This window comes from Talpa occidentalis, unplaced genomic scaffold (assembly GCF_014898055.3).
Source record: "Talpa occidentalis isolate TD23 unplaced genomic scaffold, MPIMG_talOcc4v2.1 talOcc4.5, whole genome shotgun sequence".
Taxonomy (NCBI): Eukaryota; Metazoa; Chordata; class Mammalia; order Eulipotyphla; family Talpidae; genus Talpa; species Talpa occidentalis.
The window spans coordinates 132653171-132796401 of NW_023604861.1; the positions used below are offsets into that span (position 1 = coordinate 132653171).

The window sequence follows — 143231 nt, forward strand, 5'->3', positions numbered from 1 at the left end:
ATTTGAAATTTAATCTCCTCCTACGTGCCCCCCTCCATGACAGTTTAATTTCACTGTAATCTTTATTATAGCAACCTCTAAACTTGTTATTAGTATTACTAATGGAGTTGAAAGACCATTTCATCTGATTATTGTGTCTTAGGAAAAACACTTAATTATTAAATTCCACACTGATAATTAGAAACCCTATTATTTCATAATGGGTCAGGCAACAGCAGGCAGATATCCCTCAATTATCGAAACAGAAGCCATCTTTAAGTGTGTGCAAGTGAAATCTCCTACATCAAGTAGTCTCTTCGCACTAACTTATGCTGTATTATTAGACAGAGCCAGGTGTAGAGTAAGTAGCCCTCCCATGGTCTGAGGTGATAGTGTTTTATTGGGTGGATGGCGTCTCTGACTGATTTGTCTTTGCCCTTCCCAAAGGCTGGCCAGAACCCAGGTGCACAAAATAAATTAGAAATTTTGGTGAGTATCTCGACAGCTATGGGGGTGGGGGGTAGGGAGCCAGAAAAAATATTCTAATAGAATCACCCAAAGATGAAAAGATTATCTGTGGGAATTGACAACAGGGGCTGGGCCAGGCATGGAAGACCTTGCTAGACACAAATAAACAATGGGAAAAATCAGAAGATCCTCAGCACCCTTACAAATTTGGAGACTGTTTTATTTTCATAGACTCTGCCCTCCTGACCCCTGTCTCAATTCTTGCCAAAACCCAGAACAGAAGTCACGCTAAGCTCAAAGTTTTTCAGAGCTGAAGGTTGTCAGCAATGGAAAGACAGTGATCCGTGGGGACACTGGAGCTCAGCTACAGGAGGGACTTGCTCCAGGTCTCCGGGTCTCCAGGTCTCCAGGTCTCCCACAGTGGGGGACCGAGGTGCCTGGCTCCCAACACACACACACACACACACACACACACACACACACATACTGCTGACACAGCTCTGAGGGCCTCTGCAGGAGTGTATATGTGCACCATCATACTCTGGCTGATGACCTGGAAAGGAAGCAGGAGCCGCCTGACCTGCTGGAGGTCCCCCTCCCCACCCCCCAGCAGGGCCTCTGACTCACAACCTGTTTGCCGCTGCTGTCAGCCCCTGCCGATTTCCTGCATCTCTCTAATGCAAAAAGCCTCCCTGGCAGATGTTTTAAAACAAAGATCTGGACAATGATATCGGAATTGCCGACTTTCCCCTCGCATCGTAGGGTTTTTGCAAGTGTTTTTGCAGACTTACTCTTTGGGGTGATCACATTGCAGACGCAGCATCTGCAAAGACATTTTTGGAGGTTCCACAGGACCGCTCGGGCCCGCCAGGGCAGGGAGTCCCGAGCAGGGTGAGCCTGCGGGGCGGACACCGAGGACGGCCGGGCTGGGCGCGTAGAGGAATTTGGGGGCCGGCCGGGCGCGTGGCGCGCGCTGCGCGCGGGTCTGCAGGGGGGCCGGGCTGCGGGGCGCTCCCCATCCCGAGGAGGGGCGGTGGCGTGGGAGAACTGGGGGTTCCGAAACAGAAAGAGCCGGAGCCGGCTTCCTCTTCTGGACCGGGGCGGGGGCCGGGGTGGCGGGGCCGGCTGCGCGCCCCGGGAGGGGTTCCCGGGGCCGGGCTGCCGGCGGCCAGCTCCGGGGCGCAGGGCTGGCCGCGGGGCGGGGACCCGGGCGGGCGGGGCGGGGCGGGGCGCCGGCGGGCCGGGCGGGGGGCGGGCCGGGGCGGGCCGGGGCGGGGCTGCGGGCCCGGCTCGCAGGCTGCGGCGGCCCCGGCACAGGCGTCTGCAGCGGCGGCGGCGCGGGCAGCGGCGAGCGGGGCGACGGCGACTCGGGGTGAGCGCGCGGCTGCGGCCCGGCGGGGCGCGGGGCGGGCGAGGTCGGCGGAGCGGGGCTCCAGAGGCGCGGGGCGCGCCCAGCCTCCTCCCCAGCTCCCCAGCTCTCGGCAGCCCTGGAGGAGGGCGGGAGGCAGCGAGGCTTCCCCCGCGAGCGCCGTGCACATGTCAGTGCGGGCGCCCCTCGGCCCTTCTCGGGGGGCAGCCTCCCGGCTGCATCCTCTCCAGACTGACGTGCCCCCCCAAACCCCCCCAACCAGGTACTTCAGCTCCAAAGTCATTTTTCCGGAGGACCCCAACCCCTTGCTCCCCATCCCTGCCCCGAGGCCCAGGCTGCCCGCAGAGGTGGGGAGGCCCCTCCCCAGCGCCTGCACACGGGGCCCTTCTGGGACCCCCTGCCCCAGAGGTTCTTAGCCGGACGGTCAGCTTCTGCCCCTGGGACCCGGGCCCCTGGCCATTCCCGCCGTCTCCCCGGAGGCCCATTTGGCAAAAACAGATTCTGAGCTTTGGGAACAATTTGACCCACTTCCCCAACTCCTGGCCCCAGGCCAGCCTGGCTGTTTGGGGAAGACACCTGTCTTGCCTGCCAGCTTCGAGGACCTGGGAGTCTCTGTCAAAATGGGTCAGCCGTTCCCGGGCCTCCTCCAAACTGCCCTGACCTGCTGGCCAGTCCCCAGAGGCCGAAGTTGAGCGCTTTGTCATTTAAGACCTCCCAAGTTATTTATGGACCCGGCTGCGAGGCTCTGTGTCACTGCGCTGGGGGTGCCCTCTGTCTGGGCCTCTCTCTTCTCCCATACCCGACTTTCCCACCTGCTACCCGGTGAGCCACAGGAGAGTATTGCCAGGACCCGCGTTCACTGCCTCAGTCCTGCCAACAGCTCTGTGGGCCTCTTTCCTTGCCTTTTAGAAACTTGCCCCTCTTGCACTAGTCACATCTCCCTGGAAGGCACCAGGCCCCCAGGGCACAGAAAGCTGGACGGGGGATGGTTCTGAGCGGGCAGGACCAGGACGGCTGCCTGCCAGGTCACACAGGGCATCTAGGCTGGGGGGCAAAGGCTGTAGGGTGGGTCTCGGCTTCCCGCTGAGCTCCGAGAGAGCCCAGGGCTTGCTTAGCAGGGAGAAGAGGAGGCAGAACAGGGGCTGTTTTTCCTGCGTGCTTCTGACTGTCTCAAGTTGCCATGGCGACAGTTTAGCCTCTCTTCCTCCTCCTGACTCTGCTGGGAGCTGGCTTTTATTGGTCTGTTGTCCTGTCTTTTATGGCTCTAATTTCTCCTTCTACTTGCTCTGAAATAAACAGTCATAAACATGGGCGCGGGGCCCAGGCTGGGGACTGGCAGGACGTCACCTCCTCCTGGTCCTGGGCCCCTGTGAAGGCAAGGGGCGAAGAGAAGTGGGGACAGACCTGCCCACCCTCCCTCTGGGAAGGCTGCAGCCACTCCCCAGCAGCAGGCACACAGTGGGTAGCATTCTGCCTGGTGCTAATAATAGTCCCCAAGTGCGGTGGGTGGGGTGGGAGGGTGCACACCGGTGTTATTCCATCTCCCCGACAGTCCTGCGGGGCAGGGGCTGCCCTCACTCTGCAGATGATGAGGCTGAGGACCCTGAGCTGTTTCCGTGATCACATTGATGTTAGCACGTAGTCAGCACTCGGTTTTGGTTAAATGAATGGAAAATTGCTGGAGCTGGCATGCCAATGCCCATCTCCCTGGTTTTATCCCACAGTGGGGTGCCCTGGCCCTGCTCCCAGAGGTATAACAGTGCTCTTTAAACCCGTGATATGGGGGCTCCTCAGAAGGTGCTCCCCAGTTTCCCCTCCTCAGGTGTGTGCTGACTCCCCTGGAGGCCAGCTGCCAGGTTGCTGTCCGCCCTGTGCCCACCCATTCCCTAGCTGCTGGACACCCAAGTAGGAGGCCAGTGAGCCGCTGTGACTTCTTGTTTTCACTGGGCACCATGCAAGCTGCCTTTACTCTCAGGGCTTAGGTGCCCTGGGTGAGCCAAGGACACTGCGAGCCAGTCAGACCCCCGCCAGGAGCCCAGGGTGAGGAGCACAGTGCTCGCCAGGGCCGCGGGTCCGGGCCCCACCTCCAGCTGTCGGTGACACTCTCAGAAGAGGCGCCCCTTTCCTTTTATTTTCCCCTTTATTGCAGCTCTCATTTCCAGCCCCTCCCTTTGCTCCCTTGTCGCCCGAGCTCTGGGCTTGTGCTTGGTACACGGCAAATGATGACGGAAGCAAAAATAAGACCAGGTGTCAGAGCCTCCGTGTCAGATGCAGGCTCTGGGCGTCGGTCACTTTGGGCCTCACCTTCGGTCTTGAGAATGGGTTGACGTGTGTGCTGCCGGCTGCATCACAGGAGCACAGGAGTGTGCAGGGTGGGGTGCAGGGGACAGCCGGAGGGGCCCGCTTGTCCTATGTGCAGTGGGGAGGGCTTAGTGCCAGAGAGAGCAGACCGCTGCCCTCAGGTGGCGCACCCTCTTGGGCAGAACGCATTAGCATTCTCCTAAGTCATTTTCCAGCCTTGGTGCTGAGTGTGTCTTCAGGCATCATTTTCCATTTGCTGACCAGCTGCCATGCACCAAATAGAGTTTTGGGAACCGATGATTTAAAAACAAATCTATCGTTCTTGTTTTAGTGGAATGTGGTTTAAAAGAATATGGTTGGGCATAAAGACAGAGCTGGTGGAGATGCTTCTACTAGCGAGGCGGTGGGGCCAGGACCCGGGGCTTGCAGCCCAGAGACAGTGTCTTGACGAGGTGGCCCTTTAGAAAGCCTCTGCTTTGTGGCCGAAATACTGGTACCCCCAGACTCCTGCTTGAGAAAGCCGGCCCTCACAGTGATGGGGTGCAGCAGGGGGTGCCTTCATTCAGCTTGGTGAGCAGGAGGACCAAGGCATGTGGCAGGAAACCGGTGCTGCAACTCATCGGCTCAGGTGACCTGAGCTGCCCGACAAGCCTGCTTGGTGATCAGAGAGAAAGTGGCTGGGAGGAGCTCTAAGTTCCACTCCCGCTGTGTCCAGGCTGTGGACCCTGGAAGGAGCCCTGACCTCCCTAAGCCACCAGCCCCCCACCTGTGAATGGTAACAAGGATGTTTGCCGTCGAAGTAAGTGATCGTATGTATTTGTAAGGCCTGGCCCGGTGCCTGCCTCGCTTGAGACTTGCTGTTACTTAATTATATCGATTAGAGAAACTTCTCAGTTACTGGGCCTCTGGGTCTTCTTAGAACTGTGATGGGGAGCTTGTGGACTGATGCTGGTCTTTGGAGATCTATTCGATATCCAGAAGGTTAAACAAGGCCCGAGCTCAGGCTGCTCGCACTTTCTCACAACAGGGGCCTGCTCGTGGACCCCACACCGCTGTGTAAATCACCTGCACTTCTGTTTTCACAAAGGGAACAAATCTGAATTTCAGGAACGTGTAACTGAGAGAAAACTTTAAAATGATCACTTCTTATTTTTATTCTGGGCCCGTGTCAGCTTCCATTTCCCTTTACCAAATCTATGTATTTTCTCAAAGCCTCGCCACAACTCAGCCACAGGAGTGTTGTTTCTCCTTTTTTCACATTTTAGGAAACCAGGCGAGGTCGGGTCAGTGTCAGAGCCTGGCAGCTAGTAAGTGGCAGGGCTGGAATGTAAAACTGGGCCCTGCTCCTTCTTTGTGCAGTGATGCCGCCTTGTCATTTCCTTGGCGCCTGTCAGTGACCTAAAATAATTGCATTTGGAGAACACGAGCAGACTTTCACAGTGGTGGGACTGGCCAGCGTTGTAACTCAGGCTCATAGTAAATATTTAGAGGCTTTATTAGGGTTTTGTTCTCATCACAGCGTTAACGAGGCTCTCTGGAGCCAGCTGAGGTCTCGTCCCTCCAAGTGATGAATTGGAGTTTGACGTGTCTGAGTTATGAGGAAGTGTGTGATGATGCTAGGAGTGCTTTCCTTTGCAAGGACTGGAGCTCAGGCTTGTCAGTGAAATGACTGAATTGATTTTATGACTGAAGGTATGAATGGAGAGCATGACAGGTGCAGCCCGGGGATCCAGGGACAGAAGCAACAAGGTCAGAAAAGGGGGTGGGTAGCTCTTCAAATGCGAGACCGATGTGGATTCACATCCGGGAAGGTGGAGGTATTGAAAAGCAATTATAGAGTTGCTCACCTAGCCTTTCTTGGGTAATTGAGAAGTCTAATTTCCTGGGCTAAGAACCCCACTGTCCTCCTGAATCCAAGGTGCCATGGTGCAGCCCTGTGCTGATGGGGCCTGTGTGGCTCTGCAGACACACGCCTTTCCATTTACAATAATCTCACGGCCTGAGCCTGGTGTCTGCTTATTTAATGACTTTACTTTCTAATAAAAATTCTGTATGGCATAGATAATTAGATCTTTAAAATGAACCTGGGGAAATGAAGTGCCCCCCAAAGAATTTAATTGCAGTTTTATAGTGGATCCAGCTTAAATATGAGATTTTTCATTCATTCATTTAACAGATGTGATGGGGTGCGTTCTTGCCCTTTGCTGCATGAGGTAGGGTGCAGTAACCAACAGGGCACTGTCCTTGCCTGCAGGTAAGGTAGCTCCCACTCGAGGGGAGGCAGGGAGAGCTCGGGACTGTCCCGGGGTGTGGTGAGGGAGAGTGAGAGGGAGACGGAATTGTTTTGCCTCTTCTGATAGCACGTCCATGTCTGGGGACTACCTGAATTGCACCTGGCATATTGCAGGGAGAGGCGATGGGGAACAGAACCCACCTAGCCAGGTGGGCTCTAGGTCTCTGCCCGATAGAGAAGGAGCAGGTGTCTGTGCTTCGGTGTTGGATCTGATGACTTAAGAGAGCCCTTCCAGGTCTAGCCTGATGATTCTAATAAGCCCTCGGCTCCTTCCCCGTGACAGGTGAAGCAGCAAGCGCTGGCAGCCTTAGGCAGTGGGGTTGCCCAGACAGCTGGGATGGGCAAAGCCATGTGTGTTTTCAGAGTCTTCTCAAGGAGCAGAAAAAACTGGCTCTCTCTTCTGGAAATGGAACCACATTCTGATTGACTATCCAGATAAATGATTGAAAGTCCAGGCCGAGGACAAAAGAAGAGACAAAGGGACGCAGGACTCAGCAGCGGGGGGATGAGAGTGTCCAGGTGCTCCAGGGTTCCAGGGTGCCCTGGTGTGAATGTGGAGAGCCTGCCTTCGGAGAAGCCTTGTTACTGCGCGTGCTCTTGTTTTAAGTTATTGCCCTTTAAGAAAAAAAAAAAATCCTTTGATTTGATGGTTTCCAGGTTTTAGAATACAATTAAAATGCACAGTCATTTTGGTGCATGATAGAGACACAGCTCCCAGCACACACCCCAGGTCTCCCTTCCCCATTGGCCTGGGCGCTTCCCGTGGCCAGGGAGAGGCTGGGCCCCAGGAGCCCAGAGGGACGAGGCAGCAGGCTGGGTCAGGGAAGGGCCGGTGAGAGCAGAGACTCGGGCCCCAGCCACAGTGCCCCTGAGCTTTTGGCTTTTGCCATCATCTGACAAGCCACCCGGCGTGTGGGGGGCGCAGACAGCGGGCATTTAATGTGCCCTCTTGGGAAAAGCTTTGGAAATAGGCACATTCCCATCCTGGAGGCCGCAGTCTGCACAGTGACACCCCTTTAGGAAGGGGGTACAGCCCCATGTGGGAAAGCCTGGTTTTTCTCACCACCTGCCCTAGAAGTCAGCACCAGGTGGGTGTGAGGAGCGTGGGGCGGGTGAGCGTATGTTTGCAAGAGAACACTCGTGTCCAGGAGTCAGTTTACTGAGAAAGGAAGTTCTGGGTGCTGGGTTCTGAGTGCTGCCTGTGACCCGTGTCTCTGCTTCGGACACACGTCTGTGACGGTGACCTTTGCCACTCATTTCATCAAAGAATCGCAACAGGCAGTGATGAGAAGCCCCTGGGGTGTGTGACGTATGGCTTTGTGGGCCCTGGAGCCCTCCCCGGCCCATGGGGTCAGGGTTGTCTGGGGCTGGAGGTCACGGGGATGCAGGAGGACTGTGGCCTGGGCTTGGAGAACATCACAGTCATGCAGCATCCAGACTGGAGAACACCTTACGTCAGAGAGAGAGAGAGAGAGGCAGGGAGGGGGCAGGCCAAGGTCATAGGCCTCCCCAAGGCAGGGACAAGCACTCAGCTTTGGCGAAGCTACAGCTGGCCGGCAGCTGTGGAATCCAGAGGTGGCTGTGCACCTGGAAGGGCTGAGACTACCCCAGCACGGCAGGGCGAACGTGCTTTTGAGGCTAACACATTTGGGCCAGAATTGTGGCTGTTTCCCTGGGCAAACGCCTCAGACTTGCTAAGTTTTCTAACGTGTGAACTGAAGTTAATCATCTTTGTGACTCAGGGATTTATCAGGAATAAAGGGATGCAACCTGTGTCCACCTTCCTTTCCTGCCTGCTCTGTCAAGACAGTGGATTGGAAAATGCGTGGCTGCTTCCTTTGGATTCCTCTTTATTAGCATTTTGGCGGAACAGGACAGAGAACTGCACACTCTGACCAGACAGGTTCCTGAGTGTTCCGGACACCCTCTCCGCCCCCCTGCCACTGTCTGAACTTCTGTTTCTGTGAAGAGACTCTTGTGTCTCTTCGCAGAGCCCCCACAACCCCCACAGGACACTCACACTACAGCCCCCTCCCCACCTGAAGGCTGCTGCTTATTTGGTAGGTGTGTCTCCTCCCAGCCTGGGAAGTTGACATTCCAAATCTGGGCTCACAAGCTATTTTCTGACATTCTCTTATTTGCAAGTCCAAAATCTAAAATCCTCTGAAAAAAAATTTTTTTTTCATAGCTCATTGGGAGGCAAGAAGCTGGCCTGATTGTATGTGGCTTCCCACTCGGGAGATGAAGGTTTTCATCAAGAAAATAGTGAGTGTCCCAGACCCTGCTGGAGTCTCTCTCACCTGGTATATCTGCTCTAGGATGCTCCTGAAATCTGACAAAATCTGACAAATAATTTCAAAAGAAGCTTTCTGGGTCTGTCTTTGCAAAATCCCAAGGAAGCTCACAGTGCCCCAGGAGTGCGGGGGGCATTGGGAAGGTGTGCCAGGTAGTGGGTGAGCTGGCTCACCTGTGCCCATCTGGAGCCCGAGGGCCAGTTTTATATTTTGTCAGTGTAAATAGTAGGAAATGAATTAATGAAATGCCTACATTGATACAAAAACAAAACAACAATGAAAGCTCTATAAAACTTGGGTCCAGAGTGACACTAGGACAAATTTTTTAAAAAATTCCTTCGAACTAAAAATAAGCTGGGAATTTTTTATTTTGTGTGGCTTATCATCAAGAGTAATCATTGGCCTTTGGGGGGAAGGTAGAAGGGGATTTTTAAGTCTACTCATCACTTTAGCCTCCTGAGGAGGAACCAGGGCTGGGAGAGGGAGCATGAGGAAGTAAAGGCCCCAGCAGAGCGTGAGAAGCTTCTGGTTCTTGCCCTGGATCTGTTCTTGTGAGTGAACTTGGGCATGATGCTTCCCTTCTCTAGGCCCAGAGCTCGGCTTCTAAGTCAATTAAATCTTTCTTTCTGCCCCCTGAGAGTCTGGGAGAAGAGGCTGGGCCCGTGAGATTGTCAGCTGGGCTGAGTTGCCTGCTGTCTGCGTCCCGTGGCTTCCATCCAGCCCCCGGCAGCCTGGAGGGATGTGGAAGGCCTCTGGGCTCTACCTTGGTTTCTCTGGGCATTTCCTTTACTCCCCCACTGCCCGGCCCCTGGAGTGCCTGCCAGTTGGTCGGATCCATTTGGCCAGCGCCCTGGTGGCTGACCAGCGAGGGCTCCCGGCTTCACCAAGCCTTGCGGGTTAGGGCCCGGCCAGGATGGCCATCCCAGTGGATGTCCTGTCAGGGCTGCAGTGGGAGGCCACGAACAGGCATTACTGAGATGATGTCAGGAATAAGAGTGGAAATCCCCTGCTGTGAGCATCGAGTCAGTGCAAGAGGGGTGCTGGGAGGGCGTGGGTCCTGGCAGTGGCGGCGACGTGTGGGCTCGATTCTGAATATGCATCACTTAGGTGGCAGAAAATGGCCATGTGGCTAATTCTCTCCCTCTCTCTCATTCTGTCTTTGTTTTTTAAGTTTGTGCTAAATGTGTCCTCATTCTGGCTTTTGCCAGTTAGCAAGATTAGTATTTCCTCCAGATTCTAACCAGTCTTTAAAAATCGGTGATGCGGCCTCTCTCTGGATGCTCTTGGAGAAGATTCTCACTTAACAGTAACGCCTGATGGGAACCAGAGGCCTGGCTGTGCACAGGGGATTTCCATGACGGAGGAGCGCCCTTGCCTGTAAGGGCCCTGAGGCCTTCCGCTCGCAGGGACTGCTCTGGCTACTCAGCAGTTGTCAAGGTGGTGGACACCAGGCCGCAGTGAGAGAGACCCTGGGGATGGCTTGTCCTTTAGAAGTTAGACACGCTCGGGCTCACGTGTGTGTTGGGTGTTTGTGTGTGTGTGATTGTGTAGGTGTGTGTGTGTGGGGGGTGAGTGTGAGAATGTGTGGATGCACAAGTGCATTAGTTGGAAGGTCTTTTCATCCCCTGGGGGTGCTGCCACAGTGTGGGCCTGCCATGTGCACTGTGGACAAGGCTAAGCCTCGGCCTGACCCTGGCCTTTGTGTAGCTCAGGGAAGGCACTGACCACAGGACCGAGAACGTCCCTTTCAGGGACCCGTGGCCACCGAGAAAGGCCATTCTGAAGTTAACTGGTAGGAAGCCACTAAGTTGTATTCCGTAGGGAGAAATAATTAATCCTTCTTCAGAAACACAGAGCCCTGTAAAATCTTGAAAAGATTCAAATCATCTGAAAAGACTGAAATCACCTGAGCATGCACTTACTTTAAAAATAAACTAAAGAGAACAACTAAAGAGAAACCTAAAACTGGTTTTAAAAAATAAAAGACTAGGCATAGATTCCGTTCTATTTAATAGGTAGCCGAGGGCAGGTAGGAAAAGATTATGAAAGAGAAGAAAGAGGGAGAAAGCGAAACAGAAAAGAAACCCCAGCTGCCTTCATATGAAAGAGGGGCCCTAGTCTCCTCCTTCCAGCTCAGCTGGCTGAGGGCACAGGGGGTGCGGAGGGGAAGGAACAGGAGGGTCCTTGCACTGCTTTGCTCAACAAGAGCAGGAAAGCCCTCTGGGGTGTTGGAGAGAGCTCTGGCTGGGGAGGCCCAGGGCCTCTGGTTTGACGCTGCTGTCCCACCACCTAAGCACTTGTAACCCCCTGCACTCTGAGCATCGGAGGCTCCAACAACAGGTTTGGAGAACTGCAGTCAAAAGCCGTCCCTGGGGTGATGACGGAAGCTTGACCCCAGGCTCCAGGCCCAGAGATCCCTTGGGGTAGAGGAAGAGGATGGCAGTGGTTGCTGGGGCCCCAGCCCCTCCCCCACAGGGCCAAGTGGGAGTAGGGTGTCCTGCAGTAGGATTGGGGGTGCTCATGTAAACATTTGCCAGTGGGTATGAAGAGTTGTGTGCGTATCCCCTATTTTTAGCTCCCTCAAACCCCCTGTGTGTGAGGCCCCTTCCTTCCTTCTCTGTTTGAACTGATAACCAGCTAGTGAGGTCATGGCGTGTGTAAATTGATCTGCTAACCTCAAATTTAGAAAATAATTCGGGCAGTTGAAAATAACTCCAGCGTGCTTGCTCTTTCGCGGTCTCTGCTATGAGTTGTTTTTCTCCATCTCCTGAATGTGCAGGTGACCCAAGGCTGACGCAGCCCCTTGTTTTTCACAATGCAGGCACAGAGTGGTTCCAGTCCCCTGCAACAAAGCAAATATCATAATAAAGCAAGTCACACCCACATTTTTTGGCTTCCAGGGAGTGTAAAATTGGTTTGCACTATACTGTAGTTTATGGTGTGTGCGGTAGCATGCTGTCTAGGAAAAACAGTGCATATACCTGGATTTTGCAATATTTTATTACTGTGAAATACTAGCTGTCGTCACAGGCCACTGGGGAGATGCCTAGAGACTCGCCTGCAGGCTCGCCACGAACCTTCCATTTGTTAGCGGTGCCCAGACAGCCGTGCGCAATAAATCGGGGTGCAATAAAATGAGGTATGTCTGCACAGCCAAACTTACAAATACTTTTATAACAATGAATTATGCTTTTCTGCATAGTTAGCAGTCAGCATGCCATTAGCACTTTCTAATTTTGCTTTGCTAGTGAGATCGTATACACTTCTCACCGCGCAGATAACCTTGCCAGGTAGTGTGCTGACTTTTCTTTTGAAGATAAAGACACCAACTCTAAAAAGGCTTTAAAAACTTGTTTATTTAAGACCAGATTGGAACTGGGATGCTAGGATTTTGGCTTTCAGTCCCACACTTTCCCACACCACAGCTCATGCTGCTTCCAGGCCACAGTTTTATTTCTTTAGAAAAATAAGATCTTTTTCCTGCCATGACTCTACTTAAGGCTCAGAAATTATAACCATTGCTGGCTCTCTTTGCCTTTTTCCAAAGGGGAGGTCCATGGCCCTCCTTACCTTAATGTAAACTTCATGCAAATATTATATTTCCATTTAACAAACTTTTGCCATGCTCTCCCAGAGTGCCTGGCTCTGTTCTAGAAACAGACACATATGCCAGCTAATGCAAGATGATATTATGGGCTTCATAATATCTATTTGCTATTTTACAGAAAAACTAATAGAGAGATGCAGTTATTCACCCAAAGGCAGGTAATCTGCAAAGGCTGTCGCTTGCTCTGAATCAGTTCTGACTCCATTGCTATAGGGGACTTTGTTTTTGGCCAGGGTAGGAACCAAACATGCCCTGTTGATCAGTGAGACCAAGTCCCACCCAGCTGCTACCCTATTGTATCCAGCTTCCCCAGTCTGTCTGCCTCAGTCAGAACTTGGTCTACTCGTGGAAAAAAGACCCATTTCCTCTTATCTTGCTCCATCTTGCATCAGCTCTGATGTGTTTAGTTGGCCAGTTCTGTTTTTGTTTCATGACTCATCATACTACAAAAAAAAAAAAAATGATAACGTGACTTACCTAAATCACACATGAACTTTCCAAAATGTTATTTCTGTACCTGGATGGATCCTTTGGGATTCCAGTGTTCTGTTCGCCTAGAAACCTCCTCTGATTCCTCACTAGATTCATCCCACCCAACCACCCTTCCAGCCACCCACCCATCTACCCATACATCCATCTACCCATCTATTCATCTGTCTACCCATCCATCCATTTCTCTACCCATCCATCTCTACCCATCCGTCCATCTCTACCCATCCATCCATCCATCTACCCATCTGTCTATCTATCTACCCATTCATCCATCCATCTATCTACCCATCCATCCATCTATCTATCCATCCATCCATCTATCCATTTACTCACCCACTTACTCAACAAGTATTGAGAACCCACAGTGCTTCTCCTCTGGATCAATTTCGAGAAGTTCAGCAGTGAACTAAACAGACAAAACCTCTCACTCCCATGAAACAACCAAGCGAAAATGAATCATTAACACATCATAAACACGTTTCGCATGTCTATCATGCTAAATGGCAATGGTTCTGTGAAGATGAATGAAGCAGAGATGGGTGTACAGAATGAGGGGAGGTTAGGAGGGGTGGGGCAGGTGACTGTGTTAAGTAGGTGCTTAGGAAAGACCTCGCTGGACAGTGATGAAGCCTGAAGGTAGCTGAAAAAAGGTGGTCCTGGCAGAGCGAGCCCAGGCAGCTGGGGTGAAGTGTGCCTGGCCGCCTGCTGGGACAGCAGCGTGAACCAGCACAGAGACAGGTGGGGAAGGGGGAAAGAGTGACTTCAGCATTCTCCTGGTGCCCCCTCCCTCTAGCTGGGAACCTTTTTTTTTTTTTAAAGATTTATTTATTTATTTATACAAGCCCTGGGTACAGTCGGAAGCGCGGGAGGGTGAGAGAATTCACCAGAGCCAGAGCGGGGAGCAGAGCAGGCAGAAGGACCGAAGTACACTGCTGAGGGGAGCAGCGGGCGGCAGGAGGGGTCTGCGCGCCATGTGGGACCCTCACCCGGCAGCCGGGGATCGAACCGGCGCTGCAGAGGTTGCGGGTAGCTTCACAGCCCAGCGCTCAAGCGCTGCGCCACCCGGGGAGGCCCTAGCTGGGAACTTTTTGTTATATTTTATGGTCTCCCTGTTCACTGATGAGCATCCCAGAGGGACATCTACACTTATCCTTGGTCTTCAAACCACTCATTCCTAGCTCCACGCCTCTGCGCCATTTCTGCTCTTTTACTTAAGACTAGGAGTTCTAATTAAAGATTATTTGTGATTCTTTTGATAAAAATGGGAGTTTTGAAGAAAGGCTCTACACTCCAACTAGCCTCTTCCCTTTTGGATAATCTTCCAATGGTTTCATTGCTGGGGAAACAGCAAGGAAAAGGCTGGAGGTGAAATATGTGAAGAGGAGCCTGTTAACCACTCGACTTGGCCAGAAACCTCCAGGACCAGCAGGACAGCGGATCCCTGTGGGGACTGGTGTTTACAAAAAGCCACCACAGGCTGGAACGAGGAGGCTCTTGAGAACCTCAGAGCGTGTCGGGAGCCCCGCCAGGACTTTCCACTCACCACATTGCTGACTCAGAGTATAACGGGGTGGGGTGGGGATGGGGACCCAGGGGACCTGGAAGGCTTTGTCTCTGGAGACCTTTCTGGAAAGAAAAGAGCATTCTCCCTGGTGGGGAGTTTCCCTCACAAGGCAGAGCACTGGTCTCTGAGAGGCAAAGAGACACAGGGGAGGTGGATCGGCTGACGCAGAGGGACAGAAATGGGCTGAGTAGAAGCACAGGGACCTCCCAGAGCTCAGCCCCAGTTCAGATCTGCTTCCCATCTGAATCCTTCCCTTTCGGGATAGAGGGAGACTTAGGCCAATTTGTCCCAAACCCCTAATGGTTTGTACAAGTGGTTTGGTAGAGTCAAGTATTGGCGGTGGAAGGGGGAGAGAAGAGGTGGCAAGGAATGGAAAGGAAAGCTAACGGCCTCCTGAAGTCTGTGGGAGCCAGCAGGTGCTCAACAGGGAATGATGAAATTGGCTTTTTACCCAGAAGCCGGTGCGTGTCCGCGAGTGTGAGACATCGTTATGAAATTGTGACTTGCTTGTGCTTGAGAGCGGCATGGCTGGAGGGAACCAATTCCTTTTCAGCTGGTGTGTCAGGTGACGGGTTGGCGCAACAATCATGAAGGAAAGAAGAAAAGATCTGTCTTTAATTATTCAACAACTAAGTTTTGGAAACGAACTGTGTACAGGCGCTGAGCCAGGTGCTTCCGCAGCGGCGAGGGGTACTGCGGTCTCTAGAGCCCATGTTCTGCTGGGCCCGGCTTGGGGGATGATCCTTCAAAGCGGTGGGATAAGAGCACTTGAATGCCCTGGCTTCTTCCCCTGCATGCTGCAAATATTTAAGGTGGAGAAATAAAAATCCCCGCTACCTGATATTCAGAAATGGGGACTTTGTTTAAAGCAAGCCCCAGCCTTTGCAGGCCTCCTTGGCCTCACCCACCAGCCTGTAGTTGATCTGCTGTCCCACTGGCCTCCCCTTCAGGCATATTGTGAAGATAATGAGCTTTCCAAATAAGTTCAAAGCTCTGCACAAATTGCAAGTTGCTGCTGGTGTGACTGTGAGGAGCTCAGCTAGCAGCGCGGTACCTGGTGAGAGCTGGCGGGACGCTAATGTTGGTTCACAGCCCAATTTTTATCAACTTTGCTTTTCCTGGGCCGTCTCCGACTGCCTGTCTGGCTTTCTTCCAACTTCCAGTGTTGGTTTTCCTGATGCGATCGCTGTGTTTGGGTTTCTGCGGTTTAGTGCAAGGCTGTAGAAACGTGTGTGTCTGTGCACACACATGCTGTGGGGTTCGTTGTGCTTTGGGCTGATGTCCCAGGGTGGGAGAAGGCGCTCAGGACCCCAGCAACCCTGCAAGCTTATGAAACATAGTCCGTGTGGCCGAGAAGGGGAGGGAGGTGTCAAGAGCCAGTCCAGCTGGGGTCAGGGTGGGAAACCAATGTGTGAACCGACATGAAAAGCAGCGTGCAGGGTGCCAGCTCGCTCAGACCCTCCAAAAATAGCTGCTGAAAATGGAACATTCTGGTGAGAAGATCAGATGCTGTTGCTTGCCTTCCATCTATGTCAGCACAGAGGAACAGAACCTAGGGCAGAAATGTGTCTAAATAATGGGTTAAGGTGACTCACGCTCCTGTTGAAAGGAGCTTTTCTAAAAGTGAAAGGAAGAGAGAAAGAAGAGCATCAAGCCGAGACAAAGAACAAAGGGGCTTGAATTTAAAACAATAGGAACAAGAATATTGAATGAGTCACTCATGTCAGATCCTGTGAGCCTCTGTCCTGAATGACGACCGACCTCCCGGGCTGAATTTTAAGGTCAGGGTCTTTATGTTTGAATTTCCTGGCGAAATCACACACCCATTGGTGGCTGCCATTTCCTGCACTGTTCTAGGCGTGGGCTGGGCATTCTGAGGATATTTGTCATGGAACTGCTAGGGGCTGCCCTGTCCAGCTGAGGGAGCCTTCCGGGGGCCCGAGAACAGCTCCAGTCCCTGAGAAGTTTCAGAATGACACGGGCGGAAGAGCTAGCACAGCAGCCCATTTAGCCGAGCAGAGAGGGAAGCCGAGCCCTTGTTTCTCCCTCTGTGCATTGTCCGTGTCCTTGGGCTGCACCATCCCTGGCATCCGGGACCGGCCCACTGACCAGCAGAACCTCTGTGACTTGTTAGTGCTATAGTCGGTCTGCAGTTTGCAAAAGGAATCTTCACCTTAAGGACTGTGGGTCCAGTGCGTCATCACGTCACCTGGGATAAAGTCTGCGGTTTTGCTGCTGTCGCTTTTCTCTCTTTGCTGTCTGATTCTGGACCTCCACTTGACCTCCCTTAGGTTCGGCACCTCACCCATTCCATGGCTGTCATTCCTTCCTTGCTGACCTTAGCATAACTCCTGTGCGCCGAAACGATTTTAATCTGGGAAAACGTGATGTGTTAGTCAGCTCTGCTGCCGTGAGAAATGACCCGCATTTCAGTGCTTGGAAGCTCCGAGCACCTTGTGACTCACGTCAGCGGCTGCAGGTGGCTTCTCTGGCATCGCTCCCTGTTTCTTATTCTGGGACCTGGGCTGAGGGACAGCTGCTTCTTAGACTGTGTCCTCCTCAGGACAGAGGGATGAGACACAGCAAGGTGGCAGGGACTTGACATGCTTCTGGAAGTTTCTGCTTTCTTCTACTTACATTCCATTTGCCAAACAGGACAAAGGACCAAGCCCTGGATCAGCTGTGCCCTCTCCTCCTTGGGGGGGGTGGGGGGGGGGGGGGAGTCCATGCCAGTCACGTGGCAGCCGGCCAGACTGTCTCCTCATCCATAACTGAGAAAACAATACAGCCCGAGCAGCACTCTGCACACCTGTTAAGCACGACGTGAATGCTCTGTTCTTAGCAAAACAGTGTTTGATGGCTTGGTAGGGACTGGGTTTCTATCTGGTGCTGATATTTTAGTGAACTAAGACTGCCTGCTACCAGCCAGCCTCCACTTACACTAGAATGTTGGCACTGCAGGTGGAAGAAGTGTTGTCATCTCTTTGCATATTGTAGGGGTAGAGCCAAGCCCTGTCCCTGCTCATAATAGGTTGCCCGGCTCATAGTAGGTTTTCACCATATCCTGGTGGTTCTGAATAACTACTTGAGGTCACAGCATCTCCGATACTCTGGAGACCCGAGGAAGTCAAATGGAATTAATGTTTCCACAGTGTGGGTAAGAGAATCCATTTCAGCTGTGTGCTAGGGAAACAGGTTTATCAATTTATTTCATAAAGTTCAATACAGCACTCCTCTGTGTGAGGAAGCCCTTTCCTGTCTGTGTCTTCTCAGCAAGGGACTCCTGCATGCATGCATGCTTCACTGCAGGTTCCCAGCCCCGAGGCTGGCTGGCCTCGGCAGGGACAGTAACCATGTCTTGACCTTTGCTGTGTCTTCCTTGAGGGTTTGCTAAGACACTCATTACTCTTCATAGCTTGTGTTGTCGATATCCCCACCCTTCCTCGCAGCCTCTTGTACTTAGAAGAAAGAAACCAAGGCACCAAACTATGGTGGCCAGCCAAGGGCCCACCACGTCCACTCACCAGCTGTGCCACCTGGGGCAAGTTGCTCAACCTCTCTGTGCTTTACTGTTCACATATAGATGATAATAATAGCCCCTTCCTCCTGGGGGTGCTGCCAGGATTTAATGGGGTGACCTGTGAAGTGTTTGGAGCTGTGTCTGGCACAGAGTGAGAAGTCAGTGCATTCCTGGCCTGCTTTGGTTGGTGGCTCGTTTTTTGAGAAGGGGGAGCAGGAAAGAAGAGAGGGAGAGAAGCAAGAGAGACACAGAGTGGGGGCCGGGATGCGGGGCTCTGTGGACCAGGGTCGCTGAGGTGTGTGGCCAGGCAGTAAGCCTGTGTGGTCCTCGCCTTGAACAGGCTCGTGACGTTGCACAGAGACTGACGACTGCCAGCTCACCCCACCCTCCTCACTGCAGCATCTGAGCCTGTGTGGTGGGTGCCCCAGGGGCTTCCTGGTCAGCAGGACTTGCAGCCTGTTCCTGCCTTGGCCTCTCACTGCTGTGCGGTGACTCAGGCAGGAGCTTCCCCAAGCAGCGCTCTCCTGGGGCGCCGTGGATGGCACGTTCTCCATCTTTGTCCCTGGCCTCTGGTCTTGTGTCACCTAATGCCTTGGGCCAGGCTGGCAGAGAGGTGGGGACTCTGTGAGGAGCAGCACAAAATGTGCTCAGCCCCTGGGGAGGAGACCCCTGGGTTCTGGGGGACAATTAAAATACGTACAGCAATCCCTCCTTGTGGATGCCCCACATCCAGGAGGCCAGGGGCACCCCCTTCCTGCATAGACTATCATTCACCCTCATTCACCCTCCTCAGCTATTTCCCTCTGAGAGCTTGACTCAGCCTCCTCAGAGGCCAGCTTGACCTGCAATAGGAACTTGAGAATAATAAGATGGCATTCTGTGTTTTATTTTGCAATTGAGATTTACCTTTTTTCTTAACACATTTAATTCATCTCAAACCTGAGAAGCCAGACCTTTCACAATCCATTTGAACATCCAACCCATTGGTCACCAGGATTAGCAGGTTTTAGCAAGATAAACCAGCTCATTTGAAATGCTGTGTTTTAGTGATAGGGGAAAAGACAAACCTTATTTGCTTGTTAATAATGTCCCTCTGGGAGCATTATTAGCGGTGGAAACGTGTGTCCAGCCCAGATACTGATGGCCCAGAGTGGAAAGCAGCCTGTTTTCAGGTAGATTGCCACCTGCAGTTGTCCCTTGCTCTTCACAATGATCTTCCCAGACCTTGCACCTTAATTTATGCCCATTTGATGGAAGAGGGAACTGAGACCTTGGGGATCATAGGCTCTTGGCCCAGGTTGTAAATGGAGGGAGTAAGATTTGAATGTGTGAGTGTGTCCCCCTGAATTTATATCCTTGGCATTGCGTGAGAATTCAGTCAGTGGTGTGGTGAGCGGACCGAGCTTTAAGGGAGCACATTATTGCCCTTACTGCATGGTATGGACCAGGGTGGGTGAGGATTTGTGTTTATGAAGACCTTGATGATGTGTTTACGTGAAGGTGGTACTTGTGGCCAGGAGAGGTGGTCCCGGTACAGAGCCCCCGCCCCCAACCCTGCACTGGTATAGAGAGCAGAGAAACCCAGGGCTCATCCAGCCTGGCTCCCTGGTGGGTGAGATCTGCCCATCCCTACCTTCTCAACTTCTACCCAGGGCCGAATATCCACCCTTTGTAGTTGTGAGCTTGTGCAGTAGCAGCTGTGCTATGATGACTGAATCTAGGCTAGTCAGTCATTCATTTCCTTTGCAAATATTTAGAGCACCGACTATGCCCCTGCTTTGCGCTAAACAAAGCCCCACTTTTATCGCATATGCAAGCATGCACGCACAAACACTGTCAGGCAGTGGTGAACACCCCGGGAAGAGATACATGGGGTGCAGGGAGAGAGGAAATGAGGCTCATTTTCATGAGCAGCTCAGAGAAGGCGCAATCTGGTGAGCAGACCCCGGGAAGGAGTGGAGATGTGCCAGGTCAGTATCTGCAGGAAAAGCATGAACCGTATAAGCAGGGGCGGAGGAATAGGGAGACTTTGAAGGAAGAATGTGCTTTTCTGACTTAAAGTCAAGAGGACTAGTGGTAGGTCTGGGGGGAGAGTAGATGAAGCCAGGTATTAATGGCAAGGTGGGGCCTGGGCAGAACCTGTAGGACCTTGTGGGGTGAGTTTCTACCAGGGAGGAAGGAAGGTGTGCTGAGCTCTCTGTAGGCAAGCACTGGTCCGGGTTGATCCTCTAAAAACTCTGCAAGAGTGTCTGGTCGAGCAAGCCGAGGTGCTTGGCTGCTCCCGGGAGCCTCGCAGAGAGCCAGCCAGGACTTAGACCTGCTCTTCTGGATGTCAGAGCCCATCCCAGGCTTTGACATTTGTTAATTATTTAGTACTTGAATATACTTGTTCATTTCTCTGCTTCAAGGCACAGTGACGGTCGAGGAAGCTCAGCGTCCCCTCGCTAATTTACATTAACACAGTTAATGGCGATGAAATAGAGTCCTTGGAAGGGAGATGGTACCAGATGTGGTTTCACTGCTTGAGCAGATTAACACCTCCCCTGTCACCTGGTAGGAATCGCCTGGATTCTCCAGGAAAGAGAATCCATAGGCGAAACAGAACCTATAGGATATATAAACGTCTCACCTCCAAGAAGCCCAAGATCCATTCTGCAGACTGGAGGCCCAGGAGAGCCAGGGGTCCGGTTCTGGACTCGCCCCCGGGTCTCAGAACCGGGAAGGAACTCGAGGGCTTGAGTCAGAAGGCGGGAGGCTAGTGGCCAGCTCAGCGCCAGCCAGGCAGGGAGCCAGCCGTGCCTTCTTCTGCCTTTGTTTCTCTCAGGCCTTCGGCTGACTGGCGAGGCTCACCCACGAGAGAGCCCTGCTAAACCAGGACACAGAGGCCATGCTAGTGTCTCCCAGGGACGTCCTTAAAGACGCACCCCAAATAATGTTGAACCAAATCTCTGGGTACCCTGGGACCCAGCAAACTGACACAAAACTAACCATGACCGAAACCATTTTTATACCTGTAAATGCAATTAGAGAAGCTGCAAAGTCGCGCTGAGATGGCAGCCGCTGGGCCAGGTCGCTGGGCCTCGCAGGGGGCCTGAGTGCCCGAGCTGGCACAGAACCCAAGCCCCCCTGGCTGGCCCGGCTCCTCCGGGTTCCCGAGGCTCTGCTTTTAAGCAGCTCAACCCCTTCACTGTCAGGGCAACACTCAAAATCCTCTTGATCAGCCCACCCCGCAGGCAGTACTTTTTGAGATAATCTCAACTGGAGTTTTGAACCTCCACGTCATGGTCACAAGGAGAGCAGAGCCTTTAACCAGCACACAGAGGAAATGGCTGAAGCTGCTCGTGGCCGCCAGGGAGAGGCCTGGGGGGCTCTGGCCGTGCCAGCCCACCCCCTGTCCCCTTGACTAAGGGCCAAAGTGAGCACATCTTTGCCATATGGTTGGACAAATCTGACTCAGTCTGGAGTCATATTTTTAATCTGTTTTACAGATGGGAACACTGAGGCCCAGAGGGGAAACCCAAAGCTGCCTGGTCTCCATTGAGGCCTTTCTGCCCACTTCCTGCCCAGCATCGACCATTGTAGTCACTCCGGACTCTGAATTATTCAGCAGTCATTTGTCACACATTGTCAGGACAGCTGCCTGGAGTGTGTGTGTGTGTGTGTGTGCATGCATGATCTCTTCCTAACTAGGATATAAATTACCTAGGGACAGAGCCTTCTGCTGTTCTCCTTCTTCTACCCCCTCGTTGCAGCCCCAGTAGCATGGAGCTCTCTATCTGATAAAGTGGAAAATTAAAATTGCCCATTGTTTATTTATTCATTTATTTATTTAGTTTTTATACAAGAATTGGAGTACAGGCCAGAGGTGCAGGAGGGTGAGAGGATTCACCAGAGACAGAGCGGGGAGCAGAACAGGCAGACAGACCGAAAACACTGCAGAGGGGAGCAACAGGCGAGACAAAAGAGGTCTGCTGCGGCATGTGGGTATCTCCCTGGCCGGCTAGAAATTGAACCCATGCTGCAGAGGCTGCGGACAGCTTCACAGCACTGCGCTCAACCCGGGGAGGCCCCAATAATTGCCCATTGTTATCCTTTAACACTAACTATGGCATCTCCCTATGTCAAGTGTCCTTGCAGAAAGTGCTCCCTGGTGGCCCAGCTGTAAATAATCTCTGCTTTTTTGGGCCAACCCTCCCAGAGGCCTAGGTGAGCTCATTCCATTCCTTTTCCCATCATGTGACCCTTGGAAACAGAATTTCTCGTGGTCCGTGTCACAGAGTGGGACTGACTTAACGTGTTACCTGCCACCTACTGCACCAGCCGTTATTACAGGAGCTCAGCAGCATGGAAAACGGGCATAGTATGTTAACTTCATTTCATTACCCAGGGAATCTGAGGCTGGAGAGGGGCGGTGCCTCTTCCAGACTTTAAAGCCAAGACCGCTGACTCTAAATTCCACAGCCTTTACAAGCCCAGGATACCTCCACGCTCACCTTAGTGAATGTCTTTTGAATTAACACACCAGCCAAGAAAGCAGTGAGTGAGTCAATCCAGAGGCAAACAAATGCTGGACACAAGTCCTGTGTGATTTTTGCTAGTGGCCATAAAAGTACCCTTGTAGTAGAAAAAAATGGAAGGAATGTTGGTTCTCATGGATGTGCTCTGCTCACCTGCCAGTTGTTCCTTGGAAGGACTGCAAGTTCTATTGAAAGATGACTTTCAGATGAAAAATGCTATAATTGTCCAAAATCTTCCTTCTCTGATTTCTGCCACAATGAGAACAGGAGTTTATATGTTTTCATTTTGAGGCTAATCTGTTTCCTTGACAAATATTGCATCTGTGATGTCAATCTGATCAGCTGAGCAATTGTGACTGTGTGTGTGTTGCTGGAGGCGGGAGGAGGCAGGGCTGCAAACAGTCTGCTTTATTTTTTTGCTCTATTTTCTTCATTTCCCATAGCCATAATTGACCCCCTTTCATGTTAAAGACCCCCCAAAGGTAGAAGAAAGCAGGCACAGCGATGCTGGATTCATCTTCTTTGTGATTAGCTAAGTGTGGCCTCCAAGGAAGTGACTTCTTGGGCCCAGTTCATTCCTGACTCTAATCAGAGCCCGCAAGCCCCTAATCATGCTTCTGAGTTTGGTAATAGCAAGTCTTTTCACAAACATCTGCAAAGAAAATCCGCTTAGAGGAAGCACTGGATAGACACCAGTGGTTAAGCCCCAGCACCCTCTTGACAGATGCGTCTTGAACAGCATGGGAGGACTTGGCAGGGAGTGCCCAGAGCAGAAATGACCATGTGAGGCTAGAACTCAATGAGGCCAGTCTTCAAAGGGCCCTGAAAACCCTCTCTGCAGTCTGTGTGGCCTGCCGTTCTGACGCTTCCCTTTGTACGGGTGCAAACGCTGAGGCTTGGCGCCCACTAAAGAGACTGACCTTGGAGTAGAGTCTCATTCCTGCAGGAGCCCCCAAAGCAGGGAGGCACGATGGACAGTCTAATGCATGGGGTGGCCCCCTGCACCCCACACTAGCTCTGTAGTTTGGATCATATGGCAGCCATGAAATAGAGGATGCTGAGATGCTGGCGTGGAGCGTTTAGAAGAAGGATGTATGTCCGTGCCCTTGACCTCTTCCAGACCCACAGCTAGATGAACTTGACTTAGGCATCACCTCCTTATCAAGGCCTGCTGGGAGCCAGGCACTGTGCCTATGCCAGGGGGAAAGAGAGCTCCGATGCATTTTCTGCCTGGAGGGTAAGGCTCGAGCTGTTTCTCAGAACATGTTCTTATGTCATGGAGGTGGTCCTGGCAGGAGACCTTCAGCAGGTAGTCACTCTCGTCTTCACTCATTGAGCAAGTCATTTTAAAACACCTACTATGCCTGGGTGGATGCAGAGGGAATGACAAGGAGCAAGACTGACATGGACTGGGCCTGAGAACATGCTTACAGGCCACCTCCTTGTGGACAGATATAGCTAGAAGTAGGGATATTGTCTTTGTCAGATTCTAGAGGAAAAAGGTGTGAAAAAATGTGTACTATAAATAAAATTGTAGTGAGAATGTTTCCACACAATTATTTACTAACATTGGAATGTTTCGTTTCATTCCATTCTCTCTCTCTCTCTCTCTCTCTCTCTCTTTCTCTCTCTTCCAAAAAACAATCACTGTCCATTGATGTCCCTTGGGCCTTTTCCTGGCTGGTCTGAACAAGTTGAAAGTTGCTCGATTGTGGTTTTGGAGAATCAGGCATGCCTTTGTAATGCTGTCACATCTCAAGATATTGGAGAAGGGGACATCTCCAGGCCCTTGCTTCTCAGTGCTTTTCGACTGTGTTTCTCTGTGGCTAGATGCTCCTTATTGTTTAAACTACAGTTCAGAGACCATCAGCTAAAGTCATTCATTCATGCGTTTGACACACATTTATTGAACGCCTGTTTTTGAGACGTGCGTACTTCTAGGTACTGGGGCTATGACACATGTGTGAGAAAAAGTAGACAATAAATTAATAATGATAATAAATCAGGTAAAAGAAATAAAGTATTATTTATTGACTTTAATATATTAGAAGGTTAAAAGAGCAATAAGAAAAAATGACGCAGAGTCAGGGGGCTGTGTCTCTCTCTCTGCTGGATATATTTTAAAAGTAAAGCCAGAAGGATTTCCTGAAGGAAGGATTGAATGTGGGTCATGAATAAAGGGGAGGCTAAGGTGACTCAGTAGTCTGTCCTACAGAATATTCTGTCCTACAGAACTGGGAAGATGGAATTGTCATTAGCTGAGATGAGAAAAACAGTGGGCAGGTGGGGAGGGAGCCAGCAGTTCATTTTGGGGCCAAGGTAAACCTCAGGGGCATCCAAGTGTAGCTCTTGATGAGGCTGTTGATGCCAGAGAGGGAAAGGTCATAGCTAGTGTGTGGAGTTGAGGGTCATCAAAATGTAGATACTACCTACAGCCTTGAAACTGAACGTGGTCACCAAAGGAGTGAATTCTGATCAACAGGCTGAATGAAACCTGAGTGCTAGGGAATATCCATGTTCAGAGTTTGGGGAAAAAAGAGAAGACGGATAAGGAGCAGATAGTAACGAGGGAGAAAAGTAGGGGGTTGTGAGCTCCTGGAGTTCAAGGGGGTGAGACTCAGGACAGCATGATGACTCAGCAGTGAGATGAAGCCACAGAGCTGACCACTGGCCATGGCGCTGTGGAGCTGGGCAGTGTCACCTGCCCACACCTGACTCCGGACTCCCCAGCTGGGCTGCGCTGCCTGCTGTGTGCTCCCTCGGGGATGCCCAGAAACCTGGGCCCCACGAAACAACTTCCTCTCTAGAATCCTGGAGCCATCCTCGCTCATTTACTAACTTAACATGAATGAGCTCCTACTAAGTGTTGGGACTACCCGGGGCAGCAAGCCAAAGTCAGCCGGGTCTCCCTCGCCCTGAGATATTTAAGGCACACAGCATCTGTTCTCGTAAAAGAAAGCCAACAGGTGAAATAAGATGATGGAAGTTCAAAGGACAGAGAATTTTTCCCTGGGGGGGGTCAAGGTTGAGTCCTCAGCTTAAGTGACTGTTGAACTTGGTCTTGAAGGATGAGTAGAATTTAGAGAAGACTCTTATAGACGAGGGGAAATAGAATGACCGGGGAACCAGAAGAGGAAGGGCAAAGAGCGGGAAGGGAGGTGGAAGAGAGAGAAGCGGATCCGGAAGCTCAAACTTCTGCCAGACCTGATGCAGGGGGCCTTAGAAATTAGAGACTGGGCTTTTCTTCCCTAGTCAATGGGGAAACCATTAAAGGCTGCGAGCCACAGAGTGACGCAACAATAGCCTTGCTGCTTCGGGAAGAGTCATCTGCCTGCATGAGAACCATCCAGAAAGATAATAAGGGCCTAAATTAAGGCAGCGGCTGTGGGAGGAGAGTGGAGGGGCCCATGAGCCACCTTGAAAGCAGGATTCACTGGACAGCACTCAAAATCGCAGGGAGCTGGGTGTAACTGGGGCTCGGAGCTCTCCCTAAAAGCCAAAGTCAGCCTTTTGAAGTGCCGTGCCTAGGCGGTCACTCATGCTGGTCACTTCCACCCCCATCCTCTCTTGAACCTCAAGTTTCACCTCATTAGTGAAATCACGCTTGCTTAGCTTGGGAACTCTGTGATGAACGGTTTCTGCATTTGCGAAACAAAGGAACTCTGTGATTTCAGACTCTTCTGCACGTGCCACGTTAGAAATGTAATCGTGGAGACATGAGCGCTGGTGTGGGCCCATCCCCTCCACTCTCTGACAAGTCTGCTGCATCTGATCTGTCAGTTGCATATGGTCTGATCAGTTGCATCCAGCAGTTGATCACACAGGAATTCTGGAGCAAAAGCAACAACTCTCAAAGCCCCGAGAGGGCGATACCTAGTGCCACGCCCTGGCCAGCAGTGCCCTAGGAAATGCCAAGTGACCCAGATGGGGACCAGGCAGCCTGCCTGCTCATTTGCCCTAGAAAATCCAGCCCCAGGAACTCGGTCTTTGTCCCCAAGGATGGAACCCCTCTCTCTGCTCTGCAGTGCTCTCAGCCTCAGCTCGGGTGGGCTGAAGCATGGCAGGTAACAGCACCCGGGGGATCATCACTAATTTCAGTGAGGTTGGAAGCCCAGGCTGTGGGGGAAGGGCCTGGCCTGCAGCCAGCCAGTCCCAGCATCCCGATTCCTGTGGCAGCATTGGGGAGCAGCCTGAGCAGCCAGGCTGGCTTCCCACTGCATCTGCCCATAAAAGGATAAAAGTGCTGCTATCCGGTCGCATTGGGTAGGATTACTGAAGATAAATTTTTTAAAAGTGTGGATTCCGCCCCCCTCTTTTTGTCAGGAGCATGTGTGTGTGTGTGTGTGTGTGTGTGTGTGCATGTATGTGCACGAATGCCTGCGTTCACGCTGTTTGCAGCCTGTGTGTGCTAACAGATGGACTCAGCTTCATCTTTTATCTAGTGTTACAGAAGATAAAACTGAAATTGGATGACATGCTGCCTCTTCAATTTAAAAAAGAAAAAAAAATAAAAAGTTCTTTAAGAGGAGCCTTTATGGTAGGAAAGAGGGATTCAAAATATTGTCTGGCTTTGCTCAAAAGGCAGAGCAGGGCAGAGCCATTTAAAAGTGATTTCTCTCTCTGCCCCCTCCCCAACTTCTCCTAAATATACGATCTCTGTGTCAGAAGTAGGCCAAGCTTGAAGGCTTTCATGAATTATATATCAAGAGACATCATTACCCAAGAGTCTTGAACAAATGCCCCATGGTTTACATTTTATAGACATTTTTCCCCCAGTGGCAGCAGTTTCTGTGCCTGCATTCTTCCTGAGATGGAAAAGCAAAGCATTTTAGGAGAAACACAGGAGCATGCATGCTCATAAAGGTCATTGTGTGGAGGCCGAGCTGTCCCCTCTGAAGGACATCTTTATCCCTGGGCAGCACCCCTGGACTGCCGGGACTGGGGCGTCCTGCGTGGGCTTTGTCTGGACTGGCATCCCGAGAGCCAGGGCTGATTGAGAACGAAAACGATTCCTTTCTGTGCCCACCCTTCATGCGAGGACCTTGCCATTTCATCTGTATATCGAATATGCCTTATCCACCTTTTCACTCTCTGTGAAAGTAATTCTTTCCTCTGACATTGGAAACCTCAACTGGGTAAACAGCAAAGGTGGGGTTTGGGTCTTTGGTTTTTTGCCTCTGTTTAGCTGTCGGTATCAGGGCCAGAAAGTTCACCTGGGACACAGGCACCGAGGACAGCGGGCCCTCAGACCCCCAACCAGGTGGGCGCCCCCACCCGCACACCTGGGGCTGCAGGAAGCGGACTCTGCTTGTGCTGCGCTCCGTTTCCCTCCCAATTCCTTCTCCCAGGGTGGATATTTTAACATTCTGGGCTCTCCTCTCTACAGCCCTGAGAGAACCCAGATAATTCTTTATATAAAGTTCTCATCTTTTTCTAACCTTTAATGGTCCTTTCATGAACTGTCTCACTTTATTCCTCACTTGGGATGTGGAACACACTTCTTTTTTTCCCATTTTAGAGATGAAATAAATAATTGAAAGCGAGAGCAGAGAAGTCACTTAACAAGGCCGTTCCCCCTAGAGCAGTCAGCAGCGTGTGTGTGTGTGTGTGTGTGTGTGTGTGTGTGTGTGTGTGTGTGTGTGTGTGTGTGTGTGTGTGGTGAGTGCGTGTGAGTGCCCGGACACATGCATACGATATAAATCCAAACCTGACAACATCACCCCATCCCAGACAAAGAGCAAAAGGTAACACCCCATGACCCAGCTCCCTTGAGCTCAAAGAGTCCTTTACGAGGCTTTGCAGGCCCCGTGTGGTCTGGCTCAGCCCCTGCCTTGTGTTGTGGTCCCGCCTTCTCCCCCACTGCACCCCATCATTTGCTTACATTTCAACCAAACCCCGCTGCATGGCGTCGCTCATACCTGTGTGTCGACACTCCTGCCCTTTTTATTGCCTCGTGACTTCTGGCCCTTCTCACCCTCCTTCCCCTTCTCCTGCCCCTGCCTCCTGTCCCCTTTTGCCTGGGCCAAGTCCTGTGTGCACGGCAGATGTGCTCAGGCACCGGCCCTTCCATGAAGCCCCTCCATTGACCAGCTTCCCATTCGGTGAGTGGGATCCATGGCGGCCTGTGTCCCCCATTGCAGCCCGGCCACCCTGTATTTTAATTGTCCTTTCCTGTGTCTTCCTTCCCATGTCTGGTGAGCTACTAGCAAACATGAGTTAGGGGGCACACTTGGTTCTCAGAATCTTCATCCCCAGAATGGAACAAGTTCGGGAAGCTCACAACGGACTGCAGGGTGGGGTTCTTCCTCCCTGTTGCCATCTCTGTCTGGATGGATGCACCCCAGACAATCCTCCAGGTAGGGTGTGGTGACTGTCCCACGTGCCATCCAGGTGCACGATTGCGTTCAGACCCCACAGTGAGGCCACAGCGGCCGTCCCAGTCATCACTGGCATGGACCCGGCTGACAGGTGCATCTGGCCTGGCACCAAGCCCGCCCGTCACAGGGAGGAGCCGGACTCAGACTCAGACACACCTGCGTGAGAATCCCACTTCCGCCTCCCCGGGCCGTGTGATCTCAGGAAATCCGCTGACCCCTCTGAGCCTGTGTGTCTGGCCCGGTGAATGGAGAGCTGCTCTGTAAATCTGTCTTGTAATAATGAGATTATTTTGTGGAGTCCATGTCACGCCAGAGATACTCAGAAATACTGCCCTTTGCTAGTTTGAAAAAAGCCAAGCTTGCAATCCACTAAGTCAGGGGATTATTAACACTGCAGTAAATGACGTGGCCATCACGGAAAGGTCACCTGGCTTGTGACCTTCGGATGTGGATGTTACAGCTTTAAATAACAAAGAAAAGAGTTGCTTGAGGCAGAAACGTGGGGATTAAAAATTCTTTAGCTCTTTGTCTTCTGGACATTTCTTCTCTTCCCCTTACCCAGATTGTCTTGGCTCCATCATGGGTATAAGGACAGGCAAGTTGCAGGTCCCCGTGTGAGGGATGGATGAGAGGGGAGGCTGGAGGGCCGGAGCTCAGCAGGGTGGGGCTGGATCGCAGCTGGTTTGGGAATCCCTGTCCCTGAACTGTCCTGCTTCCGGGCTGTGGTCCAGGTCCCTTCCAGGGTATCACCAGCCAGCTCCGAGCTACAAGCAGACCTTGGAACTTGGAGTTCAGAGACCTGAACAAAAATCTTCTCTGGACACTAAAAATCTACATCTGACTGAGAGTCCATAGGAAACCGGGAGGCAGGCCTGGGGCAGCCACCTCTCCCACGCCCCAGGCCCCTCCTCCGGCGTGCCGGGGTGGCAGCCAGCTGCCCAGGTGGCGTCCAGCGCCAGCGTTCTGCGAGTCTAATTTATAGCTGAGTGAGTTGTCATTCATGGCCCAGGAAAGGCAAAATTATCCTTATTATTCTGCTGGCAGTTCTGGTGCCTGGGAAGCCACTGGGTCCCGCCACGTCTAGAATTAGCTCTGAACCCTTGGGCTTTTAATTAAAGGGCTTTGTGAGTCAGATGGTTTATGGTCAGATTCAGATCTTCGGGGAGACGGGAGGGAGGTCCTCTGCGCTGTCATCTGGGGCTTGAGAAATCGGCTGCCTTGCCGGTGCGAGGACCGGGGATAGAGCGTCTCGGGGGACCTCCAGGGAAGGCTGTGGTTACGCTTCACCGGCCAGTCTTTTTGACTCCGGTCGGGAGGCTGGGGGCCTTGGTGAGTGGCTTGTCATCACTTTCTGCCTCATGAGGGTCTGTGCTTGGCCATCGAGGCCAATTCCATTCCTGTCCCCCGCGGTCCCCGCCACGCCCGGGGTATTTCTTACCCAAAGCTGTTTCCTCTTCGGGTGGTTTGTGTTAAATGCATTTTCAATCCCAAGTGGTACAAGGGATAAAAGGATTGTCTAAAATAGAGTGGTTTCTGGACGTGTCGAAAGCCCGTCGCCTGCTGTGTGTTTTTAACAATTGTCTTCCCAGAGGAGGGAATGAAAACCTCACCTTTCAACATGTTGCAATCCACGTGAGAAAGTGACTTGAATCAAATCGCTCCTCTTATAGCCCTGGTGGCCAGGCTGCTGAGTGTGTCTCGCCAAAGCTGCAGGCTGGGACTGGACACCAGCATGCTCACTGGCTTGAGCACCTACTGTGTGCCACCACGAGGCAGGGGAAGGGGCAGGAGCTCGCCTTACCCTGCAGCATCGCCCTGTAGTGAGCGCCCTGGCCTGCTGTACCTCGACCTTCTAGGCTCCTGCCCAAGCTCCTGTATGTTTCTCTGGAAGCTGATGCATCCAAGGAACTTAAATGGGCTTTAACAAATTTTCGTCAGGATGCCCCGACCTTGGCATTGCTGACACCTTAGACAGTGAGTCCTTGCTGAGGGCACGGGGGCTCTCCTGTGCGGGCTCGGATGCCTTTCTGACCTGTCAAGATGCCAGACACCAGGTGCACCCACTCCGGGGTCTACAGATCTTGCCACCTGTGTCCTCCTCAGTTCACATTCACAGAATGGCCTGGTAGCTGCTGTCTTCCCGTTTGTGGTTACATGCAAGGAAAGCAAGGATTTGTGTTCTCCATTTCCAATTAGGGTACGTGGAGACCAGGGAGGGAGAAAACTCCAATCCTGACAGGGAGTTGAGGCAGAGCTGCAGCTGCAAGTGTACCTCCTGTCCCCCCACCCATGTCTTCCCCGCGGCTCCATTATGCTTCCTGGCTGGATCCCTGGCAGAAACAAAGACATGTGTGGTTAGACATGTTCACCCCCCCCACACCCCGTGGCTGGTTTCTACTGACAAGATCTCAGTGGATGTGAAGTTGGGGAGACACCTGTAATTGGCTCCGGTGAGCTGGTGCCAGTTGGCGCCAGGACCGCCCTGGATCCAGGGGTGCTTCTGCTCACCTTCGTCTTGTTCTCTTCAGGACCTTATTCCTCCATCCCTCTCCCTCTCCCTATGCCCCATAACCCCGAACTCATGACAAGGAATGCCTGGGGAAGCAGGGGCCTGCTCAGCATTTTTGATCACCTCTCTAGATAAGCGTGGAGCCGGTAGAGTGGAATTTCCTCTCTCTCTTGTTAAATGAACATTTTATTTCACAATCTTTCCATGTAAGGAGTTGCAGGAATAGCAGGGCATTCTGGTTTAGGAGAAGAAACCTTGGGAAGCTCCTTGCTGGGACCTTCTGTACAGAATGAATTCCCGGTCACGAATTACGTGTGACTTTTCAGCTTCACACATGTGGAGTGTGAGGTGCTGGGAGGTGCCGGGTGCTGGTGGCCACAGGGCACTGGAGATGCCGCTCTGGGGTGTAGTAGTGGGGTCTTAGCTGCATCCTTAGTCCAGATCCCAGCTGTGACTTCTGCAAGTCTCAGCTTCCACACCTGTGAAAGGAGCGATAATCTCTTCACTGTTGTAAAGAACAAGTGTTCTCCCCTACGTCTGGGGCTTGCATGTGTCTCTCCCGCTAGTTGCTCAGGGGCTGGGTGGGTGACCATCACGTTGTCCTCTCATGGAGGCTAAGAATCTGCCCGGTTGGCTTTTTCAACATGGCCGTGATTTAGTGCCGTGTGCTCCTAGCCACTTTCTGGGGTCCAGCACTGGGCCTGGGGAACCTGGGGTGGGGCGGGAAGAGCCCCCAGCAGGTTGTAGAGAGACTTGCATTCTCCTCTATCTTTGGGGACCCCTTCACAACATAACCTTAGAATATGCACAGCCTGAGGGTAGGGGCAGGACAATGCTGTGGCATTTAACTTTCATCCTCAAGGTGATGGGAAGTGCTTGAAGGGTGTGAGCAGGGAAGGCGCATCCTCAGATGTGTGCTTTAGAAAGTTCTTTCTGTAGAGCACAGGACCAGTGACTGGGCAGGAGGTGGGTGCAACAGCCCAATCAAAAGAGAGTGAGTCTCTCTGGAGCTAAATGCTGAGTGGCACAGATAGAAAGGGAGAAGTCAGTGTGGACTGGGTATCAGGGAAGACTTCATGGAGGAGGTGTGACTGCCGTGGGCTTTGAATGAAGGTGGAAAGGATGGAGGTCTAAGTCTGCGCTGCAGAACAGAGCACAAAAAAAAAAAAAAAAAAAAAAACAACTGTAATGAATACCATTTGGACTTGAACTGCATATAAATTTTGTGTAAAGGGTGGTTCTCAATTAGCATGGACCCATTTATGGAGGAACTTGAAATTAAAGCTAAGGACTATGGACTTTGTTAGAAGGGGGCGTTTCTCACTGTGGAAGGTACATTTTGCTGTCAGCAGCTCCTACTTCCCTTTTGCCCATAAGAATAGGGTCCTGGGCCCCTGGCGAGGGGGTGCTCACATCTCCAGCTCTGTTCAGTTGGGGAAAGCAGAATGCAGCCCTGGAGCTGGCCATAGGATTCCTGATTTGCCTCGCAGCAGGGAGCCCAAGAGCTCGAGCAGCTGAGCTGTTGTCTGGGTGCACCCCTGGTGTTTGCCTGTCTGGGCCTGGTGACCCTTGTAACTGCAGATAAGCCGGCTCCCAGCTGTCGCAGGTACATCCTCAATCTTCTTCCATGTGTTAGCTCTGACTATCTTGCCTCACTAAGAATAATTGAGCACCCCCCCACCAGTGCCCCCACGCCTGCTTTCTGAAAGTGTGACTGTCTCTGTCCACAGAGGTCAAGGATGAGCATTTTATAGCATCCCAGTGAAATGAGATGTGTGCTTTCTGTGAAGTGTTAGAAAGCAGCACTTGCTGGAAATGGTATGAACTAGATACCGTCACCCCCGAGGCTCACAGGAGAAAATGCAGGCTCAGTGGGGTGATGTGACTCACCCAAGTTTGCACAGCAGGAATTAGTGGGGCCAGAAAGCAGGTGCCCTCTGGACTTCGGTCTCTTCCTGGTGGATTTGAATCGAGGCGTTCTGCCAGAGGGCCTCCATTTCCACGGTGTTTGTAGCAGAGCTCTGCTTGTGGGAGCGTTGCTGCCTCGCATGGCAATACACCCCGTAAATTAAGCCCTTATAGAAACACCCCACTGAAATTTACCTAGACCGCAGTTCCAACAACACCTTCATTATGCAGAGTGTTGAGTGGCTGCAGAAACTGGCCCCAGATCGCCTGCTAATCAACCCTGTGCCTGCCACATGGTCTCACCCAGGAGTCTCTACTGCACAGCCAATGTATGTCACCTAAAAAAGTTCCCTTTGTCGATGGTACTGCAGGCCTGGTCGCAGGGGCTGGCTTGTGCACTCAGGTGGTGTGGGTCCTGGGAGGCCCGCTGGGCTCTGGGTGCATGAGTGGTGCCAGCGTCCTAGAGCGCCCGGGGTCTCTAAGGAGCTGGACAGCAAAGGCCATGGCCATCGCTCAGGCTGGGCTGGTGCCATCAGGCTGCGGCAACATATCTAGACCCCTTACTCCTAGGCAGCCCTGACCTTGGACTCTCCTAACATGCATTTGCCTCTGGCAGGCCAGGTCAGCTTGGCCCCACTGATTAAGGGACAGTCGTATTTGCTAAAGTTCAGATGGGCGTCAAGTGCTACTCTGGCCACTTTGAAGACTGGGTTCCCTGAGATGGAGCCGTTATCTCCATTGTAAGGGGGGTGGGCAGATGAGACACATAGTCCCACACACAGTTGTGGGACTCGAGACCCCAGGCTCCTGCCAGTGCCCCGTCCTCCTGCTGAGCCTTAACCCAAGCTCCTGTCTCCTGGCCCCGGATCAGCATCGATGCCTATGAAACCCCCCCAGCCTGTTCTTCAGCATAGAACCTCCATTCCTTCCTTCCTCCAGCCGCACTGTGCCCGCCAGGAAGCCTGATTTTTCAAATTCAACCGTCAGTCATTGCGGTGTGAGCAGGAGTCTGGGCTGGTTACAGTAGCCGGTGCAGAGAAGTGCTTATCCTTTGGGGGGGCCACAGTTTCACCCCACAACCTGTGAATGTGACCCTCCACACCTTAAGGTGCTTTTCACCCAATGGGAGAGTAAAATTTGAACAAACATTGTACTTTACAATCACTTGACCTTCCAAGTGCCCAGGAGGCTCCTGTGTTTACTGCCGTGAGAGCTTTGAGGAACAGACTCTGCATCTGAAGGGCAGAGAGGACAGGCTGAAGGTCACAGCACAGTCAAGGCCAAGTTGGGGGGACATCCTGGCCAGCGCTGTCAAGCAACCATCCTGGCTGTCACAGGTGTGGGCGGCAGCCTGGCCGAGTTTGTTTGTTCCTGCCTGGAGGCTGCCTGAGTGGCAGAGACGGGCGGGTCCACCGCCAAGGCCTCGTTCCATTTAGATTTTGTCCTTTTTCTTCCTATGGTCGCAGCCCCAGGAAGGGGAGACCAGGGATATGCGTGGCTGTCCGGCTTTGTGCCCATGCTGAGCACTGGTGAACGAGGCGGAGGCTGACCTTGTTGGCTTGCGAAGGGCCCCACCCCCAGCCCAGAGGAGCAGCTGCTGTAAACTACCCTGATCTCATTTCTCTAGGCGACGGGACCCCCTGGCAGGTTGTGTTCTGTTGAAAAACTGGCGGGTTTTCTGATGTCTCCAGCCAGTGTGCCGGTGTACTGCCCTTCACGGGGGTACTCAGTGTACAGCTATTGGGGTGCAGCAAAGATCAGGGACAGACAGTGGACCTCAGCCTTGGGCACAGGATTCATGGGAGCTGGTGCGAAGGGCTGGGCCCTGTTCTGGTTCTGCTACCATTTGTCACTTGAGACTGCCTCCCACACCGGTCAGACGCCCATCTGTGAGCAGGACCTGGGCCCCTCCATTGCTGACGCAGCGGGTAGCATGAGAGCTGTGAGGTGGAACTGGGGTTCAAAGAAACCTTCATCATTGACCACCTGTGACCTGGGACTGCTCACTTGGCCTGTCTGGGTCGCTCTCCAGTCCTTTCCAGCCTCTGTAGCATTGACATGAGGCCCAGGGGGACGCTGGACCTGGCAGCTAGCCAGCATGCAGGGACAAGAGCTGATGTTCTCACCATCACCATCATCCCTTTGTTGGCCCCTGATGTCTGGGAGGGTTGGAGGTCAGGTCTGGGTTGCTGTAGTGTCCGGCTCACTGGCACACAACCTCACTGGGCACCCCATCAGGAGCAGTGGTGTGCAGATGGAGGATGCCTGGTACAGGCTGGGCAGGTGAGAGAGCTGTGAGCTAGTCCTGGCTGAGGTCTCAGGTGTCCCTGAATCGCATTCACAATATTATTGAAAGGGGTGATGCTAATAGTGGCAGAACTGGGTTGAACTGAGCACCCCCCACCCCCGCCCGGGTAAGTTCATGCCTTAGCCCTCACACCTGTGAGTATGACCTAACTTGGAGAAAGGGGTCTTATCTATTTACCACACCTCACCATGTACACTGTCTCTGCAGAGAACAGAAAAGCCTCTGATCTGTATAACCACAGGGTGAGGGGCTGGTTGGTCCCTTCAGAGGTGTCAGGGCTCCTTGGCACCCAGCAGCTTCTCTGCAACCCTTGATTGCTGCCCACGTCCTGCGATGCCCCTGATCAGGGAACCGCCTCCTGCCAGCGTGTTCTACACAGGCCTGAAGTGAGCCTTTCAGTCAAGACTGATTTTCTGCTTCAGACTCTTTTTCCTATTGGCCACAGATTCTTAAAAGGCAGCTTCTTAGGAGAAGGGTAAAATAAGCAGGCGTAAGAGTAAGACATGTCTCCTCCCACCCAGGTTGTGGGTGCAAGGGGAGGACCCCGTCAAAGGGCGCAGCTGGACACCTTCTGGGCAAGGTAGGGCCTGTGGGCAGGGGACAAAGGCCGGCCTGTCCCTGCAGCACACTGACCCCTGAGAAACTGTGTCCTGGCCAGAGTCGGTTTCTCCAGCCCCTCTGGGCGGCAGTAGCTGCCTCTCGGCTGCCAGGGACAGGAAAGCCACAGACCCCGCATGGCTGGGGGCGGGGCTGGTTGTCAGACAGCTGCCCGTCCAGGTTCTCGGCAGCCAGCTGTCCTTTAGAGTCGATGCCCAAGACTCGTCCCACCCTGTGTTCCAGCCATGGTTTGCTGCTTCACAAGTGACATCAAGTGACATCAGCCTTGTACACAGCGCCGATAAGCCCAAGGAATTTCCAAAACCTTCTGGTGAAGAAAGGAGAATGGTTGCAAAGCAAATTTGTGTGGATTGGACAACCAGGGGGTGCTCAGAGGCATCCTCGACCGGCACAACTGGGGTAACAATAATCAGCCTCGTGGATGATGCCAGGGTGGCTGTGTGGCCCGGGGTGCCTGAGACAGCCCCTGTGTGTGTCTGCTGCCCCTTCCATCTTAGGAGTACCCAGGCTTGGGTGCTAATCACACGGCCACCCCAATCGTTTCCACCCGTGTACACACACTTAGTGTGTGCACGCTTAGTGTGGAGGAAGTGTGGGTGATCATTTAGGTAAAATCCTGAACTTGTGCACTTGGACGAACGCTGGCCCTGGGTGAGCACCTGGCTGTGGAGAAGGCACGTCACCATTTAACAGAACACGGTTCTCAGGTGAAATCAGGGCAGAAACGTTGAGCTGACGACAGTCCAGGCCTTTCCTCATTGCCTACTGGCTTTTTGACCTTAAGGAAATCACTGGCTTATCTCCACTGCACACTAGGAAAATCACATGGACTTTATCAAGTTCACGTAATTGCTCCAGCACCTCTGAGAAGCCTCCAGCCTACTTATGGACAGACTGGATTGCCAACACATAATGGCGGTTGCCATTATTATTATTATGACTCTCCCCCAGACCTGTTATTATTTTGACTTTAGTCTTTCCTTCTGTGAAATAGCAAAGGGGAGCCCTGTCCTGCCCCGCTCCCCAAGTCTTCATGAGGTTGAAACCAGGGGCATCCCCAGAACTTATTGTAGCTGTGGGTGTCTGTGCAGAGCCCTGCCTGCCTGCCCTGTGGGTCCATCCCTCAGTGACATGGACACTGGGCTCCAAGCATCCTCCACCTGCCCGGTACTCTCCTATCCAGGCCTCTCTCCGTCCCCTGTCAGCCTAGCCTACTTACGTGTCCCTGGAGCCATGGAAACACCAAGGCCGATGTCACTTACTTACTGGTGATGGTGACACCGGGGAGTTACTCCCCAAGGGTGCTGGGACAAATCCCTGGTCTTGCCTGAGTAGCTCCTCTCAGTATTCCCCACAGGAAAGCGCCCTCCCTTCCTCTGCCTTCTGAATGGAGGTGTCATTGGCTCCTGGTGTACATTATTTTCTGTTTGTTTCTATTAATTAGCCTCCCTGTCTGCCTCACCCTGTTTGTTTTTCACTTTTTTTTTTTCTTTTAATGCAACTGCTTTGAGAGGAGTATTACCTAATACTTCAGAGCAGGAATTTGAGCCAGCCTGCCCGCATTCCACTCCTGGCTCTGCCACTCAAAATCTGAGGCCCTGGACAAGGGCCTTAGTTCCTCATGTGTAAAAGGGGGCAAGAGGAATCAACCTGGTGTGGGCCCGTCTCGGGGTTGACCAGATGTCCATGCTAACAGAAGGTGATGGGTGACCAAGGCCAAATAGTTTGTTACCAAAGAGCTGCTTTGGTCTTCATGCTGGTCAGCCCTGGGGGCTCTGGGAACAGGGGCCCACCTGAGGTGGCCTGCCTTTTGCTGTGTTCTGGTCCACCCTCCCTGGGTGCCAGCTCCTCAGATGCTCAGCCTGGAGGACAGGAATACGTCCTTCAGCCTTTCGTCCTTTCTCCATCCGGATGGCCGCCTTTTGTTGAGCCAGTGCCCTTTGAAAATGGAAGTACACATCTTTTCTAAAGATTCCCCTGCCCTGCTCGTGGGGGAAGGGAGCACGCAATGTTGTGAGAGGTCATAGGTCATGGGTCAGAGGTCAGGAGATGCCTGGTCAAGTCCCAGCTCTGTTGTGACTCTGGACAAGTCATTTTGTGCATCTGAATCACAGTATCCCCGTTTTTAAAATGGGGCAATTACCCTCTGCTTTGTCCCTCTCTTAAAATGACCAAAGAAAATAAAATATGGAACAGCATTTGCTGGCTGCAAAAGCCCAGGCTTTGCTGGGCCCGGGCAGCATGGGCCTTCTCCAGGCCTGGAGCAGAGGGACGGGCAGCGGCCACAATCCCCAGTGCTGCCATCGGAGCAAATTAGCATGGTGTTGGCTGAGGTTGTGCTTTTTGTGGGGACCAGAAGGGCGTTGTGTCTCCCCTGTTTGATCACTGTCCTCCCTAATGGACATCTGGCCCCTGGGTGACTCAAACAGGAAGCCACCAGCCATCACTTCCAAAAGCTTGGCCTCCTCTCAAAGACATGCTTGCTTTTTGTTGTCCTGGGTTTGTTTGGATGGTGGAGGGATAATTTACAAAATCAAGGGCAGATCCTTGGAGACCGCCCGGCCCTGGCAGGACCTCTGTGATCTTATCTATGAGATGGGAGGAAGGGGCCTTGGGAGGCTGGATGCGGATGCAGTGTGTCCACATGCTGGGGCTGGGTCAGAGCCAGGTTGGGGACATGGAGCTCTCTCAGCCACTTAGGCCCCTGTGCTGGGAGGCTGGGCTGCTTTGTTTGTTTCCCCAGATACACTGCCAGGTTGGGGAACTGTTGCGGGGGTGGGAGTGGAGCCACAGAGGAGCCCCGCATTCCCTGGCCCCTCAGGACTTAGGGGAGTCTGTGAATTAGTATTAGTTTTAGTGCTACAGCATGAATGACTAGGGGGCAGTTGCGTTTGTTCATCTCACACGTCATCCTTTACGATGCCCTGGGACTTGGGGAGCTTTTGTCAGCATCTATCAATAGTAGCGTGGACAGATGCATTGAGGAGCCTCTGGAAGTGCTTAGAGTCAGTCGGTGTCTGGAGGACACAGCCTCCTGCTGGCCTGACCCTCTTGATTTTGTGGTAGGAGAAAGTGGGGTTCTCCCGCGCCCAGAGGGGTGGATCCAGCCTCAGTCACACACACTGAAATGGGTTGTAATTATGAGAGCGTCGGAGGAAGAAAGCAGTGGGGTGGGCCGCGCCTGCCCACAGCTCATCACCTGAGCGGCTTCTGTCTTGTTCCAGGTCCTGTCCTGGCACACCTGGCCTCCACCGCAGCTGAGAGGTGAGAGACGTGGTCTTACCCCCTCCGTCTTTGGAGATTTACCTTCGCTGTCTACTCTGGGTGTCGTGGAACGCGAGACTCCCTCTTCCTCAGACTGTGCTCTGTGGTGGGAATCCAGGGGCGCTGACCCCAAGTTCAGAAAGAAAACATCTCCCAGCTCCCACCCCGACCCAGCTTCCCAAAGGCAGGGCCAGCCGGACGAATGTCCGAAATCACTTTCTCACCAGGCCGAGGACTTTTTAAAGTTGCTGTGTTTTCTCTATCATTTCCTTCCCTCCCCCCCCACTTCCTGTTTTTTCTTCCTCTTTCTCCACCCCCACCCCATCTCTCCAGCCCTGTCCCTGGTTGTCTGAGAACAGGAACAAAGCCCCCAGCGTTGATAATCGTGATTTCCTGACGGCCTCGCTGGGGCCGGCCAGCCTGCTGCGGGACACGTGAGGCTGCCTGGGAGCAGGCAGGAAACGGTGGCCTTTGGGGCCCCCTGCCTGAAAGAGAATCTAATAAGAATCATCCTTCATGAGCTTACAACCATGTGCAGCTTCCAAAGAACTTTCTCCTGAATTGAATTCAAAACCCTGGGAAAAATAAGACAACACCCAGTATTGGATCTAATAACTATAATCCATTTTAGATGGACACAAAATAGATTTGGGAGTTGGGTCTGAGCTCATTTCTGGGTCTGCCCTGTCTTTTCTTTAGGATTCTGCAGATTTTTCGAGCTTTCTGAAGCTTATTTCTTAAACCTTTGGGAAAATGGGGTCGATGGTACCTCTTGGTGAATTTTTGAGGACCTGTTAGGAAATATCTGATTCTGTCTATCTGTAGATTCACATCGTCTCTATCTGCCTGGCAGGTGTTATCTGCTTGATAAATGCCAAATCCCTACTTTGGCTTTCTGCATAGAAGAACCGTTCCAATGTACAGTAGCCAGGAAATCACGTAATAAACGATGCCTCTGGGAGAGACTATGTCTCTTACTGTGTTTCCCTGAAGCTTGGGGACAGAGAGACCCAGAGAGCTCCTAAGGGGTCATAAGCTCCTTTTACTGAAAAACACCCCCCATCCCCACAGTGCTCATGGGTGGTACTATCCGTGGGGGTATTTTTCCAGTGGGAAACAGGGGGACCCTCCCAGCCATACGCCGTGGTGGACTGTTGTACTGATTTAGCTCCAGGGGGTAAAGCTACAAAAACAGCAATCTGGAAAAAGTGCCACCCCCCTTTATGAAAATCTGTTTAAAAAAACGGAAAAGACTTCCTATTTGGGGTCAATGACCACTTGTTTGAGCAGCTCGCCTGAGCATGCGGCTGCTTTTTCAAACATTCCAGAAGGCCAGCGAGCAGAGACACGTTCTGGTCTGGATTCTCCTCCCAAGTTGCTGTCTCCTGGGCTGAGGCTGTTTGTTTTTCTGAGCCTCAGTTTTCCCAACCAGGAAACAAAGACATGAAGTAAGGGGGTCCCCTGGGTTTCATCCATGGCAATCTTGGATTCTGGGGCTTTCTCTGTGCTCCTTAGGGCTGTATTGCTGTTAGGACAGGAAATGGCCTCTCCTCGTGACACAACCTGCCTTCCCTTCTAGCTGATCATCTCTCACTTGGGACAGAGGAACCACAGGAATCGAGGGGTCCCGTCCTGACCTGTGGAGCCACTTGCCTTGACCCACAGCTGCTCAGCGGGGGTTCCTCCCATCAGCCGGGACTGGTGAACCTGAATCACAAGTGTGCGCTCCAGGTGAGAAGCAACTGGCTTGGGTTCTAGCAGAGAGCGCGGTGGGCGCCGACCTGCTCGTCGCATGGGTGTGTGAAAGGCTTATGGGACATTGGGGAAGACAAAGGACTCTGTGTCCCCCGACATGTCCTCTTTGATGGGAAGCCGTGCCTCCTGATAACACCTGCATGTAACAGCTGGGGGGACGGACTTCATTGAGCAATCGTGCATTTTAAGGTAGCTGTGATTGTGAAGCGGTCAAGGCCCCTGGGTTCTATAATTGCATTTGGGGGCTGGGGGGTGTCTGCTGTATTGAGTCTTGTGTGTGTTTTGGCAGGAAACAGTAGCTTAAATTACGTGCAGTGGGGAGCAGATGAGGACTGTATTTTAGGTGGCTTTCTTTACAGAATTTGTTTGAGATTGAGCACAATTGAGCCCCTTTCTGTGCATCCCATTCCTGCACATTTATTTGTTTTAGATTTATTTATTTATGTATATAAGAACTGGGGTGTAAACCTGAAGGGTGGGGGTGAGAGGATCCACCAGAGAAAGTGGGGAGCAGAACAGCAGATCTACTGAAATACACTGCTGAGGGGAGCAGCGGGGAGACAGGAGAGGTCTGTGCCCCATGTGGGTCAGCTCTTTGGCTGGCCCGGGGATCGAACTCGTGCTACAGTGTCTGGCGATAGCTTGATAGCGCTGTCTTTAACCCCTGAGCCACCAGGGAGGCCCCCCATTCCTGCATATTTAAACATGCGGGGGTGAAGGCCCTACACAGCCAGCCTGAGATGGCGTGGAGGTCTCCTGCCAGGGTCTGGCCGGCGTCTCCCTGCTATCACCATTTCATGAAGTTGTCATCTCACAGGAGTTGAGGCGCTCACACAGCAGCCGCTACTGCCCTGGTTCTCTTCCCTCACCGCCAACACGCTGGTTCTTATATATTCTTCCCCTCTCACCTCCTCCCAAGCACTCACCAACACTGGTCTTACGTGCAAGGAGAGGACCACATCTACTTGAACTTCTGCACTGACCTTGACATGTGCTAACATCTGTCCCCAGTGACTGAGACCTGCTGGGGCTCAGCTCCTTGGTCTCAGATGTGTTCGTAGGAGCACATGTCCTTCAAGCTGCGCAGGGCTTCCCCACCTCTGAGGCCAGGAGTCACCGGGGAGAGCTACCGAGACCTTCTCCTGTCTTCTTTTTCATCCAGATATCTTGAGTTTCCTTGACACCCCGAACCAGAAGCTTTTCAGAAGTTGAGCGCAGTAGAGTCAGCAAGACCGGGTGATTTCTAAGACTGAACTCCTAGGGTCATTTTTATCCAAACCTGGCCCTCATACCTGGGCCTCATTCTCTGGGGATGGGTTTTTCTCATGTTCCTTTCTTCCCCTGACGTGCCTTCCCTGGAGTGGCCCCTGCACTGTAGACTCATTCAGAGGAAGAAGAGCTTCTGGAATTAGGCCTGGCTTCAAATCTCAGTTCTGCTATTTATTATTTGAATGACTTTGAGAAAATCATTTTCGATTTCTGAGCTTCTATGTCCGTATCCCTTAAAAGGGGACCGTGCGCCCTGGATGGTTAGCTGATGGTGAGACTCAGAGGAAGGAATGCATTAGTGTGGTTTCTTGCTTAGCAGAGCTCAAAAAATGTGAGTTCCTTTCCTGGCCCACCTTTACTTAGAGCTACTTAAGTATAAATCTCTTCATCCTTTGGGTTCCGTGAGACCCTTGGTGTATATCTAAGATCAGGCCTTGTCTACACAGGCCCTAAAGAAGAGAGAAACCATAAACAGCCTTTTGATCTTAGAATTCCTTTTGACAGGCCCTACCCCTGGGCCTACCCCTGCAGGTGCCCTCTGCAGCCCCTCTTGGGAGGTTGGCTCTGCCCTATCCAGCTTCAGAGCACACTGCTCTCCTAGCCCCTCTTCTCTGTCCTTTGTCCCAGGAGGTAATAGCTGAAAACTAACTTTCCCTCCAGCAACATTTCACCTGAGACCAGTGTGCTTCCGAGCCCCAGGACTATCCTGGCTACTGGGATCAACCGATGTGGGGGAGGGTTCCTGCCCTGCTGCTCAGTAAGACTGACTTCAAGCACCTGCTCATCCAGGGCCCTGCCACTGGCGTCCTTCCTTGTCCATCAGTCCTGCTGGGCCATCCATTCATCCAGCCGCACTCTCAGTCAACAAATATTCACAGAGGTTGTACCACGAGGCAAGTTCTGCTCTTGGTATTAGACAGGAGCAAACTGAAGTCCCTGTCCTCAGAGTTTACGGTAGGATCAGGGATTGTCAAGAAGGAAGCACCCCACCCCTACGTATGTGCTATCAGGCAACATGAAGTGTTATGGGAAAAAGTAAACAAACCAAGCCAGAGACATAGGAATTTAGGGCACTCCAAGGCAAGACTCTGATCCAGGGCACCAGGGAGGCCCCGTCAGATGTTGTCTGAGCGGGAAGAAGTGAGGTCGCGAGGTTATAGGGACCAGCTGGGACAGAGGCTCAGAGGTAGGAATGCGCTCAGCTTGAAGGCTCTTGCATGCAGCCAGCAGAGTTGGAGCAGAGGAACGAGGAAGGTGGAAGGAGGTGAGGGCAGAGAGAGATGGGGGTGAGGCCTCCCGAGCCACTGCAAGGACTTGGCTTCTGTGCCCTGGTTGGCTTTTCAGAGCTTCCTCTGCCTCCTCCTCTTCCCCAGCCCATCTCAAAGCTCTGGTCTTGAAGCATCCCTAAGTAGGAATAAAGACGAGGTTCTTGCCCTGAAGAGCCGCAGACACTCACCCACAGCCCTGTGCTGGGCGCCAGGTGCCGGGGCTGGAGAAGGACACTAGGCCCCATCCTGGAAGCTCGTGTCTGCCAAGCTCAAGGCTGCCTGGAGAAGCAGCATTGAAAAGAGGTCAAAGAGAACAGCTGTCCTAATTTTCCCTTGGTGGGACCAATTTGCTAGATTGGGAATTTTCCATCGGAACCTCCCTCTGGAACTGGTCACTCCACCAGTTGTCTTGGAATTCATCCCCCAGACTGCCGGCTGGGCCTGGCCTTCAGGGCAGATGGAGGATTGATGCATCAGGAAGCATTTCAGTGCCAGTTACTTGTCAACACCAGCGCTGGACCCTGGGGGTGAGGGAGGAGCTTCAGCTGGGGGTGAGGGAGGAGCTTCAGCCTTGAGTTGTTTATGGTTTCCCTGGGAGGCCTGCCGGGGCTCACAGCACATACTTCTCAGTGTTGTGGTCAGAATGGGTGTGAGGGAGCCCAAGGGAGGGGCCCCTGTTCCAGACTGAGGCGCAGAGCCGGGGCAGCCTCCTGGCGTCGTGGTCTCACTGGGCTGAGGAGTCAGACAGGTGAGCACTGAGGTGGTGGTGGGATGTGAGGGAAGGCAAGACCTAGAGACCCCCTCAGAGAGGCAAGCGGGCAGGGTTAATGGACCTCAAACGCCAGCCCCAGGGTCTGAGTGCCTTGGAATTGGAGCTGTTGGCGTGTTTAAGCAAAGACCGATGGCCTGAGGAGGTTGGAGTTTTGTGAAACAAGGGTCTGACTTTTTTTGGAGCCCTGATTCTTGAAACTTCTGATTTTGTGCCCCTCCTTGTCACTTGGTCACATCAGCGCTTCCCAGCTGTGAAATGGGTTCCTGCAGACCCACTGGGTGAGACACTCTCCCCGGCGCCGAGCGCTCTTGACAGCGCTGCATGTGGAGTAGCCTTAGCACACAAGTTTCTGGAAATGGTTAGAACTTGAACTTTGTTTCTGAAAGAAGGGCGTGGCTGGCAAAGCACCCTCACTATTCTGGGAGAAATGGCAGCGGTCAGGCCTCGAGACGCTTTCTTCTAGTCAGGGGACAAGTGGGTCACAGCTGGCTCTTAACTCTTTTTCTGTGGAATGTGAAAATACGAGTGTTTTCTTTAGAAACACCTGCTTTTACTAAGCAGGTAAAACCTGTACACCTGCACATGGCAGACGTTATGGTAGGCTTGGAAAGATGAGGACAAATCGAACATGGCCAGTCCCTCCTTATAAGCTCATGATGAAGACAGAGGAACCAGCAGCCAGAGGTGCGGACAGTGGGAATGAATCTGGCATGAAGAGAGCGGCATGAGGACAAAGTGGGGCGCGCTGTCTGTCCAGGAAAGTCCAGAATTGTTGCCCAGAGGGGCCCTGTGTGTCGGGCGCTGAAGGATGAGTAGGAGTTCGGAGCAGGGAGAGAGACACAGGTAGGGTCGAGGCGCTTTCTCTAATTGAGGGCCAGCACTGGCGTGTGTTATGGTGACAGGGAAGAAATGCACAGCTAGGGCCTCCCTGGTGGTGCAGCGGGTTGAGCACAGTGCTGTGAAGCTGTCCGCAGCCTCTGCAGCACGAGTTTGATCCCTGGCCAGCCAGGGAGAAACCCACATGGCGGGGCAGACCTCTCCTGTCTTGCCCGCTGCTCCCCTCAGGAGTATATTTAGGTCATTGTGCCTGTTCTGTTCCCCGCTCTGTCTCTGGTGAATCCTCTCACCCTCCCACGCCTCTGGCCTGCACCCCAGCTCTTGTATAAATAAATAAAAAATCTTTTAAAAAAGACTCAAAAAAAAAAAAGAAATGCACAGCTAGTGCCTCAACTCTGCTGTTAAAATACTCTTTAGACGCCACCTCCTTGCCCTCCCACCCTGTTCGCAGCAGCGACTAAAAATAAGCAAGTTGACTAATTTGAGTTGATCCCTTCTCCAACCCCATGGAGGTGTTAGCGAGAAGAGTAAGATAAGGGGGACCAAAAAAAGAAGTACAAAGGGCAGAGGAGAGGCCCCCGCCCCCTCATCCAGGAGCACCCACCGAAGGAGCAGCATGGATCGCATGTGGCTCTCAGGTGGCGAAATTCAGCTTAACCGAAAGCTGAGTCGGCTTCTTCCGGTGAAAACCAGATTCATTTTTTTGGGAAAAAAAAGGATATGTTTGTGCGCATGTATGTTCATGCTGTACATGTGTGTACACATTATGTAAAACTCATCCAATGGAGCCCGGTGCCAGACAGACTTATCACACCTGTTACACACCTGGAACATAGGCCTGAAAGAGGAATGGCCAGTTAGAGTGGACCTTGCTGACCACGTGGGGCGGATGTGGCTGGCTCTGTGCCCGCCCTGGGGCTGGGAGCACACAGCAGGCCTGGGGAGTGTCAGCGCAGGTTACAGAAGAGGAAACTGAAACTCGAACACGATTGCGTGGCTTGCCCAGGGCCCACAGCAGCCAGGTGGTCAGGATTCGAATCTCTTGTCATTCCCCACCTGGGCCTTCTGGGCTGTCACTCTATCTAGAAATAGGTGCAACTTCTTTTTTTTTTTAATTAATTTTTTTTTATTTTTTACATCATTGTTCATTTTTAAACAATACTTGCTTCCTCCCACCCCCTCAGGTGGAGTCCCCATAGAGTGTCCTTCCCCAAGGCACCCGTGCACCATCACCTCAGTCCCCCAGTGCTCCCTCCCTCTGATCCCTCTCCCTCCTCCTCCCCTGCAGGATGTCTCTGGTTTATAATTGTCTGTTTTTGCTTTGTTGTGTTTTGTACTGTTGTTATCTTTTTACATTGATGTCTTATTTGGTTCCCCTGTATTCCTGCTGTAAGTAAAACCATCCATTATTTTTCTTTTTCCTTCTGGTTTATTTCACTGAGCATAATTCCTTCTAGCTCCATCCACATTGCTGCAAATGGCATGAGTTTATCTTTTTTGATTGCTGAATAATATTCCATTGTGTGTATATGCCACATCTTGATCCAGTCATCTATTTTTGGGCATTTGGGTTGTTTAGGTTTTACCTATTGTAAATAGTGCTGCAATAAACAGAGGGGTACAGGTAGTCTTTTGAGTCAATGTTTTTGTGTCCTTTGGGTAGATCCTTAGGAGTGGAATTGCTGGGTCATAAGGTAGCAGTAGACTGAGGAATCTCCACACAGCTCTCCATAGTGGCTGGACCAGTTTGCACTCCCACCAGCAGTGCAGGAGAGTTCCTTTTTCTCCACATCCTCGCCAACATTTGTTGTTGCTAGTTTTTTTTGTTTTTTTTTTCTTCCCAACCAAGGAGAAGCTTCAGCTTCCTCCCTGAGAGAGAAAGGACAGGGGGGAGAGAGGTGAGAGCTCAGGATGGTGTAGAGGCCCCTTGAGGTTAAAGCTTGGTAAAGGTGTAAGAACCATCAAAGGAAACTGGTAAGTCGCTAGAGGTCTTCTGTATTTGTTTTGGTTTTGTGTCTGCTGAGGAAAGGGTGCAGGAGGCGCATCCCTGGTGGGGTGGGAGAGAGGGAAATAAAGAGGCAACGTATACTTAGCAAGGCAAGAGGAGGTGGATCCAGAGGAACGGATCAAATTCTCTCTTTATTTAAATTAAGTGTGAAAAAGTGTCTTTGATAGTCCCGAGACAGGAAGAGAAAGCAATGCTCGACCTCTGTCCTCGCCTCTCCCTTCCATTAACTTCCAGACCTTTGCTAATGATATGTGACTTTAAACCTAAGATTGAGTCACTTAGCATTAAATATATTTGTTTTTAATATATTAGGAAGAAGAAGTGTCCTTGGACATGGGCCTCACCTACTGCTCTGTCCCTCAGCCTGGGCAGGGCAAGGCAGGCGGACACGGGGCTGAGAACAACTGGGCAGGTCCTCTGGTGCATGCACACCCTCTCTGTCTTGACCTGCAGGGGTCTGCTCACATACTTCCAGGCATGGGGAGCTCACGGCCCGATATGTCTCCTGGTTCTAGTTCCAGGCATGGGGCACCCTCCCTCCTAACAGCCACCTCTCCTCTCTGGCTGCTTAAACATTTTAACAGCAAGCACCCAGGGCGTGGGTGCTTGGAGTCTCTGGGAGACAGGATGCAGCCCATGGCACAGCCTCCACTTCATTTCCCTTTTTGGAAAAACTATTACCCTCACCGAGTCAGGCCTTTCTGTCTTCTGCCCTTGGGGGACGTATTTGTGCTTCCTCATGGACTCAACCGAGTAGAAGACATGGACCCTGTGATCCTTGTCTTTGCCCACTAAGGAGCAACCTCAAGGTGGACTTCCTCTGGCTCCCTTCTCTCCAGACCCTGGGGGTCCCTGGGGGTGGGGAGCAAGCTTTCCTTTGGATCCTTTAACAAGCCTAGGTGAAGTTCAGGAGGACAGAGAGGGAGAGAAGGGAAGAGAGAAGAAAGAGAAGGAGCGAGCGAGGAAGAGGGCAGCGCTCCCTTTCTGGACTGGTGTGGACAGAGTCCTCTGCTCCTGCCTCCGGGCTGGGCCCTGGGGGTAGAAAGCCGCCATCGTGTTGTGCCTGCTGTGGTCCTGTCTGTCGTTTTAGTTCCGCTCTCAGCGCACCTCCCTCAGGAAGCCCTCACTGGTGGCCCAAAGGGAAATCCTTTATCCTCCAAAATCCTGCACTTACTGTATGTCACAGAAAGAGAAGGGAGGAGGGAGCAGAAAGTGGATGAAGGAGGAGCCGGGGAGGGAGGGAAAGAGAAGGCAGCTCTGGCATCGGAGTTCACTTGGGCTCTCCCCAGGTCTGCCAGCGACTTGCCCCGTGGTCTCGGGGTCCCTCCCATCCCCATTAACCCTGCGGGGAGTCGGGCTTGATGTCCAAGGCCTCCCGCTTCCACCTTGTCCCCAAGGAGAGTCCTTGAATCGAGCAAGACTCTTGGGAGGTTCGCCTTTGCCTCACTGCCTGAAGGAAGCATCCCGCATGCGGCTGCACCCCTCCCCTCTTCAGGGATGGCCAGGCCTTCACCAGCCAACAGCCGATGGGCCTTGAGTTGTGAGCCGTGCGGTGACCACCGCCTCCCTGTTCCTTTGTTTAGGTTTTCTGGTGTCCTTGCTGCTCTGTCTTTGCTCCTTCCCTGGGATGGAAAATAGGAGCATTCCCTGGAGGGGCTGACAGCCTTGGGGTGTGTGGACCACCAGCCAAAGGCCCGGGGCAGACTTTGCCTGACCTGGCCAGCGGGCGGGGAGCTGGGTCGGGCCTGGGCTGTGCCCGCAGAGCCATGGTGGCGTGGGAGCTGTAGTGCAGAAAGCAGCGTGGACGGCGCTTCCTTTCAGGACGCCTGCTGGGCCCCGGTACCTGTGTCCAGACCCCTCCCAGCATGTCAGCGCTTTCTCTCCCCAGCCTGAGCCTTGACTGCACGGCGAGGCGGGGATGCCGGGAAACAGTCGGCTGGTTTCCTCAGTCGCTGAAATGTGGCCTCCAGGAACCTGCACAGGTGACGTCCTAAGTAGAAGGGACACCGCCTGGCATGGAGTATGCAGGTGACATTGTCAGAGGTGTGGTCATTCTGTAAGGGGTCCTGGGGGTGAGGAGGATCCGCCGGCTGCAGGGGATCCGCCTCAGCCACTCACCAGCGGCCAGCTCAGGCCGATACTGAGCTTCACAAACAAGTGTCTTCTCTGTCAAGTGGTGGGGGGCCAGGATACCTGCCTTGGGAGGTTGCTCAGATACCTTGCTTCTGAGGTTGCTCGGATATTAAATGAGTTGGCGGCAAGAGTCAGACTCGCCCCGGCACATACTAAGGCCTCCCTAAGTGTTAGCTCTTTTTGTTTTCATCTAACGCCTCAGCTGAACATTCTGTTAAAAGCAAGTTTCTGGGGTGTGCTGGGGGTTCGGTCATTTCACGCCTGTTTATTAACCCTCTCCTGGGTGCTGCACTCGTCCTAGAGGACAGAGCTTCAAAGCTGAGGCTGGTGACTGTGACCGACACCATCAGACATGGGGCGGGTGACGCCCTCTGTGTCGGGGAGCAGCGTAAGGGGGTGGGAGCCTGCAGGCCTGAGCACTCCTGAACCCTTCTCTCAGAGGAGTCTAGAAGGTCCTGGGGGCGGGGGTGAGACAGTAGCCAAGAGGAGATGGAGGGTTGGCTGGATGGCTTAGGGGTGGGGTCCATTCTGCGGAGACATGCTCTGGACAGGAATTGCTGGGGGGCTGGGGGGCGGGCGGTGTGCTCTGCTTTCAGCCTGTTGGGTATGGAATGCCCAGGGGTGCCAAATGGAGCCCCCCCCCCACCCAATCACTTTGCCCAGCGCTGGTTTTGGGGAGGAAAAGGGCTCCTGAAGTGGGGTGGGGCCCATGGCCCTGCAGTTCCGGCCGAGCAGCACAGGCCCCTCAGTGTGCGGCCAGAGCCTGGCGGCCCGGCTGCCTGGAGAGCCCCACAAAGCCACGCTTGTTCTCCCCTGACATCAGGCCTCGCCCTCGGGATTTCTCTGTCCTTCTGGGCAAGATCTCACACAGCGATAATAGACTGAAAGGGAAGCAGCGAGGCATCAAGGGAAGGCTGTGTCTGCATCACCATGTCAACGCGCTCCCAGCCGAGGGTCAGACTCAGCATCCTGCACACCTGCCCTGCCCTTGGGGTGGTCCCGGGAGGCTGGGCCCAGTGGCAGCTGCGGTGTCGGTTCCGGTTCCGAGAGACACTCACTGTCTGGTCAGTGCTGGACAAGCTGGTGGAGGGTGGCTGGATCAGTCGCTGCATACAGTGGGCTGATTGTTTTCATCTCTCCCGCTAGCAGGTATTTCATGTAAGCACCTGGCTTTTCTATTTTAACGATTTATAGAGTTTTGCCTTGGAAATTTCATGAAAGCTTACTGTTTAGAGGGACCTGAGCGAACAGCTGGTCTAGCTTCTGTCTGATCCCTTTTTCAGGTAAGCGAAAGGCTGGGGAGTGGGGTGCAGGTTGGTACTGGAAGGACTTAACAGCCGTCTGGACCAGGTCCAGGCTGGGGAATCCCCGAGCTGCAGGCCTGGTCCTCGGTGCGGGCTCCGTTCATGCAGTCCCTGCTGCCTTCTCCAACTTTCACTTGTGGCAAGTAGAACCAATGGTGACTGGCTCAGAAAGCAGAATGCCTGTGTCCCAGGAAACCCCGGGAGCAGACGATTAGCCTAAAACCACCTTTCACTGGTCACCCTGCACTTCCTGTCCTGATCCGGTGCAGTGACCAAGGCCACAGGACAGTGAGTGACGATGGGCAGCCCATGTGGCCACTGAGTCCTCGGTGTGTTCCCCATGCTCCTCTCACCCTGGGGCCTGGTGCTCAGCGATCCGGAGTTTTAATACCCACTTGGTATCTTCAAGTGGAATTCAAAGTAGCTGCAACAGCACTGGCTGTGTCTGAGGCCTGCCGGCCCCACAGGGGATGCAGCGCAAGGCCCTTACCTGTGGCCGCAGACGCCAGCCTGGGGGCCCCGGCTGCAGGGCAGAAGTATGGGTGGTGCCAGATTGAGTCACCCAGAGCCGGCTGGGCTGGCATTTAAATGTGGAGATAAACTCTGTGCACTGCTTGTTTGCTTTGATTGTGGTGTCCGTGGGTCAGTGTAAACACAGGAGTTCCTCGGGCTCAGCTGTGTCTGGGACAACTCCTGCAGGGGCTCCCCGGGCCAGCAATGACAGCTCCTGTGCAGTGGCTAATGGAGGGTCCCCCACTGTATTAATTTGCGCTTCTGGAGGATTTTCCAGATGCAAATATAACTTAAATAGAAGCTGGACCAGAGGAAGCTCGAGAAACTCAAGTTGATAATCTTGGGATGGGATTTCAGCTTGCTTCTTCCACTCTTTATACTTTACAACTGGAGTCAAGTTGATTCAGTCACAAGGCAGATGTTTCCCTTAGTGGAAAGCATGATTTAAGAAAGCAGCGGAAGGGGCCAGGAGGGTGAATGCTAAGCCAAGTGACTGACTCTATTAATTTTTTTTTTCTCCAAATGTCATGGCTGGATTTGTGGCCAACTGGTCATGCCCAGTGCTTTCCAAAGGACCTTGAGCAGAGCTGGGGTCCTGGGTTCCGTCAGCGGTGGTCCTGCAGCCCGGGCGTGAACACGCACTCTCCCCGAGGAGTAACTGCTTGGTGACTGTTCAGAGGTTGAAATGGATAGCTCTGCTTTATTCTTTTTACAGACTTTGCTTTTGTGCTAAGTTCCTGTCCTGCCGGGGCTGGCAGTTTTAATGTGAGATGATCGCGCCTCTTAGTGGACAAAATTCTTAACTGCAGGCTTTTGCATTTGCTGAAAGAAAAGCTCTCAGAGGTTTAGCAGAAACACGTCCTTTTGTAACTTTCTTTAAAAAAAAAAAATTGTGTTGATTAATTTATTTTTTTGAAGTAATGTTATAGTGGAATATAGGCTTCAGGCGTGCATGAACATCAAACTGTGCCCACATTATGCTCGTGGGCTTTGCCCCCAGCTACCCACCCCTGTCCCCTCTCCACTTCTCTGGTAAACACTAATTGATTTTCTAGTCCAAAAGTTTATTTTTGTTTTATTTTGTTTGTCCATTTGTTTGGCTTCTTAAATAACTCTTTAAACTACTGACCTACTTTATTGTGAGAATTAAATGAGCTAATTAGTGTGCAGCACTTAAAATAGCGTTGAGCACTGGGCAGCTGGTGCTAGTTGTCTGGTGAGCAGGATTTCACTTCCATACACTTCCCTGAAGTCCTGAGGATTTGGGTCTCAGGGCCCTCTGTGTCAGCTCTGACAGGACCTCGCCACCGGCCCACCTGCTGGACAAAGGCAGTGAGTGGCACGTTTGAAAGTGCACTCAGGTCTCAGCCCTGTACCTTCTCCTTGGGCGGGAGTTTTGGTTTAAAGATGGGTTCACAGGTGTGAATCCATAATGGGGAGGCATTGTGTGAATAGCATGTCTTTGACAGGCATGTGTACTGGATGTACAGGCTATTTATTCACACATATAGATCGACATATACATGTATGCTGTGTATTTATATATACTCTACATACAGAATATAAAGAGATATATAAAGATACATAGATCCACATATCAATCTATCTTACATAGGAAGGGAGAGGTCAGTTCTAACCTGTGAGTGAATGGCAGGGTGAAGTGGGATATGGCTTTGGTGGATCCACTAAATTAAACTTTATACAAAGTGAAACAGAGGTACGAAGGTCACCCAGCAGAGCCTTTAGAGTTTTGCCAATTTAATAGAATCTTAGGGCATACTTGTCATTTCTAGAAATTTTGAAAGTGTTTATTACTTATTCTAATTAAGTGTGTCCATGCCACCACTTGGGACACTGTGAATGGACTTCTCCAGTGTTAGGATCTGTGTTCACGCTGTGTCATCATCTCAGAGAATGGTTCGAAAGCAAATGGACTTAGTTTCATTGTTTGCAAAACTACCCCAACCTGGTGGCTTCATGTTGCAATTTAACTATGACCATCCTTGCGATGAGACCTGATTTAGCAACTAGGGCTGGGGCAGTGGCGGGTCCTCAGTTGCACCTTGAATTCCAAAGGAAGGGTCTTAATTAGAGAATGTCACATTAGCACTTTGAATACACTTGATAGATTAAGCCTGGCCGACCAAGCATTGCCTAAACTAGGTATTTGGGGGCCCACTTAGTTGAATATCTGAAAATTATTTGTAATTAGAATATCTGTGCATTTCATGATGTTGACACTTCAAAATGGTAACAAGAGCTTGAGAACTATTTATTTTTATTACTCTAAGCCTTTCACCTGATCTCTGAATCACTGCTTTTCCACGTCAGTAATCTCTAAACACTCCTGATTGCAGCAGTAACCAATTTTGATATAACATGAGGCACTTGAAAATGCTAGGACTCTGCCATCAACCTCTTTCCAAATAACTTGAAATCCAAAGGAGTTCAAGGAACAAGACCAGGGAAATTCTGGGCTTCCGTTTCTTCAACGGAAGTCACGCCCCATTTCTAATTAACGCGTCTCATGGTTTGGCCTTAGGATGCCTCCATACACATTTGGGATTTATTTGCATTGCAGTAACACAGTATCATGACATATAAGTTTCAGGTGCGCTTCACTGAGAATCAACACGTGCATATACTACGTTACGTTTTCTGTTAAACATCCAGTTCTGTGTTCTTATTGTTCAAAATGCTGGGGCTGTAGAACAGGGAGGAGTGTCTCCAGATCATCCAGCCAGACCTGGGGGACAGGGTGGGGGTGGGGGTGGTCACAGATGATAAGAATGAGCAGAGGAACAGCTCAGAGCAGAGGAACGGCTTTCCCCGAGTCCACAGCCAACAAGTGGCAGAACTGAGACTGGGACACAGAGACCTGAAGGCCTCGTGCCCTCGGTGGCATCACACTCCCTGTGTCACCCCGTCCTTGGGCCCAGGGCCAGCAGTGGCCATCTGGCCCCCCTGGGGTGCCACACTCCCTCTCCGCTCGGGAATGGCCCTGCCCCTGCTTTCTGGCTTCAGAATTCCTGTGTCATTGGCCATCCCTGATTATCCTGACCTTCTCTTCCTCTCCTCCCCCCAGCACACTTTCTAGTCTGCCATTTCATGCTGTCCCTCATGAGGGCTGTTTTCACTGATGGAGCCGCTACCCACCCCTACTTCTCCCTGTACTTTTTTTTTTTTTATGGAAGCACTGGGCACAGTCAGAAGTGCGGGAGGGTGAGAGGACTCACCAGAGCCAGAGCAGGGAACAGAACAGACAGACCGACGAAATACACTGCTGAGGGGAGCAGTGGGCAGCAGGAGAGGTCCGTGAGCCATGTGGGACCCTCGCCGGCGGCCGGGGATCGAACCAGCACTGCAGAGGCCGCAGGCAGCCCCACAGCCCAGCGCTCAACCGCTGCGCCACTGGGGAGGCCCCTGTACTTTTTTTTTTTTTTAAGATTTATTTTTCTATTTATACAAGAACCAGGATACAGGCTAGATGCGTGGGAGGGTGAGAGGATTCACCAGAGACAGAGCGGGGAACAGAACAGACAGACTGACGAAATACACTACAGAGGGGAGCAGTGAGGAGACAGGAGAGGTCTGCTGCACCATGGGGGTAGCTCCCTGGCCGGGGATCAAACTCAGGTCTTCATGGTGGTAGTGCTGAGACTTAACCCCTAGGCCACCAAGGAGGCCTCTTCTCCCCTGTTCTTATTCAAATGAGAGAGTGTGTGCAGCATGCCAGATGACCTAAGAGCTTCTCTGCTCAGGGAATGCAGAAGAAGAAACTTGTGTTTGTTGAAAGAAGCTCTAGGGGCCATGGGTGTTGCGTTCCTGAACAAATGACTTCATGTATCCCAGGTGTATGTGGCCCTCCTACTGTGTCAGCCTTGGTATAATATTTGGGGGTATATATGTTAATATATATAAAGGGTTAAAAAGAAAAACAGACAGTGACTGGGAGGTGGGACAAAAGGCCATTTTGGATATGGTAGTTCGGTCAGGTTCTGCTAAAAAGTAAACTCTAAATAAAGATCTAAAGAAAAACGGTGCAGTATTGGGCTTCTGGAAAATATTCTAGGCAGAAGGACCAACAGATGCAAATGTCCTGTGGTAGAAATATATATAAGTTCCAGAAAGAAAAAGGAGGCCAGGGCAGTGGCCAGTGAAGGAAGGGGAGCTGGGGAAGATGAACTACCTTGGACAATGTGACTCTGTAATAAAGATATTCTGTTTCATTCTAAGTGAAACAGGAGGTCTCTGAGGGGATTTAAATAAAGAGGAGCTATAAAACGACCTATCAGGCCTAACTCTCACTGTAGCATAGAGAATTGGCTGAGTGGTTATTGGTGGGTAAGAAGAGAACTGGATGATCTGTTTAAGGAGCTAAGTGTGATACTCTGGGCAAGAGGTGATGTTGGCTGGGAGCTTGGTCTAGTGCCCTGGTGATGGAGGGTGTGAGAAGTGATTGAATTTAAGATAAACCCTAAAAGTGGAGCTGAGATTTGTTATCTCAGTGACGGAGTATGAGAAGAAGAAAGATGTCAAGCTTAGCACCAGTGTTTTTGAGCTGAGCATCTGAAAGCATCAATTGCCATTTGCTGAGATCAGGAAGACTTGGGGAGGAACAGCTTTTGTAGGGAGAGCCCAGGCTTTACCCTTGGATGCATTAAGTGTGAGATCTCTGTAGTCGTCAAGTGGCCTATAGGACATAGGCGTCTAAAGTTGTACCGAAGGATCAAAGAGATGGTTATAAATTGGAAATTCACCGGCAAACATCCTCTAAAATGATAGTAATAGAGATGATTTCCACGACCATGTATGCATTTGACTCCTTATTTCTAAAATCCATCCTTGAAGAGGTTGCTGTAACCCTGTCTTCCTCATCATGAAGCTGAGACTCGGGGAGGCCGAGTGAGTGCTATAAATGCATTGATTAAGACTCATCACCAGTGTGGAGTGGTAGATACAGTTGCCGAGGTGAGAAACTGTGTATCTACAACCTGTCCATTCTTGTGAAGAATGACTGTCACCTCAAAAACAAAAAGACTCCCCAGTTAATAATCAGCTGAACTGGTTCAAAACCAAGTTCATGTTCTTGAACCCCAGGAACAAGCTCCCAGTTGAGTTGAAGAAGTGGCCTTGCTTTCATCTTTGAGAGAAATGCAGCTTAGCTGGGGATTTCTTCCAGCTCACCCCTCATCTTCAAGGTGAACCAGTTCATGGGGACTTCAGATGCCAGGTGAAGGGCTGATGGTGCCACGGTGCCAAGACACACCGTGCAGTGCAGAGCAGGGGCGAGCAATGAGCAACACCGAGCTAGGGCCATGAGGCTCCGGAGGATAAGGTGACCTTTCTACTCTGCCTGCTGCCCGCAGCTTAGCCGAATTGCCAAGAGGCTCTTATTGATTTTCTCCCTTACCCCCACAGGTCAGAGCACAGTTCCCACCCCACTGGGGATGGTGAGAGAAGAGGGTGCAGGCGTTCCCTCCACAGTGGCAACCCTGCCCTGTGTCTAATCTCCTTCAACCTTGCTGCAGGCTCCACCTCGAAAAGGAAGAGCTGGAGGGTGGGATGCCCTGTGCAGGGTCCTGGAGCTCATCTGTATTACAGTTGTGATCGAGTTAGCCTTTCCAGACCACAGTGCTCGTGCCTTGTGCACTGCACCCCTGAAGAAGGAAAAGGAAAGAAAAGGTGGGGGGTCCTCAGAGCACCTGGGGTGCTCTATCATCCCAGTATGCCAGGCCTGCAGTTCCGGAGCTGGCCAGCAGAGGGGACCGCGCACCCAGGTTTCCCAGCCTGCTGCCTGAAGCCATGTTGAATGAGCAAATGTCTGCAGCAGACTGTGAGATCTGCATGTCTCCCCGGCAGGAAATCCGCGAGGAGCACTGCAGGGTTGTGCAAACAGCCGTACAATGTCCGCTTGTGTGTGTGCACTCGGCTTCGCCCGCATCGTCCACAATGCCCTGTTTTTTTTTGCATAATGGGGCTCTGTGGACCCTGAGGCCTTGTCATGCAAAGGGAGTGACCTGTGTTTGTCATAAATGGGCTCTTATATGATTAATAGCCATGCACGTGAGCCCACAGCAGCCGCTCAGCGCCCGGCTTCCCCTCTTCACCGAGGCGGTGGTCTGGGTCTGCTTTCTTTCCTGGGCTGCCGAGCAGCGGTGCAGAATGGACTGCTGAAAGGAAAATGACTTGTTTGCCTTGCGGTTGCAGTTTTTTACGTGCAAGACAGGAGGCGCAGAAAACTTGTATTTGCTGTCATCAGAGGGAGACCGATTGCATGGCAGGTACTGTACTTGACCTGCGTTATCTTAAACATTCAAAAACAACACACCAAAGGAAGGATGATTTCCCTGCTACAGCTCAGGAGAACCACTTGCCCAAGGTCTCAAGGCCTCCACAGCCTGAGCTGACCCCCTTCCTTTCCAGGGTGTCCGTGGTCCACACACTGGAAACATCCTCCTCATCCTGCCTGGCTGTCCCTGCACTGAAATTGGTGCATCATTAAGTTAACGAGGGGCCTCCAGCCTCGGCTTCTATGTGTTTATTGGCCCTCCTGGAATCCTATGCAAAACTCTGGATCTGGCACGTGTACATTTGTCTTAGAAGGCTGCTTTTCAGCAGATTCGCAAAGTCATCTAGGCCAATAAAGCAAGCATAGTACACCCCAAATATCTCTATTTTGGGAAATGCTTTTTCCCTCCCACCTGCCCCCCTCCCCAGGGACTGGTCCCCCCCCCCCAGGGACTGGTTGAGGTGACACCCTGCTATTCTGTGCAAGGCCTATTCATTTCACACTTGACATCCACAGCAGCAGACATGGATGAGGTGCTGCATGTGGCATCCGCAAGGTGTGCAGGTGACGGGGAGGATGTAGAGGAGGCTGATGTGGGCAATGTGCTGAAAATGGTGCCCTTCTTAGGAAGGAAGGTTGTTAATTCAGTCTGGGGGTCGCGTAGGTTTCTGGGAGAAAATGCTGTTTGATTTGGCTCTCGGAAGAGAGATGGGACCTCTGCAGATAGAGGGGAGGGAAGGGCTTGCCAGCCAGGGGGGGCAGGTTTTAAGATCTGGAAGAGCATGTGGGAGACTGTACCGGCATGAGACGTCTTACTTTATGTTAGTTTGGCTTGCAGTGGAGTGTGCCAACCTCCCTTGGCCTCTAAGTCTTCTGGTTAGTATGTGATTTGACTTTTGTTGGTCTTTTATAATCTTTGACATCTCATGCCCCTTCCCCCAAATAAATCTGCCTTGGGAAGAAACTCCCTTAATGTTTTGACATGTGTATCTCGGAGCTTCCTTGGATACACAGGTGGGTCCCAGTTTAAGAAAACTTGGCACCTGGAAACCTGGGCTTATGATCAAGTGTATCTCCCTCTGGGGTCGGGGAGACCCCACGGAGCTTTTGCTTCCAAAAGAGCTCCTCCTGGAACCTCTCCTCCCCGGGCCTTGACCTGCTGGGTCGTATCTCACCACCTGACAGCAAGCTATGAGGCAAAGAAATTTCAAAGACAGGTGTGTGATGTAGCTGCTTAGAATATGAGAGCCAGGCAGAGACAGGGGGAGGTCTCCTCCATACCCCGTAAAGTTCTATCGTAAGATAGCACAAGTGGGAGGGATCTCCCTCAAGCCTCCATTCTACATGTGCTATTTTGTGCTCTGAGACCCATGGTTGAGGAATTAGTGGGGGGAGAGCGAGATGCAGGCAGAGTGGAGGGGGTGAGCGGCGATGAAAATTGGAGACTCTCACCTGGGAGGCGGAGAGAAACTGGCATCTGCTCATTCTAAACCACAATAGCCCAAGCTTCTGGTAACTTCTCTGTGTTCCCTTCACTTTCTAGACTGGAATTGAGGCAGCCAGAGAAAGGGAATAAAGGACTTTCCCCACACTGCTCAGAAAGGCATATCCAGGATGGCTGGCTCAGAGAGCGTCTCCTTCCCTTCGATGTCAAGCAGAGCTGACCTGGGCGCTGAGAGATCTGTCCTCCTTGGTGGAGGGCAACCTGATTAAGCATGCCTCATTGCCATCTTGTTACTTTCACCAATAGTAGCAGTAAATGCATTAATGACTCCCCAAGTGTCGGCCAGTCCGTAGGACCCCCCCTTTGGCTTTATCGGTCTTCTTGGTACTTAAATAACTTTTGACACCCCGTACCCCTACCTCTTGACTGCCATATTCACTAGCATTGGAAATCGGGGCCAGACTGGCTGCCATTCCCTAGAAAAGAATCCAATTGTGCCCTCATTTCTTGGAGACTTTTTGCTGCTCTGATATTGATGTTTGGGGAGGAAACTAGCTCCGATGAGCTAATAGTCTATTTTAGAAAACTGAACTCAGATATTGAAAGGACTATTTTAAACCTGCACTTGATCGCTCCGTTCCATCAGGGTCTCTCGGCGTTTTTGTGAGAATTCCCATGGATTGCCTCAGAGTTGGACTCTGGCTGCTTGTATTCCGTGGGGGTTGCCAGGCCCTTTGGAGGGACACCACGGTATTAATGATCGATGAGAATATTCAAGGCGTTTTCCCATTTGAGTGCCATTACTTGTAGTGTTAAAGCATTTTGAAAACACATTTTAGCCATTAACTCATTTTTATTGTCAGATGAAAGTGCTTAATAGACTCACTCCACTTCAGTTTTCCTCCTTGATCTTGGAATGAAATCATCTGCTGGACTTGGGGACGTTCAGCAACAGAGCAGAAACCTCATGACTTCATCGCAGAAGTGGCAGGTGGGGAAGGGGCGTCCAGCCCAGCCCAGCTACCCGCACCCCTCACCTGGGCTGGCAACCTGGTCAGGCTCCCAGGATTGATAACCAGAGCCCTTTCATTCCCTGAGTGCGTCTTGCCCAAGGAAAACGGGTTTTTATATCATTTAAGAAATAGACCTGGACATTACTTGAGAAGTGTACTTTAGGGCACCTGTTTTGTGATATAGGCTGATGGTTACAGGTTTTGCTTGTAGTTGAAAATAAGCCAGTCATGTCAATATCACACAGGGAGCTCCAGGAGGAAGGGTCTTTGAATTGCATGGATAGCAGACCTATCAGGCTGTGACTTTTCCTCCGGGAAGCCTTCCTGGATGCCGCTGATAGTTCCCAGGACACAAGCCAGAGGGGCTGCTTTCTTGGGGGGTGGGGGTGGAGCGTCTGTAAGGCTCTGGTGTCACTGGCAGCAGCTGTCATCTGACTACTGCCATGATCTCTCCCACTCTGACCCTTTGACCCTTGCTGAACAGGTGGAAAGGAAGATGGTCTTAATAGCCCCCCTGAAGTCACAGTCGGTCCCTCCAAACATTCCTAAGGATGCCCTGGACTGCTTTCCTCTCCATTCCACTGGGGAAACATCGGGCCCTGTTGTTGTCAGGAGTCAGACTGGAGTCAGACTATGGTGAACCTGGCCAGGCAGGTAGCAAGATGGAGCAGGCACCCTGGCTGAGGGCAGACACAGGACCCCGGAACTCTGCCCCACGTCCGGACTGGCCGCTGACCAGCTTAGCAGCTCCTGAAACTTTGAGTTTTATAAACTAATTAAATTTCCAAATAAACTTGGGGATTTACGTTGAAACTATCATCGTTTTGTAAGATAAAAACACTAACATAAAAAAGTATTTCCATAACTGTACTTTTTTTAAAAAAAGATTTATTTATTTATGGATACAAGAGCTGGGGTACAGGCCAGAGGTGTGGGGGGTGAGAGGATTCACCAGAGACAGAGTGGGGAGCAGAACAGGCAGATCGACTGAAATACAGTGCTGAGGGGAGCAGCGGGGAGAGGAGAGGTCTGCTGCACCATGTGGGTAGCTCCCTGGCCAGCTGGGGGATTGAACTTGTGCTGCAGAGACTGTGGATAGCTTGACAGTGCTGAGACTTAACTCTTTGCCCCACCAGGGAGGCCCCATGATCTTCCTTTATGAATGACCTGGGGAACGCATGTCGTTGCTCTCCATGCCGGCAGGCATAGGACACGGTAATCAAAGTATGTTAGGGGGCAGTGAGGAGCAGAGCTCCTTAAAGGAAGTGTGTTTTGTTTTGTTGGAGGTGGGTTAAAGGGTAGAGAGGACTCAGGAGATTCCTCCCCAAGGCCCTGATTCCCAAACTCATACCTGGAAAGGAATGCTGGGATGGGGAGGGGGCGCAGGGGCAGTCAGTGCCAGGAGCAGTGCTTAGAGCTCCAGTGGAATTGGATTCCAGACCCTATTCTGCACTGGTGGGCCTGAGCAAGTCTCTAATCTCAAAAATGGTTTCTTTATCTCTAAAATTGGGATCATCACAGTTCTTACGGTTCTTATGGTTCATCACAGTTCTTGTGGTTGTGCTGAAAATTAAACATGAACATCTCGCATCGCTGTGACCTGCAGAGCATTTAAAAATGTAAGCTGTGGCTGTAATCTGAAACAGGAGCAACAAGCACAAGAGAGGGTGGGATGCGGGAGAGCACAGGGCGTGGAGGGGAGCAGGGAGGAGGAGAGGGGGCAGAGGAGCTGAGCTGGCGACGCCTGGCTTTGTGTGCCCAGCACACACACGAGTGCATTTTATCCACCAGGCACTGGGGAGCCACAGACGCACAGGAGACAAGGGAATGACATCATCAGGGGAGTGTGAATGGCAGGGCAGCCAGGCTGCAGCCAAGGAAATGGGCTTGGACGCCATCTGCAGGGTGCAGGCCAGCCCTGTTGCTGGTGGAATAAGGATCCTCAAGGTGGGGACAATGTCAGGAACCCCCAGTGTGGAGGCCCTTGACCCGGAGCTGTGAGCACGCTGCGGTGATGTTCTGGGGAGACCTCCTGACGTGGAACAGGAGCCCACTGGTGGCAGAGGACAGGCGGCTTGTACTTTAAAAAATGGACGGAGCGTGCTTGAGACAGAGACCTCCATTCCGGTCTCTTCTTCGGCCCTAATGGATTGCTAAGTGCTTTTTTGTAAAATAGGCACTTTGCAGAGACGATCCTCGTGTAGAATGTGTTCTGATGACAGTTGGGAACCCAGAGCAGGAAGTCCCGGTGGTGCCAGGTCCCTCATCTCCACACTAGGGCATGTCCGCCCTTGGCCTCCCCGAGCCTGTTCTTTTTGGGGCCACTTTGGTAGAGTCTTCTTCAATCGTGTGTCTGTTTTCCTTGGACTTTTGCTATATGTGTGGCAAGAGCCAAAGACACTTGTCTTTAAAATTGCCATTTTTGTTGATTTCTTGAGCATTTACAGAATGACCTTGCTCTTCTGTTTTCAAAAACATTTTAAACAAAGGCTTGGGGTTTTCGTGTTGAAAACCCCTGTAGTTATCTGAAGCGTCTGACCTCTGATTATCACAAAGTGACATGGATGTTGTCCTTTTAAACATTTAGTTTTATTTCACAAGCATTTATATGCATTTTTCAGTCAGCTTTTATATTGAATTCTGATAAATCTGAGTGCCCTAATCCCTAAAATATGTATCTTCCTCCTAGAAATGTTTTGAATGAAATAAGAGAATGTATCTAGAATACAGGGTTTGGCACATGGAAAGATATCTTGCTGTGCTAGCTATTAATACCTTTAAATATTAATACCTTTAAATATTAATACCTTTTAATATTTATATGAATATAGTTAAAGCAGTTTGCATAAAGAATTATGGATCTTTGGAAACCAAGCCTGAAAGATAAAGAAAAATGCAACGTATATGTTCTTGGGGAGGTTACATTTCTTTGTTCCTTGAATATCTTTTTTTTTTAAGTTCTCCTTCATTTTTTTAACTTTTTTTAAGATTTACTTTATTCATTTATGCACATAAGAACTGGGGTGTAGGTCAGAGGTGCAGGGGGGAGTGAGAGGATTCACCAGAGACAGAGTGGGGAGCAGAACAGGCGAATCGACTGAAATGCACTGCTGAGGGGAGCAGCAGGTGAGACAGGAGAGGTCTGCTGTGCCATGTGGGTAGCTCCCTGGCTGGGATTGAACTCGTGCTGCAGTGGCTGGCAATAGTTTGATAGTGCTGACACTTGACCCCTGCACCCCTAGGGAGGCCAGATTCCTTAAATATCTTAAACCATAAAATGAGTAATAATGTTGAATATAGCTAATATTTGCACATCTTACAGGAAACACAGTGCTTTCACACTCACTTCACACAGTCCTTGCAGAGGATATTATGATGTGCTCGTAGCCCAGATGAGGAACCCCAGACTCACAGCTAAAGTGATTTCTTCCAGAATGTTGGGAGAGTTTGGTGGCGCAGCGTTTAACCCTCTTCCCTGTGCTCTCGCGCGTTCACTCTTACCCTTGAGACATGGCCACATTTTGCTCTCTCTCCTCTGTGCTCCTCAGATTACACCTTAATCTTCATCAGTAAATTCCAGCTTGTAACACAAGAGCAAACGGCCAGCAGATGGCCCAAGCCACCACGCCTGGGCTCCATGGCCCAGATGCCCATCCACCTCCACGCTGGTGGATACGAGGCAGTCCCAGCAAATTCACTGTGGAGGAAGACAGGCGCCTCCAAGATCACATGAATAAAGAGGACCAGCTTCAGGTGTCGTCTTCTGAAGCAGGAAACATCTCAACTAAGAGAATCAGAGAGTGTTTGCAGGGCCCTTTCCTCCCTGGGGACTTCCTGAGGATACCAACTGCTGGACACTGTCCTGTCTGTCCATCTGGCAGCTGAGACCTTGAACCACCTGCAACGCCCCTACCAGACCCTCCAAAGGAGTGAATTCAGGTCTCGCTGCACTCACACCGTGGCTGTGTCACGAAGATGCCAACGGAGTCCATGTGCGCGTGTGTGCATGTGCACGTGCAAGTGTGTGCCTATGTGGTTCGAGCAAGTCTAATCTTGACAATACAGACCACAAGCTGATTTTCAGAGCAAACATGCTCCACATGTTACTGCTTGAGTGTGTTTATACCTGGAGTTCCTCGTACCTTCCTCCTGTGTGACTTGTGTGTCTAGTATCTTAGCGCCTTTGCACACACATTTCTTTACTTTTCTCCTTCCGGTTGGCTCCTCTCCCTCCTTTATTATTGGGAGACCTTTCTTCTCCCTTGACCTTACATAAGCACCTTCTTTACCTGTAGAAATTGCCAAGAATCATGGCAGGGCCACCGCCAAACCTTAATGACCTCCTTAAGATTTTCCCAGGGGCTTCTGGGCTCCTGCTGGGCGCCACGAGAGGGGGGAAAGTGAAAAACATCCCTGGCCTCCCTTGGGACGCGTGCTTTAGGCTGTGGCCATGGAACACGAATGAAACCTGGATGCCAGCGCCCCAGGTGGCCCAGTGCAGGCCTCGGCGGCCCGCGGCTTCCAGAGCCCCAGCGGGCTGTGAGGCAGGCTGTGCCCACGTCTCAGACACTCAGTACGGGCTCGGCTGGACTTTCTCCATCTCTCCTCCCTCCACCTGTCCTCTCTGAGGCCGGAGGGGCTTTGTCTTTTTGTCTCAGCTCTCTCGTGGTCAAGATGACCCTTTCTTCTCTCTTTTGCATCTAAAACAGCAGCCCTTCTCCAGTGTACCCTGCTTGCTTTTATTTTCTGAACTCCAAATCTTGGCAGAGACCGCTTTCTCTCCTCCGCTTTGGTTGTCAAGTTCAAATTGATACGTCATCTGCAGCCCGTGGGAAAACCCACGTCCTAGATGCTCACTCGGGCCTCCCCCTTCATCTGACTCTCCTGCTGTCACCCTTCCTTCCTGCACTGCTGTTATGTCAGTATTTCCACTTGCTGATGGTGGAGAAGACTTATTCTACATCCTTTTATTGGACAGGAGAGAATATTAGAAACAGTCTTCATGTTAATTACCTGAGTCATCTCCCTATCAGTGAGGGGCCTTCCCAAATGGAATCCTGGGTGCTTTCAAAAACAACCCTGGTGTGTGAGATGGTCATGCACTCTGCAGACCTGAAGCCAGTCATCAGGCCTGTGAATTTTTTTTTAAAGATTTATTTATTCATGCATACAAGAACTGGGGTATCGGCCAGAGGCGCGGGAGGGTGAGAGGATTCACCAGAGACAGAGCGGAGAGCAGAACAGGTGGGTTTACCGAAGTACACTGCTGAGGGGAGCAGCGGGTGAGACAGGAGTGGTCTGCCGTGCCATGTGGGTTGCTCCCTGGCTGGAGATTGAACTCGTGCTACAGAGGCTGCGGATTGCTTCATAGTGCTGTGCTTAACCTGTTGTGCCACCAGGGAGGCCCAGGTCTGTGAATTCTTTTTTTTCTAAGATTTATTTATTTGTGCATACAAGAGCTGGGGTACAGGCCAGAGATGGGGCGTGAGAGGAGTCACCAGAGACAGAGTGGGGAACAGAACAGGCAGACTGACTGAATCACTGCTGAGGGAAGCAGTGGGTGAGGTAGGAGAGGTCTGCTCATGCTGCAGAGGCTGCGGATTGCTTTATAGTGCGGTGCTGAACCCCTTGCGCCACCAGGAAGGCCCTGTGAATTCTTTTTGATCTTGCAGGGAAGCCATCGAGCATCAAATCTTTTCACCATAAATCGTTCTGCCCTTTTTTAAGGGGCTTGAGTGGAATCACAAGGCTTCCAGGTCCCATGGGACTGGACCTAACCCTGAAAACTACTTAATGCCCACAGTATGGTTTCAGACAGTCTCTGTCTGGGATGGAAGCACCTAGAACACCAGCTCATTGGCCTTGGGGGTTGTTAGAGTCATGTTTCCAAAAATTTGACCAGATCAATCAACCAGCTTAAATAACCTCTTGAACAGATAGAATTCGACTACCGGCTCAGTATTTGCTGTATTTCCACATTTGTTCCAGTCTGTTACTAATTTTAAGGACTTGACATATTTCCCACCCAGGCTGTCTGACAGTGAAATCATGCATGAGGCAGGGGTTTAGGAGAAAGCTAAATCCATCCAGGTCTCTTGTGACACGTTAATAGCATGAAACGAGAGAAATCACAAATACTTGACTTCTAGGAAGGCATTTTCTATGAAAGTTTGGGCTCCTTCTAAACAGTGGATTCATCTTCCTGCAAGAAATACCTGCAGGTCTGAACTGGAACTGTTCATTAACCAGAAGCGGATTCTTTCTACTCTTGGTGGGTCTAAGAGCTTTGCCCAGGGGCAGTCTTGGGCTTGAAGTCCCAAGCTTTAATTTGGTAGCACCTCCATCATATTAGGCTCTGCTCAAAAATATATTAAAAAGAAATATGTATAAAGGCAAGAGAAGAATGGCAGAAGAACAGGGAAGAGTCTTTTGAAGAGAGAAGTGTGAGTTTGCCTCCCATTGTGTGTGTGTGTGTGAGTGTGTGTGTGTGCTTAAATACATGTGTGTACACAGGTATAACCCAACATTCATTTCCTCAAGACAGGAGAGTTTTGAGAAGTACCTAGTCCAATCTCTGCCCACACATAACTCATTTTTTCAATATTTTTAAGGTCGGATATGGCACATTTCCATTTAAACACCACCAGTGACAGGGAGCTCACTACTTCACAACCCCCATCATTCAATATTCAGACAACCGTTTTCCTGACATTGAACAAAGACCTTCTTTGTTATTTTCTCATTCATCCTTGTTTTCTTCCTGCTAGCTGCATGCCAACTATCTGTTCCACAGGATAACCCTAAATAAGTATTTGAAGCCTGTCCTGGTAGTCACAGGGACGGTTTGGTTAATTACCTTCCTCGCCATGGATAGTGCTGTGCTAATCATCCTCCTTGTTTGTATCATTAATCTTTGTGACTTGATGAAATAGATGTTTTTTGAAAAATCACTTTACATATGAAGGAATTGAGGTTTAGGAGGTGGAAGAGCATGCCCTGGATGAGGGAGCTAACAAGAAACCTCTAGAACACTTGGGCTCCCTAAATGGTGTCCTCTGTAGTAGCCTTGGGAGCCGTAGCTCCATGGCACCTGCAAGAGTGTGTGCTTCTCAAGATGGGATTATGGAGAGCAGGCGACGCCATCTCTGCTGCCCAGGGACTGCTTGTTGCTTCCATAGACAGAGTCATCCTTTGAGTGTTACCTTCTTTCTCTCACCATGTCGTTCTCATAGTGGCTTGTTTTTAAAAAGCCCTGTCTCAGCATAAACATGGTGGGAAGGCCACACAAAGAAAACTGCAGTCCTGCAGTCCTGCAGTCCTGCAGTCCTGCACTGGATCTTACTGATCCAGTGATTTTTCAAATGCATCCTTTGCATGCTGAGGCATCTGAGTCCGGAGCTAGAAGGAGGCCTTCCCAAGAGTGTCACTCCATCGCGGCTCCGTGAAGTCGCAACCCGTGAATGATGCATGAGTGGCGCCCTGAAGACTGTTCAGTGTCTAGACTAGAGATTTTGCTTTAAGTCATACCTGTGTTTTCCCTATTCTTTTTAGGTTGCGTTTGCAGATATGTAACAAATTTGTATTTCTCTGCGTATTTGATTCACCTTTGCAAATAGGCTGTAATTTCTTTGAGGAAACTTTCTGGAGACAAGACCTTTTCATTTTGACACTTCCTGGAGTACTCAATCTCATCTTCATTGCAATCTCAAATTACAGGAGCTGCTGACTGACTAGGAGTCAGACCTCTGGGAAGTGTCACCATCTGTGCTGTCCAAGAAGGGCCTCTGGGACTGGGAATCTGTGTTCTCTTAACTCTTTTCCTCTTCATCACGCCCTCGCTCCTGTGCCTTTCATTGACATGGTATGTTCTCATGTCGATGGAAAGGAACTAAAGCAAAGCTGAAATATTAATTGTAAGGGTTTACCCCTAAACCCTTCTCGTGGAACAGAAAAGGATATGCATTGTAGGAATATACCTAAATCCTGCCTCCTATAACTAAAATACCTGATTCTTCCAATAGAACATTCTTTGGCTAATTTCCTTTACAGTGAATGAGATACAAGAGGCAAGTGAACTCTCCAGAGGGAGTTTACAACACCTTTCTCATTGTCATATTATGTATGGTTTAGGCCAGAAGTGCCCAATGTAGAGACCCAGCTCCACGCAGAGACATGCCTACTGGTTCAGGGACATTGTTGCTAAGTTATTGCTCACCTCTGGCTACGGAAATGCTCTCTGGCTGGTCCTCAGAGGTGCCAACAGGGAGCCTGGTGGTGTTTGCTCCAGTTAGTCACTGCGCCAGCCCCTTAGGATGTCTATTTATTTACACTGCTAATGGCATGTGGTTTGTGTCGCCCCTCCTAGGTTTGCTGGCATGGGAAACCTGCTCAAAGTCCTAACCAGAGAAATTGAAAACTATCCACACTTTTTCCTGGATTTTGAAAGTAAGTTCCAAAAATGAAAAGATAATTGTGGAAGTTTTTCACTTTGTTATAACTTGTTGATGGGGAAATTAATAGCATAAAGATTTTATAGGATACTAAAACTAAATCCAAATGTTGCCATGCATTTCTTTCTGAATCTTTCAACAATCATGATTCCTTCTTTCTTTTCCTATTTTTAAAGAAATGCAATATGTATATGTATTGATCTTTGTTGTTATTGTTAAAATGAATTTTTATAATAATGTCAAAGAATGTTTCAAAGTAAGTTTTCTATTATCCTGTAACCCTATTTACAGTAAACTTGCATTTTTTTAAGATTTATTTTATTTATTTATGCATACAAGAGCTGGGGTGCAGGCCAGAGGTGGGGGAGGGTAAGAGGATTCACCCGATACAGAGTGGGGAGCATAACAGGCTGATCTACTGAAATACACTGCTGAGGGGAGAAGTGGGGAGACAGGAAATGTCTGCTGCGCCATGTGGGTCAGCTCCCTGGCTGGGGATTGAAGTTGTGCTGCAGTGGCTGCCCCTAGCTTCATAGTGCTGAGACCTAACCCCCTGTGCCACCAGGGAGACCCTACTACTGCATTTTTAATTGGTCCCTTCCACTTCTTGTCACATACATCATCCCGCTCAGCATATACGAAGGCCCAAACACAATTAAGTACCCTGCTCTCTCACCTCTGCAGGGACATGTAACCACCAGGGAATTGCATGTCTGCTCTTCATTGGAAAACCCCAACTCCACATGCACCTCCCTGCTGTCCACAAATGTCTGCCAGGCAGGCATGGTGGCCTTGTTGCCTGTGTGGCTGTTCTTGGATTCTTGACTTTCTGTGCTTCCACAAAGAACAGTGTTGAGTTCTTTGCAAAGTCTAATTTTAAAAGCCTGTAAGGTGGTGAAAGTAAAATGTGCAGAGATATAAAGCAGTGGTTTTCAGATGTCTGCAGCACCAGATGGCCGAGGCTGTAGCTTAGGGGGCCCCTTGCCCCCCAACACTGAGGTAGAGTGGTCGCTCCCCCTTTCTCTTAGAGCCTGAATATATTTGTCTGCTTGTCTTGCACTTTGGATACTCTTTAAAGAAAGGTTAGGACAGCTAAAGAGAACATTGAAAAATCTTGAATTCTGCTGATGACTTATGATTGTATTGGTCTCAGAGAATGCACCTGTGTGTATGTAAATACAATAGGTCCATATGTAGAATATAATTTCCTTAAGAGGAGTAGTGTGGACAGGACCCTCTTATCTGGTTGCTTATGACTAAGACTAGAACAATAATGTTTATTGAAGATAGTATGAAAATCCTATGGATTTCCCCACCCATCTCAAGGAAAAGATTAAAGTTTCTTTACTGAAACTGAGAAGGTAGATACCTGGACTGAAGTCACCCAGGGAGTGGTAGGGAGCTGAGGTGGGAACACAGGTCTTTGTGGCTTTTCTCCTACTTGCTTCCTGGAAGTGCTCCTCATGCCTAGCTTTCTAGATGCGCCCTCACCTGAGAGGGACATATGAGATGTCTGCAAACTAAGACATCTCATAGAAAAAAATAATTTGTTTCTTGATTCTGAAAATCACATTTCTTAAAGTTGGTTTTCCAGAAAGAATGATGATAGACTAGAACGCTGTGGTTATGATTTCCCCTTGAGTCTGTAGCTTCATGCTCAAGACCGAAACGGTATATTGAGTGTGGTTATGAGCATCTGTGTAAGCCAGACAACACCAGGGAGACAGCACTAACAAGAGCAATCACTATTAACAATTCGGCCTAGTGCGGAGGGCAGGAAAAGCACACAGCTCAAGACCAAGTAAAACAAGACTCTTTAGAGGGGTATGGCACAGATTAAATACTGAGAGACAGTGTGCATCTAATTTCTGGGAATGGAAGGCTATAGAAGGAAAGGAAATCTTTTAGTAAGAGGTGGCATTTGGAATGAGTATGAAAAAATGAGTGGTCTTTTTACAAATATAGGTGAGGAGATGATTTCTCCAACAGGTGGAAATTGAGAGGTAGGATAAGGAAGGGCATGTTTGAAAAATGGAAAGTGGTACAAGTTAGAGAGAGTGCTGAATACTGTTAGAAAGGGAATGGTGCTAAAATGGAAGGCTGACTTGTGTTAGACCACAGCAAGTGCAGAAGCTCAGGACTGGAGGTCCATTATCAGGGCTCATCTCCAAAGAGAAGATGAAATTCCAGAGGGGAAGCTAGAAAGCAAGAAAGAGCTGAGCAGTTGGGAACTTGAGGTGTGCTTATGCTTACAGAAAAATGAGTAGTTAGAGGATCCAGGAGGGAAAATACCTTGCAGAGGGAAGAGGACATCTAGCTGAATGAGATTCCCCATGGCAGGGCCTGGGCTCGGCTCAGGTTTGTAACCCATCCCTTAGCCTTGTGTGGGGCATGATGTACTGGGCACTGGACAAGCCTTGGTAAAAGACGCTGGCCATGAGAAGGAGCAGAATAGAACAGACTAGATCCAGACATTCGACATAGTGGAGACTTTCAAGAAGGAGCAAATGCAAATGGATTGAAATCCTTCAGGATGGTCAGGTGTAAGACTTGAAAAGGGGATGACAGATGGGGCAGCTACTGGGAGTCACTGGGTGAATGGATTCAAGAACTATTGTTGTGAATATCAAGGCTGGGTTGCAAAGAGTTAAGGAGTAAACAGTGGCGGGAGGAAGGCAGGCTGAACAGCATGTATCAAGAGCTTAAATGAATTTGGCACCTCTACTTGGAGGGTTGAATATTCTTTTTGAAGTTGGTGATGGCATATAATTGAACTGGGTCAACTAGATATAATTAAGTTGGGTCAAAATATAATACAAAATTAAACACATCTGTCCGTAGGTTTTCTCGTTGCACAGATCGGTTTTAAATTCTCAGGTGACCTTTGCAGTGAGGTCGACACTTCATGCTCACATTTCTGCATAACTACTTAACATCTCTTTCACTGTTATTTTTTCATACCACTACTCTTTTTTCTTTCTCTCTCTCCACCCCTTGTCATGTCTCCATTTCCTCTTTAAAGGCTGGGAGACACAGGGGAAGAAAGAGCAACCAAATCTTGAACTTTGATTTTGGGGACAGTGTATGGAAGATGTAAGTCAGAGGGTCTGCTGGTGAGGGTTCAGTCAGACGCACACATGGCACCCAGGTGGCAGCAGACATCAGCCTCCCGAGGAAGTTGTTCCAGAGATACCCAGACTGAAATGATACTGAGAAACATCCAGTGAATTTTCCTTTTAGATGGTGGCCTGTGCTCACCCCCAAATTCCAATTCAGTAGTCTAATTCTCAAAATCGACTTCTGCAGCCAAGTAAGGCTGGAGCTTTACCCATGTTTGGGACAGGACCACTAACCAAGCAACCTTTTATTTTTTAATTTTTTTAAAATTAATTTTTGTGTAGAAAAACTAGGGTGTAGGCCAGAGATGCAAGGCAGGGGTAGGGGAGTGAGAACATTCACCAGAGGCAGAATAGGCAGATTTACTGAAATACACTGCTGAGGGGAGCAGTAGGTGAGACAGGAGAGGTCTGCTGCGCCATGTGGGTCAGCTCCCTAGCCAGGGATCGAACTCAGGCAGTAGCAGTGATAGTGCTGAGACTTAACCCCTAGGCCACTAGGGAGGCCCCCAAGCAACATTTGAATTCCAAGATCCAGAGCTGAGGTCTCCAGAATTGGTCAGAGCAGGCCCCTTTTAGTTCTTCTTTCCCCACTGTCCCTTGCCAAATAGGAAGTGCAGAGCAAGCTGTAAGTCAGAGCATGATAATTGAGTGACACACTTTCCCAGGCCTTCACAGTGTCTGTCTTAAAGTGGAAGATCTCCAAGACAGGTAGAAGTTTAAGTAGGTTAAAATGTGTGCAAGAGCACCGTGCGTCAATGAAATTATTTCAGCAAACAACTGGATTTATCAAAAGATTCCTTGGGATTCTGAGTACTACTTCTCCAGAAAAGATAAACAAATTGCCAATAAGCACATGAAAAGATGTTCCCTATCTTTAGCCGGCAGGGAAATGCAAATCAAAACCACAGAGAGTTAATAAGAGGTGTGGTGTGGATACGAAGAACACTCATAGACTGCTGGTGGAAATGTAAAACAGTTCAGATGCTTTAGAAAACAATCTGGCAGTTCCCCAAAAGGTTAATCATAGTTACTATATAATCCAATGATTGCACTTCTAGTCATATACCTAAGAGAAAGGAAAATAGATGTCTACACAGATATATGTACTCAAATTTCAAAGCAGCATTATTCAAAGTTGTCCCCAAAGTAGAAACAACCTAAATGTGCATCCAGTCATGAACGGACAAGTAAAATATGGCATGTCCAGTCAATGGAATATTATTGAGCTATAAAAAGAAAAGAAAGATAACTTGAAATCATGCTAAGTAAAAGAAGCCAGTCCAAAAAAACAGATATTGTATGATTCTATTTCTATGAAATATCTAGATGATGCAAATCTATATAAAGTTGGTTAGTGGTTGTCTAACCAGGGGTGGGGGAGGGAGATATGGGGAGCAATTGCTAATGGGTACAAAGATTTTTGAGGGACAAATAGATGTTCTAAAACTGATTTTGTTGGTGGTTGCACAACTATGGCATGATAGTAAGTCTTTGAAATGTACACCTTCAATGGATGAATTATGTGGCATACTCACTCTCGTGAGTTATATCATAATAAAACTGTTACAAGAAAAGATGCTTTTAGAAAATCTGGTTTCCTGCTTCTGGTTAATTCTGACATCATTCCATCAACCCAGAATAGGCAACCGCTCTTCTTGCCTGATTCTGCCACTTTTAAAATTTATTTTTAATCACAGCATAATTTGCAGGCTTTGAAATGCACAGATCTTATATGTACCTTTCAATCAATTTTGACAAATGCCACATCTTTCCAGACATAGAACATTTCCATTGCTCCAGAAAGTTCTAACATGCCCCTTCCCAGTCAGTCCATTCCTCCCTCCTAAATCCCACAGAAACATCATCTACAGATGAGATCTGATTTCTGTATCAAAAAAGTAATTTAGCTCATCTATTTTATTACACCTAATATAAATGGAATCACCCAGTTCTATCTGTTGGGTGGTCAGTTTTTGAGATTTTTGAGATTGTAAGCGTCAGTGGTTTATTCCTCCTTTTACCTTTTGCTGATTACTCTTTTGTTCTCTAGCAAGTGTTTATGAACAGTTGTTGATGATCATGACTAAATCTACTATGAATATTCTCATAGAATTTTTTACCATCATTTCTCTTAGAGAATTCACTAAGAATAGAAATGCTAGGTCATAGGCGAGTAAGAGATAACTTTTCAAGACACTGTCAAAGTTTTCCCAATGGGATGAACTATCTGCCAGTCCTACTAACAATGTAGTTAGCACCAGTTGTCCCACATCTTCTCTGACACTTAGTATTGCCAATCTTTGCTCTTCTAGCTATCCTAGTGGCTGTGGGATGCTGTCTCATTGTGATTTTAATTTGCATTTCTGTGATAACTGATGATATTGAATACTTGTCATGTGCTTATTGGATATTTTCTTATCATTTGTAGGAAATGTTGGCTGAACAAATCTTTTGTCCATTGTTAATTAAGTTGTTATTTTCTTTGTATTTCTGAAATATTGGGGTCCCTTACCGTGTTCTGGAAACCTGAGAGATACACTTCAAATATTTTTACTAAGTCAGTGGTTTGCCTATTTATTTTCTTGATGTTTCCTCATGAACAGAAATTTTAAATTTTGATGAAGTGCCATTATTTTCTGATTCATGAAGGACATAATTGTAATATATAATATACCCTTCTTAAGAAACCATAGCCTGTTCCAAGGTCATAAAAATCTATTATTGTGGGAGGTTAGAATTTTCAACTTTACATTTTGGTCAATGACCCATCCTCAACTAACTGCATATTGTGACAAAGGAGTTAGGTTGAGTTTCCCCTCTGTCATATAAAACTGCTCCAGCACAGGTAGATTGCTTTAATGTTCTTAGAAATCAAGTAACTGCAAAATGGTGGGAGCACTTCTTAACCTTTTGTTCTCTTCTGTTTCTTTCTGATTGCTTTATAGATCCTTTTCACCAAATAACACCAAAGTATAACAAATAAGTCTCAAAGTCAGGAAGAGTAAGTCCTTTAACTTTCCTGTTCACATTCACAATCATATTGACTATTCTAGCTCCTTTACTTTTCTAAATAAATTTTATAATCAGCTTTCAATTTCAACAAGAAAAATTTTCTGGGATATTACTTATAATTACATTAAATCTATACATGAATTTGGGGCACAATTGTCTTCTGTATAATATTGATTTTTTCTTATCTATGAATATGGTCTGCCATTCCATTTATTTAGATATTCTTTAATTTTGCTTAGCAAGGTTTTATAGTTTTTAGAGGCCTTGTATACCTTTTGTTAAATATATCCCTAGGCATTTCCTATTTTGACCATAACAGCTTTTTTTTAAAGCTTAGAAATTGCACAGTCTATTCTCCTCAGCTGTCATTGCTTTTATCTTCACAGTGTGTTTCTTATAAACAACACATACTTGGCCCTAGCTTTATCGGCCACACTGATAATATCTACCTTTCAGTTGGAGCATTTAGTCCATTTACATTTAATTATCATATGTATGTTTAATTGATGTTTGTATTTGAGTCTATCTTGGAGTTGATTTATATTTGCCATATTTGCTCTTTATTTCTCTTGAAATGTTTTCCTACCCTTTTGATTAAATCAAATAATTATTAGTATTCTCTTTTTTCTTTCCTGTTGACTTTTTTGTTATGCTTCTAATGCTTATTTTAGAGATTACAATAAACATCTTTAACTTATTGCGATCTATCTTTGAAATCATAATCATGGCCTGCTTCAGAGTCGCAGTCTTCTGTATTTCTAAAACTCCCAGAAGACTATGACTCTGGAGCAGACCATGATTATGATTTTTTAGAATTTTCAGCTTTACATTTCAGTCGGTGATCCACCCTGAAGTAATAATTGGATTGTTTCATGAAGAATTTAAGAACCTCATTACAGAATCCTTCCAGTCATGAGCCTTCCCTACCTAGTGCTTTTGTCATTGTGTGCTGCATCTTTATCTATAATCTTCTCATTGCAATTTTTAAAAAATTCTTAGTAATGTTTTAAAGGGGTTCGTGTGACTTTTGATAGGTCTTTTACATTTACTGATTTGTTTGTTTGGTCTGAGGCTCTCCATTCCTTCTTACATAACTTGGTCTCTTTGGTATCACCTCTTTAGCCAGAAGAGCTTCCCGAGGAGAGGGCTTGAGTGGCATTTTATGCTTCTGTTGCTATGTGTCTTGTGTCTTATCCAGTACCAGCATAGAGCTGGGCAGAAAGTCTAAGTTTAGCGACTTTGATTTTGATTGATTCTCACCCAGTAATTATATATAGAGCATCTTTTGCATCCTCGCACCAGACGCACCTGCAGAATTGGGGGGGGGGTGGGGACTCGGTGTGGCAGGGAAGTATGGAGGGACAACATAGAGAACATTAGAAGAGCATGACCTTTTCTTCAAGGAGTATGTGATTTCACTGGGGACATGTGATGCTAGCACATTAAAGATGTAACAGTACAGATAGCTGAAAAGAAGCCTAATAGTTAGAACAGAGAGTGAGTGCAGGGCTACCCAGAAGAAGTACAGGTTCTGTGCAGAGCTGAAAAAATGGTTCTTGAAAGAGAGTAACTGAGAAATGATTTTCTTATGCAAAAACCTGACTTTGTAAGCATAAGAAAAATATGACAAACAATAATGATGGTGGGTTTTTTTTTTTTTTAAAGATTTATTTTTATTTATACAAGAACCAGGGTATAGGCCAGTTGCGCGGGAGGGTGAGAGGATTCACCAGAGACAGAGCAGGGAACAGAACAGGCAGACTGACGAAATACACTGCTGAGGGAGCAGCGGGTGAGACAGGAGAGGTCTGCTCGCCATGTGGGTTGCTCCGAGGCCGGTGGGGATCAACTGCAGAGCCTGCAGACAGCTTCACAGTGCTGTGCTCAACCACTTGTGCCACCAGGGAGGCCCCGATGGTGGGGGTTGTTAAGAAGGAAACCATAAAGCCCCAAAGCATGGCCTCTCAGAAAAATTCTGAATATTCTGACCTATTAGTCAGTCCACTGCTCCAGTCCACTGCTGTTCACAGCAAGGGGGTTACCAGTAACTGGCCAATGGATTGTTTATTTGGCTGACACAGACCACTCCTGGCCTCTATTCATTTGTCCTTCTCTGGTGTCCTCACATCTATGAGACGATTCAAAGGGAGCTAGATAATCTTGGGCGAGGAAAGAATGGTATATAAGGGACACTTTTTGGTCACTTTACAAATGAAATGAACAAACCAACAACAGACTAGAACAGAACTGGGAATCCTTTCATTGATGCCAGTTTATTCACAGTGAACCATTAAGAGTGACTTCTCAAATGTCTCACATTTTCATTTGTTAAGTGCTTTTCAATAACATCTTCATTATGACCCCACAGGTCCTACTCCCTATAGGACCATGAGAGCAGGAGACTGGGCCCTTGTTAGTGTCCCTCCCTTTACCAGGAATTAATTTGAGACCCAGAGTGGTGACTTGTTTGCACTGAGGTCTAATATTTAGTGAGTAGCAAAACAGGTAGTGGGACTACATTTCAAAGAGCTCCATTCTTGGGGCTCCTTCGCCTCATAATATCCCAAGGATCCCATCCATGTGCATGAAACAAGGCCTAAAGTGCCTTACCCCTTCCTGTGCTTTGTAAATCCTTGTCTGATCCCTGGGGAAGGGCTCTGGAGCCTGGGGGTGGGGGAAGGATGAACATTCCTCTACAAACTGACATGTCCCCCAGTCACACTTACATCTCCCATCAGACCTTTGAAGTTTTATGTTGTTCTGTAAGCAGTTAGTATTCTGCTGTAAATCATCACCATTTTGTATCCCCAAATGTTAATAATAGATAATTATGTATGTTTCCTTGTTTATCCTGAAGGGGAGAGGGTGGAGGCCTAAGGAAGTGGGTGGGAAAGAAGAGCTATAGATTTAATTTATGGCTTTGGCAAATCCTTTTTGCTGCACCTTTCTTTCCTCCATGTTTATACAGCAGCGGGTGGGATGCGAGATAGGGATATATCCTATTGATGACATGCCAGGGCTTCCTTCAAAGCCAAAGACATCTCCAAATAAATGGTGTCTTCTACTCACATTATCTTGGGTTAATTTGTCTGATTCTCTGTCAGAGTCACATAGAATCCTAAACAGGTTGTTAGAGAAGGTATGTGTCTTCCTGCTGCTGCTGAAGACAGGGTGAGTCCTTGACTGATTTACAAAGATAAGAACACTTTGATTTGACAGCCCAGCTCTGCTTGGAGCCAGGCCCTGGGGTAGTTCCTGGAAGATGCTCCTTCCTGACAAACAGAGCATGGGACCACCTTCCTCTCCATCCCACAGGGAATGCCAAGCATTCCACTGTCAGCCAAGATCCTGGTTCTCCCCGTGAACTCTTCACCTCACTCCAGTGACATCAAAATGCTGACAGTGAATATCTACTGTCACTCGCAAATTGAGCCCAAAGTGGATAAATAGATCCCTTGTAAACAAAATTAAAGCTGTTTAGCTATCTTAATTGATAAGCAGAAATTTTTTCATTAAAAAGTCTAAGCACTTGGAATTCAGTGAGTTCTTGACAATAAATATATGTATTTGAGGTCGTAGTGCACACGATACATTTTCATACTTTCTACAACAGCAAGCCCAGAGCAGGGGTTTAAATCACTGCCCAGGGGATGTTCTGGACAATCTTGTTGCAAGGCTTGGGAGGTGTTGGGCTCTGAAATTGCCTGTGTAAATCACAAGGATTTTTAAACAGCTTCCTTGTTAGGAGCAGCCCAGCTTTATGGAAACATTCACCTCAATTTTGATGAAATAATTGGGATGATTAGAAATTGAGAATGCATCTTAGAAAAACTATCAGCAAAGAATTCACCCATAACAACGCAGAAAGGAGCCATTTCCATCAGTAATGTTATTGGTGGGTGTATGTGTGTGTCTGTACCTTTGACTAAAGGTCAGTCTTTGTGTTAAAAATAGAAAAATAAAGCCCATAATTCATGGTTCCTGTTCACTCAGCAAATGCGTTAGGAGGTTGCTGATAGGTTAAATATTGTAACCTTTTCAATCAGTAATCCTTTGAGATCTCTTTCAAGAGGTTTTCCCTTGACATCTGAATGCATGATAAATTTAAAAAACATGTTTGCCCAGTGAATCTGAATATGGAGAATGTCAAAAGTAGAGACCCAAAGTCTCACATCGAATATTCCAGAAAGCAAATTGGTAATAGTTTTAGGATTAGAAGAGTAAATAAAAGTGCAGTTTTTCACTCAACAAATATCTTGTTAGTGTGTTCACCACACTGAGGGGACATTGAGGCCATAAGAAAATGATCGATGAGTTAAAAATGCAAGTGTGGTTGAAGGTGTGAATAGCCTATTTGATTGTAGGTAAATAAATCCACCTTAGTATCACAGTGACAGATATAATATAATGAAAGCTATTTGGGGAAGTGACAGAGGAGAGGATCTAGAAGTAATAAGATCTTCATCCTTTCACTGCTTCTCTCTCTGCCACTTGGTCAATTTCCTTACTTGTCCAGTGATTCCTGATATGTTTAATGAGTGTCTCCAAAGTTTAGGGCACCTGGGGGCACTGAAGACAAGAGTACAGATTGTGTTTCCAAAAATCTCAGGACTCAAAGACCCATGGAAAAGCCATCACAAAATAGAGTATGAAAAGTACATTTCTATCATGTATTCAACTACTTATTCAGCAATTTTTTTCTTGAGCATCTACTATTTGCCAGGCCATGTGCCAGGTCCTAGAGATATCATGTCAAATGAAGAAAACAAAATCAGAGCCCTGCAGTCTAATGGACCAGATTCTCATTCATTAATCCTGACCACCTGATGGTTTAACCGAGACATCAAAGTAGAATGAATCATGGCCTTGCACAGCAGTGAGCCAAGACCAAATGTTACTTAGGGTTACTCAGTCCTATTTCCATTTGAAAAGATAAACAGGCAGGCCAAAGATTAGAGCTTCTCCCAGTCATTACTCTGCACATTGGAGGTTGACATCACTTGCAATTTGAGTTCCCTGAGAATCTTATCTTACCCACACCCCAGCATCTAAGTCCTGATCCTTTTTAGCTGGAAAACTGACTTCAGTTTCATGAGCGGAGAAAGAGGGAAAAATAAGGCATCTAATAAGACCCACACATTAGGGAAGAAAGTGAGCCGGCACCTTTCTGAGTAGGGAGAGAAGAAATGATGGATTGGATTTCTCCCACCTCACCCCCACTAAACCAGACCACACGAGAAACATTTCTAACAAGACCCCAGGATGCCTGCCAAGAGAAACACTTCCCAGAGAGGGAGCTGACACTGAGGCTCCTGTTTCACCCATCGCTCCGGCTGCCCGGAGAGCATGCTGGAGGAGGGATGGTATGAACTACAGCACCCCACCTCTGACACCTTGGGGAGAGAAGCGACACCGCCCTCAGGTGTCTCACCCAGCGCTGTGGTCACATAAATGACAGGGTTGATTTGTATTAGAAAGTGTCACTTCTCCCGGGATGGAGAGAGAAGAAACCAGCAGCTCTCCAAGTCACTCTATCAGAAACTGTCTTGTTTTTGGAGCACTTAAGAAAGACTTCTACTTTTTTTTTTTTTTAAGATTTATTTATTTATGCATACAAGAACTGGAGTACAGGCCAGAGATGTATGGGGTTGTGGGTAAGAGGATTCACCAGAGACAGAGTGGGGAACAGAACAGGCAGACTGACTGAAATACACTGCTGAGGGGAGCAGCAGGGAGACAGGAGAGGTGTGCTGTACCATGTGGGTAGCTCCCTGGCCGGGGATTGAACTCGTGCTGCAGTGGCTGCCGACAGCTTCATAGATTGCGTCTTAAACCCTTGCGCCACAGGGAGGCCCCAATGTAATGATTTTATTTTTTTTTTAAGATTTATTTATTTATGCATACAAGAACCGGGGCACAGGCCAGAGGTGCAGGAGGGTGAGAGGATTCAGCAGAGCCAGAGCGGGGAGCAGAACAGGCAGACTGACGAAGTACACTGCTGAGGGGAGCAGCGGGCGCAGCAGGAGAGGTCTGCGCACCATGTGGGACCCTCGCAGGCAGCCGGGGATTGAACGACGCTGCAGAGGCTGCGGGCAGCTTCGCAGCCCAGCACTCAACCACTGTGCCACTAGGGAGGCCCAAGAGAATTTGTTTTAATGGGTGATTTTGATTTGTTTTATTCTAAGATTTTTGCCTTGAATTTTTGTATATGTTCTATCTGCTCACTTTTTCTTCTTACTGGAAATTTCCAGCACTACCCTAGAATTCTTTACTTTCTTTGGTTACAGGGTCCTGGCTTTTAGGTTTCGGTTTCTATTCAAGACACCCATATCTGGGGAAGTGTTTGCGAGAGTAGGAAAAAAAGATCAAATATAAAGTGGTGCTTATGTGAACAGCATTGTACCTGAGAAACTTACCCTGTGTCTGGGGGAAATGGTGAAAGTCAGAAGAGACGAAGGAATTACAAGTGTCATTCCCCCTTTTGCCTCCCAGCTAGTTTCTAGACTCCGACCTGGGGTATCCTCCCCTTCTAGGGCCAGCCTTGCCCTCACCTGCTGCCAATCTGTTCTCATTCTCTTTGTGGGTATGTTTCCCTTAGGGTGTGTATTTTTGAAAATGGACTTTGGGGGAGGAGCCATCTCTCCCTTTCTCCATTAGCAGTGCTTTTTTTTTTTTTTAAAGATTTATTTATTTATTTAGACAAGCACTGGGTACAGTCAGAAGTGTGGGAGGGTGAGAGGATTCACCAGAGCCAGAGCGGGGAGCAGAGCAGGCAGAATGACGAAGTACACTGCTGAGGGGAGCAGCAGGCGGCAGGAGAGGTCTGTGCGCCATGTGGGACCCTCCTCCGGTGGCAGGGGAACAGCCGGGGATTGAACCGGCGCTGCAGAGGCTGCAGGCAGCTTCGCAACCCAGCGCTCAACTGCTGCGCCACCAGGGAGGCCCTAGCAGTGCTTTGGTTGTAGATAATGGAGATTAATTTTCTTACACACTCAAGCAAGTGACCTATCTTACAGTGATTGTGGGATTTAGAAAACCCAGACTTTGCCACCACTCAGCTTTCCATCCACCACCTCCCACAAAAGATTCCTGGGAACAAGAACATATATTGGCTCCAAAATGTTATCAACTGGGAATTCATGGAGGAGCTAAGGGGATGGCTCTCTTCATTGATGTGATCTTGAACATTCACTCATTTTTGTGGATAACAGGTCAAGACAAAGGTGAGCTGTACAGGTGTCTTTAAAATGAAGCCCCTGAGCTTCCTGAGTTCATGTTCAAAGAGGAGTCCCAATGCTTCCAACACAGCATAGTATTCTGGAAAGGTCCATCTCTGACATGGATCTCAAGGATTCATTATCTAATATTTTAAGTTTATTTTGCATCTAGAACTATGAGGAGAATTGTTTTCCCCATCTAGTCTCAGATTCACAAATCGTCAATCATAACAGAATTATTGAATTAATTCTCCTATTAAAAATAGATACCATCCCCCATTTATTCCTCCTGTCTCTCAGTATACCACTGGGCACATTGTAGGTATGCACAAAATGTGTTCTACACAAATAATTGTGTCTACAGTGATTTCAACTCACTGGACTTAATGTGTGCAAAAAGATGGATGATTCTTTTGAATTGAGAAACGGGCAGAAGTTGTTTGTTTCCCCTTCCTTATGTTATAAAGTGGGATTGTCCGGCAGGTGGAACTGAATGGCGATCCTCTCTCAAACTCTTGTAAACACAAGTCTTCTGTGCCTTCTGTTTCCCTTCTGCTCAGATGCCCAGCCCACGGAGGGAGAGCGGGAGATATGGAACCAGATCAGCGCTGTCCTCCAGGACTCCGAGAGCATCCTTGCAGACCTGCAGGCTTACAAGGGCGCGGGGCCAGAGATCCGAGATGTACGCCATGATAACACGAGCTGACAACACCTTTGCAGAAGGCAAACCCACACACGCGCACACACACAGCAGGATTAAGTAACTGCCCTAGCATTTCCTATGCCCCAGGAAAACAAGGAGGGTAATCTGTGTCCTAAATGATGAATGAATGGTCCTTTTTATTCTTGTCTGTTACTCTGCGCATGCACATGGCGCTGTGGCCCATGTAAAATAGCAGCCAGTCACTTCTTAGACATCTGACACGGGGCTCACATTTAAACTGTGATCTGTCCGTCTATCATTTCATTTAAGGGAAATGTGCATCTGCCATCTCTGAACAACCGTTGAAATACGAGTCCCGAAGGTCTGGGTTTATGTGAACTTTCCCACATTTTCTAATAGTTTTGGCAGGTGCCACTGAATCCCAGACAACAGCCACACACGATGTCGCTTTGAGTAGCCTGCAGGTTTGTCATCTTGCTGTGACTTAGGAGATTAAAAAATAAACACATGAAAAATGACACAAAAAAGAATATTGTCAGTGTGGCTTTTGAGACTTCCTAATGCCTTGAAGGCAAGAAACTTCACACTCCTTTTATTTGAAATAATTAGTTTTTGTGGAAGTATCAGTCTGCACACACACACACACACATACACACACACACACTCACAGCCCTTACTGCCACCATCACCATCCTACTGACAAAAAAAGCAAACAACCACTAACTGATGCCAGTGACCAAATGCTGAAACCCAGACAAAAAAGCCTTTCTGAGAACGTACCAGCCTGCTAAGAGGGGGTGTCTCTATTTAGGGGTCACCATTTAATCTGGGTAATTAGGTACATCAGACTGGCAGGGATATAACACACATTATAAAGAAAGGAAAATATCTACAGACTCTGCACTTCATAATGAGCACTGACTCCCCATTAGGAGAACCCAGCGGTAATGGAGGAGGCTGAATTGCTTCCAATTAGATGTGCAGGGTTTTTTGTTTGTTTGTTTGTTTGTTTGTTTGTTTGTTTGTTTTTTGCATTTAAGAGGAACAAGTCCAATGACATGGGATCTAATGGAATGGGCCATTTGTGTTATGTTCAAGTGCAAAATCTCCATTCTAGCAGGACAGATGGCTGCTAAACTGATGTCAGCTTAAGAAGCACACATTAACAGAGTGCATCAGGAATGGGATTATTTGAAGCTAAATCCTTTATCCATCATAGGTCATTTTGATGTGAAGCATTCACTTCATTTTAAACAGGCAATTCTGTCGTCTTTTCATAGGCAATTCAAAATCCCAATGACATTCAGCTTCAAGAAAAAGCTTGGAATGCAGTATGTCCTCTAGTCGTGAGGCTAAAGAGATTTTATGAGTTTTCCATAAGGCTAGGTGAGTATGTGTTTATAGTTTCCATGTCCCACATGTGAAGTTCTCTTATGGCATTTGAAAAAAACAGCAAGAGCTGTGCTTCTTGAAAGACCTATGTGGGCACCTGCAATATATATTTATCCCTTTGACTTTCAGAAAAAGCTCTTCAGAGTTTACTAGAATCTTTAACCTGTCCACCCTACACACCAACCCAACACCTGGAACGGGAGCAGGCCCTGGCAAAGGAGTTTGCAGAAATTCTGCATTTTACCCTTCGATTTGACGAACTGAAGGTTAGGCCATGGATGCTGAGACAATCTAATAGCTTGTACTGAGCACCTACTGTGTGCAGTTCTGTGGGGTGAAGACACTAGACAGATAAGAAAGATGAAATGTCTTCGCTACGGAGAGACATAATGTGGGGGAAAATTACATTCCATCTGGTCAGTGAAATACGATAGGGGTCTATCTGAGAAATTTCAAAATCTGCCAAATGTAGTGAGAGGAAACCTTTCCAAGTGTCTGTTCCTCGTTGAGGACAAATATACTTTCCCTGAAATCCAGCCTACAGTGGCAGCAGTACAGGTTTACAATAAGGCTATGAGTATTGATTTTATTTTATTTTTTTAAGATTTATTTATTTATGCATACAAGAACTGAAGTACAGGCCAGAGGTGTGGGGGTGAGAGGATTCACCAGAGACAGAGTGGGGAACAGAACAGGCAGACTGACTGAAGTACACTGCTGAGGGGAGCAGTGGGCGAGACAGGAGAGGTCTGCTGCACCATGTGGGTTGCTCCCTGGCCAGCCAGGGATCAAACTCGTGCTGCCATGGCTACAGATAACTTCACCGCACTGTGCTTAACCCCTTGTGCCGCCAGGGAGGCCCTGAGTATTGATTATAAACCAAAAGCTGCTTTGACTCTGGTGTAATGAAGAGAAGTCCCAGAGTATTAAGTCTAGTGTCTGGACTCTGATGCCTCTCCCCATCTGCTGCTGAGGGTTGACCTTCTTTCCTCTTTTTTGAAACCCAGATGAGGAACCCAGCCATTCAGAATGACTTCAGCTACTACCGGAGGACCATAAGTCGCAACCGCATCAACAACATGCACGTAAGTTCCTGAGCTCTGGGTCCTCACCTGTGGATCTTTCAGTGTCTGCATCATTGGCACAAGGAGCAGGGAATTCTCTATAGTTCAGTTTCTGTAGGAAGTTGTTTTGAGGTTTTGATCACCTCTTTATCAATTGCATCTTCTCTTCATCAGCTAGACATTGAGAATGAAGTCAATAACGAGATGGCCAATAGAATGTCCCTCTTCTATGCAGAAGCCACACCAATGCTGAAAACCCTAAGCAATGCCACAATGCACTTTGTCTCTGAAGTAAGTCAAGTCGAACCATGAAGTGTCTTTCTTTTTTCTTAATTGCACATAAAACTGCCAGCAAGGCAAACCTATCTTCGTGTCTGTCTCCCATTTAGAATAAAACCCTGCCAATAGAGAACACCACAGACTGCCTCAGCACAATGACGAGTGTTTGTAAAGTCATGCTGGAAACTCCGTAAGTCAGATCAGAGGTTATTTGTGGTGGGGAGTCACCTAGGTGGGGTGTTTAGGATGGTGATGATGACAGCGGTGGTGGTGGTAGCGGTGGTGGTGATGGTGGTAGGAGTAGAGATGATGATGGTGGTGATTATCATAGTAGTGATGATGATGGTGATGATGATGGTGGTGGTGATGATGGTTGTGGTGATAATTGTGGAAGTGGTGATGATGGTGATGTTGATGGTGGTGATGATGATAGTGTTGGTGGTGATGGTGGTGGTGGTGACGGTGGTGGTGTCGGTGGTGGTGGTAATGATGGCAGTGATGATGATGGTGATGGATGGTGTTGATGATGATATTTCACATTAAAATGTATGCCTATACCATTTATGTTAATTTCATGAAGGGTTATAGTTGTCGTTGGCCCCATTTTATAGCTAAAGAAGCCAAGTTTGGGTAAGTTGTTATGGCAGAACTAACAAATCAAAGATGCAATATGCAAGGATCGAGTGAAGGATTGGGTTTAAATAACTGGGAGATATATATAGATAGATAGATAGATATAAAATAGTATAGTGTATATTAGAATATATATATATATTTCTCATACATATTTACACATGTGGGAAAAAAAGTTTAGGAGAACATGTACAACCAAGAATAGATGTGGCAAGATTGAAGAGAGAATGATGATGGAGATGGAATCTCCATCTCTTCCTTTCTTATGTGCGCTCTTTCTCTCTCTCTCTCTCTCTCTCTCTCTCTCTCTCTCTTTCTCGGCACTTTCTTTGTGTTTAAAGTAGTCTCAAGGTTTGAAAATTAGTTGAGGCTTCATTGCGATGAAGGATTATGCACTCCAAAGCCAGGGTCCCACTTATTTCTCCAACCCCGTCTCCATCCATGGACATGTGTTCAGACACCCCTGGGTCTTGGTCCTTTCTCTGATGAGGTACCCATAATGTTATCCACTTTGGGGAGTGTTTTAGGAGGACCAAAGATGTCCAAAAATGATGTTTTGTTCAATTGTAAAATAGCATTAATTTCAAATATTTCATCAAACTTAAGATTTATTCCATGACAGAATTAATAATCCTCTTTCTTGTGGGGCCAATTCATAATAAAATAGATGCTAAGTAAACTTCTAGCATTGACTCAAATTATCTCAATCACTGGGGACCATGTTAAGGTAAGTGAACAAAATTCAAGCTCCACATATTCTCAGCCCAGTGAATGGTCCATAATTTCTTGTCAGTGTCTTCCCGAGTCCAGTTCAGTCTGCAGCCTGTTTCTTAACAAAGAAAGTTGGCCTGACTAGAGACACGATAGCTGCTCTGTAGAAATGAGTCTGATTCTTTTCCTTCATAATGAAGCCATTACTCTCTATAATCTTGGACAGCCAGAGGGACCTGCTATAAAATATTCAAGATTGATGGGTGGGGGTGTGATGTGTGATGAGCTGGCTCGCTGAAGGGCAGGAGAGAGGAGATTTACTGCCCTCTAATTTAGCTTATTTTCACACTGAATTGCTGGTTGGATAGATTCAAGGAGAATTATCATCACGGGTTTCTTTAAGAGCATATTAACCTGGTCGTGGCAGGTCTGGGATTGTTCTCAGGAGAGGATTGGAGGAATCTAAAGTAGCGAGTTGCAGAGCCAGAAACAAGCGAAGTAACACGACTGCCTCTTCTCTCTTCCAGGGAGTACAGGAGTCGGTTTACGAGCGAAGAAACGCTCATGTTCTGCATGAGGGTGATGGTGGGGGTCATCATCCTGTACGACCACGTCCACCCTGTGGGAGCTTTCTGCAAGACATCCAAGATCGATGTAAGAACAGTCGTGTGATGTGCTTTCTAAGGAATGGTGTGTGATGTTGCCAAACCGACCTCCTTTCTCTCCCTGCCCCTCCCCATTGGGTCTTAGCTCTCTGCAGTACCAGCCCCTTGGCGACTCTTTGTCGTGTCCTGCCAATGAGGCAGCCAACTCCCAACGCCCAGCAGGAGCATGGAGTTGTGGTCCTGATGCCCTCCGTCTTTATGCTTCCTGACCCAACAAACTGCAGCTTCCTGGGGAGCTGTCCCCTCAGTTTCTCCAGTGTGGCTCACAAAACAGACATGAGAAGTGGGGTTCCAAAACACCAGGCACTTCCCCACTTCTCCTGCCATCCACTCCCGGTTCCTCCACCCATGCCTTTTCTTATCACTGGAACATGTTTGAGCTCCTTCCTGCTCAGCACATACTTCCTCTTCTCTGCTGGTGGATTCCTTTAAGACACTCCTCAGATATCAGCTCAGCTAGAAGCCCTGTGCCCTGTGTGGGTGGGTCAGGGTCTCCCTTCCCTCTGACCCCCGAAGCACTTGACTATTTCAGATTTCTGACTCCCTCACATACTCTGAGTTTGTTGGCAAAGGCAGAGACCATGATCTCAAACCTGATGTCTGCTCTTTGCCTGGCGCGGTCCCTGGCATGGAGTGTGGCACTGAATAGAGGCTCGTGGGGTTTTTGCTGAAAATGTGCGATTGTGGTGGTGTGCAAGTGATTTCCTATTTCCTATTTCCTCCTTTCAGCCCAGCATTTGCTTGCTGCATCACCCAGCAGTGTGTCCCAAGCATCAATTTAAAGCCCTTTAAATACAGAATAAGACCTCTTGGTCTGACTTATTCTCACATGGTTGAGTTGGGCAGCTCACTCTCTCTTCATCCATCTGCCCAGAGCAGCATGTTTAATGCTCTTGCGCGGTAGACATACAAAATCTGCATGCCCAGAGGGTCCATGAGTCTGAAAAATGAAGGGAAATTTATCAATTAAAACTGCAACTCAGATGAGTCATTTGGAGGTTCTGACTTCCTAGCACAGTTAGGGCTTTCTTTTTAATGTAATGATTTCTGTTTATTAAAACAAGTTAGTAGTATAAAAGGCTGTGGGAAGCACAAGAAATAAAAATGCAGACAATTAAATGTATCTTTTGTAGCTTCCCCACAGACAGACGGTCACTGTCAATGTGTGTCTCTCCCTTTTATGTAGATGTTACTGTGTGCACTTAGATGAGCTCCCTGCTCACCTTGCTATTTGCAGACACATTTAATTTGCACAGCATAATATTATGGACTTTTGTTCATATCAATATATATTTTACTATATTCTTTGTGAAGCTTTAACACTTATATTATAGATTGAGTATAAAACAACTCTATTAGTAAATCTATGAATATCATTTGAATGTGGATTGAGCTCATTCTCTGCTTGAAGGCAGAGAAGAGGGTAGTATGGACTTTGAAGGGATGAGATTTCAAGTGTCCCAAATGGACAGAGAGAAGGCTGAATACCCCAGGAGAAGGGAAGCATCATGGAGAGCCACAGGGGAACTAGGGGGGCATGCTTTCTTTAGAGACTAGACACTTCTTGGGAGCAGGGACAGGCCAACTGCAGTGCATTTTCAACTGATTTCTTAGAATGTATGGAATGAGCCATTACGAAATCACTCCTTAACCCCAGTGACCACCCAATCCTCACCCCAAATTCCAGACCCCTCCGCCTCTGGACCTGAAACATGGCCAGCCACAAATCAAGGAGAATTGTTTTCCCTACAAACCTGTGCTTCCTCCTAGATCCCTGTCTGAGACATTTCCCCATTCTGCAGCCCAGAATCTCTAAGTCAGCAGCCTGGCGGAGTTGTCCCTCAAATCCTGGGAACTGTCAAACTCCCTGTTCTTCGCCTTGGCATCTGTCAGTCTCCCAGGCCCCTTTCATCTCTCCTGAGTCTCCTCGGCCATTGCCACAGCCATGCTCTACCTGCAGGGTCTCTGCTCTGTCTCCACCTTGCATCCATCTGCTTTCCCCACCTCAGGCTGTTTAACACCTACCAAGGGTGTTTCTACAGGTCACGGCTCCCAGCTGCCTCGTGTGCTGTGAAACCCACACTGGTTAAGACCCTGACCACATCCTCGCCCACTTGTGATTCACACCCAAGGCTTTAATCAACCTGAAAATAGGTCTAGGATTTCCCAAAGAGTACACTGCTTCTCTATCTCTTTTTAAGTCTATGTTCCTAATATGCCTTCCTTAGGCATTTTTCACAAGAACAGTTACCATGTATAGTAGTGAGCTGTTTGTCTCTCTTATGGGGAGAGGCCAAATCTCTGCATCCCTGTGCTTGATCCTCACTGTGAGGCCAGTAGGCCCAGGATAGCACATCCTGGGGTTCCAGAGCCTCTCCCCACCCTGCACCCATGACAGGCATCTCGGACTGACCCCTGCGGTCTGTCTTGATGGGCTGTACGTGACCCAGCTGATTCTCACCCCTGTGCTTCTGGCTGCCTCTGTCTGTCAGAGCCTGTCAGACCTCTAAGGTAGAACTTTTGACAGCCAGCCATGTGCCCACAGGAAATGTGTCTAAGCAGCCGCTCTAGGAGGCCCGTCAGATGCCACATACAAAGCGTGAACATCTGTATTTAGCACGAGTGGTCTGTTTGTTGCAGAAACGTTGGTCCTGCCCAAGAAACATTCCAGCAAATGCACGCTATAATGTGATCTCCAGAAATTTACTTTTCACATCTTCCCAAATGAATAATTCTATTTCCAATATTAAAAAAAAAACCCTAAAATTTTGTTTTCATCCATCACAAGTCAGCGTAGATACTGGCAGCAGCCACAAGGGAACCCAGGCATTCTGCTTCCCAGGAGGCATACTCACTGTTCCCCTCCAGCGCTGCCCCCTCCTGGTGAGGGAGAAACAGTCACCTGGGCACAGAAATCTCCGTGCTCTCTGGTAAATGCCCACGGACTGCTGGGAATCCAAAGCTGTGTTGGTTACTTCTTGGAGTTAGCATCAAGGTCGAGGTCAGGAGAGGCTTCCTGCAGGTGTGATGTTCAGCTGAATCCTAAAGTCGTTGTTAAGACTCTGCCAGGCAGACAGCTGGAGGAAGAGAATCATGCTGACAGAGGGATTGCGTAGTTACCAGGTTGTGATTCCTGCAGATCATCCCAACTTAGGACTCATGGAAGAAATCCTGCCCTTGGCTCTGGCGTACAAGATAGAATAAAAATCTTAAGTTTTTGGGCCTCCCTGGTGGCACAGGGGTTAAAGTCTCAGCGCCATCAAGCTATCTGCTGCCACTGCAGCATGAGTTTGATTCTCTGGCCAAGGAGCTACCCACATGGCGCAGCAGACCTCTCCTGTCTCCCCACAGCTCCCCTCAGCAGTGTATTTAGTAGATCTGCCTGTTCTGCTCCCCACTCTGTCTCTGGTAGATCCTTTCACCCCCTCACCTCTGGCCTAGCCCTCAGTTCTTGTATGCATAAATAAATAAATCTTTCAAAAAATCTTAAGTCTTTGTCCCCAAATTCCAGACGTGTGAAATACCCCATTGCAGTATAATAGGCAAAGTGGTAGGAGCCCGACCAGTAACTGTGACCTGAGGGAACAGAACAAGCCGTCGATCACTGCTGTGTTTGATTTCTCGGGGCAGCAATAATGTGAGATTATTGCAAACAGATGTTATTATGAGCAGAATTACTAGGATACTAACAAAACGTTGTGTTTTCTTCTCCTAGATGAAAGGCTGCATAAAGGTTTTGAAGGAACAGGCCCCAGACAGTGTGGAGGGGCTGCTGAATGCCCTCAGGTGAGCTTCAGCCCCGGGGAAGCCCCCACAGGCCATGCTCTGCAGCGAGGCTGCTCATGAGGTGCTGTGAGGGACCCTGGCTGGTGCCCAGGCTGAGCCCCCGGCTATCTCAGTGTAGTTCATCTTCCCAACAACCCACGGAGGCCAGAACTTTCCAGTTTTATCATCTCCTTTTTTGCAGATGAAAGAAACCGAAATTTAGAGAAGTCAGATTACTTGCCAGAAGTCACAGAGCAGATGGCCGGCCGAGCAAGGACCTAAGCGGGTCTCTGTGACCCCAGTGGGCACCTCCTTCCCCACCACGCTGCTCTGGTTATTTGTCCTGGTCTGAGCAGCAGCTCCCTGGCTCCCGCTTCCCTCTCCTCCAGCGGTTCCCACACATGGCTGTGGCTGCGCTGGGGAACTAAGTGCGGAGCTGACTTTCTAGAGATGGTGGTGGCCTTGAGCCGTCCAGCTTTCCCACACAGTGTCAGGCAGGGCTTAGAGAGCAGCCCCTGTGCTGCCATGAACCCCAGAGGGTTGGCCTTCTGGTCCCGTGCGCGGTGTGAGGCGGGGAGAGAATGAGGCTTTCCAGGCAGCCACACCTGCATTCAGAGCAGAACTAAGCAGCGTTTCTGGCACACGTCAGCAGATTGGTGACCTGACCTGGTCCTGGGCCTCCCTGAACCTCAGTTTTCTCATCTGTCAAGTGGAGGCGTCACTCCTCCAGAGCTAGTGTGGGTGAAAAGGAAGCATCCCCAGAGTGCCTGGGTGATTACCTGGGCTGGCCCTCGCCTTCCTGCCTTCTCAGCCTTTTGCACACCAGGGTCGTGGAAGACTCAGCTGCCCCATTGTCTAGGTTTGTTAGCTGCAGGCGCAGCCCCATATGGTAACAATGCAGATCAGCGTTACCTGAAGGCCCGAACCCGGGAACCTTTAAGGGCTCAGTTGCATCCCTCTGCAAATCCGTAGCTTGAAACCTGAGACCTCGCAGGGGTAGGCTAGATGCTCTGGAGTTGGCCTCCCTGAAAGCGAGATTGCTTAGTGGTGCACCTGTGCAATTATTTTATTAGGTAGAAGATCTTCTTGTTTGATTATCATAAGGCAAAATTCCTTTGGAAGAAAGAATCTGATATTAAATCAGCCTAAGAGTACTCTAGGCATCCAAGGGCGGCTCTATCTAAATTTGATTTACCAATTGTCTCCCAAGGTAGAGCAGGGCTGGGGAGGCACCCGGAAGCCTCCCAGAACCCAGTTTGCACACTGACCTCCCTCTGTCTCCCCCTGCAGGTTCACTACAAAGCACTTGAATGACGAGTCGACTTCCAAACAGATTCGAGCAATGCTCCAGTAGAGCTCAAAAAGAGGATCTATGTACTGACCTCAGAAGATGTATATGTTTACATAATTTAATACAGATTGATGTTAATACTTGTGTATTTACATAACTGTTTCCTTCTTGTCACTGAGATATACCGACCTTAAATTGTATCCCGATTGACTCAACCCAGCAGAGCAGACATTGACGTGAGAGCCTCACCTTTGATGTCTAAAACAGAGCCCCCTTCTCCAAAGGCAAACTTTGGAGACTTTGACTCTTGCTACTTGGGGTCCTTTAGCTACACCTGTAACATTCTGAAATTTCTAATAGTCTGTGGTAGTGCTTTAATTCTAGGTGTGTAATCTCTCTGGGCAGTAGAGTTATAAAACACAAAGTATTTGATTTCCTGTATCAGCTCAGCTACAAGAAATGCAGCTATTATTCTGACAGAGGGAGAGAGGAATCCGAGAAAAGCAAAATGCATGTGAAAACACAAACTCTATGGTTTGGAATTCAGCCGCCCCCCCTCTCCTTCCTCAGACTGCAAACTACACCTGCAGCTTTTCTGTTTGCACACACGTTCTTTTCCAGCACAGCCCCCTTCTCTCCAAATTTATATCCCTCTAATGTTCCCTTCTGGTTTTGCAAGAAGAAAATCACTTGTGTTGGCCGCAGTTCAGGGCAGAGAGGTGAGAATTACTGCTGCGCTGCTGTGGCTGGGCTGATGGAGGTGGTTGTCTTGGAAGTGGGGGCTCAGTTGGGAGGCGGAGCGCCAGGCGACCAGACCTTCATCTCTTGGTTTCCACCCTCTGTCTGGAGTGACAGGGAACTGGAGCTCTGGCTTTGAAGCTCTGAGCAGCTTGCAGATGTTCTAGTTGTCTGTGAGCTGAGTGCACAGCCCCCCTTTCAGAACCCCAACTTTGGGTCCATTCATGTGGTAACAATTTAAGGTCTAGGGCACTTCATTAGTTACCAGAAGCCAGAGAGATTTGGCAGAGGGGAAAAACAGTCCATATTTTCTGGTTACCTGGTATTTAAAAGGCAGCTCCTGCTGACCTACTGCTGACATTTGCCATGTGTCAAACTCTGGTCTGAGGACATTTATTCAGTCCTAACCCTATGAATGATTCACAGCATGATCTTGGGAAAAGCACGTAAGCTCCCTGTGTCTCACCACCTATAAAGTGGACAGTGAAAACCAGACCATCTCCAAGACCCCTCAAAGACCAAGAGATGATAAAATGGCCACTTGCACACGCGTCCTTCGGCAGTCGCATCCGTCCTCACCCACCTCGTTTTGACGATTGTTGATATGACAGGCCTAGAATCACTCTGCCTGCTGATGAGAGCTTAGACGGAATCTCCAAAGTCTCCTGTTCTGGTCCCTAGTGGGAAAGTGAAACAAGATGAAGTCCAGCAGGATCACCCTGATGTAAGACTGGAACCCAAGATGCCTCTTTCCTGACTCCCTGCTTTCTTTTACACCATGTGGCCTACGACAACTGCTATGGGATGGGACTGGATTCTCTTAAATAAATCCTCAGTCTGGCCTATGTCATCGTTTGCCTATTTCTGATGAAATGAAAAAGTTGCCCGGTGAATGATAATTCTGGAAGTTGGATCCGGGCACACCAGGGTTTGGTGCCTTTCACGACGTCCCAGGAATGAGCTGTCAGACACCACGGCTCTCCAGACTCCAGCAGCCAGCTGGCATTCCCTCAAGTCCTCCAAGAAAAGGAAGGGCATGCTTTTGCTTTATTTTTAACAAAGAAATCCAGTCAAGTGACAGAACAGATTCCCCAGCCTATCTCTAAATGTCAGTCAGCAGAGACAGGAAAGACCCTTTTCCTTGGAGTTTTCCAAGCTGAACAGGCACAGCTGCTTGGGCGGGGGGAGAGGGGAGGAGTCTCTCATCAGAAATGCACTAATGGCCTTCCAGACTTTTTCCAACCTAAGGGTCCCAAGACCCCCTAAGCCAGAGAATGTGGCACCACCGGGTGAGCAAATTCATTAAATATTCAGCATAAGAATTGTTCTCTCTGGTGACCACATGTCCTTACAACTGTCAAGATAAGAAAATGGTGCCGGACCCCTCCACATGTCATCATGAGCCTCTTCCTCCTTCATCAGGGGACGGGATAAGTCTTGGAGAAAAGAAAGGACTTTCAGTAAATAGTTGAACACCTTTATAACATTTAACTAGACTTTCCATCAATGGGACCAAACATAGGGGAGGGGCTGCGGGTCTGCCCCAATCTAGCCAGGCCACCTTGTTCCAAAGCCAAGACTCACCATTAATGGACTCCCCAAAGTCCAGGCCCTGAATGGTTGCCTCTGGTCATCAGGAGGACAGGTTAACTGAATGTCTGTGATCACTAACAGGTGATGGGCCTTGGGTCCACTCCAGAGCTATTGTGGGAGACAGTCTTTTAACACACTGTCCTCTGGACATCGAGAGTCCTCGAGCAATCATGCTTTTGTGTGTGTGCTGCATGCACAGGCGTCTAAGACCCTTGGTGGTTTAGGGGGACGTGTTAGCAACAGTATCCATGTCAATGTTAACTAGATTTCATATTTGATGTCTCCTAGGTTTTAATAAAGTGTTTTCCATTACTCAGATATTTATTTTCAGGCGAGCAACATGGCGAAAATTACATTTCTTAAATGCACTGCTACTTTGGCATTATAACTTTGTTCTCAGTAACCATTCATGTGCCGCTAGGAATTAGTGATAAGAAAACAAGTGGCAATGAATATTTTGAATTGTGGTGACCCATTAAGGCCAAAGTATTAATTAACAATCAGAAAGAAAGTCTTGGATACCATCTTTTAATTATTAGTTGATGTCATGCCCCATCAACATTTGCTCCTTGTCATCACCATTGTACCAAGACCTGAATGGCTAACCAAGTTTTCTTATACATCATCCCATTTAAGAAAAAGTAATTTCATGCCTCCTTAAAACAAAAACAAACAAACAAAAAAAAAAAACGGGACCTATTCAATCTTAGGATCCTTTTGTGCAGTAGATTCAGAGACTTCCTATTCAACTTTGTAACCTAGACAGCTATGGATTTTTCTAGATATTAATAATAAACATTGGAATTTTATCTTAATGAGACCAAATCTTTGGACCCCAATCTCCCACTACATCCATAAAGGCTGTTGCATATACAAAGCTGTTTCAAATTGTCATATGTTGTTTGCTGAAGTCACTGTAATTTTTTGCCTGCTTTGCCTCTTTTTGTACAGAAGTTTTGAGTGTGAAATGAAAATTAAAGTTTGGTACATATATTTAAAAATATATCTCTATTTCATATGATGTTTAAGGTTGAGTGGGTGATAAGCACATGACCATAGATAATTGTTAAATATTAATATGTGCATAACACCTGCTGTGGGGATCAAGAAATCATCACTTGTCTTTCACCTCTAGAAGCCTCAATTTTTTCATATACCACATGAAGTACCCAAAATTTACTTATTTTGGTGCTGGCTATAATTAATTAATTTTAGAGAAGACCTTTCATTATAAAAGACATAAAATAAACAGATACAATTGATACCTAGAGATACATGAGAAATACTTGTTCAAGGATGCTAAGAAACCCAAGCAAATTTCCTTGAATTCTATCTTTTGAGTGCAGTGGCACTTTATAGATTTTGCAAAATCAACAGATAACCTGTTCCATGTAAGTAAACTTTCATGGAACTCCATCTCCAAGGCAATCCCTTAAACTAATGAACTCTGAGGCTGTTTTAGAGCATCACTCTAATCCCTGCACCTTTCGGATGGATCACCTGAGACTTAACTGTGTGTGCACTGGGTCAGAGTCCCCAAGAAAGACCTTCCATAATAACTCATACAAAAGACAAAGGCACAATAATGATAACTATTTGGGGCTCAAAGGGAAATGAACAGATAAGGGAATTTTTATGTAAATTGACACAGTAACAAATCATAATGGACAAAGAGGGAAGGAGAAAAGGAAAAAGGACATGTGGTGGGGGAGGGAAAGAAAGAGAAAGGACAGGGAGAGAGAGAGGGAATGAGAATAAATGTGTGTCCACAATGAGACTGAGAGTGAAGGACATGGGGGGGAAATGAGTCGAGTATATATGTGATTAACAAGAGGAATAGGGCCTCCCTGGTGGTGCAAGGGGTTAAGATGCAACCTATGAAGCTATCCGCAGCCTCTGCAGCGCTAGTTCGATCCCTGGCTGGCCAGGGAGCAACCCACATGGCGCAGCAGACCTCTCGTCTCGCCCGCTGCTCCCCTCAGCAGTGTATTTCGTCAGTCTGCTTGTCCTGCTCTCCTCTCTGTCTCTGGTGAATCTTCTCACCCGCCCACGCCTCTGGATTGTACCCCAGCTCTTATATGCGTAAATAAATAAATCTTAAAAATAAAAAACAACAACAAGAGGAATACAGCTACTGAAGAACTGAGTGACCTTCACACCACCAGAAAGATTGGTGGTGGTTCATCAAAGTTCTCCTGGAAGGAAGGAGATGAGTTGTTCAGGTGGCCAAATTCATGAAACCTGGTGAGTATTTGCAGTCTGTATTTATACTTGATTTCATTCTTTGATTTGTCAATGAGTAAGTGTTTTAGGTGTTCCCTGTTCGAAAGGTCTGTAGGATGTTTAGTCCTCACATCTAGGTGATGGATCAAATCATATTAAGTCATATTGGTTGATTAATTTATATTATTCAAAAATCCTCATCTCTGCTAGTAAAATCTCCCCACTGATCACATCCACGTGGTACCTCTTATACATTAAATGAAGAAAGACCTTAGCCATTCTGTCTGCTTCCACTCAAAAGCCAAACTCCAAAGAAGGGAGATTTTCTGCCTGGCCAGCCACTTCCTAGGAGTGCATTTTTGCTCTTCTAGTTCTTTCCATGTCTGTTTTCTCTTACAGTAAATTCTAGAATTTATGGTGTGTTGGAGCTGGAGGTTCTGAAAATGCCTTCTTCTAGACGCCTCCCTGGAAATATCCTTTGAAATTGTGTTTGGAAGGATTTTAGAAAGCTCCTAGAATTTACTTTATGATTAGTCTTCTAGGCTTGAAGTGCCGTTGAACTCATTTGAGAGCGTCTTTTGTCTGTGAAACCTCCCAGTTTTCCTTATCAAATCACACATTTCCAGAATTCTCCTCTTCTCTGCCTGCATTCCCTGCTTATTTTTGCACTGTCCTTATTTGCACCATGGCAAGCTTTGTTTCAAGTCAGAAACTATATTTTAATAGCCATTCTTAAGATACCTAATAACTCTTCAAAGTTGTAAGTTGAGGACCAGTCATTTTAAAGGATCCCTTATACCTTAAAGAGGCATGTTTATATTTAAAGCAGGTGGGGAGACTATGAAATTATTTTCTTCTAAGTGTCATTATATTTGAAAGGATTTTCTTTCTTTTGCTGTGACAACTAATGCAATCGCTGTGGGGAGGAGTAGAAAGAGGCTATTATCTGTGAATGTGGGTGAGATGGAGGGAGAGGTAGGGAACTCTACACTAAATTATTTACTATCTTCAAGAGACTGAATTTCTACTGGACATTCCAATAAATATTTCTACTCCCTTGATGCTTTCATTAATACACACCTGTCTACCTGGACATCATGGTTCAGGTTATTCCTCACCTCCTCCACAAAGCCTCTTTTAACTACTCCAGTCCAGGCCAATCCTCTCTCTTCTTGGCTTCTAATGCATTTAATATACTTACAACAAAATATAGGTCACTATGTGGTACTTTAAATTATGCATTTGCTTTGCCACTAGATTTTCAGTTACTGAGGTCAGAGACTGTGTGCCTTAGATGGTCAAGATCTACACAGACCAGTGGCCAGTAGAAGCTGCCTGCAAGAGGAAAATTCCCAGGTCTTGAATCCTGGGTGTGCTGAAATAATACATGAGAATAATTTCTACAGCTCACAGCCATTCAAAATGACAAATTATTTGCTCCTTTGGATGGTCAATTTCATGTCTGGAGGAAATATTTACCTACCTGTCAAGTATTTTTAACCTCTATTTACATAGAAAACATGCATCTCGCACTTGATCTGTCAGTTAAGCTGACAAATCAGTCTGTTGTCTTGAGCAAACCTCAGAATCAGCTACGCCTCTCAAGGGCAGGCATGGCTAGTCATATGAAATCTGGCTTCATCTGGGACAAACTCCCACTTTGTCAGAAAGCTAAGCTTGAGGCAGTCAGAGGCAGAGCACAACAGAAGCAAGACATTTCTAATACCAGGCAAATCAATTCAGCACCTTGGATAGCAATCGGGAGGTGGTGTCTTCCAAGTCCATAGAAATTTATTCTGGAATCCATAAACCATATTATTTCGCTCAACTCTGTGTCTATAACTCAGATTATTAAATACAATATGTGCACTCTGAAAATAAGGGTGTAGGCTTTTGGAAAAACATTTTCTCTTTGTTCTAGGACTTCTGAATATCACATAATATGGACAAATAGTATTGGAAAAGCCTAGATATTATCCTGGATTTTCATATTCACAATGTTTTTGGACTCAACCCAAACACATAAGAATGTCTCTTTCTTCTTATTTACCCCCTACACCTCCAGATAATCACTAGGACCTAACAAATATCCCTTCTAAAAAAAACTCTCACAATCTATTAATTTCTCACCTGCTCATTTTTAAAATTTGCACCATGTTCTTTCATCTCATCTCTAGAAGATCACCCAGCCCTTACTTCCCCCCCACAATGCATTCTCTATACAACAAACATTTGTCTTTTTGTGACATGTATCTGATCATGTCTGTGGCTTACTTTCTTCTACCACATTTTCTGAAATATGACCTGGGAGATGCAAATTTATATTCTTCATTTTTTTAATTTCCAAGTATTTGTGATGCAAGATTAAACAAATTATTTTATTTGTTTACTTTTTTTGCTACCAAAAAATCATAAATTTTTATTTTGCAAATATTCACAGGACAGTTGAGCTTATGCTAGATGGCAATTCTGAATTTTTTTTTTTACAAATCTCTTATATTTCACAAAATAAATTATTTCTCATGAACACTAACATTCTGCAGACATACGAAGTCAAATCCAATAGCTGAGATAAAGGCTTTCCATGAGATAAACTGTTCTTAATTTTACCATCTGAGTCACTTTCTATTAAATATGTGTTACACTTTTCCATGCTGCAAAATTATTCAGTTTTCTGACGTACCATCATTTTTTTCACATTTATATAAAATTTATATGCTCTTTTCCACCTAAAATTCTATTTCTAGTCATCTGCCTTATGAAATTGTAGTCATCCACCTTATGAAATTGTAGTCATCCATTAAGACATTACCCAAATGTCTACTTCTTTGAACCATTCCAAGCCCTACCCATGTGGAGTTACTCTTTCCCTCCATGTTTCCATCTCCCTCTCTTCCCTTCTCTTGTATTAGGATATCCATCATAAAATTTTACATTTGTGTGTCTATATACCTCTTTGTCACTGGACGGTGGATATTTTGAAGCAACATGTGTACCTAATTTAGCTCTCCATTCACATCATCAGGGAAATGCACTCAGTATGTGGCAAGGGCATATTTAAATGAATTTCCTCATCTCACCCAGGGCTGAAACCCACATCATCCACCAATCAAGCAGGGTGGCTTTGTCTGTTTTGCACAAAATCATCTCTACCTGATTGTCTCCCTCCCTTGGGGTTTCACTTGGCCAGGAACTCTGATCCAGGCCTCTATGTCCAGTTTGGCACTATTCCTCATGGCCATTGCAATGAGGGCTTTTGTCTAGTCATTACTCTACTCTCCAAGCCATGATCCTAGATTGGAATGTGTCAGTCTAGAAAAAAAAAGGAGCATATTTTTATATTGTCATAATAGCAAGTATGAACACAGCAAAGAAGTCATTGGACCTCAGTCACTCCCACTAGTGTATAGTAATTTCTCACTTAACATCATTGATAGGTTCCTGAAAGCTGTGATTTTTTTTTATTTTATTTTTATATTCCCCATACAATTACAACCCCTTTATTTTGACCCCAAGCCCTCCTTTCCCTGTGCCCCATCCCCCACAGAGTGTCTCTGGTTCATAGTTGTTTGTTGATTTTGATATTTTCTTCCTTTTAGTTATTCTTTTTCCTGGTCCCTTATTTAAGTTTTCTAGATTCCTGCTATGAGTGAGACCATCCGGTATTTTTCTTTTTCTTTCTGGCTTATTTCGCTGAGCAAGATCCCTTCCAGCTCCATCCATGTTGCTGCAAATTGCATGTGTTTATCTTTTTTGAACACTGAGTAATATTCCACGGTGTATATGTAGCACATCTTCTTGATCCAGTCATCTATTTTTTGGGCATTTAGGTTGTTTCCAAAGCTTAGCTATTGTAAATAGTGCTGTTATAAACATAGGGGTGCAGGTGCTCTTTGGAATTGATGTTTCTGTGTCCTTTGGGAAGCTGTGATTTTAGGAAAAACAACGTATAATAAAAGTAGGTCCTCAAATAATGTCATTACTTCGTTCACCATTGGTATATGGGAACATATTTTTCCTCATCAATGTTACAATGAAACATTGTTGAACAAAACAACATTCTTAGAGAACCTGGTGTATTTGGTTTTCCTTAACTCTGCTATTCTCCAAGATTCTCAAGCTAAATCAGGTCTTAGATACAGGTTATAATTCAAAGACATATTTGGGCAGGAGAAAAAAAATGACACCTAAGCACAACTGTTCATTACTAATCACTTTGGTACTATCCAAAACCCTCACAAACCCTCAAGTGTCACAGCACCCCAGGCCAATGCAATGGTTGTATGGACCCAGAGAATTGACAAGCTTGTTGGTCTAAGATGGTTGAGGTTGTCCTCAACGTGGAGAGGACATGCAGGCACACAAGATCTGCTTTCTCTATGGAAAATGCATTGATTTGGAGAACAATTTTCTTGCTGGCATGTGAAACCCAGCTGTCTGCCAAGTTCCAGAGTCTACAATAACTAGTGCACCTAAAATGATAATGGAAGGTTGACCATTTGGCCAGGGAAGTTATAACTAAAGGCATTTTTCGAGGACTTATCTCATTCCACTGACTTGGTATATGTAGTTTTGAGTTTTACAAAAGAAGCATATAGAAGATTTTTTAAAGAAATCACTGTTTCACATAACGCACCACTTAAACTTTCAATATTTTAAAGTTCATTGCTTTTGTTGTCTACATAGATTTTATTTTTATGAAAATGGACTCAGAGTACGTATAATTTTATAACATAGTTTTTTCACTTTAATTACACATAATTAATATCTTTCCAGGATAGTATCAAAGTGGATAAGTACAGGAGAGCATGGGACATGGGTGTGCATATATGCACACAAACATATAATATATAGAACTTGTTTTGTCTGTGTTATTCATCCAGTTTGATTTAATTTATATTTTAACAGCTCTGTTGAGGTTTAATTCATACAGCCAACTAAAGCTATTTAAAGTATGCAATTTCTTTATTATATATAAATATATTCATCACCCCTGAATTACTTACATCTCTTAACAATCCATCCCTCCCACGCCTGCCCCTGCATTCTTTCAGCAACTCTGACATGTGTGTTTCATCCTAAATTAGTATTTCCTAGATTATTTGTAGAGTTGAATCACTTATATTCATGTCACTTTCTTTCACTCATCATAATACTTTGAAATTCATCTGTATTAACACATAGCCATGGATTGTTACTTTTTATTTTTGAGTAGATTTCTATTATACGCATATAACACACTTTGTTTATCCATTCATCAACATTTGGTTTGTTCGGCTATCACAGATAAAGCTGTTAAGAACCTCCATTCACAAGTTTTTGTAAGGACATAGGGTTTCACTTACCTAGAAGTAGCATAGCTGGATCATGTGGCAGGTGTAATTTAGCATTTTAAGAAACTATCAAACTGTTTTCCAAAGTGATTGTACTATTTCCAATTCTCACCAACAGTGTATGAGTTCCATTTGCCTGTAAATCTTGACTTGGTACAATCAGTCTTTGAATTTAGTCATTCTAATTGATAGAAGTGGTATTTCATTATGGTTTAATTTGCATTTCCCTAGAGACCACTGATGCTGAAAATATCTTCATGTACTTTATTTGTGCTTTATTTGTAACCCATATTTCTTGTTTGGGGAAGGATCTATTCATAGCTTTTGCTTTTTTTCATTGTGTTGATTTTTTCCTGTTGTTGGGTTTTGAGAATCGTTTATGTGTTAAGGATAGAAAATATTTATCAGATATGAAGTTTTAAAATGTTTTCTCATCCTGGGGTTGTGATTTTATTATCTCTACAACATCCTTAGGAAGGTAGTAGTTCATTTTAATAAAATCCAATTTACCATTTTATTCTTTTAAAGATTACACTTTTGGTATTATGTCTAAGATGTTTTGTCTAAACCAAAGTCACAGAATCCTCCTAGAGTTAAAACTTTGAAAGTTTTAATATTTTGCTTTTATGCTTATTTATGAGCTCAAGTTAGTGCCTGTATGTGGTGTCAGGTATGATTTTAATTTTGTTATTTGCATGTGGATTCCAATAGTTCCTATATAACTACTGAAAAGATTATCTTTTTTTCTACTGAATTTACCTCATGTCTCTGTTAAATATAAATTGATCACATATATATGGATATAATTCCAGATTTTATTCAAGTTCATTGACCCACTTCTCTTAATAGCTTCAGTGCCTTATTGTCTTGATTTTTGTAGCTTTATACTGAATTGTGAAGTCAGCTAATACAAGTCCCATAATTTTGCACTGGGTACAGTCAGAAGTGCGGGAGGGTGAGAGAATTCACCAGAGCCAGAGCAGGGAGCAAAACAGGCAGACTGACGAAATACACTGCTGAGGGGAGCAGCGGGTGGCAGGAGAGGTCTGCGCGCCATGCTGGACCCTCCTCCGGTGGCCGGGGAGCAGCCGGGGATCGAACTGGCACTGAGGAGGCTGCGGGCAGCTTCACAACCCAGCGCTCAACCGCTGTGCCACGGGGGAGGCCAATTTTGAACTTTTTCAAATTAGTTTTGGTTATCCCAGTATTTACATATGAATTTTAGAGTCAAACTGTCCATCTCTACCCCTTCTCCACTAAAAAAGAAAAACAAACAAACAAAAAAAACAGCCTACTGGGATTTCCTTGGAACTACATATTAATTTGAGAAAAATGCACATATTAACATGACAGAGTCTTCTGATCCATGAGTAGGGTAAATCTCCCCATCTGTTATAGTCTTCTTTGATTTCATAAGATGTTTTAAATAGCCCATGTATGAATACAGACAGTTTTAACTTTTCTTTCTCAATCTGAATTCTTCTTTCTTATTTTTTTGCCTATATTACTAAATAAAATCTCCAGCACAATGTTGAATCAATCTAGTCTTTGATCATTAAGAGTGATTGATAGTCATTACAGGTTTTATGCAGGTATCCAGGATCAGACTGAAAAATCTCTTTTATTTTGCTAAGGATTTTTATCAGGAATGCATATTAGATTTTGTCAAGTGTTTTTCCCTAAATCTATTAAGGCAATCATATCATTTTTTCTTCATAGTCTACTATATAATGAGTTATATTGGTGATTTTTAAATGTTGAAACAAACTTGCATTGCTCAAATAAACCCCATTTTATTCAGGATTTATTGTCCATTTTTACAGGCTTTTGTATTTGACTTTTTAAAAGATTGTCAAGAATTTTTGCATCCATATTCATGAGGGATATTGATCTTTAGTTAATTCTTTTGTAAAGACTGCCCAATAGTGACATCAGAATAATTTTGACTTCATAGAATGTATTCAGAAGTTTTCCCTCCTCTTCAATCTTCTGGAAGAGTTTGGGTAGAATTCACTGTTTATAAAACTCATTGAATTAACTAATTCCTTCACAATTTTCTTGTATCTCTTATTTTTTTAAAGATTTATTTATTTATGCATACAAGAACTGGGGTACAGGCCAGAGGTGTGTGAGGGTGAGAGGATTCACCAGAGTGGGGTGGGGAGCAGAACAGGCCGATTGACTGAAACACACTGCTGAGGGGAGCAGCGGGGAGACAGAAGAGGTCTGCTGCGCCCTGTGGGTCAGCTCCCTGGCCTGGGATTGAACTCATTGTGCAATGGCCACAGATAGCTTCACAGCGCTGTGTGCTTAAGCCCTTGTGCCACCAGGGAGGTCCGGTTTTCTTATAGCTCTTAAATATCACTTTCTTACAAAGCCCCATCTTGCATCCTTGGATGTTTACATTTTCCCAAGGTACATGTTGCCATGACTCAAGGATTTCCCCTTTCGTTACACATATCACACTTGGAATTGCTTTGCTATTATTAATTTTCTTGGCCAGACTACAAGCTGTATAAAGCCAGAGTCCTCCATTTTGTTCACCATTCTACCATTATACCTAAAAATAATCTGACCAGGGCCTCCCCTGGTGGCACAGCGGTTGAGCGCTGGGCTGCAAAGCTGCCCACAGCCTCTGAAGCGCAGGTTCGATCCCCAGCCGCTGGCGAGGGTCCCACATGGCTCGCAGACCTCTCCTGCCACCCCCTGCTCCCCTCAGCAGTGTCCTCTGCCTGCCTGTTCTGCTCCCTGCTCTGGCTCTGGTGAATTCTCTCACCCTCCCTGGCTTCAGACTGGACCAGTGCTTGTATAAATTAATAAATCTTAAAAAAAAAAAAATCCAACCCATGGAAGGTTTGGGCAGTTTCCTTGTTAAGTAAGTTGATTTTTTAAAATTAAATGTCCTTCTAAGTATCTAATAGGAAGACGATACTTTTTCTCCTGTGAGATAAAATGTTTTCAAGAAAAATATCGATTAATTTCTTAGTTATAACCATTCATATATATTGGGGTAAAATCTACATTGTCATAATGTTGAAATTTTTGTAGTAGAGGAGTAATATACTGTTCATACCTGGCTTAGTTTTACTTGGTATTTTTCTCACTATTAATAGTGATATAATCTGCTGTGTGGTTGAAAATATGCAGGAATATGATCTTTGTTGTAGCATTTATGCTAGTTTCTTTTAAAGAATCACAGAGATTTATACCTTCTTTCTATCAACTCTAGAGTTGTAACAAAAACTGTAAGAATTCTATTTATGAATATATGATAGTATCACCACTCCAAAGGAAACAGATACAGTTCTATACCATCTAATTTAATAAATGTTAAATTATTTTGTGTTTAGTTGACTAACAGTTTATGTAAAGCTAAAACTTGAAGAGTAAATAACACTCCAATGTTAAGAATATATACAAAAGATGTATTCTGAAATAATTAGCATTACTAATTTCCCACAAATGTATTGTTTTTCTTACGACTTCAAATAATAGCACACATCTTATAGAGAAGCTTCTTATTGAGGAAAAATAATAACTTCGAGAAATTATATTTGTAATATTATGTGATGGGAGAGGAAAACTTAATTGCCTCTCTTTAATTAAAAAGGCTTGTAATTTTTTCTTTGATTTCACTATTAAGTGTTATTAGACCCTATCTTATTTCTGAAAAATTATTCCCAACAGATTTTGTCTAGTCTCATGATATGATAAAGTCAGCATGAAATTAATTGTGGCAAGCAAAGAACATACACATAAAAGCAGAAAGGGGAACAAAATAGAGAAATCTAAAAATATTTAGGACAGATGATGGATTAACATGGCTACTGGTAATTGGGGTTCTTATGTAACATAAGATGTTACAGATGGTAGGAATTATGGATCTGAAAGGTCTCACTTTGACAGGTTTTCCACTGTTTTTAATAAATGTCCATTCTAACCTTAGACAGAGTTGGGTGTTTGAGAAGCCGTATATGTCATGTTGACTTAAAACCACCTGTTATTAGCTCATTTTGTAGCCTCCGTATAGGCTAATTGTCCCTATGGAACTAGAGTTTCCACTTATTGTTTTTCAAAGTGGTCAAATTAGCATCTCTGGATTCCTGTGACGATAAGTAAAGATCATTGATCCAGAGATAAAGGGAGGAAGTTCTCCAAAACTCAGCCACTTTTTTAGGTCAGTTTTCAGGGACTGTTATTTATGATGAGTAGAACATCATGTGCTAATTACCAAAAATAATGTTGTGAGCATCAGGGAATCCACAGCCTAGTGGGAGAGAGGCACAGGATAGGATCCATTTGATAAAGATTTTAATGAAATTATTTTTATTTTGGTAACACTGGTTTACAACAGGTGTATGTTATAAGCATACAGGTCCATGCCTCCTCAAATGGCCATTCTCACGCCATGTCCACCCAGAGCACCTATCACCCTCCACCACAATCCATTCCCTATGAGATAGAAATAAACACAACGTCATGTGATAAGACAGATGGAAAACGCACCCCGAGTCAGACAGAGGGGAGCTCAAGCCGGTCGCCCTGGTGATGACAGCCGAGCTGAGCTTTGAAGACTAGAGGGAGGTTATTTCAGATAAAAAGGCTGCGCGTGTGCAAAGGCAAGAGGGACCTCCAGGCCACTGTATGACTGGAGCCTGTGTTTTGTTTGTTTTGATATTGGAGTTATCATAAAAGCTGGGAACCCAGTAAGAGGTAAGACTGGACAAGGTGAAAAGATATGAGGGAGATAGGAATAGAAAGGAAGATTTTAAACTGTGACATCACCCACCCAAATGCATGTCCTCCAGGTTATTCCTATTGCTGGGTGCAAGGCTGGCTTGGGAAATATGGACTGAAAAAAGGAAACCAGCCCTTAGATGTAAGGGTGCAAATAGTATCAACTTGCATACCACATGCCAGGAGCTGAGCCCAGTAAGCAAATTATGCATATTAACCTCTCTACATGATCTTGACTACTTAGCAAATCCCAGGAGAAAGTCGAGGCACAAGATGTTATGTGAACACTTCAAGTACTCAGGCTGTCAGAGGCAAGTCTGGGACCCTCGAGCAGGCATCTGAGCGCCAGAGATCATACTTTCAATCACTGCGGTAGAGAATTTTTTGACTGTTAACCGGCGTTGCTATGTGTAGACAGCATGTTAAATGCTCAGAATAATTTATGCCACTTATTCTTCATAGCCATGGCGGGAGGTGGGTAATGGCATTATCTCCATCTTACAGATGAGGAAAATGGCGCACAGAGAGGTCGGACGTGTTTCCCAAGGGCACACAGTTAATAAGGGCATAGACTCACTCCAGAGCCTATGCTTTTAAACCCTGCGGTACTCCCCATTAGCAGGCGATGGTTGTAATTCTATAGAAGCAGAAACTTACCTGATAAAAAGCCATCTCAGAGATTAGAAATTGAAGGATCCCGAATGAATTAAATGAGTCTGTTTGTCCAGATCAGAATCTCTTTACTTGCCTTGAATGTGACTGGACTTGATGATTTCTTTGGCTAGAATCTCTCTAGATTCAGTTTTCTATTTTGTGTAGAAGAACTGGGGCATAGGCCAGAGGTGGGGGTAGTGGTGAGAGGATTCACCAGAGACAGATTGGGGAGCAGAACAGGTGGATCTACTGAAATACACTGCCGAGGGGAGCAGCGGGGTGACAGGAGAGGTCTGCTGCGCCATGTGGGATTGAACTCAAGCCGTTGCAGTGACAGTGCTGAGACTTAACCCCTAGGCCCCCAGGGAGGCCCTGCACCTATAGATATCTTTTCCAAAACACTGGATAAGCCCTTTGTTTTAGAGATTTTTGCCTAGAAACCCAATTGTTCAATCAAAACTGCCCTAATGTAGGGTAAGGTAAAAGTATCAGGCTTTTCTGCCCTCCCGCCATCAGGATAGATGACGGCACCCTGCGGTCCAGAACGCATGCCTGATGGCAGACACCTGGAGTAGGGGTGGGCCTGTGGAGATGGGATTCACCTGGGCTGAGACTGGGCTGTTAAGGGGGCGTCACGTGGACGCCAGCAGAAGCAGGAGAGCAGAGAAGCAGAGAGAAGGCCGGAGAGCCCAGAAAGAGTAAAGACTTGCTGGGGGCTGGAAGGCCTGCCAGCCTCCCGGCCCCGCTACCTGCCGTGTACCCGGTAAATCTCAATAAAAGCCTGCAAAAGCCACCGAGGACTCCAGGACTCTCTAGGACCCTCCTCCTTCACCCGTCTGCTGGAATCATAGAAAACCTGTTCCGTGTCCTTCCTGCCCTTTACACCTGGAATCCCAGCAGGTGAAACAAAGAGTAGCAGAGATGGTTGAAGTGGGGGAGTTGAGGGGGCATGATGGGTCTGGGACCACCCCCTCTATCCCCTTACTGCCCAGTGTCGGGGAACGCCACAAGGCCAAGTGCATTGAGAGGGGGTTTTCCCACCCCTGTCGGTCAGGTTGATGCTCCGATTGTGTACAGTTATCATCAGTCTTTCCCTCGGGGGGTTGTCTTTGCTTTACAACAGTTTTGCTGGGGGGGGGGTATTTGGAGGAGGGGAGCAGTTGCCTTCGCTCTGCCGCCATCTTGCTGGTTTGCACAACCATCTCTCCATCACAGCACAGGTGTGCATGAGAAGGACCAGAGAATCCTTTAGCGAGGGGATCTAGGGGTACATACTGACTGGTTAACACAGCACCCACCCCAAGGTCAGAATCCAATCTCAAGGTTAGAATCCAGTCCTGCATTGCTTAATATTTTGGTCAGTGATAGATACAAATATGGCGGTGGCCTCAGTAGCCTGTAATTAGCCTGGGTGTGTTGGAGGCTGGACCGGCCAGGTTTGTGTAATTACACTCAATGACATTTGTTGTGAGAAGATATTTCAGGGTGATACCAGAGGGATGGGGTGTAAAAGAATTCACCAGAGACAGTGGAGAACAGAAAAGGGGGATTTATTGAAATGCACCGCTAAGTGAAGCAGCAGTTGAGACGGGAAAAGGTCTGCATGTGAAGGATTCTGGGCTCCCTTTTTTTTTAATATTTATTTGTTCTTATGCAACAGTTGGGGTACAGGCCAGAGGCGCGGGAGGGTGAGAAGATTCACCAGAGACAGAGCGGGGAGCAGAACAGGCAGACGGACCAAAATACACTGCTGAGGGGAGCAGCGGGCAAGACAGGAGAGGTCTGTGACACTATGTGGGAATCTCCCTGGCCAGCCGGGAATCAAAATATGCTGCAGAAGCTGTGGACAGCTTCACAGTGCTGCGCTCAACCCACTGCGCCACCGGAGAGGCCCTGGGTTCCCTTTTGTAACCTGTTTTGATGGCTTTTCATGAGGGAGGAGTTGGCCTCTATCTGCTGCTATCTGCTGGACATCAAGTTCCGGTGGGCCTTGCACACAGAAGGTGTCCTGCTGGGTTCTGCTTCCCTGGAGTTCTGGATCTCCCTCTATGGGTCAGGTGGACCTGTGGCCAGGTTCCCATGGCAACTCTATCGGTTTCCCTTATCAATTGTGTGTCTCCTGGCATTGTTTAGCTGAGCAAAGTGTGGAGACTAAGTTTTAATTCTATTGATATGATAGCCTGACAATGTGCCCATCACAAAGAGCTTAATGACGCACATCTCCAAACATGCCCATGGGGATAAGCCACGCACACCTGGACTCCTCCAGGGTTCCTGAGGTTGTCCCAGGTGCCTACAGGAGCTGATGCTATTGCATCCACCTGCAGCAAGCCCCGCGACTGTTAACTTCGGCTAAGGACGTTCTAAGCGCCCTCTCCACCGGTGGGGATTGGTTGCCAAGCAGCAGTGGGAGAGACAAGCAGCCAATTGTCCTCATTCTTTCAGCCCAGCTCAACCTAACGTGGCCATTGGCATCTACACTGAACAGCTCCTCCAGCGTTGCCGGAATAATGTCTGTCATTCCAGTATTCTAGCAACAGCCTTGTCAATGATGCCTCAGCCTCAGTAAGCTGTAAGTACCTTTGGCACCAGTGGTTTCTTCCCTTTAGTTACCATGGTTGAACCCTGGAGGAAAGCATGGTCTATGTACGGGGGTCTCCCCAGGGTCCTGCCGCCTTTCAGCTCTGACATCTGACAGGAGGCCTGTCACCATAAACTACCAGGAGGTGCTGAGCGAGTGCACAAAACCAAGAAGAGAACATTCTTCTTTTGAATTATTTTTATGTTCAGCATCTCATTTGTAAATTATAGGGCATTCTATATTTATTTAACAATCTACCAGAATGACACTGACTTCATTAAATTAAGAAATTTTAATTAGCTAATGAAGCTTTCATTGTCTGGTCTTTTTATGTTCATATCAGGGTGGACCCTTTCATGACAACTTTTATGGCAGTAATGAAGTATTTCTAATAGATTGAGTTAAAATTTTCAAACAAGGCATATTTCATCTCCATTTTATTATTCGTGATATATCCAATTTGTGGGGTGTTCACCCAGATTTCTGCTTCTTCCCCTAATTCTTTTCGCAACTCTGTGCTTTCCTTAAGAAAACAGCAGAGGCACTGCCATGTCAGGGCCACGAAGGCCATGAGTTCAGCCTCTGCCTTGACGTGCGGAGCGAGGCAGCCCACGTGAGCGCCACGCCCTCCTCTCACAGCTTAATCATGTAAATCCCGGCAGTGGCAGCTCAGCTGGTGTTGCCCAGGCTCTACACAACTCAGAGACATCTCTCATGACAGCCTCAGGAGAGGGTTACCCTGACAGCATCTGCAAAGCCCAGAGCTGGGAGCAGACGCCTCGACTATTTACTTGCTTCATATTTGGCTAAAATGTGTCTTATTTATACTCACGTGATTCTAGATCTACTTTTTGGACCCGCTCGTCATTTATTCAAACACGTATTTGATAGATTCCACTGGACTGGATGGAATAGACATGAACTGAATCAACCCAGCACGTTGACCCTGATCCTGGAGGCGTGAGGACAGCGCCTGAGCCCTTTCCATGGCCCTCTTCCTCCCCTGACTTCTCAGCCCGCTGCCACACAGCCTGCTGGCCAGCCGGTCACCACCCTGGTCTTCTCCTACAGTTTGCGACCTTTGAAAGGCCAGAGGCCCGCCTGTTTTCTGTGCTCTCCATCCAACATGCCTTGCTCTAGAAGTAAAAAGAAAAAAAAACAACTTAGTTTCTAAGGCAAGAATAAAGAGAGAATCTCCTAGTGGGAAAAGCCAGCAAAGGTTTCAGCCCTGGCCCAGCCCACTGGTCACTCTCCGGTGGAATCCCTTTGGCAGTCTCCAGAGGGGTAGCAGCCCACTTGCCTGCAAGGACCCAGCATCAGACCATCCGCAGCAAATCTGAAAGCACCCAATGTGGATACAGATTCCACACGCACCCTCTTCCTTTTCAAACCCACAGCCTGGGACAGCTGTCGTCCTTTCATTAGCGTTTTTGACCAATCGGCTGATGGACACTCAGAAGCCGGAAGGAAGCAACACTCTGGACAGCAGCGTCAAAGCAGAGTCCACTGACCTCTCTTGTCCTTATGCTGCTGTGCAGGTGCCTCTCCAGAGAACTTGCCGCTCCTCCACCATCACTGATTCCCAGACCTCCGAAAGGGCCTTGTTATGAGTTGAGCTTTAAAGAACATAAGAACTAAACTCCCCAGTTCTCAGAGTTAGGGGGGCCCTGAGCGGATGCCCGTGCAAGGGCCCCATCCGCTAGGCAGGAAGACCAGCTCGTCGGGAGCCGTCGGCCCAAGGCTGAGCTGTGTTCCTTGACCAGAACTCCTGGCCAACAGCCAGCATCCTGTCAGAGTGCTACTCCGTGATTGTGAGCCATGGAGGTGGGGGGTCAGCCATTCCCCTCTGGTGGGGGCAGCCTTCTCCTGACAGGGGCAGACACCCCCTTCTTGGAGCCTGCAGGAACGAGGTCCATTCCTCAGACAAGACACTGGCAGCTCCCAGGAACTGTGATTTGCCCTCTCTCTGGATTCAGGCACTAATGAGGGTCAATGCCCAGAGGCATGGGCACCTGGGAGAAAAGTGCAAAGGTCACGCTCAGCACCTGGCAGGGTCTGGAAAGGGGACGCAACAGCCCAGGGCTCAGTCCAAAGACACTGAGGTCCGAGGTCATGACTACACCATGGGAGGCAATGCCAGGCGGCACCTTGAGTTGCCTTAAGCATCTCAGGGACATTTGTCAACCTCCCCAGATTCCACTACCCAGTCTGTAGCCAGGCTCCCCCCTTCATCTAAAGCCTGCCTTTCCCTTTCATCTGCCTTTCCCGCTCCACGGCCTGGTCTCCTCAAGCTAGGCCTCCATCCCGCTCCAACCAAAGTCCTCCCCTTCCCAGGAGCAGACTGGGCATTTCTCTCCCTGGGCCACACTTCTAGCTGCAAGAGCTGCATATTCTCCCACTCTGAGGATTGTGTTTATTATTATTTTTTTGTTTTTTTTTTTAAGAAGTGGGGTACAGGCCAGAGTCATGGGGGTGGGGGTGAGAAGATTCACCAGAGAGAGTGGGGAACAGAACAGGCAGATGTACCAAAACACTGCTGAGGGGAGCAGCGGGCGAGGCAGCAGAGGTCCACTGCACCATGTGGGTTTCTCCCTGGCAGGCTGGGGATCGAACTCTTGCTGCAAAGGCAGCGGACAGCCCCACAGCACTGCGCTCAACCCCCTGCGCCACCAGGGAGGCCCTGAGGGTTGTGTTTAGACTCACTTTGCACATGTCTTTTTCTCTCCAACAGAGGTGTGGTCTTTGGGAGGGCAGACAAGGGACCTGAGAGGCTCTATACCCGCTACTGCCCAGAGCCTGCCCCCCCGCTGCCGGCCCGTGGCTACCAGGTCCCGCTACCTCTAGCTGCGTGAGCTGGCTCCTGTCCGGGATGTCTAGTCATGTCTATGAATTTGAGCCAATCTATCGCCCTAGTCTATCACCCTTGGTGTAACACCCATAAAATCCACTCATGTTCCCTCTGGGGGGCGCTTTCAATCTGCTTCGCTGTGAGCTGCCTCCACGTGGGTGTTAGTGTGGGCCAATGTCTCTGTCCTCGTAGAGATGTGACCCCAACTGTGAGGCCACAGGGAGCGGTTATGGTGGATTTTGCAGAGACTAATCATTTACTATGAAGACCTGCACCCCAGGTAAGGCTGTGATGAGTTTTTCAGGTAAAGGAGAGCAGGTTCAGGACAAGCTAACTCCAGCCGTAAAGGAAACCCAGCGTGGCCTGAGACTCAGGACGGCCAGTTTTCTCTGAGTCCAAACAGACATTCTCGTTCCACGTTTTTATATCCTCATATTTTCCAATAAATATCCTAGATTTTACATGAGAAACTTGGTAAGACTCTGAATGACTTCAGCCATCATTGTAAATCAGCAGTTTGCAGAAAAAATTCTTTGTTGTTTTTCACAGTATCTGCCTTGAGGCTATAAGAAATAAACATATTTGGGGGTCATCGTAGAAGCGCTCTGATCCTCAGTTTGTGACAGGATTGCCAGTCAAAGCATAACAGTGTGATAGTCACAGAAAGGGGCGTTTCCAGGTCCTCTGCCCCACCAGGGAAGTGTGGAGCTGAGCAGCGAGGTGGAGCCAGACAAGACTGGGAGAAGGAGGGCAGGCAGGCGATCAAGAAGAAGACCTGGAGGAAGCACCTGGCGCAGAAAGGCAGGTGAAAGAGAAGCTGCACTTGCTGCACTCGCTTCCTGACCAAAACAGAGACGCTGGTGAGAGACCACAGGGAGGCTGAAACGGCAGCTTCACCTTGACTTGGATTTTCCTTTTGCTCTTTTCTTTCCAGACTTGCCTGGCCCCTCCTTTAGGTGGGGCCCCCTCCTTTAGGTCCCACCAGAAGGTGCCTTAGGCTTGTGGCAGGCTTTTTGGCCTCAGAGGCCCTGCTTTGGGCCAAGCCTGTTTGGCTGGGCACTTGCCCACGAGGGGACGGGTGACTTTGGGTGCTTCATTTGGAAATTATTAGAAGCTACATTCTTTTTCTTATCTCTATTGCACACTAATTATTTTATTGAACACTTGTAGGGTGAATGGTTTTCAGGCTTTTCTGCCCTCCCACTATTAGGATTGCCCTGCCTGATGGGGCAGCTGCAATTGTTACATTGTTGTAAGCTGTCGTGTTTACTTCTGTGGGCCATGGGGGGAGTATTGTGAGAGTCATGAAAAAAGCAGAAGCAGGAGAGAGGCAGGAGAACGAAGGAGAGAGAGAAGCTAGAGAAGCTCAGAGGGAAGACTTGCCTGGGGCTTGGAGGCTGCCCGGTGTCCTGCCCCCGCCCCCCACCCCCCCCCCCCCCGCACCCCTGCCTACTGTGTACCTGGTTGCTGCATTGCATGTAAACTCAATAAAAGCTTGAGAAAGCCACCGAGGGCTCCAGGACTCTCCTTTACCGGTCTGCTGGATCAGAAAACCTGCTCTGTGCCTAGCCTGCCACTGCAACACTAATTGTATTAAAGTTATTTTTTTTTAAAGATTTATTTATTTGTTTATTTATTTATACAAGCACTGGGTACAGTCAGAAGCTCGGGAGAGCGAGAGAATTCACCAGAGTCAGAGCGGGGAGCAGAGCAGGCAGAAGGACCGAAGTACACTGCTGAGGGGAGCAGCGGGCGGCAGGAGAGGTCTGCGCGCCATGTGGGACTCTCGCCCGTGGCCGGGGATCGAACCGGTGCTGCAGAGGCTGCGGGCAGCTTCACAGCCCAGCGCTCAACCGCTGCGCCACCAGGGAGGCCCAAAGTTATTTTCTATTCAAGGCCTTACACACTAGAGTATGTTGTGTCTTTATGTGGTGGATGGCAGAACCTATTTAGAGCAGGCAGGTTTGGGGGTCCAGAGCTACCCCTCGCCTTGTCTGGAAACAAAGGGGCTAGAGTTTGTCACTGACTTACTGAATTGCTCAAATGCATCAGAAACCCCCGCCGCACCATGGTCCCCGATGGCCACGTGCAGGAGACGCCTCCCAAGACATCTCCAGGTGGTTCTTCATCACCTTCAGCCACAGGCGTAGCTTGAACAACTGATGCTGCCTCTACCACGGGTTACTGGCATCCCACTTCCTGTTGGCAAAAAGCAGTTCTGCACTTAAGGTCAAAGACACAGCCACACCTGCTGCTGAACCCCATCTTCTGCCTGTCTCCGGGGATTATGTCCTGTAACAATTCTGGATCCGCCAGAGTCCAGTAAGGAGACAGAATGCATGGATTTATTTGAACAGAGAAAAAATGTAATATAAGGAATTCACGTAGCAGATACACTTAATCAATGAAAGAGGAAAGAGAGAAGAATCCCCCAAGATTGATGAAGAGCATGCAGAAAGAAGGAAGCTTGAGCTCTGGGCACCTTGGTGGCGGGTGTGGGTGGTGAGCACATCTGGATAGGGGTGATCCTGTGCCTCTCAGTCATCTACAATGTTGTAAACCGATGTTACCTCAATAAAAATAGTATATAATAAAGTATTTAAAGATTTAAAAATAATAAGATGTATTATCAATTAAAAAAATTAAACTGGAAGGCAGGGACCGCTCCAAGGATGGGATTTACCTCCTTAGAGAAAATACAGTTTGGACTTTGGCACCCAGAGTTCAGGTTCATTTCCTCCTCACACACTCTCCATCCATCTTAAGAGATGCTTCACTCCTCCGGAGACTAAGTGCATCTGCTGTAGCAATTCCTTGTTCATTCCCAGACTGAGGCTAATGGGCAGGAAGCTACCAATGATAGTGGCAAGCAGAGCCCCCCAGGAACATGCAGGCTGAGACCACCGGCAGGGACCCACGCCAGAACTAAAAAGCAGGACGTGCCCCTCCGGTGCTTGTGGGCCAAAGCTGGAGGGCAGGGACCCCTCACGACTGGCAAGCTGGACGCCCACCGCGGTACGGGCGAGGCTGGGCAGTTGACCACCGGAGTGGGACTCTTTTTTTTCCTTTTTTAAGATTTATTTATTTGTTTTATAAGAGCTGGGGTACAGGCCAGAGGTGTGGGGGGTGAGAAGATTCACCCGAGACAGAGTGGGGAACAGAATAGGCGGATTGAATGAAATCCACTGCTGAGGGGAACAGTGGGCGAGGCAGGAGAAGTCTGCCACGCCATGTGGGTTGCTCCCTGGCTGGCCGGGGATTGAACTCGTGCTGCAGAGGCTGTGGATTGCTTCATAGTGCTATGCTTAACCCCTTGCACTACCTGGGAGGCCCCTGGAGTGGTCCTTTTACAGCCAAAGGGTAGTTGTGCACAGAGTGGCCCGAAACTTCACGGAGGAGAGCCCAGGGGTGTCCTGCAAAGTTGGAGCCCAGAGCAGCAGCTGAACCAAGAAACCCCTTCCTCCTGACGCGCCTCTCTAGCGCCCTCTACTGAGAAAATAAAACTGCGAGAAGCAAATGCAGGTGAGGAACTGACAGACAAGTGGAATTTGCTGCAGCTGTATCGGTTCTTGTGATAATCACCTTTGTAAACAGTCTTCACATGTTGTCAAATCACCTTTATATTTACTACTTCATTTCATCCTTCCAGTTATTAAGATGAGGAAATTGAAGTCCAAAGACATTGTCTTATTTTATATTTTTATTTTAAATATTACTTATATTTAAATATTATTATATAAATATTTAAATATTTAATATTTAAATATTATTTTATATTTTTATTTTAAATATTATATATTTTTATATTTGTCTTATTTTATATTTTTATATTTTTGGGGGGAAGGCCAGAGGTGGGGGGCTGAGAGGTGTCACCAGAGACAGGGTGGGGAGCAGAACAGGCAGATCTACTGAAGTACACTGCAGAGGGGATCAGCGGGGAGACAGAAGAGGTCTGCCGCACCATGTGGGCAGCTCCCTGGCCGGGATCACACTCAGGGCCATAGCAGTGATAGCGCTGAGAACCCTGAGATCACCAGGGAGGCCCCAAGACATTGTCTTATCTAGAGTCACAGAGAGTAAGCAGCAGAGTTAGAGTTCAACAGACAGTTTGGGCTGCAACATAAATTCTTCTTACCAAACTGTCTGTCTTCCCTGGGGTGACTTGGCAGAAGGGGGAATTCCCTGATTTCTTTTCCCGTAGACCAATGCTGAAGGCCCACTACACGCAGGCTGAGCCAGATGCTGGGGGAGCAGATGACACAGGCGTCTCTGCTCTCATAGAGCTTCCATTCCACACTAGGCTTAGCTCACTGTATCTCAGAAGACGACTATAAATATTCCAGGTTTTGCAGGAGCTAAAGCGAGGGCATTATGTAGGTGTTTATATAACCATTTACAATGTAAAAGTCATTTTTCACTCGCAGGCTGTGTGGACTGTAGTAAAATAGTTTATTACAGTAATAAATAGTTTGTTGACCCCTGGTCTAGATAAAGAGACAGATAAGAAAATAAACACGTGTGCATGCAAGTGCTCGGCGAGCGCAAAGGAAATGAAGCGACTGTGAGAGAAGGAAGCGGATGTGGGAGGGACTAATGAAAACTGAGGATCAGGAAGGCTGCTTGGACCAGCCTGAAGGGTGAGCTGAGGAGGTCAGAGAGGATGGAGGAACATTCTGGATAGAGGATCAGCCCTTGGCTGGGGCAGGAAGACCTTGATGCATTCAAGTAGTCAAAACGTGCTCTTGCTCTCTCTCTCTCTCTCTCTCTCTCTCTCTCTCTCTCTCTCTCTCTACACACACACACACACACACACACACACACACACACAGCAGTGGGGCTGAAGCACAGAGGACAAACAGGAGAAGAACGTGGAGATTAAAGAGGAAGGTGGGGCAGGTCATTAGATCACCGGGGCCTGTGAGGAGGCCAGCCAGGAGGCAGGCACGCCTGGGAACAATCAGAAATGGGAGGAAAGCGGGCAGCTGGGGGAGAGCAAACGCAAGGGCAGAAGCCGGCGCAGCAACGACGGGAGACCTCACAGCCTCACAGCCAGGCCCGTGAAATGCTGTTATGCGTGTCAACCTTCGGGGAGGGCCCGCCTCTCGAACTCTCAGCCCTCCCCAGTGCACATGCCTTTCAGGTCTGGACTTTGATGCATTCAAAGAGAATTCAAACCATCTTTCCATTTCATAATTTAATCGGTGCTCCGGGCCTGACAGAAAGGGCAGGGAAGCAGCCTCACTGTCTCCCCTCCAGAAATTGGGGCCGTTCAGGGTCCTGGAAAAGGATGCAGGAGTCAGGAGCCCTGGGTCTCTGTTCTGGCTCAGCCCGGATGTCACCTTTTACCCTCACATCTGGGCTCTGATTTAATTGGCCACAGAGCCCCCATCCCGCCCTGTGACGTGCGCAGGCGGTGGCACGGGGCACTCGCGGTTCAAAGCCAGCCTCTACCATCCAGCCCACCAAGCCGGGGATCATCGCTGCGGTAACAGGCAGGGCCACTGTGAGGGGGGCTGTGTGAAGGCTTAGACCAAGGGGTACAGAGAAAGTTGTTTCTTCGTCAGGTACTTCAAGACCTGTCAGTGGAGGCGGGGCAGGAATGGGGACCCCGATTTACAGACCATAGGTTGGTGGCACAACATCAAGTCTCACATGGCAGAGACCCCACACTCAGCCTTCCCGGCTCCAGTCTGAGCCCACCTTTTTGCTGTCTCACTGCAGCCATGTTGGACAAGTCGCTGCAGACTGTGGGCCTGTGGGCCTCAGTCTACCCAAGATGAGACCACAGGGACAGAGGGATGGGGTTCCCTTCAGAGGCCTATATTCCCAGGGAACTTGGCCTCTGAGCAGCCCAGTTACTGTGCTTTTGGGGGTCCCCCAGTGGGGGGCGCTGTGTGAGGGTGGGCTGGCCTGCGAGCTCAGCCTTCCTCCCTGGGAGCAAGCTGGGCCTGTGTCGGCAACCCGCCCCGGCTCCGTGCTGCGAAAGTTCCCTTGTCACATAAAATTCTCCTCCTGACACTGTTTCCCTTTAGAAAGAAAGTAAATCATAACTTTTCACTTAAGCATTTCTGCTTCGAGTCAGACCTGCTTTGGCCTGAAGTTGAAAAAGAGTATATTTGGTTGGATCACATTTCAACTCTGTCTAATAGATATTTGCTTAAGGGGGAAAAAGGTTGAAGAAAAAAGGGAAATGTCAAAACGGAATAATAAAATGGTCTATAAACAGAAGCAGGTTTTCTGCGATACGTTACCCCGATAAACCCGATAATGGTTCCCAAATGCACTGTCCTGGGTGGATGCCAGGCGGGGCGGCGGGGGGTTCTGGGTTATTTTTAATTTTACTGTAGCCAAACCATGACCTCATCCCGAAGGAATTCTCTCCCACCAAAGAGCTGTATCGAGTTATTTGTCGGCAGAAATTCATTTGAATGTGGATTCATCTGAAACATGTGTGGCCACAGAAGCAGCCGAGAGGGAAATCTGGGGGAGGGAAAAAATGGGATTTTCAAGGAAACCCTTCCCTTTGTTTTAATGAAACAAGCGGGTCCTTGCGGAGGCCTGGGCCTCCCGCCCCCTGTGACCGCTCTGTGCCCTCAGCAGCCCCAGAGCGAAATGACCCCCGGCCCCGAGGGACAGGCAGCCTTCACCCATCACCCACTGGGCAGGCCCTGGGGTGGGCTTGGACTCCAGTCTCAGAATGCAGGAAACCTGGCCCATACCACATACCTGCCGGACCGTGCGTCAGGTGGGCGGGGAGCATAACAAAACCTGCCCCTTACCAGACCAGACACCCGCTGTGGGCGTTGCTGAAGCGCTTTGCAGGCCTCACCTGTCCTCTTCACCACAAGTGTGCGAGGGCTGATTCCTCCCCATTGCCTGGATAAAAACACTGAGACTTGGAAAAGTTAACCTCCCAAGAGCCCCTGGGGATTGAGTGGCTTAAAGACATGTCAAGCCCAAGCCGACTGTATATCAAGTTTCTACTCTGGCAGTAACATCTACAAACAGAAGCCTCCCAGGGATTTGGGGGAAAGGAAGCTGCCTGTAGGCTAGAAGATCAGGGAAGACTTCCTGGAGGAAGTTGGCTTTTGAGCCGAATGTGCAGGGCAGATGCTGGGAGGTAAGGGAGCATTTGGATGAAGGGAGGTAAGCTCAGGAGGACTGAACCCCGTTTAACTTGCAGAGAAGAGCAGAACATGAGCTGGAGATGTCGCCTGCGTCAGGAGCACCTGATTATCTGAGGCTCAGGCAGGTTTGGCGAAGAAGATGGCCGATCACAGACAGGTTTTAAAGGTAAAGTGTCATGAGTTACCATCTGGGAAGGGATGGCAGGGGACACACCTACGAGGTGATAGTCCTTTCTTCTCTCTCCCACATCCCAGCACCCAGGGGCCTCTGCCCCTTCTCCAGACACCCCAGAAGGTGTCGGGGAAGGCACTATTCTGAAAGGTGTCCAAGAGAGACACCTGCATACGGGCAGAGCTCACAGGATGGGACAGGGAGAGCAAAAGATAATCCAGAGAATGTAGTGTTGTCATGGGGTGAGGAGGAGCAAAGTAACAAGCCAGGCTACGTCCCAGGACTGGTGGGGGCAGGATCATTCACAGAAATGGGAGTATGTTTGTAGGCAAACAAGTGAATCTTGGTTTTTAATATGTTCAGCCCGAGTTACAGTATTTCTGTCACCCCAGCTCCCGCGTGGACAGACTCAGTCATGTTCCTGTGTTTGCTCCAGACCCCCAGCCCGAGCCGCAGCGCACACATCCCCTGCATGCACTCCGGTGACAGCGCTGAACTGACAGGCGGGGGCGTCTCTCATTGCTCATGGCCTAACATTCCTGACCCAGAAACAGAGCTGGATTTGGCCACCCACAGCATCCAGATTGGACAGCTCCTTAGACATGCCACACCCACAGCTAAAACCAGTTCAAAATCCGGACAGAACCAGGGGTAGCTTCCTGAGATTGTTACAGGGCAGCCTTTTGGGTGGGAAGAGGCCTGGCATCAGCACAGAAGCCCGCCTGTTGCTGTAGCCAGCCTAGAAATGAACCCCTACCAACAAGCCATCACGGCCAATGATTTCAAAGGACCAGGATGGAAAAAGCCTGCTCAGAACAGATGGGAGGTAGAGTCAGCTGTTTTGATTTTTCAATCAAGCTCTTTTTCCTGTGCAAAATAGCCTTGGGGGAAATTGATTATTCTGTTGCCTTTTCAGAAATGGAGACTCCAATATTGGGAAGAATGATCTGTTTGACCAAAGAACAAGGGTCTCTAAGCGTGGGGCTATTATTCTAGTGTCTAGAATAATGTGTCTAGTGTCTAGTGTCTTCTTAACAATCATCACTCATAGTGCCTGTATCACAGGAGGCCTGGAAAACAAAGGACAGAGCTGGACACGAGGCTCCTCACCAATGTGGCTTCCTGTGTCCATCGGCAGAAGGGGATGCTGTTTGGGACACTTGATCCCCCAGAGCTCGGCTAGAGAGACAGCCCTAGGGGGTCTTCACTTCTGAGAAAGCTATGTTCCATTTTGAAGGTGGGAGTCTCTGTTTCAGAGAAGACGCAATTAGAAATTAGAAGCCACCGGGCATGGGATTTTCCAAACATTTGGTAAAGGGGGGAATAAGATGACGCTCTAGGCACCTGTCATTCGGCTTCCAAACTAACAACATTGCCCTGTTCTTGCCACCGCTCTAACTCTGCATGCGCTTTCAAGTGGGAGACTTCTCCCCAGTTGTGGCTGGACTTCGCCAAGAAGTCTGCTGCGGCAGAATCCCCAAAGAATCTCAGTACCCCTCCTGCTGCTGGGTCACGAGAACTTGGCACAGAAGCGGGTGTATCCAGGGCTCGCCCGGGACGCGGTGTGCAGCTGGCACCAAACAACAGGGTGATGGCCCCTTCCTAGACGGCTGCTTTCAGAAACACCCCTCATCTCTCCAATCTTGTATTTCTCACCTGAAGGCAGAAGCAAGGAAATCCGCGGACAGAGCATGATGAACAGGCTTCGCGGAGGCCCGGGGCCCAGGCTGAGCCCACTGCAGCTCAGTGGTGCAGGTTCCTGCTTCCTGCTCACCCTCAGCGATAGGAGCCAGACTTCCTAAGACGCAGGGAAAGAGTGGGTTGGTGGAAAAAAAAGGGGGAGAAAAGCAGAGTAAAGTAAATGAGGTGTAGGGGAGGAAGAAGCCCTTGAAAGGTAAAGCAGAAAGCAATATGGAGTTGCTAAAAGGGGCGCTCCTAGTGCCCCCCATTAGTGCCCTGAGACCCAGCGCCATGTCACACTTACTCATGGTGGAGCACAGCAGGGTGCATGACAGGGTATGGCCTCTTGTGTCCCCTGAGCCCCTGCTGAGAAAAGTCAAAGGGTTTGTCAGCATTTGCCCCCCTGCCATGGCCCTCTCTTCCCCAACCCCTTCTCAGCCACCGGGGTCCTGATGCTCCTTTCCTCAGAGCCTTCCGGGCTCGCCTCTCGAGTGTCCGGAGATGGCGCCATGCCAGAGGGTGAAGGTTGGGGAGCTCCGCAGGCCCGAGGGCCAGGGCACACGTTCCCTTCCGTCGGTCTGTGCCAGGCCCTGCACACAGACAAGAACAAGGTGCGGGGGCCAAACTGTGGCAACGTTAAGCCTGGCGAGGGTGACCATGGGCGGACATCCGAGATAGAGACAGCTGACAGACTCACAGTCAGAGGACTCCTCCAGGAGGCTGGCGGCACCCCAGCTGCGTCCCAAGTATGAGTAAATGCTTATCCAGTAAAGAGAGCATGGAAGGATCTATTTTCCAAAGAGGTAAAATGCCCTGGGTTAGACAGTCACCAAAATATGCCATTTTTTAAAAATCCACATCCCCATTTTGCTGACAGTGCCCCTGCCCTGTGGACCCTGAATTCTTTTCCTCACTGTCCCCCCAACTTTGGACAAGCTGGCAATGCTCCCTCCATTCTACAGATGAACAACTGAGCCCCACACTCGGACTCGCTGCCTTGACAAGGTACCAGTTCACTCTCGTCTGTGACTGGGCTGCTGGGAACGCCTCAGGAAGCAGCCTCGGACCTGGATCTGGAAACTTCCAAGGGCACGTTTCCCCATCGGTAGCGTGGCCTGTGTTGTCCCGCGTTCTTCTAGCCTGCGAGAGGGAAATCGTTCCTCTCCCTGCCTCCAGCACAGGGGCTGGCGGAGCACTGGCGTGACAAATGCTGCTCAAGTCAAAGGAACTGAGGCCCAGCCTAGTAAAGAGCATGGAACTGTGAGTCCCGGTGGCCTGTGTCCCGCTGGCACAGCTTCCCTGCACGCAACACCCAGATATGGGGTCTGGGGGCTGCCTGCGCCCCCAAGATGTTTGGCCTCCGGTGGAAGCAGCCTAGGAAGCCCCTAATGAACGGACTCATGTTTCTTGACACATTGAGCTGCAGACCTCCCGCGGGCGCCTGAGCAGGGGATGCCGCCATCTTAAATGGGCAGCTCCACCCAGGAGCTGGCCTGGGATTGCCAGAGACGGGAGAGGTTGAAGCATGGGTCAGCACGGCCGCCTGGGTGCCTGCTGTGCTGGGGGTGAGCAGCCAGGGCCCTGTAGCCGGAGTGGGTGAGCAGGAGGCCTTAGAACGAGGCTGGTGGGTCCAGACTGGGGAAGCTCCGTGATTTGGTTTTGACTCTGAGGGAAATGCTGAGTCCAGGAGAATGGTGAGCAGAGGAGCAACATATCAGAAATTGCATTTTGAAGAGAACATTCTGACTTCCTCCTTGAGAGGTCAGCGGGGGGATGAAGTGGGAAAGGAAGTGAGGAGTCATCCAGAGGAGGGGCCAGGCGTGCAGGGAGGGCTGGTTGGGTCTGCGTGGGTCTGTTTTCTGCTTCCAGGTTGGCTGCTGTCCTCGGATTGCACCCAAGACCAATGCTGAGTAGCAGCCACACAATAGGACCAAGACATTTTTAATTCTGAAAGAATGAACAGATCGACAGACTAGCTCTCCCTGCTGGTTTCCAGAGGCCTGCCCCAGACAGCTCACCTTGACCTTCACTGCACTTTGAGGAATGCAGAAGCTTGAAGAATAAAGCTGTAGGGCCTCCTCTGGTGGCGCAGGCAGTTGAGCACCGCGCTGTGAAGCTGTTTGCAGCCTCTGCAGCGCCGGTTGTGTCCCACATGGCGAGCAGACCTCTCCTGTCTCGCCCGCTGCTCCCCTCAGCAGTGTATTTCAGTCAGTCTGCCTGTTCTGTTCCCCACTCTGGCTCTGGTGAAGCCTCTCGCCCTCCCATGCATCTGGCCTGTACCCTGGTTCTTGTATAAATAAATCTTAAAAAAAAAATAGAGCTGTGAATTATGCCCTGAGCTGTGATGTGGGACAAAAGAGGTGTTTTTGTTTTTTGGGGTTTTTTTTTGGGGGGGGGGTTGGGGAGGAAGGCCGTGGCTGGCTTCATTTTTTGGTGCTTATCCAATTTGCGCAAGAGAAATGGATTCCCAGTTTTGGAAGTTTTGACCCCCTGGATAGGGTTTACGAGAAAAGCCAACACCTGCAAGGAATGCAGCGGGCCAGGCCCAGGAGGCCCAGTGCCGGGCCCAGAAACCACCAGCAGGGGGCGCCGATGCGGCCAGGATCCCCCTGGTGGAGCCTTGGCAGGCAGGAGGCTCTGAGAGATGGGGCTACGAGGGGTGCGCCGTAGTCAGGCCTACCCAGGAGACTCGGCATGTCTCCCACTGTCCTCTCAGGTCCCCAGACTCTGGGGTGGGCGAAGCAGTCTCTTCTCCCCACTCGGCAGACTCCCGCGGGCGTGGCAGGGACCTGGGGAGAGCGCCCCGGGGCTCCATGCACCCTCTGCTTCCCCCTGGACAGGTGGTTTTCACTCCACCGAGGCCCAGAGCTGGGACGTGCATGCAGCGGGTTAAGGAGACCCGGGAAGAGGGACTAGGGGCCCGGGGAGAGGGCAGTGGTGGACGATGCAGCCGCCTGTGCACGTGGAGGGGTGCCACACGGTCCCCGGAAATTGTATCCATTTGCAAACAAACAGTTAATCAACAAAACTGGATTAAAAAAAAAAAAAAAAAAAACAGATCCAGGCTGCCTGACACGGGGGGCCATTTCAATGAGGGGCCAATGAGGAGGCGTGGAGAGTGGGCGTGAGTACAATTAATGGGAGCAGCCTAGGGCTGAACCCCCTTAGTCATTGGGGTACCAGTGCCGGTCACCCCACCTTCTCAATAGCTTTGTGGAAAACTGGGCTATTCCCCTGCTTCCCTTTCTGGCAAACAGGAGCTGAATCCATCTGAACAAACCACTTGATAACTGCAAGTCTTCTAGAACAATGGCTCTCACCTGGGCTGCAGCGGGAAGTCCCCCCAGGCAACTTGAAAAAAGCCCAATGCTCAGGCTTATCCCCAAACTCCCCCATTTAATTGCTCAGGAGCATTCTTGTGGGGAATTATAGTAAAAAAGCATTACCCTAAAAAATCCTCTTTCAGAATCTCCACACTATGTGGCCTAAGAGCCGAGATAACTGAAATCCTTAATTATACATTATGCACGAGCCTGTGAGCTGTTCTCAATAATGCAACTTTAACACACTAAATTTATAACCTTTTTCTACTACTTTAGATTCTCCTGGAAGCATGAGTTCCCAGGAACAGAATTCTCTGATAGAATTAGCAGAACCAATTGGTTGAAAAAAATAATTTTAAAGCTCTTGATACAGGCTGACAATTACCCTTCAGGTCCAATTCATCAGAGTTTTTCAATCATGGAATGGGTGTCCTTGGGAGGTAGTGAGCTTCTTGTCACCAGAGGTGTTCACATGTCTCTAAAGAGCACTGGGCTGAGTGTGAACTGACAAGCAGCTATCCCCCATCCACCATGCTGGCTGGTGATGCTGCAGGGAGAGCCTGGAGCCCAGAACTCCACCAGACTACGGGTGGAGAGATGGAAGGTGAAAAAGCGGTTGACAAGTAAAATATTCTCAAGTAGCTGGCAGTGTCAGGCAACGCTTGGGACAGAAGCAGGAATCCCGCAGGTGAGAAGGGCCGCAAGCAGGACAAAGTGACAAGGTGGAAGGACGATCTTGAGCTCTCCACGGGGCTTCTCTGCATGCCTTGACTTCAGAAAGGAGTTTCAGATGGCTTTACCGTCGGGTGTGAGTGGCGTACATTCTGATGGGCGAGGACATTCTGGAGAAACTCTAAAATATGATGTCAACCTCTCCAAACAGAGCACACAGGGTAGTGGAGAGAACAAGATGCCTGAGGTCACACAGGCCTGGCTTTGAACCAAAGCTCTTCCAGATAGACCCTGGGAGCTGACTACGTACGAGGTGCCAATTTCTCAAGCCTCACTAAAATGATGATCATGCTGTCCTCTCCCGGTTCTTGAGAAAACGAATATGTTCATTTGTATGCGAATCACCTAATAGAGGACTTGGCATATAGTTAACGATCAATAAGAGGTATCCATTATTGCATTATTAATTAGAACATACCTATATCCTTCACTTTTCACAGAGGTAATTAAACGGTGAGAATGATGGTGATCATGGTAATTATACTAGCAATTATAAAAGCAACCACTTATTAAGGACCAGTGTGCTAGACATTGTATAAATATAACCCCTTATATTTACCTGGCAATATATAATTGTGTGAGCAGTTTTATCTTCATCAAAAAATAAAATGAACTTAAAAAGTTTATAGATTATATATTATAATTACAAAGTAGATAATATAAATGAAGAATCGCGAGGTTCTAAGGATTTTCTAAGGACACACAGAGAGTACAGGGTTGATGCGGGTAAGATTAGGCAAATTGAATCCCACTCTAGGTTCTACACTTCAAAGGATTCTTGTACCAAGTGCTCCTGTGATATATTTCCATCTCTTTACAGATCAGCATTTACGATCATTTGATTTTTAAAATAAGGCTCGCTTATTCCTGCTTTGATTCCATCTTTTCGGTTTAGTTTTTAGAATTAGATCTGAAGGTTGAAGACATTGTTAGAGCTCTTGGCATGTCTAATTTTGGGGTCTTCCCCCTACGCTCCAGGAAGTTTCATTATTGACTCCAGACTGCAGCAAATCTCCAGAGCCTGGGCCTGCGTGTCTGTGGTAGGCAGAGCCAGAGAGCGCCTTTCGCAGGCCAGGTTCTGTTTACACTTCCTTGATCAGGGATAATGATTTGTTTACAGGAGACATTCTGTCTTCATTAAACCCACTTCTGGACAATCAATAGGACTAAGATGACAGGGCACATGTATATTTGAAGTTCGCACATCCTGCCTTGTTCAAGAGGGACCAGGGCTCAGCAAAGACTTTCTTGGACTGAAACCGAGAATCAGGACCCCAAATGTCCTACTTGGGTTGAGGAAGGAGAACCCTTCTCCTAGGGAATGTGAACAAAGCTCAGAAAATGACGTGGTGAATTAGTCCTCTCTGATTCCAGACCCGCCCCTCCCCCGCCCGGCCCCAGCAAGGACAGGCCCTGCAGAGTGTAATTCAGACCCCAGGGAGGCAGCCTGCTTTCTATTCCCATCTAAAATTCATATTTGAGGTTTTGTAAACAAGCGGGTGACAATTCTATAATTAACTCAGGTGTTTATCTTTGCAAGTTCGATGCAGAGAAGCATCCACTGACCTCACTGGGCTGACAAAGCTTATCAAGTGCAAGGCACATGCTCTAATTTGAGATTTAGATCAGAACCAAAGATTTGATATTTGCCTTTCCTTTTTAAAAAAAGTAGAGTATTTTTAATTAGCTAAATATAACATTTTAAAAAAAGATTTCATTTAGATTTGCGTAGAAGAACTGGGGTGTAGTCCAGAGATGGGAGGTGAGAGGACTCACCAGAGACAGAGTGGGGAGAAGAACAGGTAGATCTACTGAAATACACTGCTGAGGGGAGCAGCAGGTGAGACAGGAGAGGTCTGCTGCGCCATGTGGGTAGTTCCCTGTCTGGGGATCGAACTCAGGTTGTTGCGGCGGGCCGTCATAGTGGAAGCACTGAGTCTTAACCCTAGGCCACCAGGGAGGCCCTAAACATGTCATTTTTAAAGGGTCACATTTATGGAGATACTTTTCAGTATGAGTTTAAGAAAACAAGTGTCATATGGTTCATTGATCATCAATTGTTAGTTGTTATGAATCATCAGCTCATTTACTTCTTCATCTCCAGTTACCTTTTCAAGCTAAAGTCTAGTACTTTCTTCTGATTTGCCTTAAATCTACTGCCGCCTCATGCAGAGGCTCAAACTTTGTACTAATGCAAGTCTGCAAAGTAATGTGGGAAATAAAAAGACGGTTGTGTGTTGCAAATGACCCAGTATGAACTGAATGGACATCTATGGGTTTCCTCACCGCCCCACCCCTGGGCAGCTTCTTCAGGTAGCTCATAATAGAAGGGCCCACAAATCAATGGCAGCAACCTCCCCATGGTTAAAGTGAAAGTTTTTATTGGGGGCCAATCATCTTAAATTTGGACAATTGGGGTTACCCTATGGCAAATGACTAACATGCTCTTGGGCTCTGCTACATTAACGGTCTAGCCCACTTGCTGGACCCAGTGCTAAACACCTTGTACCTGGTGAAAACCAAACAAGGACCTGGTCACCAGGTCTGTGCTCTCTGACCCACAGCTTCAGGCCTAGAAGAAGGCATCTTGAGGGTGTGTCACCCTCAGAGCTAACCACAGACACTAAAGCCACAGTGCAGGGACAGGGACAGAGTGGCTGGCCCTATCAAACAGCGAAAACCAGAAGCAAGGACGTGTTAGCTTCTGGGACAGAAAATGACATACTGGTTTGAAACACTGCAATGAAGAGCTTGTACGTGGCAAGAAAGTCAGATTTTAAGTCTGTGACAAGAGGCCTGCGCCTTCCTCCCCTTGCCACAATCTACAGTTAAAAGGCAAATGGGTGTGGGGGGTGCTGGGGTCCTGCTGAGCAGTTTCCAGAGGCTCAGCTCCTCTGCGGTTGCACCAAAATGTCACTCCTTCCTCCCACGAAAGAAAGAGCTGTCTTTCTTTCTTGACTACAAGGTGGACAAGTTCTTGCACTTCACCCCTGGCACGTAAAGTAATGGGAAGAAATACCTCCCAGGGAGGGGCTCTGAATCTCGTCCTGGCTCCGCTGGGTAGGGTGACCCTGACCAGGCCCCAGAGCTTCCCAGGCCCCAGCCCCCTCTGCACAAAGAAGTGATGACCATTTGCACCCTGTATGTGTTGCAGGGATGATGTATTTAAGAGACAGCAGCTGGGGAGAGCGATGCTGGACCTAAGAGGCTCTATGAGATACACATTCTCTCTGTTCTGATCCCAGGTCCATCAACCTTTCTGTGTGGCCACAGGAAAATCGTTTCCTCTCCCCGGGCCCCATCTTTTCAAATGTATTGCAGAAGGAGCGATCCAAAGTTACCATCTGGGGCCATTGTACTCAGAGCTCCTGGCCCTTAGTTTTCACTGGGTCTTGGTTTCTTGGCAGAACCCGGCCCAGCTTGCTCATTCACCCCACAGAGATGTGGACACCTCCCAAGAAGCAAGGGGACATGATCCCTCATCAGGCGTGTCGGGCACACAGGAGGGAGGTCCAGGCCACAGCGGGCTCATGGGCTACTCTAATGGGCTGGCTCCACTCGGGGCCACACCATCAGCCTTTCTGACTATGGCTCAGAGGCCACAGCCTGTGCTTGGGCATCAGAGACAAAAGCAGGCCCCGAACCCCAACTTACTCTTACTGGAGTTTGGAAGGGGTGGGGAGGGCAGGAAACTGTCCTTTAAAAACTACTAGCAGTAAAGCCAACAGGCTTGGACAGCTCAACATCCCCACGGGGAAGAAGAAGAATGGAAAACGCACACGTTTTAGGGCTGGGCAGAGCTGGATTTGAAGCCAACTCTTCACACACTTGCTGGGTGACTTGGACAAACTTCAGTTTGGCCACCTGCAGCTGCCCCCTCACCTGTGGCAGGGTGTCAGGGAGGCCACATCATTATTTGTTTGTTTATGTTGGTGAGAGGGATGGCAGGCCATCTCTGTGTAGTAGCTCCCAAACCTTGTCTGCTCAGTCAGCCACGTCGTCAGCCACTGTTTTGGTGTGAGGGAAAATTTGGCCATTGTTATCCACGGCTCTGGAGGAGAAAGAAGTTGTGGGGCTTCTCTGAGCTTGTTTAGCAAAATAGGTATCCTGCTACCCTTGGTTCAAAGGAGTTGATTAATGGGAAAGCACTGGGCAAGTTTTCAAAAATGTCAAAGAAACTTCTGGAAAAAAAGAGGCTGAGATCTCAACTTTTTTTTTTTTTTTTAATTTTCTGTTAGTGGGCCCTCATTGGAAGGATGAACCAGCACCTGATATAATCCACCACAGTTAGGGCAGAGGCTTGAAGGTGGCCCCAGCTCAATGTAGGATCTTGTGCCTCTCATGGGCCCAGCCTTGGTGGCCCCCAAGATGACATTTAGTTACGATGACTCTGAGAGTATGAGCAGAAACAGGCCTGCCGTCCCCTCTGACACACGTCTAGCTCTGTCCTCATCTGGCATTTGGAAACAGAACTCAGCCCACTGGCCTGGGCAAGACCCAGCAATCCTCCAAAAGCTGGTGGACAACTGGCAGTGGGGAGGGGCTGGAATTAGAGATGGAGATTCAAAATATGTCCTGCTGAAACTGAGCAAATAGGGCTTGGAAGATTAACTGGAAAAATGTGCAATTCTCGACTGTATCCATTTCCATGTTGGTGACATAATTCCTGCCAGTCCCGTGTAAAATGTGATTCATGCCATCTGCCTGTACAGGTGTGTGGGGTGATCCCGTCAGCTTGTCACCCCAGCCGGGTCTGGAAGGTGTGTGGTGAATGGTGCTCCCCAGCTGGCAGCTGCACGGTGAGCTCCAGAGTGACCCTAGATGGCAAGAAGGGCTGGGCGCCCTAAGAAGCGTGCTATTCCCTGGTGTTTCCCGAAAACTCTCTGTTATTGACAGCCTTTGGTTGGGGTTGGATGAGGTGTGAGCACAGCGAATGAAATAATCTAGAGGACCTGGGGGGTGGGGGATGAGATTCCCATCCAGGTCATGGCCTTGAGAAGGGGACACTGACCAAGGGCTGCTGGGGTGAAGCTCTTGGGTGGGGAGGGGTAAACTCGCTCTGGTTAGCTGGAGTGGGGGTGATTGTTCAGAGAAGGCGGCCTGGCTCTGTGACTGCCCCGCGGTTTCCAGGCCACACGCCCGCACCAGGAGGGAGCAAGATGTTTTCACAGGTGGCGTGCCAGCTCTCCGCAGTCGCAGGCTGGCGATCAGAGTGCCTTTGAGAAAAAGTTATACAGGGGAGCCGGAGGGGCCAAGCAGCCTTGTGTGCAGTGGCCTCCGGGAGACCTTGGGGTCCGGAGCAGGGAGGGGCAGCTTTGGGGGAAGCTACCACACACATGGCCCCTGGCAGCCGGGGCTGTATCCATCGCAGCTTCTGTTCCTCCTTTTGCTGAAACCCAACACTCACCCCCTGCCCGCACATCCTCTCTGCCCGGGTCCGCACTTCCTCATCTAGGGCTCAGCCCTCCGACCTCACCTTCCTTAAGCTGTTCTTGCTCTGGGACAGACCCCCTCACTTCATCCCCACCGTGGGGAAGGGCCTCAGGACAGCGCCCTGCAGTGGGGGTTCAGTGGGCTTGGCCCTTCAGACCCTCTGAGAGTCCTTGAGAAGGGGGTCCCCGCCCAGGAGTTGGGCCTGGGTGGCAGCCGACGGGTGACCTCAGGCTTGGCTCACCCAGCATGGCGACTCTGAGAAAACATCTGGTCTCTTTGTGCCTCGATTTTCTCAGCTGTAAAATGGAGATAATGACAGAGGCTGCAGCCTCAAAGCCAGGGCCTGAAGGGGGGTTGCCTCTGGCCGGAGGATTATGGAGCTCAGCGTTGGTGGGAGCGTAATTTGACACGTTTATGGAGTTAGCTCTTTATTCAGAGGCCCTTTCCTCCGGATCCTCCCATGACTCACAGCCCTTGGCTTGCCTGCTGCGAGGGCGCACACACGCGCACACATACACACACACACACACACACACACACACACAGACCCCTGTGAACCCAGGGAGGAGGGTGCAGGGACGGTCCCTTGGGTGCGCACGGCTCAGAGAGGGCGCTCGCCCTGGCCAAGGCCACACAGCAAGCCGCTGACCCGGGAGGAGGAGGAAGCCAGATGCTCTCCACAGCCATGCACGCCAGGAGGCACTGCCCGCTCCCGGGCACGCCGCGGGGCTCGGCCTCGGCTGGGGCTCCCCACGCCTGGCTGCGGTTCTCGCTCCTGCCCACCCAGCTGTGCTCCCCGGAGTGAGCTGCTGAGCCTCCCTGAGCCGGCTGCGCTCCGGGCGGGTCCAAACGCCCCAGTGCCGGGAGCGAAAGGGCGTGGCGGGGAGGAGAGCGACGGAGGGGCCTGGGGATCGCCCCAGGTCGAGCCCACGGGACCCCAGGCCCAGGCCAGAGCCGCGCCCCTTCGCCCGGCGGGCGCCGCAGCCGCCCCGGCCGCCTCTAGGTGGCGCTGGTGCACCGGGCAGCGCCGCCCGCCCCGCCCGCCCCGCCCGCCCGCGCCCGGGACAAAGGAAGGGCCGGCGGGGCCGGCGCCCCGCGGCCGGGGACCCTGCATTGCGGGCGCGTCCTGCCGTCCCGCAGAGGGGGTGGGCGGCCCTGGAACCGGGAGTCGGGGCCGCGCCTGCCCGCCCACCGCCCACCCCGCCCGCAGGGGAGCAGGTGGACGGCGCCGGCCTGGGGGTCCGGGGAGCCGGGGCGGGACCCCTTTCTTTCAAGCAAGGCCCTGGCACGAGTGGCAATTGGGAAAGCCCCTTCGTGCCACTTGCCAGCGCAGGTGCCTCTGACTGTCACGCCTCCCTTGATTTTATTTATTTTTTTTTTAAGATTTATTTTTATTTTTATACAAGAACTGGGGTACAGGCCAGAGGCACAGGAGGGTGAGAGGATCCGCCAGAGACAGGGTAGGGGGCAGAACAGACAGACTGACTGACTGAAATACACTGCTGAGGGGAGCAGCGGGGACACAGGAGAGGTCTGCGGCACCATGTGGGTTTCTCCTTGGCCAGCCGGGAATCGAACCCGCGCTGCAGAGGCTGCGGACAGCTTCGCAGGGCAGCGCTCAACCGGCTGCGCCACCGGGGAGGCCCCTCCCTTGATTTTAGATCCACACCCTCTGGGCTGCCAAGGACATGGCTAGTGACTGCCAGAAAGGTCATAGGCAGCGCTGGGGCCTGAACTTGCCCCACCTGGAGCTTCTGTCTCCCCACCTGTAAAACAGGGGTGCGGAAGACCACACCACCTAGTTCACTTCCCCATTCAGCAGACCTTTCCCGCCTGCCTCCTCATACTCACAGGTGGAGCTGGGCTCTAGGGGCTCCTTGGTGGCTGTGTTACGAGGCTGCTCCCCAGGAGGCTCGAGGTGGGCAAACAGGGAGGCGGCTTCGAAGAGGTGGTAACAGAGGATGATGGGACGGGAACTCCCGGAGGAAAGAGCTGGTGGAAATGCCTGAAAACTCAATGCACCTGTGAAGATTTTATTGCTTCTAAATGAGGATGATTGAGCTCAATTTTAAAGCCCTTTCACCACCCATTATACATTGTTGGTGGGTGTGTACAATAGATTGGTCCAGATTCTACGAAAACCAGTGTGGAGGTTTCTCAAATATTTAAAAATAGATCTACTTTAAGATTCAGCTATCCCACCCCTAGGTATCCACCTGACAGATGCTAAACCATTCATTTAAGGGAGATCTGCATTCCTGTGTTCATTGTAGCACTGTTTACAATAGCCAAGCTATGCAAACAACCTAGGTGTCTGAGGACAGGTGAGTGAATTGATAAGATGTGGTAGATAACCACAGTGGAATATTACTCAGCTATGAAAAAGATAAACTTTTGCCATTTGCAACAACCTGGTTGGAACTTGGGAGATTATATGCTAAGTGAAATAAATCTGAAGTAGAATATAAAGAAACAAAACAAAAGAACAGAAAAACTAAATCAAAACAAACCCTAGAAATCTGACTATAGAACTGAAGCTATCAGAGGGGGAGGGTCAGGGAGGGGAGCAAAGGAGAGAGGAGGCCCAATGTAATATGGTGGAGGATTATTGGTATTTTGGTGCTGGGTGTGGTGTAGGAACATATATTTGAGGAGGTGTAAACTGATCTCCCCAAATTATATACAAAATTGTAAACCAGTGTTATCTCAATAAAAATAATACAATTAAGGAAGCCAAAGATCCTTTCATGACTCACATTATTTTACTTTGGATTTATCGGGTTGGGATTCCCAGTCTTTACTCCATATTGCTTATCTCAGATGAAGCAGATAATGTTAAAAGAAACTTCCACATCAGATTGGATTTGAGCCCCCGAGTTCTCTCCCTTTCTAACTGGTTAGTTCGTCTCCCCAAGATTCCACTTCTCCGCCAGCAAAAGTAGAGTTTTCAAAGCTCTGTCACTAGAGTCCCGGGAGGGGCAGCCCCATAGTAATGCAGACTGTTAGTGTGTTAGACTAAATGAGGCAGCAGAGGCTTGGAAACCAGGACCCAAGTTCTAATCTTGTGGAGAAGTTTGGAGGAAACCCCTTCTAACAAATCATTTCCTCATCCATGTGAGCTGGGCACAAGGGGACTGAGCCACCTGGGGGGTCAGTGTTCTCTCGCAGCACCTCCAAAGTTGGCTCCACACAGACCACTTCTTGCCGGTCCAGAAGGAGGCAAAGCCAAGACATGAGCCCTGGAGCCAGACTGCCTGGGGTTTCATGCTCTCTAGATGCGTGACCTGGTGTGTCCTTGGCATGAACCTCAGTTTTCTTATTTGCAAAGTGGAGATGGACATGATGATGAAGATAATGGTATAAAGTATGGTTTGAGTAGACTAGGTGGGCTAATAAACTCAAACATCCATTAGCTCAACATTAAAGAAATCTGTCACACACTAGCCCAGGAGAGTTTTCAGATGAGCAGGGCATTGTGGCCCAGCCCTTCAAGTTGCTGCTGAGAGTCCTTCTACCAGTTACAACATGTGGCTTCCAAAGGGCTCTCCTGAGATAGAGGAACATGAAGGGGAACTCTTGGGGCCTCCGTGGCCTGTCCCTTCCAGCCACAATCCATCAGCCAGTGCCAAGTGGCATGACACACTAATCTCAGGACAGGCAGGAAATGCAGCCTGCATCGTGGCCCAGGAGGAGGAGGAGGGTGACAGCAGGAGGCGGTCAGCAGTCTTTGTCGAGGCCCTACGTGCTAGGAGGGCTCAAAGATGAAGTTAGTGTAATATATGTGAAGGAGGTAGAATGGTTTCCGGCACCTGGTCAGCCCTACATACGCATGCGCTGTTATTATTTTTATTGTTACCGAGGTAACTCAGAGTTCATTGAAGATCCATACTGGAAGCCCATGAAGACATTCTAGCCAGCACTGCACTCCCTCGTAAAGTCTAAGCACATTGTAGCCACCGGAGCTTTTCACAGGGCATTTGTTTCTGTTCTGATAGAGAAGCTTTCTGAAGAATCATCCTGGTTCTCCCTGGTGGTGCAAGGGGTTAAGACACAACCTATGAAGCTATCTGCAGCCACTGCAGCACAAGTTCGGATCCCCGGCCAGGGAGCTGACTCACATGGCGCAGCAGACCTCTCCTGTCTCACCTGCTGCTCCCCTCAGCAGTGTATTTCAGTCAGTCTGCCTCTTCTGTTCCCCACCCTGTTTCTGGGGAATTCTCTCACCCCCTCACATCTCTGGCCTGTACCCCAGTTCTTGAATGCATAAATAAATACATCTTTTAAAAAATTACAAAAAAGAACAGTCCTTTCAGAGACTGTATATCATCCAGATGCTTCCATCAGAGCTGCTGGCAGTGCCAGCTCTGGTCTTCATCTGCACATGCAGGGCCAAGCCACAGGCATGGGTGCCTACGCTCCTGTTGCCATTCTTCTCCCCTCCCCATGTGCCAGCCAGTTCCACCTCCATCATGACTGTGCAGGACCAGAAGGCACTGGGATGGGAGAAACCCACACGTGAAGGCCAGCTAATAATCAGAGTTGCCAAAGGCTAGTTGTTAAAGTGTATATAATATTTTTGCCATTTGGTTTATTTACCTGCAAAATGGAGGCAGATAATAATAATGGTTGCAGAGAGCTAGTTAAGGGCGAAAGTTAATGGATCTGAAACACCAAGTGCTGAGTAAGGCTCTTAATAAATACTAGTTACTTTCAATTGATGGATCTTGTGTTGACTCATTGTGGACTCTGTATTTATAGAGTGTTTAGTGTGCCCTTCGAGGTAAGTTAGGTTGGTACAAGTGGCTTGCCAGGAGTCTAACCTTTTAAAATGTGAAACTTGTTCTGGCATGGGTTCTCACTCCCAGAACACCCCAACTTTCAAGGGAGAAAGAGCCTCGCCTGCTCCCTCCTTCTGAGCTCCATCCGTTGGCTCCAACGGCATGTTGTTTTTCTACCATCTAAGAGTCCTCAGTGTCCAAGACTCTGGTTGGGAATTTTTATTTGGAGCTAAAGAATGAATGCCTGTGTTAAGAAATCAGTAGAACATATTGGAAATGAAAATGATAGAGGACTTTAAAATAATCTAACAACACTGTAGAATCTTGATAGAGTTTCCAGTCAATGCACTACAGTTGAATATCTACTCTGGACCCAAAATTGCCCCGGCTCAACGTCATAGGAGGTGACATGGCGTTTAAGTGTCTAGTTTCCTGTCAATCAAATCACAACCCAAGAACCACTATTGCGATGGTATTTACCAACCAGTACTCCAGAGGGAACAATCTTTATACATGTATATGTATGTATATTAATGTATAATGGGTCACCACCTGCTGTGCCCCGAGATTTCTCATAAATTGCATGCATACATTTGTACACAAGTTCATTATAAACTTTACTATGTGAAGTATGTATTGTACACAACTTACAAGGGAGAGTAAAATATATAAAAGCTTTACTGTAAATTTTATATAGTCAATTGATTCTCACAGACACTTCCACTGATTTCTGCCAAGCTGCTATAGCTATTGCCAACCTATGAAAACAATAGAGGAGCATGTGTGTGCTTGGACGTGAATGTCAGTTGATATTTTCACGTTAGTTAACAAATTAAGATGGAAGTGAAATTATGAAGATGTGCCTTGGGATCTCATTTGTCAATGACATGAGCAACTTGGCTGATTCTGATTATTGTTCATGAATACTAAAATAATATTTTTGTGTGCTCTTCACAATGTAACAACGATAGACATGGCGCACCTTTAAATTTAATTTGCATTTTTAGCATATGATCCATTACTCACTGAAGTCTAGACAATCAACAAATCAAACCCTGATTTGTAATATTTACAGATTTCCCTGGTGTAAACACTTCTAACTATGGCCAACTGAGACCTACCCAGATAGCTTCAGCAAACAAGAAATTGCAGTTGTTCAAGATATACCAATCAGTAGTATTTTCTCTTTGCAGATACGATGGATGTAAGTAACCTCAAGCACACAGATAATAATAAAGCGTAGTCAAATAATTAGGAAGTGATGATTTTGAGTATTTATTACTGTTGTTTTCACTATAATTTATTTAATTGTAAGTTATATAATTTAATTTTTAATAACGGCTGTGTTTAACAACCAGCTCGCAAAATGTCTGAAAATTTAACAGTGGGTTCATGAGCTGGCTTGAGCATACCACTGTCAAGAATCTGATGTGTTTTTATTGGAAAGTGGGTTAAAAATGTACTATCTCTTGATATCGCTCAGTAAGGTATCAGGAGGAGAAAGCAATGAGGAAAGTCCCCGGGTGGGAGGAAACCGTTGATACCAGAGGTTCAGCTTCAACTGAACAGACTTTGTTTGTGCCAACAGAAACTATCAGTGTGGGCACCAAACCCTTTGAAAGTCCTGCCTGAACAGAAGTCCATTCTCTGCCCCAATTTTGCTTTTGCCCAGACGTGTATAATAGCTCAGCCCCTGGCGATGGCTGAGGATTCAGCTTTCTCCTTCACCCACATGGAGTGCTGGCTGAGATGTGGTGTCAGCTGGGAGAAGCAGGCATTCTCTCCACATCAATTTCCACTCTATCCCCCTCTCCTGGCTTGTCCATTTCCAGCGGCCCGTGCTGAGAGCAGAGGCCACGCTTTACTCATGGGGGTTCAGTCTTCTACAGCTGTGCTTCTCCCTATTCAGTGAAAGTGAATGAGAAATTCTGTCCCCAAACTCCAGAGCCATGTGAGTGATGTCTTGGGGCACAGAAAAGGCCTGGTCTGGGCTCTTCACCTGGTTTACCTCCAGGGATTCTTCCTAGATATTCTTCCAGAACCCCCAATCTTCATTCTATGACTCCTACTTTAATAATGAACTAGGAATCAATGAGAGAACATCTCATGGGGTGGTAGGGGGTCAGGGAGAAATAAGCCCCACACAGACTAGTGGGATGCCTCTCCTGCTCACCTCTTGTCATTAATTTGCCCACTGGGATTCAGCCTCCCACGTGCCACCAACAGTATGGAGATGGAAGAGACTTTGGGGAACTCTTAGTCCAAAACTACTAGGAAAATCAGAAAACCTAGTTCCACTGAGGGAAAGCCCCCCAGCCTTGGGTGACGCAGCTCAGGGCTTTTCCCAAACGGTCTCCCAAGAGAGTTCTCAGTCTTGGTCTTGGTCTTGGCTACTTAGTCTTGGGAGCAGGGGTGGTGAAGATGGTGTAAAGAAGCACAACTGTTGTGGACAAAGGCCTACTGCCCCCCACCCAGGTCCCTCCTGAACCCAACTTTTCCCTGCTGTGTGTCCTGAGTGGTGACCCTCATGAACTCCACTGTCTGACTTTCTTATTCTTGGTTCCAGTTGGTCTTCTCAGGAAAATCACTGAGCAAGAGTAGAGGAAGTTCAGGGCATTTAACACCTCTCCCCCTCTGGGCTGCAGGTGTGATGACAAATTTGCTCCTCTGCCCTTGGCCATGGCAGCTCCTCTTCTACTGCACAGCTCTCAGCAGATGGCAGGGGTAACAGCCATGCTCTTACACGTTCAGTCTTGGAGGTGGTAATGGTATCAGCTTTCCAGTGTGGGCAGTCCCCCTGCCCCTCCTGCCGTTGTCTTCTTCAACCCTGCTTGCACTTGAATAAATAACCTATTGATGCATCACTTACTGAGATATGGGCAGATCCTGTAGTTATGGAGAAGAACGAGATGCTGGAGACATGGCCCTGTACTGAGAGATGGAGGACTGCCATCTGAGTTCTAGCCTCAGCTCCATCCCTAGGGCTATATCACTTTGTTTCTGTGAGCCTCAGTTTCTCCATCTGTGAAATGAATGTATTGGGCCTTTTTCAGATGAAGCATTCAAAGGAAGATCCTAGGGAGGAAGTCCAAGCAACTTAATCTGTGCCATGCACTGCTGCCAGGGAGTGGTTGGGGGTTGGGCAATAAGAAGTAGGGGCATTCCAGACACTGGGTACCTTTCCCATCACATGGACACACTAATGCCACCAAGTTGTTTGTGATTTGATTGTGTTGTAGCAACTAGCTTGTTTGTTTACTAGCTTGTTTGTTACCTACTCAGCTTGTTTGTTTCCTTGTCTCACCTATTACATCAAGGTCCAAGTACTTCTGCCAAACTTTCTACGAATTTGACATACTATGCCATCCATTCTTCTATCCGCTGCTCTACTTGATCCTGCTGGTCAAATGTCTTCTTGCCAGATTCACCTGAGAGCTTTGCTTGAGTGGTCTCCATCTTTCTTACTCTTTTCTAACCCCCATAGGATCCTTCCTAGTCTGTAAGGGTGGACCCAAGTCCCACCCCTTCCCCATCTGTCCAGCCTTGCCTGGCCCTTCACTTCTCTTCCCTCTGCTCAAGGGCCGTAGCCCTCACACTCTGGGGCACTCAGGTGGAGGTTCACTGGCATACTGACATTTTAGCTGTGTCAGCTTTGTCCCTTTGCTTCGAGAGTCCAGTCTTTGGCTCATCACTGTACATATGTACAGTGCCGGGCATTTTACAAAGACTTATTCATGGTTTGAGGTAATATCTCATTCCTCATTCCTCTCATTCCATCTTGGCCTTTTCCAGATAACTGAAGTTGAGCCTGTCAAAACCAAGCAAGGATAGTCAGCTCTTTTTAATAGACATCTTTCTGAAATGTATTTGACATTTGCAGAAATTCTGAATTCCCATCTGCCACACACAACTATGCAATTTCAAAATAACTCAGACATGTCATTCTAAAGACCCATTAGCATCCTGAGCAGCACTGCACATTTGTATTTGGTTTTAGGCCTTTCTATCTCCTCCTTGAATGTCATGCAATTTCACCTGTAGCGTTCATGAGAACTCTGCTCTCTGTCTCTGCAACCATTCCTTTCTGGGATACTATGTTTCTTTTGCTAGTGTCCAGGAAATCAGATCACTGGAGGTGCCCAGAAATTACTCCCTGTACACCTACTCTTCGCCAGTGCCCATTCTAGTGAGAAGAGCAACTGACCTAGGTAAACTTCAACTCAACCAGCACAGCCATAATATGGAAAGGCAAAGGCTGGAATGAAAACAAGGACAAGGTGGGATGAGGCATAAGATATGGACCAACAGGTCTGCTGGTCGTAGGAGGCTGCAGTGACTGCTCAAGGCAGTAAACACTTGAGACAAACTTGAAAACACAGAGACGTTCACCAGCAAGAACAAACAGTGAAGACAATTTCCAACAGAGGAAGCAGAAAGCTGAGTGCTTGATGGAAAACAAGAATCTAATTCTACGAGGCTTGGAAAGAGTCTATGAGGAACAATGCACATAATCTTTACTGCGAGGTTTTCCAACAGTTCATATGCAGACCCAGGGGACTCTTGGAATGAATTCAGGATCAAAAGGTCCTGAACATGTCAGATTGCTTGGAAATGGACCTGTGGATAAAGGGGGCCTAACTGTGGCTTAGCATGTTGGCTACTTGACAGGACCTTGGACATTATCACGGTAAAGAACAAATTTTCTAAAAGCCTGAAAACACAATGATCCTAAAATGAATGAACACTACCTTGCCAAATTTCAAGGAGTAAACAACTAAGAGAACATTCTAGCATATCAGAGTTGGAAGGTTTCTTGGAATCAATCTGTTAATCCTCTACTTTTGATTATTTGATGACTTGTTGGAAATGGAGATCACATAAAGGACTTGTCTAATCGATCCAGCTAATGATCAGGAAAGGACTATCTCTTGGGTCTTCTGATGCCCAGAAGACCCTGTGCTTATTTTACTAAGAAAATGTACCTTTTAAATCAGTTACCATATTTATAACTTAATTTAACAAGCATGAGTTGAGTGCAGGGGCCTTGGGGAAGGCTCTGGAGATGATGAGATTCAGTCCCATTGGAGTTGCTGACAATAGGGGGTGAGTGGAACAGGTTTGGCTGCAGGGCCCATGAGGAAAAGGTGTCTGCTGGTGCTGTAAGCATTGGTCATAATCTGCACTGATGATTCATCTTTGGAATTTTCACTTCCTCTGATTTTGGCTTCTTCAAATGCTCTGGCATTGTCAACTGTCATTTTCCCCATTCCTAGGGTTTAGGCTAATTTTGCCTTCCCATTCACGGAGCCAGCTCCCAGGCCGGATGAGTTTCCTCTCCTGTGTTTCCGTATCCCTGAATATGCTATAATCCATCTCTGAATGTATGTAGTGACTTACGGTTTATCTTTTCTTATTTTCAACTCCATGGGACTTTGTGCTGAAAGGTGAAGAATGGATCTTTTCAAGCTGGATTTTCATAGGGGATGAATAATTTCTAACCCAGAATAAAGTCTCAGTGACTATTTAAGTTGAATTAGAAATTGGGTACAGATACCAGAGGCAACAAAATGCTACTTTTTTTGGTAGGATAAGGTCTGGATTGAGAACCCAGCAAGAGAGAGCTATGTTGTACATCTGAACTCTCAACTGGTTCACCTGGTAAACAGCATTGAACACTGTCAAAGGTGTTATGCAATTATGCCCTCAGAAATATTATTTGCACCCACTAAATGCTGGGGACACAGTCATGAGCAAACTCACAGTCCTCGTTGTCATGAAACTTACATTCACTAAGACACATACATGCACACTGTGGGGCCTATATACATATATATTTTAATATTTTATTTTATATAATTCTTATATCATTTTTCATCTTTGCACAATGTATGCATTTTCATTATGGTTATATTCCCCATACAATTGCACACCCCCCTTATTTTGACTGTAGTCCTTCCTCTCCCTGCCCCTCCCTACCCCCACCCCGCAGTGTGTCTCTGGTTTATAGTTGCTTGTTGATTTTGATTTTTACTTTGTATTGATTAGTCTTTTTCCTGGTCTCATATTTAAGTTTTCTAAATTCCTGCTATGAATGAGACCATCCGGTATTTTTCTTCTTCTTTCTGACGTATATATTTTAATATGTAATATATCAGGATATGGGTAGATGCTATGAAGAAAAAGAAAGCATGAAGAAGACAGTAACAGAGAGTTCTATTTTAGAAAAAGGAATCAGGGAAGGCTTCCCTGAGGAGGTGATAATGGACGGACACCTAAATGAAGTGACTGATCCATGCAGCCATGAAGTTTGGACCAACAAAGAGTGCAGAGACCCTGAGATGTGCTTCAAGAATAGTAAGATTCCTGGGGTTAAGGTAAGGGTGGGAGGAAGGAGTAACAAAGTCAAAAGAGAGCATGGTAGGATAGGGGTCAGTCAGAGGGAAGTGCCATATCATCAAGAATTGTAGAACATAACCAGATAATAAAGAACAGAGAAAATAGTCTCTGGATCAAAGAAGCAGAGCCTGAGAATCTAGTATTTTCTCTGTCATTGACTCCCCGAATGACTCTGGGCTTCTAATTTTCCCTCCTGGGCCTCCATCTTCCTATATGTATGAGGAAGGATTTGGAGGCGATGACTAAGCACTTCCAGCTCTGTGGCCTGGTTTCAGATTTACCCCTGAAGAAGTAAGCAGAGGACACAGATGAATATGTGGCATTCAGTGTGCATTTGCACCAGGAACTTTCCTAGCTCTAGAACTTTTCAGCTATCTCCTTATGAGCAACCAGAGGTGGCTGTACTTTCAGGCATTTCAAGACAACCAAATTCTTTGTGTCCTCAGACCTTCTTTAACAGATTGAGGGAAACTTGCTGAGAAGCTCTTCTATAACCAGAAGCGTAGAAATGCCACCAGCATTTCTGGGGGCCACCAGCAATCACCACTCCTCTTGATGGGGAGTCACTGCACACCTCCTTTATAATAGGCAAAGTCACATCTTTTGCAAGTTGTGCCTCATCCGT

At 48.5% G+C, this 143231-nt stretch overlaps 1 protein-coding gene across 3 annotated transcripts; it reads left to right on the plus strand.

Annotated features, from left to right (window-relative positions):
- The first annotated feature begins 1783 nt into the window (after positions 1 to 1783).
- CYRIA (CYFIP related Rac1 interactor A) lies at positions 1784 to 92620 on the plus strand. 3 transcript variants are annotated; one of them, XM_037528491.2, is made up of 13 exons: positions 1784 to 1819; positions 39349 to 39388; positions 40968 to 41119; positions 68362 to 68441; positions 82355 to 82476; positions 83739 to 83844; positions 83980 to 84116; positions 84858 to 84935; positions 85089 to 85205; positions 85304 to 85383; positions 87065 to 87191; positions 90918 to 90988; positions 92258 to 92620. In XM_037528491.2, exons 4-13 carry the CDS (start codon positions 68372 to 68374, stop codon positions 92319 to 92321), a joined length of 972 nt encoding a protein of 323 aa, XP_037384388.1. In that variant the 5' UTR covers positions 1784 to 1819; positions 39349 to 39388; positions 40968 to 41119; positions 68362 to 68371; the 3' UTR covers positions 92322 to 92620. The 3 variants fall into 3 exon arrangements, with proteins under 3 accessions (XP_037384388.1, XP_037384391.1, XP_037384393.1); XM_037528494.2 differs by lacking the exon at positions 1784 to 1819 and having other exon boundaries at positions 39322 to 39388; XM_037528496.1 differs by lacking the exons at positions 1784 to 1819; positions 39349 to 39388; positions 40968 to 41119 and adding an exon at positions 57376 to 57531.
- Positions 92621 to 143231: the final 50611 nt, after the last annotated feature.

Excerpts from the sequence above, each read along its gene's own strand:
- CYRIA (XM_037528491.2), top strand. The coding sequence starts at position 68,372 with ATGGGAAACCTGCTCAAAGTCCTAACCAGAGAAATTGAAAACTATCCA. Across the intron at positions 85,206-85,303 it reads CAATGCACTTTGTCTCTGAA|AATAAAACCCTGCCAATAGA; the intron begins GTAAGTCAAGTC and ends TCTCCCATTTAG. Across the intron at positions 85,384-87,064 it reads AAAGTCATGCTGGAAACTCC|GGAGTACAGGAGTCGGTTTA; the intron begins GTAAGTCAGATC and ends TCTCTCTTCCAG.